The sequence below is a fragment of the Populus trichocarpa genome, chromosome 1 (assembly GCF_000002775.5).
Source record: "Populus trichocarpa isolate Nisqually-1 chromosome 1, P.trichocarpa_v4.1, whole genome shotgun sequence".
Taxonomy (NCBI): Eukaryota; Viridiplantae; Streptophyta; class Magnoliopsida; order Malpighiales; family Salicaceae; genus Populus; species Populus trichocarpa.
The window spans coordinates 40292567-40434578 of record NC_037285.2 but is presented as its reverse complement, the minus strand read 5'-3'; the positions used below and the strand labels follow the sequence as shown (position 1 = coordinate 40434578).

The 142012-nt window shown below is 33.9% G+C and overlaps 13 protein-coding genes across 28 annotated transcripts in view; 8 read left to right on the top strand and 5 right to left on the bottom strand.

Annotated features, from left to right (window-relative positions):
• The window catches only part of LOC127904301 (uncharacterized), a 6982-nt gene extending 2206 nt beyond the window's left edge, over positions 1 to 4776 (top strand). Inside the window, exons 1-2 of the mRNA XM_052447215.1 lie at positions 1 to 1102; positions 1341 to 4776. The exon at positions 1 to 1102 is cut by the window's left edge and continues 2206 nt beyond it. Coding sequence (XP_052303175.1) covers positions 1 to 1102; positions 1341 to 4776 — 4538 coding nt within the window. The remainder of the gene's footprint in view (positions 1103 to 1340) is intronic.
• A 6748-nt stretch (positions 4777 to 11524) lies between these two features.
• Positions 11525 to 13680, top strand: LOC18095431 (probable leucine-rich repeat receptor-like serine/threonine-protein kinase At3g14840). The gene is made up of 6 exons (XM_052455151.1): positions 11525 to 11785; positions 12087 to 12282; positions 12717 to 12869; positions 13105 to 13224; positions 13262 to 13471; positions 13614 to 13680. The coding sequence occupies exons 1-5, from the start codon at positions 11552 to 11554 to the stop codon at positions 13294 to 13296; spliced, it is 738 nt and encodes a 245-aa protein (XP_052311111.1). The 5' UTR covers positions 11525 to 11551; the 3' UTR covers positions 13297 to 13471; positions 13614 to 13680.
• Positions 13681 to 16589: 2909 nt separating this feature from the next.
• Positions 16590 to 25716, bottom strand: LOC18095430 (probable LRR receptor-like serine/threonine-protein kinase At1g53430). Of its 2 annotated transcripts, none has more exons than XM_024595555.2 (24): positions 24857 to 25716; positions 23376 to 23562; positions 23021 to 23092; positions 22449 to 22520; positions 22284 to 22355; positions 22132 to 22203; positions 21912 to 21983; positions 21754 to 21825; positions 21568 to 21639; positions 21378 to 21449; positions 21226 to 21297; positions 20449 to 20523; positions 20285 to 20350; positions 20118 to 20177; positions 19998 to 20036; positions 19869 to 19918; positions 19391 to 19758; positions 19009 to 19207; positions 18786 to 18926; positions 18563 to 18681; positions 18226 to 18436; positions 17888 to 18125; positions 17474 to 17624; positions 16590 to 17361 (listed from the first exon to the last, which is right to left on the bottom strand). In XM_024595555.2, the coding sequence occupies exons 1-24, from the start codon at positions 24987 to 24989 to the stop codon at positions 16936 to 16938; spliced, it is 3111 nt and encodes a 1036-aa protein (XP_024451323.2). In that variant the 5' UTR covers positions 24990 to 25716; the 3' UTR covers positions 16590 to 16935. The 2 variants fall into 2 exon arrangements, with proteins under 2 accessions (XP_024451323.2, XP_024451266.2); XM_024595498.2 differs by lacking the exon at positions 24857 to 25716 and adding an exon at positions 23637 to 24034.
• Positions 25717 to 29137: 3421 nt separating this feature from the next.
• Positions 29138 to 39356, bottom strand: LOC18095427 (probable LRR receptor-like serine/threonine-protein kinase At1g53440). The gene is made up of 24 exons (XM_006370019.3): positions 38935 to 39356; positions 35604 to 35775; positions 35135 to 35206; positions 34787 to 34858; positions 34611 to 34682; positions 34468 to 34539; positions 34242 to 34313; positions 34086 to 34157; positions 33926 to 33997; positions 33751 to 33822; positions 33569 to 33640; positions 33121 to 33186; positions 32956 to 33021; positions 32702 to 32782; positions 32587 to 32619; positions 32454 to 32506; positions 31986 to 32350; positions 31588 to 31786; positions 31377 to 31511; positions 31154 to 31272; positions 30601 to 30811; positions 30276 to 30513; positions 29922 to 30072; positions 29138 to 29730 (listed from the first exon to the last, which is right to left on the bottom strand). Exons 1-24 carry the CDS (start codon positions 39068 to 39070, stop codon positions 29338 to 29340), a joined length of 3066 nt encoding a protein of 1021 aa, XP_006370081.3. The 5' UTR covers positions 39071 to 39356; the 3' UTR covers positions 29138 to 29337.
• Positions 39357 to 42543: 3187 nt separating this feature from the next.
• On the top strand, positions 42544 to 52304 carry LOC18095426 (probable leucine-rich repeat receptor-like serine/threonine-protein kinase At3g14840). Of its 2 annotated transcripts, XM_024590094.2 has the most exons (24): positions 42544 to 42814; positions 42984 to 43158; positions 45877 to 45948; positions 46058 to 46126; positions 46228 to 46299; positions 46394 to 46465; positions 46585 to 46656; positions 46744 to 46815; positions 46909 to 46980; positions 47060 to 47137; positions 47238 to 47309; positions 47479 to 47550; positions 47727 to 47792; positions 48200 to 48253; positions 48365 to 48400; positions 48535 to 48578; positions 48899 to 49275; positions 49387 to 49582; positions 50031 to 50183; positions 50374 to 50492; positions 50611 to 50821; positions 50964 to 51201; positions 51439 to 51589; positions 51677 to 52304. In XM_024590094.2, exons 1-24 carry the CDS (start codon positions 42724 to 42726, stop codon positions 52064 to 52066), a joined length of 3024 nt encoding a protein of 1007 aa, XP_024445862.2. In that variant the 5' UTR covers positions 42544 to 42723; the 3' UTR covers positions 52067 to 52304. The 2 variants fall into 2 exon arrangements, with proteins under 2 accessions (XP_024445862.2, XP_024445867.2); XM_024590099.2 differs by lacking the exon at positions 46228 to 46299.
• Positions 52305 to 52913: 609 nt separating this feature from the next.
• LOC18095420 (50S ribosomal protein L13, chloroplastic) lies at positions 52914 to 57255 on the bottom strand. Its single transcript, XM_006370013.3, has 4 exons — positions 56899 to 57255; positions 56499 to 56684; positions 54908 to 55078; positions 52914 to 53345 (listed from the first exon to the last, which is right to left on the bottom strand). Exons 1-4 carry the CDS (start codon positions 57172 to 57174, stop codon positions 53229 to 53231), a joined length of 750 nt encoding a protein of 249 aa, XP_006370075.2. The 5' UTR covers positions 57175 to 57255; the 3' UTR covers positions 52914 to 53228.
• Positions 57256 to 63231: 5976 nt separating this feature from the next.
• Positions 63232 to 69283, top strand: LOC18095419 (protein VTE6, chloroplastic). Of its 5 annotated transcripts, none has more exons than XM_006370011.3 (5): positions 63232 to 63757; positions 64389 to 64642; positions 66403 to 66526; positions 67868 to 67972; positions 68765 to 69283. In XM_006370011.3, exons 1-5 carry the CDS (start codon positions 63374 to 63376, stop codon positions 68858 to 68860), a joined length of 963 nt encoding a protein of 320 aa, XP_006370073.1. In that variant the 5' UTR covers positions 63232 to 63373; the 3' UTR covers positions 68861 to 69283. The 5 variants fall into 5 exon arrangements, with proteins under 5 accessions (XP_006370073.1, XP_024456074.2, XP_024456082.1 ...); XM_024600306.2 differs by lacking the exon at positions 68765 to 69283 and adding an exon at positions 67558 to 67651 and having other exon boundaries at positions 63235 to 63757; XM_024600314.2 differs by lacking the exon at positions 68765 to 69283 and adding an exon at positions 67631 to 67651 and having other exon boundaries at positions 63237 to 63757.
• A 29-nt stretch (positions 69284 to 69312) lies between these two features.
• Positions 69313 to 70723, bottom strand: LOC18095418 (protein ROOT INITIATION DEFECTIVE 3). The gene has a single exon (XM_006370009.3). The coding sequence runs from the start codon at positions 70691 to 70693 to the stop codon at positions 69455 to 69457; it is 1239 nt and encodes a 412-aa protein (XP_006370071.1). The 5' UTR covers positions 70694 to 70723; the 3' UTR covers positions 69313 to 69454.
• Positions 70724 to 74733: 4010 nt separating this feature from the next.
• Positions 74734 to 80291, top strand: LOC18095417 (mechanosensitive ion channel protein 6). The gene is made up of 5 exons (XM_024600282.2): positions 74734 to 77352; positions 77847 to 77970; positions 78514 to 78807; positions 78915 to 79117; positions 79743 to 80291. The coding sequence occupies exons 1-5, from the start codon at positions 75527 to 75529 to the stop codon at positions 80020 to 80022; spliced, it is 2727 nt and encodes a 908-aa protein (XP_024456050.1). The 5' UTR covers positions 74734 to 75526; the 3' UTR covers positions 80023 to 80291.
• A 2859-nt stretch (positions 80292 to 83150) lies between these two features.
• LOC18095416 (B-box zinc finger protein 22) lies at positions 83151 to 87341 on the bottom strand. Its single transcript, XM_006370007.3, has 3 exons — positions 86765 to 87341; positions 85018 to 85449; positions 83151 to 83798 (listed from the first exon to the last, which is right to left on the bottom strand). Exons 1-3 carry the CDS (start codon positions 86945 to 86947, stop codon positions 83520 to 83522), a joined length of 894 nt encoding a protein of 297 aa, XP_006370069.2. The 5' UTR covers positions 86948 to 87341; the 3' UTR covers positions 83151 to 83519.
• Positions 87342 to 90743: 3402 nt separating this feature from the next.
• On the top strand, positions 90744 to 93355 carry LOC18095415 (E3 ubiquitin-protein ligase CCNB1IP1 homolog). 5 transcript variants are annotated; one of them, XM_024600266.2, is made up of 8 exons: positions 90744 to 90965; positions 91059 to 91131; positions 91498 to 91543; positions 91714 to 91744; positions 91966 to 92221; positions 92312 to 92478; positions 92712 to 92949; positions 93080 to 93355. In XM_024600266.2, exons 1-8 carry the CDS (start codon positions 90896 to 90898, stop codon positions 93084 to 93086), a joined length of 888 nt encoding a protein of 295 aa, XP_024456034.2. In that variant the 5' UTR covers positions 90744 to 90895; the 3' UTR covers positions 93087 to 93355. The 5 variants fall into 5 exon arrangements, with proteins under 5 accessions (XP_024456034.2, XP_024456032.2, XP_024456031.2 ...); XM_024600264.2 differs by having other exon boundaries at positions 92682 to 92949; XM_024600263.2 differs by having other exon boundaries at positions 92664 to 92949.
• An 8002-nt stretch (positions 93356 to 101357) lies between these two features.
• Positions 101358 to 106872, top strand: LOC18095414 (zinc finger BED domain-containing protein RICESLEEPER 1). 3 transcript variants are annotated; one of them, XM_052456236.1, is made up of 4 exons: positions 101358 to 101475; positions 104196 to 106195; positions 106284 to 106340; positions 106441 to 106872. In XM_052456236.1, exons 2-3 carry the CDS (start codon positions 104221 to 104223, stop codon positions 106328 to 106330), a joined length of 2022 nt encoding a protein of 673 aa, XP_052312196.1. In that variant the 5' UTR covers positions 101358 to 101475; positions 104196 to 104220; the 3' UTR covers positions 106331 to 106340; positions 106441 to 106872. The 3 variants fall into 3 exon arrangements, with proteins under 3 accessions (XP_052312196.1, XP_052312197.1, XP_006370067.2); XM_052456237.1 differs by lacking the exon at positions 101358 to 101475 and adding an exon at positions 102811 to 103070 and having other exon boundaries at positions 106446 to 106872; XM_006370005.3 differs by lacking the exon at positions 101358 to 101475 and adding an exon at positions 102813 to 103070.
• Positions 106873 to 117341: 10469 nt separating this feature from the next.
• LOC18095412 (alpha,alpha-trehalose-phosphate synthase [UDP-forming] 1) lies at positions 117342 to 138692 on the top strand. Of its 4 annotated transcripts, XM_024607447.2 has the most exons (19): positions 117342 to 117500; positions 122583 to 122623; positions 127154 to 127594; positions 127877 to 127974; positions 128083 to 128471; positions 129201 to 129315; positions 129482 to 129583; positions 130311 to 130461; positions 131038 to 131126; positions 132557 to 132605; positions 134455 to 134555; positions 134835 to 135022; positions 135699 to 135816; positions 136624 to 136800; positions 136879 to 137001; positions 137081 to 137168; positions 137267 to 137397; positions 137503 to 137601; positions 137888 to 138692. In XM_024607447.2, the coding sequence occupies exons 3-19, from the start codon at positions 127228 to 127230 to the stop codon at positions 138269 to 138271; spliced, it is 2769 nt and encodes a 922-aa protein (XP_024463215.1). In that variant the 5' UTR covers positions 117342 to 117500; positions 122583 to 122623; positions 127154 to 127227; the 3' UTR covers positions 138272 to 138692. The 4 variants fall into 4 exon arrangements, with proteins under 4 accessions (XP_024463215.1, XP_024463225.1, XP_052309860.1 ...); XM_024607457.2 differs by lacking the exon at positions 122583 to 122623 and having other exon boundaries at positions 117354 to 117500; XM_052453900.1 differs by lacking the exon at positions 117342 to 117500 and having other exon boundaries at positions 122238 to 122623.
• Positions 138693 to 142012: the final 3320 nt, after the last annotated feature.

Genomic DNA, 142012 nt, shown 5'->3' with positions numbered 1-142012 from the left:
TGGGTAGGATACAAGCCACCAACTACCTCTATTTTACCGATGATGAGCTGGATCATGAAGGGACCGGTCATAATAAACCATTGCATATCACGGTAAAATGCAAGGATTGTGTGATTGCTAAGGTGCTTATAGATAATGGTTCTGCTCTCAATGTATTGCCGAGATATGTACTTGATAAAATGCCAGTTGATGCCTCTCACATGAAGCCAAGTACCATGACTGCTAGGGCATATGATGGGTCACCTAGACCAATCATTGGGAGTATTGATGTTGAACTAATCATTGGCCCACAACCATTCCAAGTCACATTACAAGTAATGGACATTCATCCATCATATAGCATTTTACTGGGGAGACCTTGGATCCATGCAGCCCGAGCTGTCGCATCTTCTTTACATCAACGGGTCAAGTTTATCATCAATGGGAATTTGGTGACTGTGAGAGCTGAGGAAACTTTGTCAATGATAAAAAATATGTCGATCCCTTACATAGAAACTGAAGAAAGTAAGGATGGAAATCTGCATGCATTCGAAGTTGTAAATGCTGAATGGGTACCAGAAAATACGGTACGAAGAAAGCCAGAAATTTTCGAAGCAGCAAAAATGGCTGCTAAATACTTCTTAAAGCATGAACTGCCATTTCAATATGACCACACTACCGGAATGCCTGAGAGGGTTAATGTGATCAAAATGAAGTGTGCGGATCAAAGGTTTGGCTTAGGGTTTAAGCCTGGGAAAGCAGATTTCAAAAGAGCAGCTGAAATTAGAAGAGAAAAAAGAATAGCCCGGATTGAAAGGAGAGAACCAGATGAAGATCGAATAGAGATCCCACCAATCCATGAAACATTTCCAAGATCCGCATATGTGATAAAAACTGAGGATTATGAGGGGGGACTAAGAAAAGAATTCAATAGTGTTACTATTAATTATCTTGAAAAAGTCGGTGAACAAGATTTAAAGGAAGAGGATAGTACTCATGAACAATTGCCCCAGCTGACTATTGGCGTTTTGGAAGATGGCTCATCAGAATTCGTGAGGAAACTGGCCGAGGGAGAAGATTTAGCAAATTGGGAAATTCATGAAGTCCCAATTGTTTTCAAAAAGTAATGTTTGTTTGCCTGTTTGTTGTTTTCATTATTTGTATTGTTTGAATAATTGTGCCTTGCCAAATCATCATGCTTCAAGAGATTGGCAATAAGGTTTTGTGGTTGAGCCCTTCTATCCTTTAAATTTCAATGAGATCATGCAAATTTTCTTTCAATCGTGTTTTTCTTTTTCTCTGTTCATTTATTTACTTTCCCATAACCATACACTCACAATCGAAACACTTTCCGCTTTCAGGAAATCTGAAAGCGGATTGTCGTATACCTCACAAACTCATTGCACTGTGGATAATTGGCTTAACTTTGATGAAACTATAATTGCCATGGATGAAGAAGAGTTTGGTGAGGAAGATATCCATGAGTTCACAAGGTTAGGGGAACAATCTGATCGCATATGGAAGCCTGCAAAAGAAGAACTAGAACTGATAGATATGGGCACTGAACATAATAAAAGAGAGTTGAAAATAGGGAAGCTAATCTCTGCTGGCGTAAGAAGTGAATTGGTCGCTCTTTTACGAGAATATATTGATGTGTTTGCCTGGTCATACGCTGATATGCCTGGTCTGGATACTGATATTGTGGTACATAAACTACCTTTGATAGAAGGATGTAAGCCGATTAAGCAAAAGTTGAGGAGGACAAGGCCAGATATACTAATCAAAGTGAAGGAGGAGATAACAAAACAGTGGGATGCTGGATTCTTGGAAGTAGTCGATTATGCTCAATGGGTGTCCAATATTGTAGTAGTACCCAAGAAAGACAACAAAATCAGGGTATGTGTGGATTTTCGAGATTTGAATAGGGCAAGCCCGAAGGATAATTTTCCTTTACCCCACATAGATGTACTGGTGGATAATGCTGCTAAGAGTTCTACTTACTCTTTTATGGATGGTTTCTCTGGGTATAATCAGATTAAAATGGCCGAGCAAGACAAGAAGAAAACAACATTTGTTACCCCGTGGGGAACGTATTGCTATAGAGTTATGCCATTCGGACTCAAAAATGCTGGAGCAACTTATCAAAGAGCAATGGTGACACTATTTCATGATATGATGCATAAAGAAATTGAAGTCTATGTGGATGATATGATCGCTAAGTCTAAAGATGAGGGAAACCATATCCCAGCTCTAAAGAAATTATTTGAAAGGCTGAGAAAATATCAATTAAAGTTGAACCCTGCAAAATGCACATTTGGAGTGAAGTCTGGGAAGTTATTGGGATTCGTGGTAAGCAATAATGGTATAGAGGTAGACCCTGATAAAGTGAAGGCCATACAAGCTATGTCAGCTCCTAAGACTGAGAAAGAAGTTCGAAGCTTTTTGGGGCGTTTAAATTACATTGCTCGATTTATTTCACAACTTACAGTCACTTGTGAACCAATCTTTCGATTACTTCGAAAGAAAAACCCTGGAGTATGGGATGAAGACTGTCAAGAAGCCTTTGATAAGATCAAACAATATCTGCAGAACCCACCTCTATTGGTGCCACCTGTGCCTGGGAAGCCTCTCATTTTGTATTTAACAGTGACTGAATCAGCAATGGGCTGTGTGCTTGGCCAACATGATGAGTCTGGGAGAAAGGAGCAAGCCATCTACTACCTTAGTAAGAAATTCACTGAGTGTGAATCTCGTTACAGTATGATTGAGAAGCTGTGTTGTGGTTTGGTATGGAGTGCGAAAAGGCTCCGACAGTATATGTTATACTATACCACTTGGTTAATTTCAAAGATAGATCCTCTAAAATATATTTTTGAAAAACCATACATGTCAAATAGGCTGGCCAGATGGCAAGTGTTGTTGGCTGAATACGATATCATCTACAAAACAAGAAAATCTGTGAAAGGAAGTGCAATCGCAGATCATTTAGCTGATAACGCCATTGAAGACTATGAGCCGTTAAATTTTGACTTCCCTGATGAAGATGTGCTGGTAATAGAAAGTGATTGGTGGACCATGTACTTTGATGGTGCGGTGAATGTGTCTGGTAATGGAGCTGGTGCTGTAATAATTTCTCCAGAAGGAAAACAATATCCCATTTCCATTAAGCTACAGTTTAGTTGCACAAACAACACAGCTGAATATGAGGCTTGCATTCATGGATTGGAAGCTGCATTGGAACTGAAGATAAGGAAATTAGGGGTATATGGAGACTCTATGTTGATAATTTGCCAGACAAAGGGGGAATGGCAGACGAAAGATGAGAAATTGAAACCATATCAAGAATATCTCTCCAAATTGGCTGAAAACTTTGAAGAGATAGAGTTCAATCATTTAGGAAGGGATAAGAATCGGTTTGCGGATGCCTTAGCAACCTTGGCCTCCATGGCCACAATCGATTGTGGTATCAGAGTACATCCTATAGGCATTGATATCAGAAGCTCTCCTGCTCATTGTTGTTTAGTAGAAGAAGAAGTAGATGGCAGTCCTTGGTATACAGATATAAAAAGATTCATCCAATATCGAGAATATCCTTCTGAAGTTTCAAAAATAGATAAGAAGACTCTGAGAAGAATGGCAATGGAGTACTTTATAGATGGAGAAATCTTATACAAAAGGTCATTTGATGGGACTTTATTAAGATGTCTGGACAGATCAGAAGCCAATAAAGCCTTGTGTGAAGTGCATGGAGGAATTTGCACCACCCATGCAAATGGGCATATGATGGCAAGACAAATACAAAGAGCTGGGTATTTTTGGTTGACCATGGAAAAGGATTGTATAGAATTTGTCCGAAAATGTCATAAATGTCAGGTGTATAGTGACAAAATCAATGCACCCCCAGTGCCCTTATTCAATATGGTGTCACCTTGGCCATTCGCGATGTGGGGAATTGATGTGATTGGGCCTATTAATCCAAAAGCCAGCAATGGTCATCGGTTTATCTTGGTCGCAATTGATTATTTTACAAAGTGGGTAGAGGCCTGCTCATATGCTCATGTGACTCAGAAGGTGGTCAAGCGATTCATTGAGAGAGATCTAATTTGTAGGTATGGTTTGCCAGAAAGGATAGTAACCGATAACGCCAAGAACTTCAATGGGAAGATGATCGTGGAATTATGCACTAAATGGAAAATCAAGCATTCCAATTCATCCCCTTACAGACCAAAAATGAATGGTGTTGTTGAAGCTGCTAACAAGAACATAAAAAAGATTGTCCAGAAAATGGTGGTCACATATAAAGATTGGCAGGAATGGCTTCCTTATGCTCTACATGCCTATCGAACAGCAATAAGGACGTCAACGGGGGCTACACCTTATTCATTAGTTTACAGAATGGAGGCAGTGATGCCTTTGGAAGTAGAGATTCCTTCTCTAAGGGTCCTCATGGAATCTGAACTAGAAGAGGCTAAATGGGCTGAGATACGATACGAACAGCTAAATATGATCAGTGAGAAGAGATTAGCTGCAATTTGTCACCACCAACTGTATCAAAACAGGATAGCAAGAGCATATGACAGAAAAGTTCGACCAAGAGAGTTTAAAGAAGGAGATCTTGTATTGAGAAAAATCCTATTACTACCTAGTGAGAATCATAGCAAGTGGGCACCCAATTATGAAGGTCCCTATGTAGTAAAGAAGGCATTCTCTGGAGGAGCATTGATATTGACAGGAATGGATGGAGAAGATTTGAGTAGGCCAGTGAATTCCGATGCCGTGAAGAAATATTATCCATGATTGTATAAGTTCTCATCAAATCAATAAAAGTTTTGCCAAGAAATTCACTTTGCATATCTTTTCTCTCTCTCATAAATGTTTATTGATATCAAAGAATCAGTAAATACACTCTTGAAGCCTTGCATGATCTCATAGATTCAATTCATTACTTTTACCAAAATCAGTTTCCCTATTTGAGTTTTAAAAATTTTTTTGATCTGGCATTTTGATTTCAAAAATAATTTGATGTTTATTCAAAAATGATATTTTTGACATTCTACTTGTAGAATGACAAGTGAATCAAGCAACTCCTTCATAGAGGTGACCAAACTCTAAAAAGAAAAAGAAAAAAAGAAATGAATAAATACCCTTACCCCATGACTCTTGAATAATGTGTTTTTAAATGTATGAATAACGGTATGTAGTGAACTTGTTGCTCATAACTCATGAAATGCATCTTTGCAAAGACTAAACCATCATACTAGATGAGGTCAAAGTTTATTGATCATAGCTGCTTGCGCTTGAAATGAGGAAAGACCATCTTTGTTATTCCTTTCACGTTCTGAAATAAGTACATCCCTTGCGATCCCTTTTTGAGCCTGAGTAATTTTTCTTTCATAAAAACATCCCGACTAAGATCACACCCTACACTGGGGCAAGTGAAATTTCAATGATCAAGAAAGATAATAAAGCCGTGAGAAAGCCAAAAGGCAAAAGAGCCCAAGAAACTCAAATGCTAGGGGGCATGACCAAATCACAAGAAAAAGTGATAACCAAGATAAAGTGAGTATGCTCTAACGAAGCAATGAAAGAGAAAAACAGAAAAAAGGGCAAATAAAATAAGAGCGGCAAAAGAAAATATGAATGACATCAAGAGTCAAACTGTTGACTGTGATCTTCAGTCTTTGAAACCCTGAAACACTCTTTGAGCCTTATGAATCCTTTTCTTTCATAGCCAAAAACCACAGCCTATGTTACATGCCTGTAGAAGTCCTTTCTAATCAAGCAAGCAAGCAATCTAGAACAATAAACAATGCTCTCAAAATGCAAAGAATATTTTTTCATAAGATTCATGATATCAAGAATAAACTACTCATTATTATTCATGCTGATAAAAATAAATGTTCAAAAAAAAAAAAAAAAGACAAGTTGTTTCTCATACAAAACCTCGAGCTTTTTCTCGAGCCCTTCACTTCGAAACAAAAGGTCATCTCATGACATATTTTCACAGAAGACCTCATTGCCAAACACAAGAGCAAATAATCTCTTTTTCAAGAAAGAAAATAACCAAGGAGTTGCAAGATTTCAAAAGCAAATTGTTTTAGACTCGCATCGAAATAATTTTTGTTTTCAAAATGCAAGATCAAGATTTCAAGATTCATTCTAGACCCATACTTCTTCACCAAACTGAAAAGGAGAGAAATGAGAGAATGGTCTCTTAAAACCATTATTTGTCTAAGTCGCTGACAGGGCACACTTGGGGGCAATGACCAGTACAAGGGGGCAATATTGTGCTTAAGAAAAATCTATCTGTTCTAAAAAAAAAAAAGGAACATTTCCTACAACAAGACAAGGGGGCATTTTGGTTTACGAAAGACAGTTTGATCCTTTCAGCAAGTGACACCAAATATTTTTATCAGTGAGACGAGGAGTAATGAATGATCCCCTCAAACTATTTGACGAGACAGAAAATCTCTAGCAAGCAAGTGGGTCACGATGGGCACCACAAAGGCTGAGTTGTGCAAACAAATCTGGAAAAAGTCTTATATGGGCTAACTCGAGTGGGCTAGAAAGTCAAGCGACAAAGATGACTCAAATCAGATAGCAAGATCTCACCAACCAAGCAACGAGAAGACTAATAAGAAATTGGGGGCCTATATTTCAAATCAGTTTCCACTCCTGAGGTAGTGCATTTCCTATCCTACCTCATTTTGAGTTCTTTTCAAGCGCGCCTTCGAGCCCTCATCTTATCTCCATTCGAGCACGCCTTCGAGCCCTCGTCTTATTTCTTTTCGAGCGCGCCTTGGAGCCCTCGACCATCAAAGGTAGAGCATTTCCTATCTTACCTCAATTCAAGCGCGCCTTCGAGCCCTCGTCTTATTTCTTTTCGAGCGCGCCTTCGAGCCCTCGACCATCAAAGGTAGTACATTTCCTATCCTACCTCTATTCGAGCGCGCCTTCGAGCCCTCGACCATCAAAGGTAGTGCATTTCCTATCCTACCTTCTTTTGAGTGCGCCTTCAAGCCCTCATTTCCTTCGAGCTTCCATCTATTAAATAATGCGCCTTCGAGCCCTATCATGTCTTATTAAAAAAAAAAAAATTCCTCATATTTTTCCACTGGGCAGGTAACCCATTACAATGTGACCATCTGGGTAGGTAACCCATTACAATATACTATCTGGGCAGGTAACCCGTTACAATGTGACCATCTGGGTAGGTAACCCATTACAATATACCAACTGGGGAGGTAACCCATTACAATATACCAACTGGGCAGGTAACCCATTACAATGTGACCATCTGGGTAGGTAACCCATTACAATATACCAACTGGGCAGGTAACCCATTACAATGTGACCATCTGGGTAGGTAACCCATTACAATATACCAACTGGGCAGGTAACCCATTACAATGTGACCATCTGGGTAGGTAACCCATTACAATATACCAACTGGGCAGGTAACCCATTACAATGTGACCATCTGGGTAGGTAACCCATTACAATATACCAACTGGGCAGGTAACCCATTACAATGTGACCATCTGGGTAGGTAACCCATTACAATATACCATCTGGGCAGGTAACCCATTACAATGTGACCATCTGGGTAGGTAACCCATTACAATATACCAATTGGGCAGGTAACCCATTACAATGTGACCATTTGGGCCGGTAACCCATTACAATATACCATCCTATACTGGGCAGGTAACCCATTACAATATGACCATCTGGGTAGGTAACCCATTACAATATACCATCTGGGCAGGTAACCCATTACAATGTGACCATCTGGGTAGGTAACCCATTACAATATACCAACTGGGCAGGTAACCCATTACAATGTGACCATCTGGGTAGGTAACCCATTACAATGTGACCAATTGGATAGGTAACCCATTACAATATACCATCTGGGCAGGTACCCATTACAATGTGACCATCTGGGTAGGTAACCCATTACAATATACCAATTGGGCAGGTAACCCATTACAATGTGACCATCTGGGCCGGTAACCCATTACAATATACCATCCTATACTGGGCAGGTAACCCATTACAATGTGACCATCTGGGCAGGTAACCCATTACAATATACCATCACAAAAAAAAAATCCTCGCATTTTATTCTTTATCGGGCAGGTCGCCTGGAACAATTAGACCATTTAAAAAAAAAAAAAAAAAAAGGATGAAAAGAGGAAGGGTTTTCACAATTATTCTTCTTTACAAAACTTACTATACAAAGTCAAAAGAAAATAAATTTTCTAATGCATTTGCACCGTAAGCATTGTAAAGAGGGGGCAACTGTTGTAACCTAATTTTGACCCACTTATTTTTTAAATTAATTTTAAGGAGGGTAAATCTTGAAAATTAAAAGACCAGGGGTTTGAATGCAAGGATTTAGAAACTTCAAGGACCAGATTGGAAATAACCATTCTCAGCCCCAAAACAGCACCGTTTCAATCAGGTGCTGTCCGTCATCTTCATCTGCAAAGCACCAAACGCCCGCCTGCAAAGAAGGAAACGAAAGTGTGAAACACCAGCATCCTAGTCCTTTCAAAACATAGAAAAGCAGTATTTATCTTCATGATAATCACAACCCGGCGAGATAAGGATTACACTTCGCGTCCGAGTCCTAATAGAAACCGTCTCCTTCAGCCGTGCTTATCAGGAGGAGAGACGTGAGGCTGAGGGAGAGGAAGATTGGTCCCTATAAATACCCAACAATTGACAGAACCAAGGAGGGGAAAGACCCAGAAAAAAAACAGAGCAATCAACCCAGAAAAGCAGAGCACACAAAACACAACCCAAAAAAAAAATACAGAGTCAAGAACGGAAACATCAACCCAAAACAGAGTAAAAAACCAAAAAAAAACAGAGCATAAACCAAAAAATATATACATAGAAAAGGAGAGAAAGGCAGAGGGGAGTCACGGATCAGCCCTGTTTTCGTCCCTGCAAGAAAACAATTGATCACCGAACCATCAGTTATTGACAGAAAGCAGTGAACCCACACCGGCGTTGCAGCTCTCTTCACCATCGCCAGAAACGAAAAGCAGTCGAACCCCACCAGCGTTGCAGCCTTCTTCGCAATCTCCAGAAACAGGTGCGCCCGTTTCCCTTTGTTTTTGCTCTTCTGTGTTCAAATTGCATTTGAACAGTGCGAAGGTAATTTAATTACCTTCGCACTGTTGATGCACGCGTGAAAGTGCTTCACGCGTGCATCAGCTGTTTGCCCAGCCGGTCACTGGCTTGGGCCACTGACCGGACCGGGCTGGCTGGGCCTAGCCCAGCCCCTGTGGGGCTGAGCTCAGCCCAGCCACCAATATATATGTTGGGCTGGATTTAGCCCAGCCCAGCCCAAAAATAAAAAATAAAAAGATAAAAAAATAAAAAAAATATAATAAAAATTGTGTATGTAAATAAATTTTATTTTTTATTTATTCATTGACGCCAGAGTCAGAATAAAAATTTCATTGTATTTTATTATTTAGTTATATAAAAATAAAAAATGTGCATGCAAAAAAAATAACATAAGATAAAATAAAATAAATTTATTTGGTATATTCACTGACGCCAGAGTCAGGAATAAAAAATACTAATGCAAATTTATTTTATTTTATTTTGTTTTGTTTTTTTAGCTACATAATAAAAAGATGTGTGTATGTATAAATAAAAAAATAAATATGAATTTATTATTTTTATTCATTGACGCCAGAGTCAGAATAAAACTATTGATTCAAATTTATTTCCTTGTGTTTTCTTTAAAAAAAAAAATATGCATGCAAAAATAAAATAAAATAAAATAAATTTATTGGTTTATTCACTGACGCCAGAGTCAGGAATAAAGATACTAAGTAAATTTATTTTACTTTACTTTGTTTTGTTTTTTTTTAGCTGCATAAAAATAAAAATAATGTGTATGCATAAAAAATTTTGATTTTATTTGTTTATTCACTGACGCCAGAGTCAGGAATAAAAAAATAAAAATAAAATGATGATTTAAATTTGTTTATTTTCATATCTACGTAATATTTACCAACGCCAGAGTTGGAAATATCCGTAGTTGAATATTCACTGGCGCCAGAGTCAGGAATATTACACACAAACAATCATAGTATAAACCAACAAAAAATAAATGTTAGCAATTAATGACAAAGATCAGCAATGCAGCCTGCCTTAGGCAGGACGTTTAAGGGGTGATAATATCTTCCCTTTTACGTAACCAGTCTCGGACCATTGAATCTCTGTTGACCAGTTAGGGTTCCTAGTAACCGTAATACTAGGTGGCGACTCCTTAAACAAAGACCATTCACCATCAAAGAATAGGATGCCAGAAATCCATTCTTTTCCATGAAACATAAATTTTTAAGGCCGCCGCGATGTCGGGTGCGACAAAGTCTATGAATAATTTAGTGGATCCGCTCACAAAAGGACCATCTAGAGACATGGTACGAAAAACAACTAATGGAATGAGATTGAAACCCGTTATTAAAGATACCAGTAATAGGAACCCAACTTCGGATTAGCAAGAAGTTTATCTCTTAGTTTAATTGGTAATAACAAGTTACTGTTTTGTATCTGTTGGACACTGATAATTAATTTGAGTCCCTATTCTGATAGTATTCAGTGTGTTCTATTACAAAAAGTAGGATGAGCGTGGGCTCTTAATGGAATTTAAAGTTCGTGTCTAATGTAATAAAGACATGTATAATTTCACCTATATGAATATAAACGTGGTGCCGCTTTTGACAAGAGTTAGGTTTTTCTCTTGTAAATATTCATGAAAAAATAATTATGATTTTAGCACATGGCCATAATAGTGCTAAACAGTTGTAAACCTCTTTAAGAGTTTGGATAGTATTATGTGTGTAGTATCTTTTATTCTACAACAAAAGTTTTTGTTTAATTTGCAGACACCAATAACTTTAGTAGGATTCAAGTTCTAACATTAATTAAAGGTTTAAATTGCAAAATACCTTCTTGTAAGCATAATTCTATCAAGTGAAAAGACCTTCATTACAAACTAGTAGGGAATTGTTGGTGTAGTTTGTAAATGAATAAAGAAAAGATGTTTATTCCACATTGGAAAGAAACACTCCCTCCTAATGTTTCTAAGTGTGGGTTTCTATTGTGTAGTAAATTAAGACATGGTGGACAAACTCTCCTATTTGGCTTTCTAATGTTATTATATGGATATTTATAATATCAAAAGTTAGCATTTGGAACTTGGAACTTGGAACTTAATATGAACAGTCATATTGTTTCATCAATAGTCATATTGTTTGATGAACAGTCATATATTATTTCATCGTTATGTTTCAAGTCTATAAAAGCATATTACTATATAAAAAAGAAAAACAACAAAAAATACATATATTCTTTTCTTGGTCTTATCTTCTCATTCTTTTAGAGGTTTAGAGAGTTTAGTTGTATCCTGGAGGTGTTGTCTTTGTATGGGACAAATAAACACCTTAAAGATAGTGTTTTCACGCTTCTAAGCTAACTCGATATTTGTTTCATCCTAAATTTTCCTAACACAAACTGGGCAATTAGTACCACTGGTCACTTCATGGACGATGCCCGTTCTTCAGATTCCTACACATGGACGAATGCAACCAAACTCTCCGCAAATACTTCAGCACTTTACATGGATGCACGCCTTTCTCCAATCTCTCTGACTTATTATGGTTTCTGTATGGGAAATGGGAGCTACACAGTTACCCTTCACTTTGCAGAGATAACGTTTACTGATGACAAGACACACAGCAGTCTTGGCAGGCGATTTTTTGATATCTATATCCAGGTGACTGATCCAAGTTTTATTCTGTCATTCAGTATTAAGGGTTTGAATGAAAGTCTCCAGGGGCGTGGCGTGACGGCAAAGGGCTTGAGATCTGCATAGCAGGTCTCGAGTTCGAGTCAGGGCATGCACCTCTTGTAAAAGCCTGGGACAGCCGGGGTTTTACTCGCTCACCTGAACCCACAAAATGCACTTTCCGGAAGGTGAGGTTTCCTCGAATAAAAAAAAAACAGGTTTGAATGAAAATACAAAATTTCATTTTTCTTTCAGATTTATTAATAGCAATCTGACAACAAAAATGTAGGGAAAGCGTGTACAAAAGGATTTCAGTATCCAGGAAGAAGCAGGCGGTGTTGGTAAGGCAATTATAAAAAATTTTACTGCCATTGTAACTGGAAATGCATTGGAGATACGCTTTTATTGGGCTGGAAAAGGGACACCTGGGGTGCCTGTTAGAGGAGTTTATGGACCTCTCATATCGTCTATTTCTGTGACACCTGGTAAGTTGAGGAAATTTTATGAACTTAATCATCAGGATTCTGTTCGTACAGTACAAAACCATCAATGCAGCTTGGTCTTATCCAATTTGTGTACTCTCTCCATCCATATGACCAATAAATCTGGGGTCATCGTACAAATTTTCCGTTCTTATTATTATTGGAATTTGGGAGGTGCATTTAGCAATTCTCACGAGACCAAATGGAAAGCTTTCGTACTATACCTTTTCGTACTGATTTATTACAAGATTTAATACAAAAATAAATTGCTGTATCTCTGAAAAAGATGGAAGCAATAAAAACTGATTATGTTTCCTTTTACTGCTATTTGAAGTTAGTCTGAATGGTACAGTTTCTGCACTTACATACGAATAATGTATTTGACTTACTATGTGATGTTATTTGTCTTTCTGTTATAAATTCTTTGCTTCCTGCAGATTTTGTACCTCCTTCAGAAAATAGCAGAAGTAATGGTACATCTGTTGGCACTGTGGCTGGCATTGTGGCTGCAGTAGTGGTTGTCATCTTCCTGATTCTAGGAATTCTCTGGTGGAAAGGTTGTTTAGGACAGAAGATCAGTATGCGTCATGGTATTTTCTAAAGATTTATCTTTATTTTCCTATTTCTGCATACGATTTCTCCATATCAACTTTGTAGAACCATATATATATATATAATCAAACCTGTTAAGCTGAAACTGGAAAAAGAAGGCTGCTATGGCAAAACTGATTGACAATGAGAAGTCAAAAGAGAGAGAGAGAGAGAGAAGCGAGATTAATTCCAAGAAACGGATTCTTTTCTGAAACAAATTCGCTTCCCCAGCAGATTTGAAGGGCCTAGAATTAAAAACAGGTTCATTTACATTGAGGCAAATTAAAGCTGCTACAAACAACTTCGATCCTGCTAATAAAATTGGAGAAGGTGGTTTTGGTCCTGTTTACAAGGTATTCAACATGAACTTCACTTATTTTCTTAATGCATGGTCTTCTATCAGATGGAACCATAATTGCTGTATAGCAGCTTTCCTCGAAATCAAAACAAGGAAACCGTGAGTTTGTGAATGAGATTGGCATGATTTCTGCTCTGCAACACCCTCATCTTGTAAAGCTTCACGGATGCTGCATTGAAGGCAATCAATTATTGTTGGTGTATGAGTACATGGAAAAGAACAGCCTTGCTTGTGCTTTGTTTGGTAAATTCAAAGAACATAATTTAATTGATTTCAAGCTCTTGGCTCTTAGATGTTTCCATACATGTAAAGGTATGCATGCTTGTATGGGAAGAGAGAAAATACTCATCTTATACTTAGCATCACTGCTGATCTTGTCTCAAAGGTCCTGAAGAATACCAGCTGAATTTGGAGTGGGCAACAAGGCACACGATTTGTGTTGGTATAGCAAAAGGTTTAGCTTCTCTTCATGAAGAATCGTGCATAGAGACATCAAGGCCACCAATGTTTTGCTTGATAAGAATCCAAACCCGAAGATACCTGACTTTGGGCTAGCCAAACTTGATGAAGAGGAAAACACCCACATAAGCACCCGAGTTGCCGGAACCCTGTGAGCCTGCTCTCTACTGTTGTTGTATCTTGTTAGTACTTTTTAGTTCTTATATTTTAAGTTGATACAATGAAAGAAAAAAAGAGAGTCCATCCTACAGCTTCAAACAGATTTGGTCAGCAACCAAAACTTATCCCACGTCCAATAATATAAGAAAAAAAACTGAAAAACTCAAACTTACATCCAAACTTATTCTTCAAAACTCAATTAGAGTTCAACGCAGCACTAATAAAAAAATAAACTTCATAATATAATTTAATTGTTTTAATACAAGAGTTCATATAATTTCATAGTTTTGGAGCACTAACTAGACAAAAATAAAGGTACAAATTACAACAAAAAAGCAGGTTCGGAAGGTTCAACAAAAATGATCCGCTAACAAGCTATAAGCCTGAAAAGGTAAATAATGAGAGGGTGAGTTCAACAACTCAGTGAGTAGATAACGTTCAATACACACACACACGAGGTAATACAACAATGAGAAATATATATACAAGTATGGCTCTAGATTCTTATAGGAAGGTTTCTCAAATAGGTCATAACAAGAATATCATAAGGTAAAGCTCGTCAGAAAATCAAAATGCAATGAGCATGAGGCTCCGTACTGTGGTATGATCAGTACACACAGGTTGGTGACTCCCCCGACCAACTAGGGTTCAGATACGATGTGCACAAAGACTAACACTAACCTGTTAGCATTGGTATTCTGATTGGCATACCATAGGTTCATAATCATAATCAAACAGACATATTCATATCTCAAGGCTTAACTCATGACATCAATTAAATGAGGAGCTATCAATTCAAAAATCAATTCAAAAATATATACTGGTTCATATCAAGAATTTAGATTCAACAATTGATCATACTTTATCATAACAAGGATAATAATCAATATATATATTATCAAGAAGCATGATCCAATTCATTTTAACAAATCAAATATTTATAATATTTCTCATGCATATGAAAAATTATCCACTCACCTGACTCGAAAGTAAACAGCACTCAAAAGCAGATACCGAAGGAAATCCTACTGACGTCCCGCCGGTAGAATATCAGGATTATCTGAATACAAAGGAGACATATTCAAAAATGACTCAAAAGAACATGTAACCTATTTAATACACTTATCTAAGGGTATATTAAAAACCCAAAATTAAACGGTTTTCCCGAAATCTAATCCATAATAAAACAAATAATAAAATTGGTAATAATTCACTAAATAACCCTCAATTATTCATCAAACCAATCTGCAAAAGCTAATATTATAGCTAGGGACTAATCTGGAATTTATCATATTTTTAAGGGTCAAATTGTAACTTTTGTCAAATTAAAGGACCAAACTAAAAATATCATAAATCCATGACTATACAGAAATTCTGACCATAATTAATCCTAAATTCTGTCCAGAATATCTCATTATGCTCCAGGGACCATTCTGGAATTTTTCCAAAATTTTAGGGTCAAATTGTAATTTTTGTCAAATTGAAGGACCAAATTGAAAGTGTTAAAATTTCATAACTATGCAGGAATTCTGCCCATAATTCATCTTTTATTCTGTTCAGAATCTCGGAATATGTTCCAGGGACCAATCTGTAATTTTCCAAAGTTTGGGGACTAAACTGTAATTTTCATAAATTGAGGGACCAAACTGAAATTTTGTCGTCTTCAACCTCCAACCCAGAATTTCAACAGAAAACCTACTGTTCTATCCATATTTCTAACTCAAAATTCACCATTTACACAATTCATAACTCAAAATCATCACAATCTTCTATAATCAACTAAATAATCAATTCCCACAACAATCAACCCTATAACATTCAAATTAATTCATCAATTAAACCTAAAACACAATCTTCAAAACCCTAACATTCATCAAAACCAAAATTTAAAGTTCAAGAAAACATATTATTCGTAATCTTACCTTTAAACTTATTTTCTCCAACACCTTTCTATTTCCCTTCTAATTTCCCTCTTTTCTCTTCTTCTTCTTCCCCTTTTCTTCTCTTATCCCGTCAGTTTTTCACTCTTAATTTCAGATCTCTATCTTCTTTTTTTTCTTTTTTCTATTTATACTTATTATGTTTATTCAATTACCACAATACCCCTCATTTATTTATACTCACTCTTTAAGCCTCCAAGGGCTTTGTTGCCTTTTCCTATCTCTTTTAATTCAAAACATTACAGAAAGTATTTTTCTTTTATTTTGGATGGAAAACACTTTCCAGAAGTTATGAAAAATTTAGAAATGTCATATTATTTATTGATTATATCAAATTTGGTCCTCAAACTTTTGATTGCTATATATATATATATTATTTTGAATATTTATTTTTCAATTTTATCCCTTAGAATTTGATTTTTATATTAACCTTAATCGTCATTTTTATAATTGTTATTTGCTTTTTTCTTATTATTTTTTAATTGAAAATTTTTTTTATGTATCAAATTTGGTCCTCATTCTTTTAATTGTTACTTATTTTATTTGAAATAATTTATGAAATGGTAATTATTATTATTTTAATTTCTTCATCTTTCAATTTTTTTATTTGTTATATTTGATCTCTATTATTTTGATTATTATTTATTTTATTTGAGATAATTTATGAAATTATATTTTTTAACAATATCATTCTCATTCATCTTCTTAATTTATAAGATTTGTTCCTCATTATTTTAATAAACTTGAAAAAAATAAAACATTAATAAGTTATTTTCCAGCTTATTTTCCATAACATAACAAAATACTGGAAAGTGTTTTCCAACTTATTTTTTATTACACTACCAAATATCAAAAAATAATTTACTTTCCCGGAATTCACTTTCCTAAAATTCACTTTAAAATAAAAAACTATTTTCTAGCAAACAAACACGGCTTAAACCTGCCTTACCTTCTCCTAAGTTTTTTTTTTTCCCCCTTTATTTGCCTTTTCCTTTCCACCACCTCAACTAGTCCAAAAAAAAAAAAAAAATTTATACTAGAACAAATCATTTAAAATGTATTTCTTGATTACTCAGCAATCCTATTTGCAAACTCAGAATACTACCAGACCAAAAGAAAAGGAGGGACTATTTCATCAATTTCCGTTGATCAATCTAAGTTGACGTCATAAAGATCCTTAAGAAGCTTGGTCGATGAGGAATCTATGATCTCATCCTTACTTTCGATAGAAAATTCAGAATCGATCCACGGTCCATCCATTGATATGCTCTTCTGTATCTGACTGCTTTCAGATCCATTTGAGACGTGTGTTTGGCTATCATGTGAGAGAAGCTCAAAGGCTTTGAACCTTGCATCCGGGTTCATGGTACTGCGCTTGACTATCGGAGCTTGGACTGGAATTTGTCCCTCAAGCATCTTCACTGCAGAAGACATTGATGGCCTCAAAGTGGGAGATGGGTTGGTGCACAAGAGAGCCAAGTTAAGCATCCTCAATGCCTCTATTTTTGAGTAGTTTGAACCAAGGCTTGGATCCACAAGCTCTAGAAGGTTTCCTTGCTCTTGCAGGACATAGGCCTACAATTATCAGTAACATGCATTTTCCATCAGTCTACAATCATGCTCATTGGTGGTCAGTGTAAATGTAAAATGTGTAGACAGAATTCTGAAAGGAAATGATAAAAGTTACCCAATCAAGGAGATAAACAAACTCCTCCTTCGGCCTGTAATTCGTGTTGCTCTTCCCACTGACAATTTCTAAAACAACAACCCCAAAGCTGTAAACATCTGCTTTATCTGTCAAGTAACCCCTCATAGCATATTCTGGAGCCATATAACCTCTGAAGAGAAATTAGAAAGAACCAGAAGAGTAAGTAATGGCCATGAGCTTGTGGAATGAATGTATATGTTCTCATGTCCAAGGCGATAATCATTTGTGCTGCTGTTATTAGATGCCATCAAATAATATGTCTGCGTTTTACAATATTTCCATTTGATATCCATATTGTTCAAAGTATCATTACCAAAAAAAAAAAAATTTATTTATCCCTTTACCACAACCAAGGAAATTAAATTGAAAGAACAAGGTGGAGAAAGAACTCACATTGTCCCAGCAATCCGCGTGCTAATATGAGTGTTTTCTTCTTCGTCAAGCTTAGCTAAACCAAAGTCAGATATCTTGGCATTTAGATCCTTATCAAGCAGCACATTAGTTGCCTTTATGTCTCTGTGTACAATTTTCAGCCTTGACTCTTCATGAAGATAAGCTAATCCCTTTGCAATACCCAACAATATTTTCTTTCTTGTTTGCCAGTCCAGTTTAATCTGGTGTTCATCACGACCTGATAGAGATGAGACAGAGGAACAGGAAAGCAATTTAATCTCATTCTCATTCCATAGACTACATAAGCTGATACATTAAGGAGTTGGTCAAGCATTTACCAAAAAGCGCCCGAGCAAGGCTATTGTTTTCCAAGTATTCATATACTAACAACAACTGATTTCCTTCAATGCAACAACCATACAGCTTCACGAGATGGGGATGCTGCAAGGCAGATATCATGCCTATCTCATTCACAAATTCACGATTTCCTTGTTTGGATTTGGCCGATAACTGCTTAACAGCAATTACAGAACCATCTGACAACACACCCTGAAATAAAATAGACTGAGATTTCAGAATGTTTAAGAAGATATTGCTTCCCTTTTATCACAAGCTTTTGCATGTGTGATAGATTTTATACAAGAAGGCGCCATACAGTAGAACATTCATAAATACCTTGTAAACTGGACCAAATCCTCCTTCTCCTATCTTATTTGCAGGGTCAAAATTATTGGTCGCATGTTTAATTTGCCTTAGGCTGAAATAACCAGTTTGGAGATCTAGAGCACGGAGTTCTGTGATGAGCAGAATCTCAAAATCAGCATGACAAGGATAATCAAAAGTTTACAGCATGCACACATTCAAATAAGACACATGCTTCCTGTGCCATTAATCTTACCTTTATCTTCAAGGTCCTTCCCTCCCAAGTAACCTTTCTTCCAGAGGACCAGCAAAACCAATGCCACAAGCGCACATGGAGCAGCTACAATGCCAATAATAGCTCCAACTGATAATCCGCCACCATTATCCACCTTAAAGTCTACAAGGAGAGAAATAAATTAAATAAAATAAAAAGACCGTTGATGGAAACAAAAAATCCTCTTGATTTCGTCAAGACTTACTAGGAGTCACTGTAATGGCAGATATGAGAGGTCCATAGACACCCCTGTCAGGAACAGCAGTAGTACCTTTGCCTGACCAGTATAAGTGTATCTCCAGTGTGCTACCATTAACAATTATACCATCAAATACCTTAGTGATGCCAATACCAACACCTCCAGCTTCCTCCATAATATTGAAATTTGCCTCAACTACCTTCCCCTGCAGGAAGAAGTTCCGAGCATGACTTTTGCAGGTTTTAAAGAGTGTTACCACCCTGTTCTATGGAAACTTGAAAAGGATCCATAACACATGGTAGGTCTCATGAGGTTATTTAGAAATACAATCATAGATAAAAAGAAAAATCCTAAATAAATGCTCTCATTTGAAAATCATTTTACTCACTTGAATTGATATATCAAATATCCGCCTCCCAAGGCTGCTAAAAGTCTGATTATTAGAATACATAATTTCAGCAAAGTGGAGCTGCACTTTGTAACTGCCCGCCAGCATGCACAGGCCATAGTACTTGAGTGATTGAGGGGCAAGGCGAGCAGTTTGGTAAAAACCTTCACCGGTCACATTCAGACCATAAGAATTTGTTGCTTTGTAAGCGCCGTCATCAGTGCCAATATAAGTCCCTGTACTGCTATAACCCCATCTTTCTGATATAGATGCAAAATCAGCTGCCCCCCCTGGAGTTGTGTCGTCTTCATATACATTATCACCAACAGTCTCACTGCTCCCTCCACAGTTTATGAACAAGGAATGGTCTGTACAACGAAGGATCAATATCATAAGCTGCCTTCCCTAGGACAACAAGCACTGTATTTATGTAATTACACCTTCATCAAACACCAGAGTACTGTTTTTACACACTTACATTGAGGTTTTCTTGTGCAAACAAGGTCCTTGTTCAAGCACCAAGAAATCCTGTAGAGAAGAATGAGGGTTGTCGATAAGTCAAATTTCTAGATTTCTTAAAAGGCATCTTAGTGAAGGAGGAACTTACTTGTTGCTCCCAGTTGACACATGACTAGCAACTAAGTTCCTATATAATTTCAAAATAGAAGTTAGCAATCAACTTGAGACAAAGGAGAAGAAACAAGTAACGGGAAAAAATAATGCCTACACTGGTAGCTGTTGACAACTTTGATCAGCTGATCCAGTAAAATTGTTGTAAGATAAATCCCTGAAATAAAATTTCATGGCAGGGGTAATATAGTTGTTGATTGAGGAGAACAAAGATTGGTGTATTTCATGTATAAAGAATTATGTATAGCTTCACAATAGACTCACAAGTCTTTCCTGCTTCCCAGTATCCAAGCAGGCACTTCTCCAGTTAGTAAGTTGTTATTCAGAAACCTACACATTAATAAACAGGTAATGAACAGGTAATATATGAGACATATATTAGAAACGATGATCCTGTGCTTTCAGAAAGCATGCGTTTATTGACTTACATGAACTTTATATTTTTTGTCAAACTCTCTAATGGGCCAGGAATCGGGCCTGTCAACTTGTTAAAGCTCAGATCTCTGCAATGAAATATATACAAATTAATGAAAGCACGTGAAAAAAGCACTAGATAAAATTAGCTCTGGGCAATATAAACACACTGCAATCTAATTCACGGAATGTCGGGCCAGTCCGTGTTGTCAGACTAATAATATTCAAGGTCCTATTACATCCTCTGCAGCATGGCTTTTATGAAAAACATGAGCCCCCACCATCATGATTTTGAATCATGCAGACTATATGCAGGTCTAGCTCTTGCTCACAGAGAACATATGAACCTCACACATACATATACAGCAGAATTTCCACTCCTTCCAAATGTTAAGATGTCTTCCACATATCTTATTACATTGTTATAATGTAGAACATCACCAACAGCATCTCATATGACAAATCAAGATTGGTTTGAAAACATCCCGACCTCACTCAATGAGAATCTAAAATAAGGAAAAATGAAATGCAAAACTGTCGGTTTTAAAAGAGGAAAAGGCTGGAGCTTCATGGTTAGGAAAGATCCTTGTTCAACCAGGATAAATAAGGAATCAACTTATTGCTATACCTTTACTGATTCACTTTGCTTTATCTTACTTTAAATGAAACCAAACGATAGAGTAAAGTGATGTCAATCACTTTACACATCTTGTCATTTTGAATCAGAGTAACATAATATGACGCCCATGAAATTAAGCGTTGCCATGAAGGTAGCAGTTAGAGAAACTTACAGAGTATCTAGGTCTGCCATATTTCCAAGGTATTCTTGGATTGAACCAGTCAATGAGCAATTTCTCAGAATCCTGAGTAAAAAATAATATGTAATCAATTAATGATGTAATATTGCTGTAACAATATATTTGATCAGTCTCATTCAACTCACAGTTTTTCCATTTTTGTCATATCTTTCAGATCAGGGAAAGTTGAATTGGATCCTTTCAAATCCGATATTCTCCTGAAAAATCAAGACAACAGAAAAAATCAGTTTTCTCAAATATAGACTTACCGAAAAGCAACGAGGCAAAATTCTTTGTACTGAATGTGAATCTACAAGATAGGGAACTTAAGCTCACAAAGTTGTCAGTTTTTTTAACAGTGAAATGGTAGAGGGAATAGGACCCTCCATGGATGTTCCTTGCAAATCCCTGCAAGAGAAATATACCATTGTTAGGAATGCAAGAGGGAAAGGAAAATGGAATTCCATTCAGCTTGTGCTCGAGGACACGTTAGCAGATAAATGGAACAAAGTAAATACTCACAATGTCGTAATGTTGGTCCAGTTCCCAATAAAGTCAGGTATCTTCCCTGACAGTTCACTTCCATCTATCCTACTGCAGGAGCATATGAAAAAGATGAATATTTAAGCTCACCATAGTGATTACTATAAAAAAAAATTGTGACCCGCATCATCACTTACAAATCATTTAAATTCTTTAAATTGCCAAATGTGTCTGGTATTGTTCCTGAAAAATTGTTTGCGGAAAGAAGACTGCAGGGGTAAATAATACAAAGTTAACAAATAATTTTTTTCTGAGTGAGCATCAAATACTGGTACCATACATAAAAAGACTTAGATTGAATATCATGAAGTAGATACATAAATAAACTCAGATAGAAGATGAAGGCATCTGTCTTACAGTCTCTCCAAGCTTTTCAAATTTCCAAGGTCTGGATGAAGAGACCCTCCTAGTAGATTATCTTCCAGGACCCTGCAAGACGCAATACCTATTTTATTGCAACTCAGAATTTCATTTACTGGACAAGTTGAGAACTTTGTTTCGAGACTTACAGGGACTTCAGAGTCGCAAAGCTGCCAATTTCCCTAGGAATTGAACCGGAGAGACGGTTTGCCAGAAGAGACCTCAGGTATAGAAGAAAAAATAGTGAACAGGTTAGAATGGCCATGTCACAATTGAAAACTCCATAAGAAATACAAGTGAACAAACAAACTTACAAACTCTGAAGGTTTGGGAGCTCAGCTAGACTTCCTGGGATTGATCCATTTAAGTAGTTGCGAGAGAGATCACTGTACAATGCAGGATGCTTCATTTCAGTCATTCTAAAATTCGAATTCTCACAGAGTAAAAAGAATGGTAATATTCTACATTGCACATTGCAGCTGTAACAAAATCTTGCTAAGACGATAACAATAAAGGGGAAAAAAAACTTCAAAAATGCGAGTGAACAGAGCTGTCTGTGTTTGAGAAAAGAGGCATTGAAACTTGGAAATTATTTCACACGTAAATGTATATCAAACTGAGTGAATGTGGATGGGCTATTTGGCAACTAAACCATTCTAGAGAACCAGAAAGAACAAGAAAAAACAGGACAGGAGTCTATCAACTAAGACACTGTAACCCTGGAGAATTTGAAACTTGCACATTGATAGCCCATTGAAGAAGAGAGAAAATCACTGAGATCATAAGCAATCTAATTAAAATCATCCATATATCCAGATAGAAACTAATCTCCGCTGTCCAACAAAAAACTTGACTAACAAGAAATATATACGCAAATGCCACTCACATTTCGCGCAGTTGGGTAAGATTTCGAAATTCCACTGGTAGAACTCCAGTCAGATTAAAACCCTTCAGCTTGCTGTCAGAAGAAGAGAAAAAAAAAGATGATTATAAAGAGAAAGCGGTAAGAGGTGATAAGTCTTCGTACAACACCAAGACTCTGCGGTCGTTACCATAAGCTGAGGTTGAGGAATTGATACAGTGTTCATATAAAATTGGACCAGTACCAAATCCAAGAGAGAGTGTTTGCTACAAATATATTCTTCTAATTATCAAAGCATTGCTTGAGACGAGTCTAATCTCTATCTGAGTGGTTATTATGTCTGAAGAAAAAGGAGGGATATAAGGAAACAAGTGCATACAAGCTGATGACATGACAGACGGTGTTGTTTTCAAATGTACAGTCACATGTAACATTGCTTTGAATTCTGTCATTTTTGGGGGGGTCGCTGATGTACAGCTTCCACTGTGCGCTACTGCAGGAAGTTCGATCGATTGTCGTCCAATTGTTGTTTTTCAGTTTGTCGGATATTGTTTGAAGGATTTGCACTGTTGCATCAGATAGTAACAATACATGTTAAGCAACACCAAGAAAAAAGGCTTACAATAATGTGAGAATTTACTAGTAAAACAAATCATAATTTCACGTCGATCAGCATAACTGTTCATGGGTGAGATAGACCTGCACAGATTTACTTTACTAGACCTTTCCTTTTTGGGATATATCACATGTACATGGTCGAAACTCTCGATTTTCACCCAATATTTCGCACATATTTTAGAAGCCATTTTTTTTTCATGTGCCTCCCAGAGCTTTCCTCTGCAAATCTTGCTCAAGAATAGTGATAGGTAACTCCTTGAACACATTACACAAGAGAAAATAGTACCACCCAGTTGTTATAGTAAAAATACTTTGCACATTTGGAAAACCTAGCATAAATAAATTGAGCTAACAATACAAATATGCCAGGGAGGCAGGAACCTTCCACCATAAATGAAAGCCGTGTTGAACAGATACAACTTTCAAGCAACAGTTGCTCCTTGAAACGATGAGCATACCAAAAATATGTCACATTGAAGAAACGAAAAATATATATATTTTTTAATAATATCACCTTTCAATAATTTCTTGTACTTTATTTTAACAAATATATCAGGGAGGCAAGAACCTTTCTACCATAAATGAATGCCGTGTTGAACAGATGCAACTTTCAAGCAACAGTTGCTACTTGAAACGATGAACATACCAAAAATATGTCACATCGAAGAAACGAAAAATATATTTTTTAATAATATCACCTTCTCACTTCTTCAATTGTTTAATATTTTATCAAATTTCTTGTACTTTATTTCTTTTGTTTAATATTCTTCATTTCTTTTGTTTGATTGCAACAAGAAATTGAACAGTTTTTTTCTTTTTCTTTTTTAAGAAAACTATACAGATCATGCATTTAAGTAACATTTTCAAAAATACTTTTTATTTAGAAATAAATCAAAATAATTTTTTATGACCAGAAACTGAATTCCTCTTCTTTTCCTATTATTGCCCAATTCATGCAATATATTTCCCCGATTAATCTTAAAAAATAAATAAAACACAATTTTTTTATGACAAGAAGAGATAAAAAAAAAAAGTTTTTAAAGAGAAATGAAAAATCTGAAAGTCAAAACAACAGTTTCCTCCAACGAACAAGACAAGAGCATGTCTGTCAACTAATGTTAAGAACAAGAACACTTGGCCATTACACGAAGAAAACCCAGAAAGAAAAAACCATTTATTCTGCTAAATATTTTGAGTTGCTGACAAAAAAAAAATGGAGATTGTTGAATTATGACCATTTACCTTCATCTTGTGGCAAGAGCGGAGTCACTTCTTGGGCATGAGATCTAAATTTGTCCACAACAAAGCAATTCAATACCACAAAACAGAAAACAAAAACAGAGGCAGTCTTTGACAGTGATTGAACAAACGCCATGTTTTAAGCATGCAGAACACAGATACTCTTTCTGTAATTGTGGGGTAATTAATATCTCCAAAAAAAAAATTCAAAGAACACGAAAAAGAGCAGTAGTTCAGGGACAGAAACAATGTTTTTCGTTTGTTTTTTTAGAGAAGGAAGAAAGAGAGTAAGGTGGTTGGAGGGAAAGATAATGTAGGAGGGGTTTTAAAGATGACGAGTTACTCGGGTTTTTATTTTTCATTTTTCATTTTGCATTGCGTCCTTTTCTTGAAAAAATGCTGTCGTCGTAATAAAATATTGAGAAAGGGTCAACAAAGCTCTAAAAGCAAAACCCTGAGAAAAAAAAAATATACAAAGAAAAGGAAAACACTGCTTGTAAGAGCAGAACACAAGAACACCCCAAGAGGGTCGTCGCAGAAAGGGAGGATGGCAGGGATGGTGAAAGATAGGAGGGGAAGTTGTGAGTGCCACTAGGAAAAATCAAAGAGAGTGAATTGATCAAGAGAAAGTGAGTGTATTCCGAATAAAAAAAGGTGAGAGCTGAAAAAGCACGAAAAGGCTGGCATGATTTCGTGTTCTTTGTATCATTGATCTAGAATCAGCTAAGCCGCCTGCCAAGGATGATTTGTCCTGGCAGAGAGGTTGTTGGTTTTCTTTCAAACAGGGAAGCAGCTGGGACACACGGTGTGGTCTTTACCGTAATGTCGCTGTGGAGACAAACTGTGGGTGTCCCAGAAATCAACATTTGCGGGTTGTTCTTAATAAAAAGTCAACTTTCGCGTATCCAAATAGTGATAAACTCGGCCTGAGGACACCCTGAACATGTACGAACGCGTAATTAACGCCAGTCAGCCGTGCTCCTAAACATGCAGTACGAATAATTAAAAACTTAATGATCTCGTCATTTAATCAGTCGTGATTGATGTAAAATATTATATATTGAACAGATTTGATCAAACCCGTCTGGTTAGACTAGTGAGTTTAACATTGACTTGGTTTTTTAAAAAATAAAAATTTGCAGCTTTAGCAACTTACCGCCGCTTTATCATTTCTTGGTTATGGCAGTTTGACCAATAACTCATTAGTTGAATAATACGTTTGCAACCAAAGTTTCGTATAATAAGATGATGTTTTTGGATTGTTTTAATATGTTAAATTTAAAAATAAAATTTAAAAAATAAAAAAATATTATTTTAATATATTTATAATAAAAAAAAAAAAACATTTTAGAAAGGTACTGCATTATTATTGTTGCAAACACCCTTTAATAAATTCCCAAGTTTCTCATTTTATTTATCACTTCCATCGAACATCATCATTCCTAAGAAGATCTAATAGAAGTTTACTTTCAATTATTGTGCGGCAATTTCTACATGGAAAGGGAGAGAGGAAGACGAAGATCACAAGTATAAAAGGACAAACAGGAAAAATATAAAATTTCCTCTTCATCATCAATTAATAACCACTTTGGTATTATCAATCTCAAAACATTCAAGATAAAATTGGTGCCATTGATATTAATGACACTCTACTTAATTAATAGTGCCATTAATTACATGCTTAAATACATTATTATTAAGTGTTCTAATAATGTGCAATGGCATTCTCATCCCCCAATCTCACCTTTCGAAGATTTTCATGTTAATTTAAATCCTTAATAAAACAGTTGAATCCAATTAATCAAGTGTCCATTGAAATAGTAATCTTTTTATTTATTTTAAAAATAAATTCTCAAAATATTTTATATAATTTTTAGAAAGTCTTTTTCGGCCTAAGGATAGGAAAACTATCCATAACCTTTTTACTCATTGGTCGAAGGGTAAATTTCATTTTAACCCTTAAAATATATGAATTCTATCCAATTTTTCTCAAAAAATTATTGATAGATGGATAAATGTTGGGGGTAATTGATAAAAAAAAAACAAGTTTTGAAGTAAAAATTGATAGTTATTATATGCTTCAAGGAGATAAAATACAATTAACCTAAAATATAACCGTCGATGAGTGATGCTTTAATGGTTGTCATTGTTCACGTTGAATTTCTTTCCTTATCAACTTATGATAATAAAACCAATCATTGATTTTTATAATTAATAATGTAAAAGCAGGTGTATTTGTTTATTTTTATTTATATATTTCATGGAAATAAAATAACCATTGTACTTTACAACATCCTCGTGCGTGCGCGCGTGTATATATAATTAATTATATTTCACATAAAAATTAGTCAATCAATTACGTGGCTGGTAATTATTTTTAAATAAAAAAATATGGTGTTCAGATAGTATGATGACAAATAAGTAGAAAATATTGAATCTTTAATAGTCGTGTGGATCGGAAGGGATCCCATCATATTTATATTCGAACTACTGAAGTTTAGAATAATATTTGAAGCAAATGAATACACGTCAGCGTTTCACAATTCCAAGAACCTAAGAACACAGACTAATTAATGAATCTACTAGCTCGTTATCACTTGGATCAATAATCTAGGTGTAGTACAATGCAATAGCTTTTGCTTTGAAAAGTAATTTTTTAAATTGTTAAAAAGTCTTAAATTAATATATTTTTTTTGATATTTTTCAATGATTTTAATACAATGACATCAAGATAAAATAAAATAAATATTATTTTAATAAATTTTCAATTTAAAAATCCATCTTTTTATAGCACTTTGTTTTATTTTCATCTCGATTTTTTTTATTTCCTGATTATTTTTTTTTGTTACAAAAGGGTAACAGTGAAAGAAAAAGGCTTAGAAAATGAATGGCATTTGATCCTTCTACTTTCATCAACACAAATACCAAAATGAAAACTAATAAAGGAACAAAATGCATTTAAGCAAATAAACGTTGGCCAAGGCTTCTCAAGCTTTCCCTTCCTATTGGCTCCTCGTATGAACCATCCTCCCTTTCAAACACAGCTTTCTCATTATTGACAGGAAGAAGTCAACAATCCTGTGGTAGTCTTTGATGAAACGAGCCTGCATCTGTGGTTGTCTCGAGTCGAAAAAGATGTCAATCATAAATGTATTCAAAACCCACTCTCTGACTATTTCCACAAGTTCCCTTAGTTTCAAATGTCAACATACTACAAGACATTTCCATGAAGACAGCCAGCACTGAACAGAGTAGCATAACCCCTCGAAAGCTTTCCTGTACCTTTGTCGTCGAATATTACAACGGAAGCAGAACATGGTTTCAAGGGCTCGTAAGCACTGCTACCCATCAATCTAAACACACTGTTGGATGGAATGGAACCAGAGATATCATTAAAAGACATGTTTGGAAGCACTAAGCTTGAACTAAACTTTGCTGGTATCGAACCACTAAAGTTACTAGGTGACAAGTCTTGGACATTTAAACGTGGAAGGCTTGAGATATCATTCGATTGGTTCATTGCAACATCAATCTTCACCAGATTCAACGTTTCAACTCTTTGAGGTATCACGCCAGACAATTTATTATCCAAGAGATACAAAACAGTTAAATTCTTCAACAAAAACAATCCATCAGGAATTTTACTTTCCAAATCGTTTCCAGCTAAATCCAAGTGCTCAAGGCTCGAAAGATTTCTCAAACTCTTTGGGATTTCACCAATCAGATTCACGAGTTTCATCCACAAAAGCCTCAACTTCTTCAAATGACCAGACTCCACAGGAATTGAAGAAATAATTGAACAAATATTAAAAAAAATTAAGGTTCTCCGTAAGAATCACTATGAGGTTTTTTTAGTGCTTTCTGAAAAAAAAAAAAAAACTAATTGCTTTTAAAGAGAAGGTAGAGATTTAAGAGAAGCTAAAAATTTGAGAATGAAATTAAATGAAAAAAAAGAGAGAGAAAAGGAAGGGTTAAATTTAAAAAAAAAAAAAAAAAAAAACTTTGCTTTTGATATAAATAGTTAAGCTCCATAAGGTTTCCCAAGTTATTGAGTATAGCAGGTAATTATGGGAATTTCTTATGCAAGGTCAATTCTGGCTTGCTGGCGTGCTGCAATAAAACAATATTTTTTTTAGGTCTTTTTTCCAATACTAATCGAAGTTAATTACTGTCTAGAGCAGTCTAATCCAGCAAAGAAAAGAAAAAAAACCTATATAGAGAAAATTAAATAGACAAAGATTAATTTATCGCATAAGATGTTGAATAACATTTGCACTTCAAGGATTTATTTTCAATCATATAATGAAATATTTATTAATTTGGTTTTGATAAACGTAACTAAATTATTAGATTGGTTTTTGTATTTAAATTAAGTATGTTTTTTTTTTATACAACATGAAAGGTATACTTAGTCCCAATCGCTTATTCTAGCCAAGAGATGTGTACAGAAGACTAATAGGGGTTTTTCATCTGATTTCCATCGGTCAATCTGCGTTGATGGGATAAAGATCCTTAGTCTCATCATTACTTTGGAGGGAATATGAGGAATCTACCCATGGTCCATCCCTTGATATGCTTCTGCTCTGCACCTGACTGCTCTGAGAGAGAGTGGAGACACTATCCTGTGATAAAAGCTCGAAGGCTTTGAACCTTGCTTCCTGGTCCATGCTACCACGGTTGATTATTGGAGCTTGAACTGGAATCTTGCCCTCAAGCATTCTCACCACGGAGGACATTGCTGGCCTCAGAGAGGGAGATAGGTTGGTGCACAGGAGAGCCAAGTTCAGCATCTTCATTGCCTCTTCTTTTGAGTAGCTTGAACCAAGCCTTGGATCCACAAGCTCAAGAAGGTTGTTTCTCTCGTGCAGGACATAAGCCTTTCATGAAATGTCATGGGGGAAAATTAAGCAGCTAGAATTCATGCAAAAGACAGATAGCGAAAAAGGAGATAAACAACAACAAAATCAAGGCCATGCATCTTCCAATCAGTTATGCTCATTGCTGGTCAGAGAAAATGTAAGATATGTAGGACGACGTTCTGAGAGTAAAAGATATATATATGTATTACCCAATCAAGAAGATAAACAAACTCCTCTTTCGGCCTGTAATTCGTGTTGCTCTTCCCACTGACAATTTCTAAGGCAACAACTCCGAAGCTGTAAACATCTGCTTTATCTGTCAAGTAACCCCTCATTGCATATTCTGGAGCCATATAACCTCTGAAAGAGAAATTAGATAAGCATTGAATGGTGAGCATTTGGTCATAAGATAGCAGAATAAATCTGTAGGTAGTTTTTCCCTGTAAAATCATACACTATTATACCTTCAACACACTGCATTGATTACAAGCAGATTTTACTAACCCCTTTATTTACAGGTCCGAAACTAAATTGAGAGATCAAAGTGGGGAGAGAGAACTCACATTGTTCCAGCTATTCGCGTGCTTATATGAGTGTTTTCTTCTTCATCAAGCTTGGCCAAACCAAAGTCAGATATCTTGGCATTTAGATCCTTATCAAGCAGCACATTGGTTGCCTTTATGTCTCTGTGCACAATCTTCAGCCTTGATTCTTCATGAAGATATGATAACCCCTTCGCAATACCCAACAATATCTTCCTTCTTGTTTGCCAGTCCAGTTGAAGCTGGTGTTCCTCGCGACCTGGAAAACAAGGATACATTGGAATAGGGCAAACAGCTCAATCATATTCTCACTGTATATAAAGTAGATGGTCAACTAAGCAAGTACCAAAGAGTGCGCGCGCAAGACTATTGTTTTCCAAGTATTCATATACTAACAACAACTGGTTTCCCTCAATACAACAGCCGTAAAGCTTCACGAGATGGGGATGTTGCAAGGCAGATATCATGCCTATCTCATTCACAAATTCACGGTTTCCTTGTCTCGATTTGGATGATAGCTGCTTAACAGCAATTACAGCACCATCTGACAATACACCCTGAAATCAAAGGCGCATACTGAAATTTCAGAATATTTGAAGATGATAATATCCTTTCCCCTTGTATAAAATTATTTTGCAAGCATGGTAGATTTTATTCATGGCCCAAGACAACCAAGTGCACAGCCTGAGCGATGCAGTCGGGTTTGTGGAGAGTAAAGGTTCTGAGCATTCGGATGATTATCTATAATTAGATGAGGATATATCTTGAACAAATTATATGGATAACCTAACAACAAATATTTTTATGGATCAATGTAATAAGTCTAGGTCCAAAAGTATAGGTCTTGTCACGTAAGATCAGAGTAGTGCATGCCTATCTTATTGAAAATGCATGAATACCTTGTAAACTGGCCCAAATCCTCCCTCTCCTATCTTATTCGCAGTGTCGAAATTATTGGTAGCATGTTTGATTTGTCTTAACGTGAAATAACCAGTTTGGAGATCCAGACCGCGAAGTTCTGTTACAAAAAGAGAATCTCAAAATCAGCAAGACAAGACGAATCGAAAGCACCATGACACACGCACAATCAAACAAGTGAGATACTTATGCCTTCAGTCCCACCTTTGTCTACGAGTTCCTTTCCTCCCAGGTAACCTTTCGATCGGAGTAGCAGCAAAAACAGCGCAGCAAGTACACATGAAGCAGCTACAATGCCGATTACAGCTCCAACTGATAATCCTGATCCGTTCTTGAACTCTACAAGTAGAGAAAGAATTAGATGAGAAGTTCGTGGATGGAAATCAATCAAAACTCTGAATATGCCATGACTTACTTGGTGTCACTGTGATGGCAGATATGAGTGGTCCATGGACACCTCTGTTAGGAACGAAAGTAGTGCCTTTGCCTGCCCAGTACAAGTGTATCTCTAGTGTGCCACCGTTAACAATTATATTATCAAATACCTCAATGATGCCGATGCCAACTCCTCCAGCTTTCTCCATGATATTGAAATTCTTCCGAAGTGTGATCCCCTGTGGCAAAATGTTCAAATTATAACCCTAAAAAGTTTAAAACAGTAGTAAAAAATCTTTTCATTGGCATAATAAAAACTTATCAAGGAGCAAACAAAACACATGGTAGGCCTCAAGAGGAAATCTGGACATTAAAATCACACGAAATAAACAAAATCTTAGACGAGCATGCATGCTTTTTGAAAATCATTTTGCTTACTTGAATCGATATATCAAATATGCGCCTCCCAAGGCTTCTGTATGTCTGATCATTAGAATACATAATTTCCGCAAAGTGGAGCTGCACTTTATACTTTCCCTTTGGCAAACACAGGGCATAGTATTTCAGTGACTGCGGAGCAAGGCGAGCAGTTTCATAAACTCCTGTCACACCCAGATTAAAATCATTTTTTGCTATGGAAGTTTGAACTGAATTGTTCTCCATATAAGTCCCAGTACTGCTATAACCCCATTTTCCTGGTAGAAAGGAAAATGCAACTGGCCCACCATCAGTTAAGTCTCCTTCATAAGTATCATCGTTAAAAGGCCCACTGCCCCCTCCACAGTTTATGAACAAGGAACGATCTGCAGAACAATCAATATCCTTCAACAGGGCAGTAAACATGGTGATTTTATGTAATGACTTTTTCATAGAACATCAGTACTGTCTGGTTTCTTTCATACTTACATTCAGGATTTTGTGTGCAAGGAAGGCCTTTTGTGAAGCACCACTCATCAGTGCTAAAAGACAAGAATTCAAGCTGTCAGCAATTCATAGTTCCAGAGTTTTCACAAAGCATCTCAGTAAAAGAGGAACTTACTTGTTATTTGATAAATGACTAGAAACTAAGTTCCTGTTGAATTTTGAAGTAGAACAATGAGCAACACGAGACAAATCGGGAAGAGAAAACAAATAATGAGTAAAATAATGCTTACAGGTTTTGCTTCAGTTGTTGGCAACCACCTAAAGCTGACCCTTCTAAAGCTGACCACGTAAAATTGTTGTAGGACAAATCCCTGAAATAGATTTTCCATGGTATGGGTAATACAGTTCCTGATTGCTGAAAAATGAAGATTGACATTTTTCTTGTATGACGGGAGACAAGAAATTTCTGAAAAATCTATCAGAGGATGAATAACATGGTAACCAAACAGGAATACAAGGATTGATAGCATCATTATCGACTCACAATTGCTTCCTGTTGTTCAATGCCCAATTAGGCACTTCTCCAGTTAGTAAGTTGTTGTTCAAAAACCTACACATATGTTAAACAAGAATTCAATAAACAAGCTGCCAATACGAGAAAAAAAAATTAAGGACCTGTGTGTTTCAGCATGTGCACGTATTGACTTACACCGTTCGGCTTTCCAAATTCGTGAAGTTAGAGATTCGGCCTGTCAACTTGTTGAAGCTCAAATCTCTGTAACGAAATACATACAAATTAATGAAATCTCAACATTGCTAGATTCTGGCTCAGGTTTCAAGGAAATGGAGAGAGAGAGCCCCAAGTCCTAACTGTGCGATCATATGCAAAAGTAGTTCAAATTAGCCAACCCTGTTTCATAAATATGAACCAACTATGGCAACTCTCTCTTATTTCTACAAAAATAAATAAAGGGATCAACTCATCGCTAGACCTTTCTGATTCACCTTACTTTATCTATCTTCAATGAAAAGCCAAATGATGGAATAAGCTTGTGTCAATCATTTGCCTCTTTTGAATTCAAAATAACATCTATAGGGAAGAAATAAGATCCTTGAAATCAAGCATTTCCATAAGGATAACTGTTAGAAAAACTTACAAAATATTCAAAGACGACATATTTACAATGTAGTCTGGGATTGAATCAGTAATTAAACAATTTCTCAGAATGCTGTTGCAAGAATGTAAACAATGATCAGTTTATTATAGTTAAGGCAATCCAAAAGTAATTAGAAAGGCTTTTCAATACATAGGAATCGTGATCAGGGTTATTCAACTCACAGATTTTCCAAGTTTTTCATGGCCTGTAGATTAGGGAAAGTTGAACTTGATCCATTCAAATCGGATATTCTCCTGGAAGAGAAAAATCAGTTGCTCATGCGTATGAACTTTCTTAACAGCAAAATCGCAAGATGATTGAAAAACTACAGGAATAAATGAACTTGTTTGTGCTCACAGAGATTTTAAACTTGTTAACAATGAAATGCTAGATGGAATAGGACCCTCCATGGATGTTCCTTGCAAATCCCTGAGAAACGGAAACGAAAGTGAGATTTGAATTAGCTTGTCCTAGAGGATAGCATGAGCAGATAAATGGACAAAAACTAATTACTCACAATTTTTCAATATTGATCCAGTTCCCGATAAATTCAGGTATCTTCCCTGACAGTTCGCTCCCATCTATCATACTGCAGCAACATATATATAAATCATGAATATTGTAGCTGAAAATATTGAATGTGAAAATGATTGCAGGCGACTTCATCACTTACAATTCGGTTAAATTCTTTAAATTGCCAAGTGTCTCTGGTATACTTCCTGTAAAATTGTTTGAGGAAAGGACACTGCAGGAATAAGAAAAACCAAGTTACAACTTCCTCCAAAATCAGTAAAAAGTATCAGTACCATAGATAACAAAACTGAGATTGAATATTACGTGACAGACAGACACATCTACAAGACATGGTATAAACTATAACTATGAAGGCACTTTCTTACAGTCTTTTTAAGCTTGTCAAATTTCCAAGTTCTGGAGGAAGAGACCCTCCTAGCAGATTATCATCCAGGACCCTGAAAGATCCAATTCAAGATTTAACGTTCTAGCTTAGCGTTTCATTTAAGAAGTTCGCTTTGTGACTTACAGCTCCTCCATTGTGGTAATGTTGCCTATTTCCAGGGGAATTGGGCCGGTGAGACGGTTAACGATGAGAGACCTAAGACATGGAAGAGAATTGGGAAATAGGTTAACATGTTCATGAATTTCCATATCGGGATATGAAAACCCCTTCACATATACAGAATGCACAAAAAGACTTACAAAATCTTAAGGTTGGGGAGCTGAGCAAGTCTTGGAGGGATTGTTCCACTAATGTAGTTGCGAGCCAGATCACTGTCCAACGAAAAATGCTTCATCTTAGTCTTTCCATAATTCCTTTTGTTTACAAGTCACTGTTGCTCTTAGCCACTCAGACAAAGACCTTTTCCCATTTGAATCATCATAAAAACTTTCATTTGTTCTGATAAATAAATTAAAATCCTCTGTGAAGCACATGGTGTGCCAGGAAATGTGAAGAAAAGAAACCCAAATATATTGCAATTGATCTCTGTTCAATAATGATATTAATAAACTTGATTAAGAATCGTAGAAAATGCACTCATCACTTACATTTCAAGCAGATGAGGAAGGTCTCCTAGTTCCTCTGGGAGAACTCCATTCAAATTAAAACCTTTCACGCTTCTGTCAAAAACAAAATATAAGAATTAGTTAGTAAATAAAACGAAAAGAAAATGAAACCATACAAGACTCTGCTCTCCATTAAAATTTTTTTTTTTTTTTTTACGAACATCAATATATCAATTGTTTCCTTGGAAACATGCTACCATGAACACATTTGTGCTTGTGTTTTTATTATTAAAAGAGTAGCATAAATTGATATTTAAAATAGGACACCTTATCGCCATCACTATGACCTCATTAAAAAAAAATAGAAAAAGTTATCGGAAATTCTAAGAGCGGTATTCTACTCTTTCACAAAACATAAAATTTATTATGAAAATAATATATAAATATCATGGCTTTTGCAAGGGGAAGAATTACGATTCTTGAATATTTCCTATACAGAAAACATACATACATGCTAGTGACATGACAGACGGAGCCATTCTCAAATGTACAGTTGCATGTAACAATGCTTTCAGTTTTGCTGTCGATGGTCTGGTTCCACTGTGCACTACCGCAAGAAGTTCGATTGATGGTGGCCCAGTTGCTGATGTTCAACTTGTTGGATATGTTTTGAAGAGTTTGCACTGTTACATACAATTCAGGAACTTCAATCATCCATAAAAGCAATAATAATATTAATATTATTTATCCATAAAATAATGTATGTATGAAGGCCTTGCTAAAACACAGTTAGAAAAATAATATATGATGATGATGATCAAAGATTTGATTTTGGGAGATTCAGCATTTGATAATGATCAATGTCTACAAAAGATAAAAAGCTAAAATTTATCATGAAATAAATTTAAAAAAAAGAAGAAAATTTACTTTTTGGCAACAAAGGGTGAAAGACATTATTCTTATTCAATAAGTCCTGGCTAAAGCGTTGCAAGAGAAGGATGTGAAGCTAGAGGATATGGAGGAGGATCGATTTTGTATTGCTGATAACATTATCAATAATGATATATATGAAGATTTGGTAGCTATAATGTGGGAAAAGTTAGAAAATGTTTATTGTAATGGATCAGAGGGAGAGGGATCAAGAAAGAGTGGAGTCGCTTCCAAGGATGAGAGGAATAACCTCAAAGCTTTGTAAGCTTGGTTACTAAGTTTATTTCTTCATTGTTCATCAACGTTTTGACCATTATAAATAGGTGAAAAGGTGAGTCATTTTAGGGTGAGAGAAACACAAGGAATGAGAAGGGTTTTTTTTAAAAAAAATGCATGAGAGAAGGTGTTGATTTGATTTTTTTTAAGACAATAGAAATGAAATCTTAAGTACAACAAATTTTAAAGGTTGATTTGATTTTTTTTAAGGCTAGAATAAAAATCAAATAGGAAAAAGAAAAAAAAAGATCACTTTTGCCACCCCGACCATCATTGGGATACACGCGCCACTTATTCGTATAGCTAAAAACGAGACACTTCAATCACCGCTCTAGAATCACGATTTTGGCCGCCGAATGGTATCACACACGCCGTCCAAAAGCAGCGAACACTTTTCACACATTTCTGATTTTAAAAAAAAAAATCATTTATCAAATTACCCTACTATCCCCAATAACATTCAATAATTATCAAATCACCACATCTAAATAACAAAAGAATTCCTATGTCAAAGACAATTATTTTTAATTTTCAAAGGCAATGAAGTAACTTACTTGTTTAAAAATTAAATCAAAGATTAAAAAGCCCATTGATCCAAGTTATTAATTTTTTTTTGTCTTTCATGGGCAATTAAGTAAAAATATAAAAATACAATTTAACCCCTTCTTTTCTAGTAATGACTAATATGCCCGTGAAAAAACCTCTCCTATCTCTAAATTCAAGCCAAGTTAGTTTGCCCATCAAAAGGTAAAATCAATATTTCATTATGCAAATCCATAGTGAAATATTAATCTATAATAACTCACTTAAAATTAGTCTCAACAAGGTATAAATTTCTAAAATTAAGCGAATAACGTTTTCTTTAATAATTATTGAGTTTAATACTTATTAATTTATCAATAAAATATGTAATTCCAATATTATTTTAAAGACTTAAAATACATACAAGAAAATTTTGATTAGAGAAAATATATACTTTTTGCATTTCAAAAGCATGGTGAAAAGACCAAAATTTCAATAATGATGTCAAGAGGTAATTTGGTAATTTTAAAATGGTTTTTTCATTATTATCATATAAGATGATGGATAATATATATATATATATATATATATATATATATACACACACACACATACACACAACCAAAATGTCATTAAAAGTCAAAAAATTAAAACTTGTCTGAAAGGGTTTTTTTGTCTTTTTACAAAGGTTTTTTTTGTTATTATCAAGTCAGCTTAGATTCAATTTAGTCTTTTTATACATAAAGAAAATAATAAGAAAAAAAGGTTACGACGCGTGCAACACACTCGAAGGTGCGTGGGTGGCACCAACATACTTTAGACAATGTGCGTGAACCCTCACAATGTCCAAAAATACTCTTTCAGATAAGGTGCTTTGAGTCTAATTATCCAGGTCATGAATTTGAAAAGTTAACGTAAGTTTTTTTTTTTAAATAGGCCTTTTATTTTTTTTCTATCAGGATCTAAGTTGTGAGTTCGACATGATTTTCCAGGTTGACTCAGCCCTGAGTACCAGGGCTATAAGTTTATTGTGCTAACCCGGGTTGACTATGACTTATTTGTTTAGGTTTTTTATACCATTTTATTCTGCAATGTTTAATTAGCTTTGAATTGAAATATATTATTTGTGTCATTTTTAAAAAAAATTTCTAGAATATCATTATGATTTTTTAAATTTTAATATTATGTTCATCTATTATAATTAATTATTTTGTTTTTTCTAATTAAAATAAAACCAATTTATTTTTTCCAGTTGAGTATATAATCCAAGTAGCAAAATTTTCTTTCTATTTTACGAGTACAATTAATATACCAGAAAGGTAGGGACCTTCCACCAAAATTATCTGTCACTTGGCATTATTGTAAAGATGCAATATCAAGCAATAATTAATTGCTTTGATGACATCAACATACCAATTATTATTATTATCTCTCCTCAAAGAAAACATTTTGAAATAAAGCATCATCAACTTTACACTATGGATATTTTAGTCATTTTCAACCTTCAAATGATGTATAGTTTCAAGCCAACTACTCTTCATTCTCTCTCTTCGATGAACGCTATTCTTAATTTTGATTTGTTTAACTGTAATTGGGAATCGTTAATTACGCTAAGCTTACTTAATCTTTGATTTTATAGTAATAGACAGAAACTGATAGAGGACTACAAGAAGTTAGAAGGTCCTGATAAAATAAAGCCTTTTAAAATATTTAAAAAATATTTTATCAAGGCTTGCCGGCAAGAGAATATTGTTTATTATTTTAAAATATTATAAAAGAAGCTCCATGATTCGAATGGAAAGGTAGTCAACAACATCATAGAACAAGTTTTCTTAATTACGAAAGAGAGAGGATAATCCAAAATAAAAAATATAATTCACAATTTAATGAAGTGCATCACAAATTGAAATGATTCTGATTTTATTTCTCAGTAGATATACTAATTTCTCTCACTAATCATCATAAATTGAAATGATTCTGATTTTATTTAAGAATAGTAAATAAAAATAAGAAGCGCTAATCTCTGCAAATAAATTATTTTCGAGGAAAAAGGGAACCTTCAATCATGGTAAAGAGAGAGTGAGATTATTGAATTGTCAGGAGGACGTACGTACCTTCATCTTGTGGCAAGAGTGGAGCGACTACTTGAGCATGGGATCCAAACTTGTCCACAGCAAAGCAATTCAACACCACAAATCCAGAAACCAAAACAGAGAGAGTCTTCGACAGTAATGATGGCCACAACGCCATGCGCAGATCACAACTCGTTCTCTTGGTAATTGCTATATTATCTGGGAGGAACTAATTAGAACGATGATCAAAGAACAAAAAACCACAAGCAGAAACGGCGTGTTTTTCTCAGTAATGAGAGGTGGGTTGCTGGAGGGAAAGAAAAAGACCAGGAAGGAGATTTTAAAGATGATCAGCAGCAACTCAGCAGCAACTTGGTTTTATAGAGCGAGAGAGAGAGAGAGAGAGGGCTGCACGAGGAAAATGACTTGGGAAAGTCCATTGTTGCCGCTGGAGAAAAATCAAAGATGACTCAAAAGCGGAAATTAAAGAGATTAGTTTCTTAGGTAAACATTATTTTAACTTCAACGGGTAGGATCGATCAGCAGTGATGTTTATTGATCAGTACTAGTTTAATAATGGATTAGAAAACATGATCATATACACTGGAATACAACTTCATAAGTGAATTATTTTCAATGCCTAATATTTTTTTATTCATTTTCATATAATAGATTCATGCTAATGTTAATTCATAGATGTATAAAATAAAGTGTATCCCTATAAAAAACATTTTATCAACAATGTTGAAAGAATGGATATTGAACTTAAGCTACTCTTTTGCTAAAATAATTTTATAAATTGAGGATTTTTATTATTTTTTATTTATTTTTATTTCATTTAAAAAAAAAGACATGATTTTGTTTTATGCAGCCCAATGAGCCATTTGATTTTAGCCAAGTTTTAATTGGCATAATAAACTTGGCCATGAATGTTTTTATCATTTTTATAATAATGTTAAATAAATAATTTTTTCAATGTGATTTTTTAATCTTTTTTAATTATAAGAATAAAAAAAAACAAACAAACTAAGAATACAAATGATTTAAAAAAAAAAAAACTTGGCGTGCACAATATAAACTCAAAATAATTCTTTTTATTTTTATTTTTAAAGAACAAATTCATTCCAATTCAAAATAAAGATGTTACGGTTCGGATTTGCAATTCCTATAAATTTCTGTTGCTATATTTTTCATGAAATCCCCAAAGCTAGAACTAACATCCTCAGTATTGTTAACTGCTCCACCTCCATCACTACAAAAAAAAAAAAAAATTAAAAAAAAAAAAACCTTGATTTGAAACTTTGCAATTCCATAAAACCATATAGCCACCACTCTGTCATCTCTTGGCTTCAGAATTAACCATAATCAACGTCAATATTTCATCCATGATCCAGGAACATAAACACACTGAACTACAGAACCACCCACGATGTAAGAAAAGGACAAATGTCTATTCCAATCTCCGAAATATAGAGAGATTTTACTTCCTCAATCTACGCCCTTTGATGAACCAGAGAGAGAGAGAGAAGAGAGAGAACTTCGCCTGGGGAAGGAAGGAGAAACGAAGGGAGCTGATTTTTTGTTAAATTTGAACCCAATTTTCTCTGTTCTTACACCATCAACTCCATCCCTATTTATAGAGGTAGAAAAGGGGTCATATTGTCTTTTACGGTATCAAATATTTGCACTTAATTCGACTATGAATGATCTCAACTATTAATTCAAATCAGTCATCATAAATTATTAAATTTGCTAATTGAAAGTTGCCTAAGTTGTTTTCTTTGAGCTGTCACTATGGTCTCTATGATGTTTATCGGCTAAAAAAGACCATACCAGAATATAGAGAAATATTAGGTGATTATTTTCATATAAATTTTGTCAAATCTAATAAAAACTAGAGACATTAAATGCATCTATAAAGTAACTCTTTGTTAAGGTTAATTTTAGTTCTTTGTTTTGTAATTACTCTTAATTACATCTCTAATTGGCATTAAACATTTAATTTTATGCAATTTCATCCTTAAAAAAATTCAATATAAACCCTAGATTTACGCGTTATTTTCATTATAGTTTTTGGTGTCAAATATACATAATTTAACTCTCAATTAACCATTAAATTTTTAATTTTTTTTTAATATTATTTCTGATTTCAATCCATTAGATCCTGATCTCACTGGGCGTTAAATTTTATTACTACACTACTGTTTTTTTGTAATCTTGGTTCTTTATTTTCATCTCATCCGTGAAAGTTGATCCAGCTATTGAAATACAAATACTACATTTTCAGTTTCTCTTTGACACAATCAAAAGCAAAGTAGGAGACAAATTACGGTGAATCCTAAATTAGTTTAATTTTCAGTTTGGATCGATCATGAGTCAAAGCAACATGATCCTTATACCAATAGTAAAAATAACATGCCTTGTATTTTACACTGCCTTTGAAGTTTCGGTAGCTAATTTGTTTGATGGTATAAAGACGAGAATTATTTGTTAATTTCAGTGTAATTGTCTAGAAAGTAGACCAGGAAATCTTTTGTTTCACTTCTTTTTTCTTTTCTTTTTTTTTTGTCTCACACGCCACCACCTGACTTGGTGCTGAGCCTGCTTTGTTGTGTTTTTCATCCTTTGAATTTTTCTATCTCTAGCTGGATATATATGTTTAATGAATTTGTATGGCTTTTGAAAGGGAATTAATGGCTTATTCAACCTAAACTCTTTGAAAAGCTTTTCAATTGCAGAGGGGGTTGAATTTATCCCTTTTTATTTTTTCTAAGATTAACTTTTTAGTTCTATGGTTAATTTGTTTAGATTTTCCTTGGTATGCCATTTTTTTCTTTTTGAACACTTTAACTCTTGCCCTTTACCTTGACAGTTGCTTGTGCATTTTTATGGCATCTACATATGATTTTTCATGCACTTCATGTGATTTGGATTGCATTATCACACTTATTAATGCACTATTGTTTGATTTTGTAAATTATGTAATTGACTAGTTTTCATAACCACGGTAATTTGTTGGAAAGTTGTATTTTTTTTAAAGTATTTTTCGATTGAAAATACATTAAAATAATAATTTTTTATAAAAATTTTAAAAAACAAAAAACTAATAAACAAATACTTGGGCCCACCAACAAAAGCTTTGAAGGATCATATTGCAAACACTAGCCCAAATAAAAAAAAATGAAAAAAAAAGGAATAATGTTCACACACAAAGTCAAATTAAAGGTATTGTCTTTAATGAAATTCCATTAAACATATTCAAAACATTCAATTCAATGGGCTGAATCATAGTAGATTACATGTTAATTACTAAACCGCCAATTCAATCCAAAGTTTTAGATGATAGTAGTGAAGTATACACCGGTCATTATCCAGAAATTTAATACTTTAATTATGTAATTAAAGTCGTTAATATATAATATATTCATAATTCAATTATTTTGTGCATATTTTTTTCTTTTTAACTTATATGGCAACTCGTCGAGTTTGGGTTACACAATGAAAGTAATTCTCCTATTATATATAATAATGATATAAATTTTAATTATTAGAACTCAAATTTACTTTATAAAATAAAAAAATAAATAGCATGAACCATGGATAGTTGACTTGGTTTCTGTCACTTCTCGCTTAAAGCAAGCCTCTCTCTTTCTTTGTTTCCGTACTCCTTCCTTTCTTTCTTTCACACAAGATTCCAACTCCCAATATCATTTCCTACTGCAAATTATACCCATATCTGTATCAAAATCAGTCATATCTGACAATTCTGTCCACTGTATATTCTCTCTCGAATGTGAAGACGTTAATACGTCCAGCTGCTTAACAATTATCATGTCCTTCTCGAGGCTTCTTTTTGCTTCACTCGTTGCCTTTTGTCTCGCAACATTTGCTTCTGGGGCTACTCGTTTACCCGACGATGAAGGTATGTTCAAGGCAAGATTGGATCAGTGATTTTGGAGTGTTCTTGTTTTATATTATCTCGGTTGTTTCCCAACAATCATAGCTATGGAGATGAAGCTCTTCAATTTAATTATATATCATTATTCTGGAAAATAATAAACCTTGTAACATATATATTTAAATTCTTGCAGTTGAAGCTCTGCGTGACATGGCAAAGACAATAGGCAAGACAAATTGGAATTTCAGTGCTGATCCTTGTGGTGGTCAATGGGGTTGGGTTGATCCAAATCCGGTGAAAGGGAATGAAAACGCCGTATCCTGCGACTGCACCTTCTCAAATGGCACCATCTGCCATGTCATTAGCATGTAAGAAATCTCTCTCTCTCTCTCTCTCTCTCTCTCTCTCTCTCAAAGTCTTTTGTTAGAAGCTGCGGATGGCCCTTGATTAATTATCCCAAGCCAAACTCTACCTCTGTAGATTATCTTCATCCTCTTAACTACATGGTAATACTGCATCACTACGATATGCCAATAATTTTATATTCACTATATATTGATAGAAACTTTAGAGAATTCTTTGAGACTGTGCATATTTGATTCCAAAATCTGCCTTAAAAAGATAAATTACTCACGAAAATTGTGAATCTGCAAGTTATGTGGGAGGTAACTTGAAAATATTGAACTTGTTACGAACCTCGATATATATATATATATATATATATATATATGAGCTCCATTATAGTTCAGATAATAATGGAAAAACATTGAAAAATTAATTTTTTTTAACATTATTGTTTTTAAGATAGAGATAAGGAAAAAGAGAGGGTATTTTTAATATTCAATATATATGAGCTTGCTCAACTATTTAATTATATTCTAGCCATTAAAAGCTGCTCTTCTGCATTTCCTGGAACAAGACTAACCAGAATAAGATATTAAGATCCCAAGAATCAAGATGATAAATGTCAAGATTGAATATTGGTTATGACACAAAAATTCCTTCCAATAACGACAAAACTTAAATTTCTTTTTAGAATAAGAAAACTAAATGCTAATTAAATCAACTTTACAAATCAAACATCGTGGACAAGTGTACTTAGTAGCCGTTTGTTTAGTGGCCTTCTTCTTCTTCATTCATACTTCTTTTTTTCTTTCTTTTTTATGCTGTTGAAACTATGTGATTTTATAATTTTTTATATTTTTAAATTGTTTTAATATATTGATGTTAAAAATCATTTTTAAAAATAAAAAAAATACATTATTTTTATATATTTTTAATTAAAAAATATTTTAAAAAATAACAAGTAACATGCTGCTATGCTACCTCGCAAGTCAAACATGCTGCTATACGTAGGATCTCCCTTGACAAGACAACGTGGGCATGTGAAACGAAGGCCTTATATTCACCTAAATCAGATTGTTAATTAAGAAAATTGAGACACAAGACAAGGAAGACGGCTGTATATGTCGGCCCAGTGGCCAAGTTGTGTAGTAATTAATTTTAGTTTCCTTGTCTTTATTTTCTGTCACAATTATAGAAACGGATTGGATTGCAGTCGTACGGTACATATGTGCTGGTGTTGACTTTGACTTTTAAATGACAACCAATATTGATGGCAATATTATATGTTATAACCATAGAATTTAAGTTTAAAAGGTTTACTCTTCTCCGTCTAAGCTATATAATTATTAATATTAATAATTACTGGATATTTTATTTGATTATTAACTTTAAGATTCATGCAAATTAGTCGATATATATACAAGTTGGTCAGAAACCCTACATAAATAAATAAATAAATATATATATATATATATATATATATATATATATAATCTCAAAGTTTAAAGGAATTTGAAGCTAAATAATTGGGTTAATTTTTTCTTCAGTAGATAGAAATTATTGTCATTAAAACTTGGGTTTTTTTCCTTGAATAGTAAATAATTATCAGACTAAGTTTGTTTGTTTGTGTTTATTTCATGTTATACGCAAATCTAAACCTTAACTTGGAGGATCACTACAATTTAGATGTGAAGAACAGTAACTTTGTGGACCGCTGGTCATTTGATGGGGCTATGAAAATTTATCAGTCAACTCATGATCAAGTGACGGATAGTAAGGACTAAGGAGATAAGGATTGTTTTTTAATGGAGTTTTTTTTTAGAAATAGATTAAAATAATTTTTTTATTTTAAAAATTTATTTTTAATATAAATATATCAAAATAATTTAAAAATAAAAAAATATTTTTTGCTACATCTTCCTTACAATATATGGTATTAACGTTCCAGCTTCTTTAAACTTATAGTCTTTTTTGTATATATAAATACTTCACTCTCTTTTGGGTCCGTATAAAATATTTTATAAAAACAAATTAAATTTTTTTTATATTTATATTTATTTCTAGAGAATAGTTTTCTGTGTTAATATCTCATAAATTATTTTACATAAAAAAATCATCAATAAAAACATTTTACAATTAATTTCTAAACTTGATTTATTTACTTAAAAATATTTTCAACTCATAAAATTTCATATAATATTTTATAAATAATAATAATTCATTTATAATATAATCTAATTATTTCAATCATCACCACTATTTAATTTTTTCTCTACTATCATTTTTTTTTTCACCATCAAAACCACCTCATCTCCATGCATGTTCTCCATCATTTCGGGACATCACCCTCACAGTTGATTATTTCATTTTTTAATTTTTTTATTGTTTTATCATCAATGTATTTTAATTATTTTAGATTGATTTCTCGATACAGTTTCATAAGTGATTCAGTACATACAATCAAACAATTAATAATAAATAACTACTGGCTTAGTTGAGTCATTTAGGCCATGAATTAATGACAAGAAAAAAACCAAATTTGATAATGGATATAACACCAATCATCATGCATGTGTTTGTGTGTGTAAAAATGTATATAAATTATTGTGAAATTATATGTACGTGCTAATAAATTATTAAGAAATTATAAACCAATCATTGTTGCAGTTTCAATTCTCAAATAAAATAATATATTTTTAAATAAAGGTTAAGATCTTTAAATTAATATTGTTGAAGCACAGAGTTCTGAAGACCCAGAATCTTGAAGGCAGTCTTCCACGGGATTTGGGCAGGTTCCCTTACCTCCAAGAAATGTAAGCATTGCCTCTTAATTAGTTCTTTACCAAATTTAGCCCAAAATCATTGTTAAACATATGATATGGAATATTAATATCAGTAAACTCATGGCTGTAACCTTTACAGTGACTTGTCACGTAACTACCTCAACGGTACCATCCCTGCAGAATGGGGAGCCACGCCACTAGCTACCATGTACGATACTTTTTCTCTCATATACATGCATGAGTTCTTGAATAATGTTTAGTTGTACAGGAAATTAACTGAAAAAATGAGTTTATACATATTATATGCAGTTCTATTATAGGAAATCGATTAACCGGCCCAATCCCAAAAGAAATTGGAAACATCAGCACTCTTGCAAACTTGTAAGATAAACAAGATCGATCATTTCCTCCTTCAATCTATTTACTAAATAATGGTTTTTGTGGATGTGATGTTTTGAGTGAAACAATCATGCAGCACTGTCGAGTTTAATCAGCTTTCAGGAGTTCTGCCACCAGAGCTTGGAAATTTGACTCGCTTAGAAAAAATGTAACACCTTTCGCTACAAGTTTGTGTGCTATGCAATTTTTAAGTTACTTCTTAGAGCTTTGCTTGAAAAACCTATGGAACTTTATTTAGTTATAATTGTTTTTGCTTTGATGTTATAGGCATCTATCCTCTAACAACTTTACTGGGCAGCTGCCAACAACATTTGAAAATCTTACCACAATGAAGGATTTGTAAGTTTTTGAAGTATTATTATAATTACGACACAAATTAAATGTTCAGTTTTGAATCAAACGGCATGATTTTATTGTTTTTTGTAGCCGAATTGGTGATAACAGCTTCACAGGTCAGATACCGAATCTTATTCAGAAATGGACAAACCTGGAGAAACTGTAAGATTTTCTGTGGTTCGTAATTGTTTGAATTATTTTACAGTTGTGGCCTATCAGATTATTTATTTGAACCAATATTTAACTGCATGATAGAGTGATACAAGGTAGTGGTCTAAGCGGGCCGATTCCATCAGGCATTGCTCTTCTGGAAAAGATGGTTGATCTGTGAGTAAAGCTATGTTGTTTGATAACTTTCATAAGAACAATAATAAAAGCTCTTATCCTTAACTATGCATATATGCAGGAGAATCAGTGATCTGCAGGGAAATGGAACTGAAGCCCCATTTCCACCATTAACTAATATGAAAAAACTAAAGACACTGTGAGCTAGATGCTTTCTTATCAATCATCAAGTGATTATTTTTTTGCGTTGTTGTTGGTTCTTCTTTATGTGATTCTGAAAATTAATGTTTACGCTGCAGGATACTGAGGAGTTGCAATATTATTGGACCACTACCTGACTTTGTTGGAGAATTGCTCAAATTGACAACCTTGTCAGTTCCTTCTATCAGCTTCTTTATATACCGTTTTGGACTTTGTTAGCATTTACCCTGTCTTGTATTTGCGTACTTGGCAGTGATACACTGATGTTCTCTTAGTTATTTGACCATTTTTCTTCATTTTCTAGTAATATGCTGAGCTCTCCTTATGGTTTCTTTGCAGAGACCTCAGCTTTAACAAACTTATTGGAGAAATTCCAAGCAACTTTAGTGGTCTAAGAAAAGTTGATTACATGTAAGCAAATGGCTTTATATTTATTCCTTCTTACATTCAGCTTGAAGATCCTGAGCAGTTCTCATATTTCAAACCAAGTCTTGCAACTGTTTTATAAGCTACAAGAACAATTGTTCTATACGGTTTTGTTACCTTTGCTTGAAATCCACTTTCATTGATTCACTACTTCTTTCTAGATATTTAACGGGGAATCAGCTAAATGGAACCGTACCGGACTGGATAATTAAGGATGGAGAATCTGTGTAAGGTTTCTTTTCCTGTCTAGATTTATTTCTGATACGTCTAGAAGTTATTTATTTAGTTTTACAAATATGCCACAGAATTTACCTATTGTTCTCTTGATACAGCAGTCATTTGAGGAACACAATTCCATACCATCCCTAGATTGTGTTCAAAAGATAATAAACTTGGTTTGGGGTTTCGATTGCAGCTCACTGATGAATTATTGCATTTGGAAAACCAAGTCATCTAGCGACTTTTTCTAGATTTGATGCCTAAAACTAAAATTTCCATGCATTAAGGGATATTGAGAACAACATAAGGGTTCATAGCCACTAAGACTAATTAGGCACACTAAACCAAATATGCGATCAACAAATTGTTTAATTGATTTACATTTTGAACTGAACATCTACCTTTCTTCTGGCAGTGATCTTTCCTACAACAATTTCAGAAATGAAAGCTCATGTCTACAGCGCACAGTGTAAGAAAGTGAAGTTTTATGCTCTTCATTTCTTTTCTATCCCTCATTCCCCTGCATTCACTTGCAATTTGCGTAAGAGCTAATTTTTTTCACTTCTCTGATTTCCTACAGAAACTTATTTGGCAGCGCTTCAATGGGCAACGTCTCGTAAGTGTTTAGACTCCTGAAAACTCAATCTTATCTATTTCTAGAGAGATTTTTGATAATTTGGTCTAGGCCTTTCCTATTCTAAATTTTAATCAGATATATTGCTGTTTTTTTTTTTTGTTTTTGTATCGCAGCGGAAGTACTGTTCCATGCTTAAGAAGCTTTCATTGTCCAAAACGTAAGTCAAGCTTATGATTGTGTTATAAAAAATTATTTGCTCCTTTTGCGTACCAAATATCTATAAATCAGCAGTCTTGTTCTGGAAGTTAAAGATCATGTGTACCATGATGTCATGGTTCTTGTCATTATGAAGGAATAGAATTGCATAAGAATACGATCGATTGTAAAAGAAGCATTCACATAGTAGCTTAACAAAATTAAGCTTCTACAAGGTAACAAGAATATTTTCAACATACATAAGTTGTTCTTTGCCATGGTAGTTTGATTTGTGCATGTTCCTATTCCATGGTGATTGATATGTTGTTGCTTTGGCAACAGAATTCTATTCCCTCCACATAAATTGTGGAGGAAAAGAAGCAAATATTGAAGGGAACATATATGAAGATGATACAGATCCAGCCGGATCATCAAGATTCTACCAGAGTAGAACTAACTGGGGAGTTAGTACCACTGGTCACTTCATGGACGATGCCCGTTCCTCAGATTCCTACACATGGACGAATGCAACCAAACTCTCCGCAAATACATCATCACTTTACATGGATGCACGCCTTTCTCCAATCTCTCTGACTTATTATGGTTTCTGTATGGGAAGTGGGAGCTACACAGTTACCCTTCACTTCGCAGAGATAATGTTTACTGATGACAAGACACACAGCAGCCTTGGCAGGCGATTTTTTGATATCTATATCCAGGTGACTGATCAAAGTTTTATTGTGTCATTCAGTATTAAGGGTTTGAATGAAAATACAAAATTTCATTTTTCTTTCAGTTTTATTAATAGCAATCTGACAACAAAAATGTAGGGAAAGCTTGTACAAAAGGATTTCAGTATCCAGGAAGAAGCAGGCGGTGTTGGTAAGGCAATTATAAAAAATTTTACTGCCATTGTAACTGGAAATGCATTGGAGATACGCTTTTATTGGGCTGGAAAAGGGACAACTGCGGTGCCTGTTAGAGGAGTTTATGGACCTCTCATATCGGCTATTTCTGTGACACCTGGTAAGTTGAGGAAATTTTATGAACTTAATCATCAGGATTCTGTTCGCACAGTACAAAACCATCAATGCAGCTTGGTCTTGTCCAATTTGTGTACCCTCTCCATCCAAATGACCAATAAATCTGGGGGTCATCGTACGAATTTGCCATTCTTATTTATTATTGGAATTTGGGAGGTGCATTTAGCAATTTTCACGAGACCAAATGGAAAGCTTTCGTACTATTCCTTTTCGTACTGATTTATTACAAGATTTAATACAAAAATAAATTGCTTTATCTCTGAAAGAGATGGAAGCAATAAAAACTGATAATGTTTCCTTTTACTGCTATTTGAAGTTAGTCTGAATGGTACAGTTTCTACACTTACATACGAATAATGTATTGTCCAGCCAATTTGACTTACAATGTGATGTTATTTGTCTTTCTGTTATAAATTCTTTGCTTCCTGCAGATTTTGTACCTCCTTCAGAAAATAGCAGTAGTAATGGTACATCTGCTGGCACTGTGGCTGGCATTGTGGCTGCAGTAGTGGTTGTCATCTTCCTGATTCTAGGAATTCTCTGGTGGAAAGGTTGTTTAGGACAGAAGATCAGTATGCGTCATGGTAATTTCTAAAGATTTATCTTTATTTTCCTATTTCTGCATACGATTTCTCCATATCAACTTTGTAGAACCATATATATATATATATATATATATATATAATCAATGAGAAGTCAACAGAGAGAGAGAGAGAAGTGAGATTAATTCCAAGAAACGGATTCTTTTCTGAAACAAATTCGCTTCTCCAACAGATTTGAAGGGCCTAGAATTAAAAACAGGTTCATTTACATTGAGGCAAATTAAAGCTGCTACAAACAACTTCGATCCTGCTAATAAAATTGGAGAAGGTGGTTTTGGTCCTGTTTACAAGGTATTCAACATGAACTTTACTTGGTTTCTTAATGCATGGCCTTTGTAACATTTTTAAGATTCTTAGCTTGATGCAATACTCGTCTTGCGAAAGTTTTTACATTATTTCCTTGATGCAGGGTGTTCTATCAGATGGAACCGTAATTGCTGTAAAGCAGCTTTCCTCCAAATCAAAACAAGGAAACCGTGAGTTTGTGAATGAGATTGGCATGATTTCTGCTCTGCAACACCCTCATCTTGTAAAGCTTCACGGATGCTGCATTGAAGGCAATCAATTATTGTTGGTGTATGAGTACATGGAAAATAACAGCCTTGCTCGTGCTTTGTTTGGTAAATTCAAAGAACATAATTTAATTGATTTCAAGCTCTTGGCTCTTAGATGTTTCCATACATGTAAAGGTATGCATGCGTGTATGGGAAGAGACAAAATACTCACCTTATACTTGGCATCACTGTTGATCTTGCCTCAAAGGTCGTGAAGAATACCAGCTGAATTTGGATTGGGCAACAAGGCACAAGATTTGTGTTGGTATAGCAAAAGGTTTAGCTTATCTTCATGAAGAATCAAGATTGAAGATCGTGCATAGAGACATCAAGGCCACCAATGTGTTGCTTGATAAGAATCTAGACCCAAAGATATCTGACTTTGGGCTAGCCAAACTTGATGAAGAGGAAAACACCCACATAAGCACCCGAGTTGCCGGAACCCTGTGAGCCTGCTCTCTACTGTTGTATCTTGTTAATACTTTTTAGTTCTTATATTTTAAGTTGATACAATGAAAGAAAAAAAAAAAGTCCATCCTACAGCTTCAAACAGATTTGGTCTGCAACCAAAACTTATCCCACGTCCAATAATATAAAAAAAACTGAAAATGAGCCATCCACCTTAAGTTAACTCTTTTGAATAGAACTCAGTCTAAGCTGTTTGATATTGGTTGTTTTTGCAGCGGGTATATGGCTCCTGAATATGCAATGCGGGGTTATTTGACTGACAAAGCAGATGTCTACAGTTTCGGAATCGTTGCCTTGGAAATTGTCAGTGGGAAGAGCAATACTAGTCATCGAACAAAGGAGGACACTGTTTATCTTCTTGATTGGGTAGAAAGAGTTTCTCGCCGTCTTGATTTATTTATTTTTATTATTATCATTGTACTTAATTATATATATATCTATCTTGTTTTCTAGGCATTGGTTTTGAAGGAGAAAGGGACTTTGCTGGAGCTTGTTGATCCAAAACTAGGCCAAGACTACAACAAAGAAGAGGCGATAACAATGATTAATGTGGCTCTCCTCTGCAGTAATGTCTCTGCAGCAGTTAGGCCGGCGATGTCTTCAGTAGTAAGCATGCTCGAAGGAAAGGCTGTTGTTCAAGATATTGACATTCCAGATGAAAGCATGTCAACGGATGAGAAGAAGATTGAACAAATGAGGAGGCATTTTCAAGATATCAACGAACAGGAAATAAGTGAGACTCGTACTCTGTCAATGGATGGACCGTGGACTGCTGCTTCTACATCTGCTGGCGATCTTTATCCAGTCTCTTTGGATTCTGACTATTTGAAGGGTAGAGAGTAGAGAAGTTTGCTCCAATGTGCTTCATCAACTGTCCATCCATCATCATCTTATTACTTTTGTTTTTAAGCATATTTCTTTGCCTTGTTATCATCATTTCTGTTCATACTTAAACTTATTTGAGGGCTAATTACGTACGTTAGTAGCATGTTATAACTTTTTCAAAACTTCCAATCAAAATTTTCCTTCCACTTTCTGTAAGTTACACAATAATTTGATTACATGTCCTTCAACCTTAATCTATTTTTGGTACACCAACTTAGGTTTTGTATGTTCTAACTTTTTTTATTTATGTTATTTTTCAGCATTAAATTAATTGAGAATTGAACTTCTTAATAGAGCTTAAATTTAAAATTTCATGGATTCCAGTTTTAAAAAATTAACATGAATTTATAAGATTTTTTCAAGTTTGCTTTGTTTTTAATATTATTAAATTAAAATTGTCTTGTTTTATGTTAATTCTTGTTTTATGTTATTAAATTAACTGAACTTATTAAACTTAATCGACACAATAACTCAAGTATCAAATTTCTTTGTTTTTTTTTAATTTAATTTTTTTTCTACTTTCAACCTTTGATATTTGGTTAATTATAATTAAATTTTTTAATTTTTTTTGATATAAATTTCATGGTTTTATCAGGATTTCACACCATGTCACAAATTTCATAAATTTCAATATTTAAAAAAAAAATATCATCAAATATATTATTATATATTATTATTTAAATATTTTAAAAGTGTTTCAGCCATTATTTTCAGTTTTTACTTCCTAACATTTTAATATTTTTTTAGGTTGAAAAAAAAACACCAACTTGTCAAGCAGCACGGCCAAAAAGCTAGTCTCCAGCTATAATAAGAAGCAGTCTACTCCTTTCATTTAAGCAAATAATAAATCGTGACACAAAATACATTGTAGATTTAGGTAAAGTACATTTGAAACAACAGAAACCTGCAAAATGAACTTCCTTGATTCCCCGATGAACCTTGGCAAAAGACAGGCAAGACCAATTCCAATTACCTCTATTGTCCAAGAGAAACGTGAACAAAAAGCTTTTCTTCATAGGAAGGCCATGCACGAAGCTAAAATCTGATGCCACAAACATGGGAAACATTGTGGCAAAGATAGATTGATAGCCATATCTAAAGCCAGGGTTATGAAGCATATCTATCTCTCCATTTGTATTCTCTTGTCCCTTATCGGCAAGTCAATCGGCTTCTGAGCCTCGTGTGGATGAGTTGGGCCCGTGTAAACCTTAAGGTGGTTGAATAATGCTCTGCCAAGCTGCAGGAAACAGACGTTGAAACCACATAATTGGGAAACAAGCAGATACCCAATAATGCAGTCAGCATGAAGTAGAAGCATTTTAGACAAGACATCAAATAGATGTTAAAGGGGAAAATCATTCAGAAAACAAATGAAATAGATCTATTTAACTAAAAATCATAAAGTTAACACAGTGTATGACAAGCATACCAGTACATGTAAATTTCACATGCATTTAATTGTTTATGAGAAAAAAATATTTGTCAGAGTTTCTCTTTTGATTTCTAATTGGACTCTGTAATTATCCTCTCATATTTTACAGAGACTAATGCCAAATCAACTGTCCTGCAATCCATCAGGCCATCACTCACAGAACTACTTGATGCCAGACTCCCCTATCCTACTAACTACCCAAACATATAAAAGCTCTCATCTGACTTAAGTATCATCTAGTGGCATATAAACTTACATCAGTTACGAACAAAACAAAAGTAAACAAACAATGGCAGCATAGGCAAAAAGGCTAGCCAGGGGCGAAGCAAGAGCTTTTTCAGGTATAACACTGGCCTGCCAATGAACTCGGGAAAAGCCAGATTGTTTTAGGAAGCGTAACAAATTGATTCATCCAAAATCTGTTCTATAGTGACATGAGAAATTTAACCTTTTCATCCAAGTCAACAATGAGCATACAGTAAGCACTCTTCAATTCTCACTAAGCCATCCTTATTACTTTTTCTTCTCAGCTGCATACATTTTCTAAAAGCTCAAAATCACTTATGCTTGACAATCCAAAATCATTAAGAGGGCATCGCCAACTTATGCTCAACCTCTATGGCTACTCACTATCCTTTCAGCATTTTCACATTTTAGGCATATCCCCAAAGATCTTTCTGATCATGTGCATGCACATGCATTCACATGTTAGGTTATGCAGCCCATCAAAAAGGCAACGTGTCAGAGCATGCCAGCCCTGGCATCACGAGGACTGCATCCCCTCAATCTTTTAGCGTGAGCTAGTTTAGCATGCTGATCTTAGCAGCCCAATTACATGCAGCACTATTCCCTAACAGTGCTATCTAAGCAGCCCAATTACATGCAAAACCATAATTGAATAGGATATCAATAATGAGTTAGGCTTCTATCATTCCAACTTGTCCAATGACAGGCCAATGATTTAAATTCAAAGCATTTCAAATAAACTTGTTGCAAACCTATGTACACAAGATGCTTTAGAGTAAGACTGAGCAAAAAAGGCAATACAACTGAAGAGTGAAGATCAAAGCACCTGAGAAGAAAAAACTACAGCTCCTATGTTAAAATATGAATATTTAATACTGCAGAGCAAAGCACCAAGGAAAACCAAGAATTTTTAAATAAAGTAACAAAAATAAAAAATATAGTCAGACTTCATGGAAAAACTTTGTTGTAAAAATACAGGCAAAACAGAAATCCTAAAATATATAAAGGTCCAATATGTGTACTTCAATGTATAAGCAATTTTATTGAGAATGGGAAAAGAATTCGGTACAGCTAAGAGGATAGCTGGATAAGACATCCTGAGTCGGAACATAAGCACTCACCCTTCCTTTAGGAAGCATACCACGAACAGCATGTTCAATAATTCTTTCTGGAATCCTCTGTTGTAGCTGATCAAATGTCTCCACTGTCATACCACCTGGTCTTCCTGAATGCCTTCTGTATAACTTTTGGGTCCTCTTCTTACCAGATACAGCAACTTTCTCAGCATTTACCTTTTGAGATCAGATAAAGCATTAACTTTCAGAACTTTAGCACTAAAGTTAAATGCAATTGATACTATAAGAAGCACTGTACAGCAATTGACATTCAGGGATGAAGTAGAAATGTCCCACTAATCCCTGCATCAGAACCTCAACAAGCAGGTATAATTGCAAGGAAACAATTACAATACCAATTATCCATTAAAGCTGAGTGGAGTTGTGAGCAAATTATATCAGGTGAATCTCTAGATGACAATATTTTGAGAAAAAATGTTTGGTACACAAACTAAGGAAAAGATATAGAGATTAATGTTTTGGAAATCAAAACAGATATCATTCAGAGAAATCCTGCAATGAGACATTATGAAGTCTAATTCTTCATCATACTTTTTCTAGATCAAATCAACAAACATGTGGATAAACTGTTGGCGGAATTTCAATTTCAAATTTTCAAGAAGTTCTCTCATGTCTGAAAATACCTGATGAAGTGAGACAAACCTCTATATGTATTAAGATTCTGGTACAAAACATGGTCATAGAACAACTAACACCTACTCTCTTCCTCATCCAAACCACATCAGTAATTCGTACTAAGCACTCTGAGTGATCGATGATCTTATCAATAGGAGTGTTAAAAGATACATTATATTATGCCACCATAATGATAAAATTAGTAAATAATCCATAATGTAACAAGATTTTTCTTAAGGAGGATAAACACTCAGCAACCTAAGTGCGCTGCATGAAGCCTTCAGTATCAACCCACTTCCACCAATTGATGCTTATGGTACTAAATTGACTGGAAGATAATTGGTTTCCTAGAGGAAAACAACCTCAAAACCTATACATAAAGAGCAGTACACTTGCTAATTGCTTTTGTTAATTGGGAATGCTAATTCTTTAAACAATTTTATAACTATCTATCTATGTTCATCAGAACATTCTTCTAATGCATTTGATAAGATTTTAGGAACCATCCAACTCCAAATACACTGTAATCAAGCCTTAATGCATTTGATAAGATTTGATGAGCCATTCAACTCCAAGTATGCGGCAATGAGCTTGCAAGTTACACAATTAAGATAGAAACAAGTAAAAGCAGGTGAAACAAATAATATATCATGATCCATATTTGTCAGATTCACTTTGACTGATGCAAAAGGTGCATTAGACACAAAGCTATTTGAGGTTTGAAACCATACCAGGAGCATTAAGGATAACATCTAGTAGAAACTAATCAAATGCAATGTAATGTGACACAATAAGAAATATATAACAGTTCTATCTACTTGAAAACAACAAAAGCTCCCAATTTCAGAAATATTTAGCAGATGAAAATAAAATGAAATAAAGTGAAACGTTACGCATTCAACATTCATTGCAAATGGTTAAAGAAAGGCATGGAACAGGCGTCCTTATTCTATCCACATACCACGATCACAAAAGCCCCCATGTCCACACTAGGAGTGTAAGTCGCCAAATTCTTTCCACGAATGTAAATGGCAATTGTAGATGCCAGTCTTCCAAGAATCTTGTCAGTTGCATCAACAATATACCAAGTTTTCTCCGTGTTAATATGATCTGCAGCTTTAGGATACCATGTCGTATTCCAAATATCCTATTCAAAATAAAACCACAACAAAACAAAAAATTGAAATAAAGCAAAAGTGAACATCACGCACCGCCATAAGAATCTTACAAAGGGACTCAAAGCCTGGCAAATATCAGAAAGGAAAAAAAAACCCAGATAACCAAAAGAAATAAGATAATTATGCATCAGGAGTTGGAACAATTAAATTAAAGAAACTTGAGAAAGAAAGAGCGGAAATTACAGGGCCATTAAGTTCAGATTCTTCAAACAACCAGCGTTGGTCAAGAGGAACGCGAGTGACTACGTTTTTCTCTTTCTTCTCGCACCGAACCTCAACACTACGACTGCCATTATTCAAAGGAAATAAAGATGTTTTGACACATGGTTTTAATTTTGATTGTGAAAATGAGAACCCAGCAACAAAAGGGGTAGTACAAATACTAGTGCCGTTCCTTGCTGAGTAAGAACAAGAGGGTTTTGTTGAAGTAAAAGAAGATGAGGCACAAAGCATTGCCATTCTCGTATCTCTCTCTCACTCACTCCCTCTCCCTGCCAAGTCCTTGCTGCTGTCCTCTGGTCACGCGACTGGATAAGATGGGGTTCGTTTTTTCATTTGAGTTGTGTGGTTTGGGCTTGGATGAGCCCATGGAAGACGGATTTGAGTTTCGAGAGAGAGATTATCCAACCCCGCATTTTACTGAGCCCGGTATAAATTACATGATGATTATAAATTATAAATTACAAAAATAAACTAAATCACTATTTTCTATACACATACTCTACTCTCTTAATTGTCTTTGTTTGGTGCCCCTCTTAATTCTTCCACGTGTCTCATTGTTGTCTATATTTTCTTGGTGTATATTTGCTTTGCTTTTCTATTAGCTTTCTTGTGTTTGGAAACACAGTTTCAATTACAAAAAACATTTTAAATCACAACTACTACTATATTCTCAAATACACTCTTCATCTGACCGAAACAGGTTTTTTCCTTGCCTTGTGCTTAGCTCATATATTGCTGGTATAGGTCTCGGTTTTTGTTCAGGTGTCGAATTATTCTCAACTTTAATTCATCAATGACAAGCTCATGTATGTTATGTTTTCTTGTAAAAAATTGGTGCACAAAACTTACGCAAACTTACCTATCTTTTTTTTCATGATAAGTGATCAGCTCTTATTAGTTTTGATTATAACTAACGTTATCTAAATCTTTCCTTTAATGTATCAGTTCTACTTGTTGGGATTCTTGTTTTTCTTGGTTCCTTTCTAATTGATGTATATTGCTATTATAGATGTTGATTTTCTTCATATTTATTTGCTTTTCTTTTTCCTTGCCTTGCTAGCTTGTAGCAATTTGTTCTTGCCATGCCTTATGCTTGGTCCTTGTTTTTCTTGTGTAGATCTTTATCCTTTCATTGTTGACCAAATTGATCTAAACTTTATTTCACCAATGACAAAGCTCAAGCAAGTTATTTTTCCTATTACTTCTTCTATGGTCGATTCATTTAGTTGTCTTTAAGTCACTCTTTTAGTTTTTTATTTATTTGGGGTTTTGAGTTTGCATTCCAATATGATTGATGCTTAATATGATGATGATCATTGTTTCATGATTTCCCTTTTTTTCCCCTTCCGTTAACCTATAACATCTTTATTTTAATTGATGTTAACTCGAGTTTATTGATTTTTTTCTTCTTTTGTTTTGCTTACTTCTTCTCTGGCTTCTCCTTTTTCACACTCTTTTTTCTATAGAATTTGTATCCTCTCTTATATATGCATTTCTTTTTTCTTTTATTTACAATGAAGGGCATTATCTTACTTTTAACTCGACTTTATTGCTTAAGTATTTATTTTTTCTTAATGTTTTTTTTAGTATTTATTTTTTCTTAAATTTGATAGCAAATTAGGGACTTAATTGAAAAAATTCAAAATCAAAGACCAAACTAAAAAAAGGCGTGTGATTGTAGAGGCTGAAATTGACCAAATCAAGAGTTAAATTGAAGAAAATTAAAAGTTTGATGGTCATAAAGGGTCTAAGTGCACAAATCAAAAATCAATAACCAAGATGAAAATGACACTAAACTTTGAGGCTGATGATTAAGTTTGGTAGGGGTGAAGTTGTATGAAATTAACAGTTTGAAAGGCAATTACGGTTGCAATTAAAAGCAATTAGAAAAACATGGACTAAAGTAAAATTTATCAAATCCCTAATTAAAAATTCTGATTTCTAGGGTTTAACCTAGACAACGTGTTGTTCGGCCACTATTTAGTTTCTTCTTGACAATTTTGGCTTATCAAGTAAGCACCTTCGGGTGAATAAATGAGGTGTTTCTGACCACTTCTGGGGTTGTAACCACTACCATTCAACTGAGAAACACCCTCTCTACAAAGATCAGTTACTCTTATCAAATGATTACATCCCATTTTCTTCAATGAACTCAATAACATCATGTCCCTGATCATTATTCAAGGACATGGTTCTGTCAGTTTTCAATGCACAATGAACATATTGGAGAGAATAACAAACTTAAATCTAAGAACCCTTAAGACTCCTAAAAGTCTTATCTAGTCTTAGTGTCTTGTTTACATCATTCCCTCGCATTCATATGTTTGTCATTCTTGAACTTTTTTCAAGATTGAACTTAGTTTTTCAACTTTAGATCGCTAAGATTTATATGGATTTGCTTGCATATAATGATTGGATGATTGGAAAGAGAAACAAACGGAAGTATGAAAGATCCTTGACTTTGAAAAGTTGTAATTTTTGGCTGAAGAAGCAAGCTAAAACGAAGGTTATTGCTGATAAAGGTAAATCAGAGAGAGACAATCCCTTGAACATAAAAAAAAAAAAAAAGCTTCAAAGGTTCATATACATCAAATAACATAATGCTCTTAAACAAATATGATTTTCAAGTTGTGTTTGGTTAGTGTTGTGAAAAGATAAAAATATATATTTGATTCTAGAGATAAGGCATGTAAGATAAATCATTTAAAACAGTGATGAATTTATATCTTTTCAAAACATCAATGTATTTTTTATCTTTAGATAGTAACTAATAATTATCTCAAACATCAATAGTCGAGTCATAAAAAAGTATCCGCCAGGATATAAAGAGCTCATTTGGTATTATGCAATGAATTTGTAAAATTGGATGTTTGTTGCTGAAGAAGAAGAAGCCAAGGAGTATTCCTTGCTTAAATCTTTGTCATGATCATGGTAGGATGTTTTTTTGTCTTTTCATCTATGAGTACCAAGTACTCAATTTTTAATGGTTGATTCAGAAAAGAGTGTTTTGAGGATCATGTGACTTATTCGTGCCAATTAACAAATTTGTTGGACTTTGATATGTTATGTGCAAAACTTGAAGCTGTGTTACTTTATCAAGAAGTTGTCATGTTTACTTCTTTAACGAAAAAGAAAGTATTTTCATCATAATGCTCTTCTTTGCACTATACTAAATGTTTTTCTTACCCTGCTTTGTATAAATCATGTTGTTGAAATAAAAAATTTATGCTTGTCAAAATTTAGCATTGTCATTTCTATTTTATTTTTACATAAAAAAATTAAAATGAAATTAAAATAAATAACATGCAAAATAAAATGGGTTTTTATATATTTCTTGGTTAATGGAAGGTTGACACATGGATAATATATTTAAGATATTTTGTTATAAATAAAATTCAACCAACAAAGTAATATCATGTGTCATTAGAAAAAAGACCTGAGTACCCTTACAAATCTCTATAAATAAAGGGTCTCATCTTAAAAAAAAAAAAAAGAACTCTAGGAGATACAAAATTCTCTTCAAAATAAGTTCTTCAAGCAAGGAAGGTCTCTCAAGCTTCCTTTAGTTTACGCTTGAAGTCTACAAGAAACAAAATTTTGTTTAAATATTAATAAGAGTTCTTCAACAATAATTTAAAGACAAATCAAATGTACTCTTCAAAGCATCAAATCACCAAGTATCACGTCTAAATTCATGTTTTTGCAAAGCACAAGTCTTTGCTTGATTTCACAAATCAATCATGTCACCATAAATCAATTTTAAGGAAAGAATTAGATGATTGCTTTATTTTTTATAAGAATATTTTAAATAGAGATTATACCTAGTCATATATTTTAATAAAATCAAACATTTTATACATATGTGTTTATTTAATTTCCAAGTACTTAAATTTGTGTTCATAAATTCCTGGCAACTCCACCAAGAAGATCTTTATCTCTCACCTCTTTCCTTCAAGAAAAAATTTTCAACAACCTCTCAACGAAAATAGGAAGATCATGATCACTGTTGTTGTTTTCAAAGGCAATAAGATTGTTGAGTCAAGTCATCAATGCTCCGTTGAAGATTCTTCAACCCTGTCATTGAAAATAAAATTCATCATCGAGTTGTATATGCAAACTCAATCAATTCTTGAGCTAATGGCAAAGCCAAATACATAAGGGGCAAGATGACTCACTACTCTGAGGCTGAAACTACAAGTAACTCCATCATAAAAGTAAAGTAGGGGTGTGGACTTTTTATTAACATTCAAGGTGACTACATCAGTAATTCATATGTGGAGACTTCTCTATATCAACTAATATCACCAAGCAATGGTTTTGGCACCATGATAGTGATGATGGTTTAGACTACATCTTTAGAGGATTAAGTGGTTAATTTGACACCATTTGTTGAGGGGCTTTCAACTTCACTCAAGAAAAAGGACCATAAGATAACAAAGTTGATAAATAAACTCGAGGGTTTGAATAAGAGAGGATAAACTTCGAATACCATGGCTTTATAAAAATATCACTAAGGTGTTGTCGAGGATTTCATAATCAGAGCTACAAGGAATAAACAGTGTATTACTGATGACACCTTCACTATGAGTCAACTGAAAGATCTCATCAAGAAGGCCATCATGGACCAAGTAAAGAGTTCAATTCAACCTTTGTATTCTCATATGAAGTTGTACACCTAGAAGATCAACCTATTAAGGATGGCTTTGAATTATCAACCACTAAAGTTTCAACAATGCGATAAGGGAATTCAAGGAAACATATGGCTTACTTTGTGGAGACTTATAACAATGTCAAAATTAATGATGACCTCATTGTAAAATAATTTGTTTGTTCCTTAAAGGGCAATGTTTTCCACTAGTATATTGATTTCGAGTCTGGCTCAATTGATAGTTAGGAGTAATTAGAATGTAAGTTTCTTAACTACTTCTACAACACTCATTGTATGGTCAGTATGATTGAACTCACTAATACATATCAATAGACAAAGAAGCCTTTCATCAACTACATTCATCAATGGAGAAACCTTAGTCTCAACTGTATGGATCGACTCACTGAAACTTCTACTTTAGACATGTGTATTAAGGAATGTATTGGAGACCATGTTATATTTTATAAGGTATCAAACTAAAATCTTTTGAAGAATTGGCTATTCGAGTATATGACATGAAACTCATCATTGTCATATCCAAAAACTCAACATTACCCATGCAAATGCCTTAAGAAAAAGCCTGTGGGTTGTAAATTTGAAAAGAAAAAAAACACTTTAAAAGTAAAGGGAAAATAGTCTTTAGTAATTAACTAAATTCTTGTAAATTTACCAATTGATCTTAAAAGTAATAATCATGCAACACTGATTGCTTTTCAGAGGAGTAAAAAGAAAAAGTCATCCTTAAAAGAGCAATAAGAAAAAAAAAATATCAATTCCTCAACTCAAACATATCTAGGATGCTTAATGATTTCCTTAAAGCAAATCCCATAAGCTACTAGAGATGAAACATCCCAAATAAACAAATCAAAGGGACAACTCAAATTACTACAAATATCATCGTCTAATCAACCATTTCATAAATAAGTGTTTTGTGTTAAAAAAAATATAAAACTATATAATAATGAGGACATCATTTTCAATAATGAAATAACAACTCTCAATATCACAACTATGGTTAGTTTGGTCTCACATCAATCACTCCCTTAATCCTATAAAACTTAGAGTTTGTTTGGCAGTGTGGTTGTGATTGCTTTTCAAATAGTTTTTCGTGCCAAAATGCATGCCAATGATGTTTTTTTATTTTTTAAAAATTATTTTTGACATCAGCACATCAAAATGATTTGAAAACACTAAAAACATATTAATTTCAAGTTAATAAAAAAATAAAAAATTTTCAAATTTTGTCAAAAGCGCTTTTAAAACACAGAAACAAACAGGCCCTTAGTGTTTTTTTAAATATGATATTTTTAGAGCCTAACTTATACGAGGAACATTATTATGAAGATTGAAATTTAGTCACTCATAAAAAGAGGAAGAAAAAAATAAGCACATATAATAAAGCCAATTATTATTTGACTCTTGATTGTAAAGTAAAAAATAATAATTTTTTTTAAAAAAAAAACAGTGTGACTACAGAGATAAACGAGACATAATAATAATTATATAAAAAAAAAAACTCGGAGGATCCACCTCCCAAAACTCAAGAGATTAGGACAGGCCTTAGATTGAGCCTTAACTGTCGGTAGAAATAATTTTCAGATAAAAGGAAGGTGTTACTTACTTATCAGTTATTACCAGGACTCGAACCTTAACCCCTAACCGAGAAATGGAATATTGGGTGAACCTGACTTTGATCGAAGCTCTAACCCAGTTTTGTTTGGATAGTCAAATGCTCATGCTTCTCACTTCGCATTCACTTTCAACTAAAGTCAAACAGAACACTCAAAAATGGCACTTTCGACACTCCTCCACATCAAACACCCAATTCTCTTCGCTCCTCTCCACTTCTCCAAATCTCAAATCCACCCCAGAAAACCATTAATCCCCACTTCCATCCCAACACTTAAATCCCACAACAAAATGCTCCCTCACAGACCAAATGCAATCTCGACGCAAGGAGTTCTATCGGAGGCTATGAGATTGATCCAATCAGCACCACCCACTTGGCAATCAGCGCTTTTCAGTAATCTCTCTATTTTTCTTGTTGGGTCTCCAATTTTGGTATCTGGGCTCTCTCTTTCTGGGATTTTTGCTGCTTTTTTGTTGGGTACTCTCACTTGGCGCGCTTTTGGTCCTTCTGGGTTCCTCCTTGTTGCCTCTTACTTTATTATTGTGAGTTGGAAAAGAAAAGGACTGAATCTTTACTTGCATTTAAATTGATTTATGTTTTGGGTTGTTTTTGTTGGGTTTTGGTGATTCGTTTTATTGGGTTTTTTTTATGGCTTATGTAATTGAATTCCTTTTGTTTTAGTGATTCAGGCGTTACATTTTATGCCCTTTTTGTCTTTTCTAGTTATTTGTATAATATTTATGCATGTTTATGTTGCTTGAGCTTTTTTTCTGATTCTATTCAATTTAGATTTTGTCCATTTAATTTTGGTTCATTTTTTGTGTAAGAATTAATTTTCCAGTCTGCCATTGTGTTGGATTTTTTTAGTTATTTTGTTCTAAATTTCGGTCCTTTCTGGGTTTAATTTGTAATTCCTTTCATTTCTTTTAAATGGTTAAAAATATTATGTGGGATTTTGATTTCTCTTTTCTCTTTCTCCAATCTTATATATTATTTTGTATTTCTAATGTGCAAGATCTGAATAGTAAAAGTTAGAGATTACTTTTAGCAACCGATTGTTTACAAAACAAAATGCCTGATTTAGAGGGTGGTTTATCAGTAATTGCAATTTTTTTTTTTTTTTGTTATTTAAGACCTTGTTCTTAATAGGATTCAGTTAATTTATGCTGTTAGGGAACTGCAGCTACAAAAGTGAAAATGGCACAGAAGGAAGCTCAAGGAGTGGCTGAGAAGAGGAAGGGAAGAAGAGGACCAGGCAGTGTGATTGGTTCAAGTGCTGCCGGTTGTGTGTGCGCTTTTCTGTCAATATTTCAAGTAGGGGATGAGGCATTTCTTGCACTTTGGCGACTTGGGTTTATTGCCAGTTTCTGTACCAAGCTGAGTGATACAGTCTCAAGTGAGATAGGGAAGGCATATGGAAAAACTACGTAAGTATTGCTTTTATTTTTGGTGAGGATGTGGCAGTTCATTCTGAATTTTTAGACTTTAATTCGGTCATTCATGATTAAGAAGGATTTTGAATTCAGTGGCTTTAAATGGCATTAACCTATTGCTACTTATAGCATCAGTCATCAGCCAGTTTTATTTAGTTTTTCTTTATTTTATAGGTGATAGCTTCTCCAGAAATAACTTAGAAGCAGTACTTGTAGATGATTTAGAAGTTTGATCATGTAGTCAGATCTGAATTTGGAACATTGGTAGCAGTTGCACTAATGGTAGTCTTGTAAGCCTTGAGACAAGGACTATCTTGCTTAAGAAGGTAGCTGGGATTGACAAGATAATACAAGAGAAATTCTAAAATGTTTTCTATATCTTTCACTAAGAGAGTTACAATATATATATACATCAAGAAGGATCAAATCCCTTAATTCTAGGATCTAATAAATATAATCAGATCCCTTAATCTTAGGCCTAGACAATAATGAAAATCTTAAAGATATAATCAAGGGATAAACAGCTATGAAAGAAACTAAATAAGGAAAGAAGAATATAATATACAGCTATGAAAGAAACTATATAATGAAAGAAGAAAATATATAAGGAAAGAAGAATATATTGACAGGGATAAGAAAACTAGGACTGATTTAAGAAACTAAGGTTTGACTTAGAAGTAAAAGATGGAATAGAAGATTTGTGTATGCAGTCTGCATTGTTTGGGTACACTTTAGATTGATGTACTAACCTTTTCAAGGAGGGCTGTTTATGTGAGGAAACTATGTAAGAAATAGACTGGTTATTTTGGAGATATGTTTGATTGACTAACTTTCCAATGATTAACTACCTTATTTTGATAATAATTTTCTGTTTGAGGTTTGCATTTCTTATTTTCAGATGGTTTTCAAAAGAATGAGTGTGATATGTTCCCATTATGATTTACATTTTTTAACAGCAGGAATTTTGAAAAGAAAATGTATAAAATTTAGATAACAAAGCATGAACGATAGAGGAAGCGTAAATAAAGATATTATGAAGTTGGCTTTCTCAAAGCTTATGTAAGCTTAATTCTTATCTCATCCAATGGTCAAAGCAAGCTTTCAAATGGGCAGGTTTTCTATATGGTATCTAGGTAATTATGATGTCAAGCCTGTGCACTTTGCACATGTACCTAATTCTAAATTTTTTTATGGAATGTCAGAGACATGTACAATAAGCATAATCAGATCATATGTTTATGTTTCTTCTCATTCACTTGAAAAGAAAGCATGTAGTATTATGCCATCCCAATGACAATCAGCAGTATTGCATCATTTACCTGTAAAATGTGTTAGTGCTTTTGTTATATATGACTCATATCCAATGTATTTCATTTTTTATTATCCAATTTATAACTGATGAAAAAAAAAAGGAAAAAAATAAATAGAAACCTTCCTATGAGGCAACGTGTTCTTGCACACTCCCAGACACAAGTGCACACACAAGTTGAGTAATTCCTTACATGCTGTAGTTACACTAGTATATGAGGGTTAGCATTTTTATGAGAGCTTAACTTGATAGTCTGGAAATGCTGGTTGGAATTATTTCTTGTTATTTGATCATTGCACTTTCAAGGGTTTCAGTGTTTAGTGAAGCTTGTATTTTATAGGAAAAAAATTGATTTTAATGAAATTCTTTGATGCCTTTCTCAATCTTTTGTTTTGTCTATTGACTGTAAGAAGTCTATAATTTCACTTTTATGTGGCTTGAGTAGGTACCTTGTTACAACATTTAAGGTAGTTCCAAGGGGAACAGAAGGGGCTGTCAGTGCTGAGGGAACACTAGCTGGATTGTTGGCCTCTATACTTCTTGCCTCCGTTGGTTGTCTCATGGGTGAGGTATTGTTTATCATCTTGTCTTTAATTATGCACAACCAATTTTATTGTTTAAATGACTCTTTATATGTATAATTTATTCTTCTTTAGGTTGACTTGTATTCTTTATAAGCATAAGAAAATAATTGTTGCATGTACAACCAAATGGCTGTTAGCACTATGAGCTTTTCTTTCCTGCCTCTTTCTTTTTCTTTCTCACATTGCTTTGGGGATCGTCACAGTGTTTCGTGTCCTTATGCTAGTAGCGTTATCATAGTTTCATATTCGCAGATTATGTTGTTATAGCAAGGTTAGTGCTGATAGTTACTGTCAAATGTAAAATCTAAAAACATGGTTTAGCTTGATCCATAGATCTTTATATTCTCCATTTAATTTCTGCCACCAATCCCACAGAATGCTATGAGAAAGTTAGCTCTTTGTTGTGATCACCATTTTATTTCTGAAGCCTTGCCAAAAAAGATTAACTTGGTGGAAACCTTTCCAAAAATGATTTGGAAGAAACCTTGCCAAAAGAGATTTTGAAGGAACCTAGTATTATGGAGTCACTCCTGTTATCTGCGGAGGACTATTACCCCCTTTTTTTGCAGTTGTTTTAGATATATTTCTTCACTGTCCATTATGGAAGCTTTGAATTGAGCTTTTATGATGCTCATGGTCCAACTTATCCCTCAGTTGAACCTTCCTTCTCCCTATATTCGACATAAACAATTAAAATTTAAAGAATGAACAAGGTATATTTTAGTGAAAAACTTCCCTGTAAGAATTAGGAAGTTACTTGTTTTTGGAGGAAGCATTGTGCATTTATCAACATGAAAAGATGTTTTTGGTGCGTCAGCAGAGAACCCTTGGTCTAATGATGGGCTGCCAAATAGGGGTGCCGCCTGTTTGTTTTTGCGTTTCAAAAGCGTTTTTGAAAAAAATTGAAATTTTTTTATTTGCTTCAAATTAATATTTTTTTGGTGTTTTCATATTTTTCTGCTGATGTCAAAAATGATGTTTAAAAAATAAAAAAAATGATTTTGATGTATTTCCAGGCGAAAAGCACTTTGAAAAGCAATCGCTACCACACTCCCAAACACCTTAACCGAGCATCCTCTGTCTGAACAGGATTCAAGGAGACTTTAACAGGTAGGTGCAACCATTTTGACAACATTTGCATGCTGTTTCTTCAGATTATGAATTGATCTGAATTGTATGCTGTTTCTTCAGATTATTTATTGATCTGAATCAAATGCTGTTTCTTCAGATTATTTATTAATCTCGTTCAGATCATGCCACACTATTTTATTGTGTAACTGCTTTGACATATTCCTGATCTTTCTCCTTTTCCTTTTTATGGATCAGATAAATGTACCTGAAGTAGTTATATGTGTGATAGCTTCCCAAATTGCTAATGTTGGTGAGAGCATAATAGGTGCTGCCTTCCAGGATAAAGAAGGGTTTCAATGGGTAAGCAAGCAAAAAACAGATAACTTAATTTCTCATATTGCACTCACAATCTTTCCTTTTTTTTTCTCCTATGAGGGGGACTGGGGAGTTTAAAGGACTACTTACCCATAACTCACCCCCTTTTCCCTGTTCCAGGAGCCATAGAAGGCTCAAACTCAGCATTCACTGGTGTGCCAACCTATGGAATACAGCCAGCAGTTGTACTTGTTATGTTTCTCTGCTATTGTCAATATATGTTCTGAATTCTGATCAGTTGTGTGGAAGAGTGGGTTGCACTTGATTGTCAATGACTGTTTGGAGACCATTAACCAGCTTGAACCTTAAATTTTAATTATTTTTGTTAGATTGTGGTTAGCTTTGAATTCAAATTTGGATTCATGTAGCTTACCTGACTAGTTTGGGATTGAGGATTATCACCTGAGTTGAGATGAAGCATCTGGTTGGTTTTGGATTTACCTAATGGATATACATGCTGTATGTGTGGAACCTCTTTTAACCAGAGAGTAATAAAAAATTGAGGCCATTGTATGGCTCCTAGCTTGTCCGGACCCTCCACTATGAAATGGGCATGTTAAGAAAGAATATTCCACTTCTCAGTTTCTGCAGATTATTGGAATAATTCATCACCCTGTAGAGTATTGAAAACTCTATTGTAGCCAGTGTGTACCTGGTTTGATGTTGCTTAGGTTCAGGATTTCATCAATCATATGATAGGGTGTTTGAGTCTGTGTTCACCAATAAACTTCTGCATAGTACATTATATAGTTTGATGCTTCTGCTCCTTTTCCGCAGCTCAACAATGATGCTGTCAACGTCATCAACATATCCATGGGCAGCATTTTAGCAGTACTGATGCAGCTAGTCATTCTCCAAAAATGGGGTGCTTAAATCTATGAATCACCGGAATACAAATGCCTGAGCATTTTGGATATTAGCATCAACATCATTCCAGCCACCCGCAAGTTCTATTGATAAACAAAGCATGATCAGGCGCTGATAAAGTTTAATGCCCTGTTTCACTTCGAGCTGTGAGATTGACTGTTTGGTGATCTGCATACAAAGCTCTCTGCTACTTCGCATCAGAGTGCCAAACAAGGAGGTATTTATAAGCACTTCTGGATCTGTTTGGGATAATATTCGTTGTATATTTGTTAGATACAAAATGTTACCATTTTTATTTGTATATTTATTCTTATTAGCTGATGCATTAGTCCTTTGTTAAGAGATCAGACTGACAACTGAACAATGTGATTTTTTAATCTTCTTTATAGGCAATTTTCTGATGGAAACGATGTAATTTTGAATTCACAACCTCTAAAAGTATGAATAGCTGAAACAGTGACAAATAATTTAGGGGAACGTTTTACACACTAAGCTTTTATTAAGCAGCTAATATACCTAATGTAGCGCTGCTCACACATGACAAGAGCTATGGCCTATGGATTTCCTTACTCCATTTAGGTTTTGTAATTTCTAATCTGTTTACATGTCACCGTTGTCCTCATGGCTATTCCTGCTAGTGCCTCCCTTGGCTTCCTTAAGAATGAGTTCCAATAGTCTCTCGTACACTCCAATCGCAGACTCCAGCATATCAATGGTTTTGCTCCTATCTTTTGCTGCCACAGATAAGACATCCTCTATCTCTACTGTATCCTTTACTGATCTGGTAAACTCTTTTCCAGATAGCACAATACCTCCACCAACAGATTTATTCATGTTTTCACCAACTCTAACACCTTGTCTTCTAGCATCACAAATCCCACTGGCGACAACTAGATCGCTTATGCTTTCCATGTTATTGCCAAGAACCATAATCACCTGCCCTCTTTCAACTTCCCACAAATACACCCTCCCATCTTCTGCAGCAGATACCAGATTCTTCCCCGCATTCATCATCACCACAGATATGATTGCTCCACCATGTTTGTCAGCCAAGATCGCCAATTCAAGCATGGGGCTCACTTGTTTTCTGCTTCCGACTTTCAAAAATCCCTTATAAATCAAACCATCTGCCCCTGCAGCATAGAATTCTGTCCCTGTTGGATCCAAAGCAATCCTTGAAATTGCACATGGAAATGTAATTCTGCGCAGGTTTGTTCCATCCAAAAGGCTCCACAACTTGCATGTGCAATCTGTTGAGCATGAAATTACAGTATAGTGGCAGAACCCAATACAAGTAATAGCCGTAACTGGACCATCATGTGCAACAAAGCTATGCAACATCAAGTCTTTACAATTCCCATCCGTTGTTTGCTCAACAAGTTGAAAGATTGGAACAACAAGTATGGTACCATCATCACCACCAGAAATTAGGAGTGACCCGTCATTGCTGATTGTGAGGCAGGATACAGGTTTAGTGTGGGCAGGAAATGATTTCAGAATGTTACCTGAAGGGATGGAAAGAGCATAGATATTCCCAGAAACGCCACCAGCAAATAAAAATGACCCATCAGGAGTGGCAGCGAGTGGAGCCACAGGTTCAGGGACAGGCAGATGGTGAAAAGCTGTCGAGGACCACCAATTGTACAGGTGAATTGAGCCTGAGGCAGTGGCTGAGGAGATATGAGAGGCGGCAATATAAGCCTTCCCTGCAAGGACAAGGCCATGGCGTGGTGACCTGCTGCCAGAGAAGCGAGCTAGGGTGGTGCCTGAGAAGATGTCATAAGCAGTAATGGGGCCATCAGGAGAGCTAGTGAGGACAATCTCACGAGAAGAAGACATTTTCTTCAGGAGGGACTACTGGCTGCTGGGCATGCAATAAATAATATAAAGGATGTCTTGTGATTTTACTTGGGGTAAACGTGGATTCCATGTTAAGGTTGGATTTTTGGTCTTGGGCGTTGAAAACGAGGTTACTAATATCATCAGCAATTCGCTTTCCTTATACACCTGTTAAACTAGGAAGGTGGGTTGGTTCACGTGGCAAGAACAAGAACAAGAACACGACCATTTTCGCGTTAGGTTTCAAGTTTCACAGACTAATCCTGTTCATCATCAAAGGAGAACCTTAAGCTTTATTCCTACTAAGAAAATCACAATAATTTTTACCAAATCTGCGGTATACACCCCATTCTGTATCCAAAAACGACTTTGAGGAGTATCATCGAGTGGTAACTAGTATTTCCACCTACTGGAGTTATATTATGATCATATAGGCAAAAGGTTATGATAGAGAGAATAATCTTAAGGCTGCATCATTGTTTACTGTTCGTGTGTTTCATAGGAAATCTCCCTTCTGGGTTTCTTACAGGCTGCAAGAGAGGAGCTAGCTTGAGATTTTTGTTTCTCAAGGTGATCTTTTTATATATGCTGCATTCCATAACCCGTCAAGATTGGAGGAATTATTCACCGACCAGTAATACAATCTCACCATGTTGATTACCTTCCTTGTCTACAAATTAATTGCCTAATTAACTGGGGAGGGTCACAGCATTGCAAGAGGAGGGCTGGGCATCTGAATGTTTTATGGGTGGGCTACTTTAGTAATGGGTTAAAACTCTAAATGGACTTCTCTTTAATTACACGTTTTTCTGGATTTGATGCCCTGCTAACTGAAATTGAGCTTGGATTTGATTATCTCTGCTTGAAAATAAAAATTTTCATCTTCACTTGATTTTTTTTTTTTTTTTGATTTACATGGGGTGTCCGGGCCAGCTTACGCGCACCACGACTATTCCCCACGGCCCACTGGACATCCTGCAAGCCCAGGAGCAGGTAAGGCACCGCGGGGGTGACAGGCGTGCACATAGAGGGTCGAACCCGGGACGAGGGCGGAACAAGTCACACGGTTGACCACAGCAGCTAGACCCTCAAGTGCTCTTCACTTGATTTTGATTATGTAGCTTGTGTGAAAAATAGAACTCTCATGTATTCGCTAGGAGTGAATAGTGACGCGGGATGCTAATTTTATGGTATAGTTATTTTTATTGAGTTAAGATTTATAAGGATTTGTTTAGTTTAAGAATCTTAATTCTAGTTAGATTTTATTATCTAACCATGAAATTTTCAATAAAAATACTTTTCTTATAATGATTTTAGGTATAGACTAATATAAATATAGATGTATAACTTTTTTTCTCATTGAATATTATTGAATTAAAGTTTTTATGAATATATCATAGTTTTCTTTACAATTACGGGTTGTAACTTTAGGGTTTGAGAATTCTAGTTTCTTTTCTCTTATCGAATTGATGAATTTTAGTTTCTATCCACACTATAAGTTGAGTTAATTGATATCAAAATAGATTGTTTTATTTGATGGACGTAGACGATAGCAACTCATTCTACAATGCAAAAGTGAAGCCTATCTGGGATGCTATGAGACCTTGAAAGGTAAAACAAATAGCTCAACGCAAAAGTTAAATTGTTTTATGTCAAATAACTTGGAACATCTAGTTTTATTGAGAGGTGTAAAGAAGGATAATGAAGAGGAGAGGAAAATGCAAGAAAACTTACCTCGAGGCATGCCTAACCCTATACCTATTCTTGAAGTCCCACCTCGACAACCACTTATTCACGTGGAGGATCTTGGTGAAAACAAAATCAGAGTTAGTTGATTGTGTTCAAGATAATATTGGTCGAGGAGGGAGTTGAAAAATAGTTTCAATCTTTCGACATTAAGTTGGAGAATATGATAGCAAACTGTGACCTTTCTGTTAAGGATGAAGATCTTGCAAACAAGAACATGGAAGACATGTTAATTTCAGACAAGTTTTTTGAAGGTATTATGGAAAATTATCTTGGAGTTCTTTGACATACAAAGGTTGAATTACTAGGAGTTGCAAATGATAAAGAGGTCAAGTTTAAAGTAGAAGAATCGTGTGAAAGAATTATAAGTAGACTTCATAGGAATAAAAAAAGTATAATATTAAATATGATTTTTTTTAACATGCACACACCATAAATTAAATTTTAAAATTCATGGGTCAAAGATATAATACTTCATGATTAAGCTAGCTACAATATTATATTTAAAGTATGTATTTCTTCGTTACGGTCAAGTTTAATTTTTGACAATTTAATGGAGGGAGAATTTTTCCCAATTACAGGGGACTAACGAGGGATGCAACTTTTTTTATTTTATGGCATAATTATATTTATAATAATATTTAATTAATTATTAAGATTTACAAGGATATGTCTAGTTTAGGAACCCTAATTCTAATCGGATCCTATTAGTATTAGCTATGTAACTTTTAATAAAAATCATTTTTTTATAAAGATTTTTGGTCTAGATTGATATAAAGAAAGATGCCTAGCTATCTTTTTTCCCCTTAAAGATTATAGAGTTAATTTTAATATATATATATATATATATATATATATATATATAACAGGGTTTTCTTTATAGTTTTTTTCTGTAGTGCTTAGGATCCTAAAACTTTAGGGATTAAGAAACTCTAGTTGCTATCCACATTAAGGTACCGTTTGGGAACGCGGCTGCGGCTGCGTTCCCAAAAAATTTGAAATTTTTTTTTTTTGCTAAAATTTAATATGGTTTATACGTTTTGGATCGTTTTGATGTGCTGATGTCAAAAATGATTTTTAAAAAATGAAAAAACATCATTGACATGCATTTTGGCACGAAAAGTTATTTGAAAAGCACCCACAACCACACTGCCAAACACGCTCAAAAAAACATATTAGGAATCAAAATCATCATTGATAGCTAAAACGACCAATAATATTTTTTATAGAATTATTTTTTTTAATTCAACAATAAAAGTATTCTTGGAACAACTTACATATTATCAGAGCTAAATCTCTTCTCTACTAAACGGACGAATTTAATATTTATCATTCAAAAAATTAAATAATAGAATAAATCTCTTTAACCATTATATGAATTACTTAAAATTATAATCACTAGCATTTGGCATATCCTACTTTCCACACCATGCCTTTGAAAAAGAAAAAGAAAAAAAACAAGAAGAGAGCGAAAAGACCATTATCCCACTTCAATTTCAAAATTCTTGGTTAGGTTTTCTAACATGGTGGAGAAAAGAATAGGAGGAAGAAGATATTGATATTCCATCCCTTTCTAGTGTCTTCTCTTTTCAACATCACGAATATTGCTCTCTTATAGCCGCTAACAAATAGAAGTGGAAGGTATTGTTTGAGAACATGGTTTGTAAGAAATTGTTTGAAACATGATTTCTGGTTAAAATTATGTTTTTTTTTTAAATTAAAATGTTTTTTTTAATTATTTTTTTTTATTTTCAGATTATTTTGATATGCGGATGTTAAAAATATTTTTTATAAAATAAAAAAATTATATTGATGTATTTTCAAATAAAAATACTTTAAATTATAACCGCTACTATATTTGAAGTATTTGAAAGTGTCAAAACGATTATTTTTTAAAGTGTTTTTTATTTAAAAATATATTAAAATAATTTTTTTATTTTTAAAAAATTATTTTTGATATAAGATATGATTTGAAAATATTAAAAACATTAATTTTTTTTAAATATAATTTTATTTTAAAAAATTAAAACTTTTAAAATAACAATGGGTCCGTAAACACCCCGGAAGCGCCACGGTTTCACACCAAGAAAAACAGTAACCATTGCCAACTCGACACCAAGTCAAGAAATTCCCAAATCCCAATCATTTGTTCTTTTGTTTTGTCCTCTTATTACCGTCGCCGAGATTGCGAATTGTGTTAGGCGACATTAAATTATTAAAAGCATATCATAACTGCCCATCTGCATGGATTGTGTCCCCATTTGACCATCTCTTGCCCGAGACAAAATGCGTTTCTAGTGATCTTAAAGACATTGAATACGTTTCTGTAGATAATAATGAGTGTCACCATGTTGCATGCGGTTTGATGAACTTCCAATAACTCCCTTGTAATTTGCTTTCTCTTCCCGTGCAAGCTAATAAACATGGCTGCAGGTTGGTTTGGGATTGCTGCAGTTTCTTCTTCTTCTTCTTCTTCTTCTTTGTTTCTACGGAGAAAAAATTGTTTGGTTTTTCGAATAATTTCTAGGATTTCACGTGTAATTGCATTTTGAATTTCAGGAGAATATATACTTTTATATACAAATTTAATGCGTTCTTCATCAAATATAAACTAAAGATTCACAGCTCTAGTTTAGGCATAAATTATAGAGTTAATTCTCCCAAAACCGAAAGAGAAGAGAAAACTTTCATAATTTCCTTTTTTAAAACCTAATGGCAACCTCATAATTTAGGAGGAAACTAGGGTTTTTGTTTAAGAACCCCAAGACACAAAATCAATTCCCCCCCACATACAATCGCTTTCGGTCTTTGAAAGCTCAAAACCCAAGGGGCCACCTGTTACACTTCCTCCTTCCTCCCTCTGCTTCTCTCTGTCTTTTATTATTTCTCTTTGCAGAATTCAACTGCAGTAGTTAACTTCAATGCTTTCTTTATTCACCCTATGAATACACGCGTCCTCACTGCTAAGAATCCTATAAAACAAAATTCCTTTCTCACAATTTCTCACGTTCCAAACACCACCTCCATAGCTCCACATTATCACAGTATATTATTTATATTCTCACTGTTGAGTAATAGTAACCCATCATGGCCCTCAATTCAACTGACCGGAAAGATGTGATTTTGAGTATGGACGAGTTCTGTGATGAAGGTGTTAACGTGGGATCAAATAACAACAACACTGGAGGAGGAGGAGGAGGGAGAATTTGGAGGGAGTCAAGCTGTGATTTCTTGAACAATGCAAATAACAAGGACAAGCGACCTCTCATGAATGGCGACAACAACAGTACCAATACTAATGGAAGTAGATGCTATAAACTTGATTTTAATGGTCATCAGAACAGTAACAGTGGTGTTACTGCTAGTGCTAGTGATAGCGGTTCAGTAATGGAGGAGGAAGATCCACCCTCGAAGCTGATTGGTCATTTCTTGCACAGACAGAAAGCATCAGGTGAGTTTTGTTTAGATATGGACTTAGAGATGATGACTCATCTTCAAAACGATACTGTTGTTCCTCATAAGAATTTACCTCCTGTTTCTGAGTCTCCTACCACTAATACGAATCGGGTTTCTTTTGACCCAAACCCACCCGGCTCAAGTGAGTCATTGAGGAGGAGAAGGGACTTCAAGAATTCTTCTCCACGTAATCAAAATAATGGTGATGGTGAGATTTTGAAGTGTAGCTCTAGCAACGACGGATCGTTTTGTAGCAATTCCTCGTTTAAGAGGAAGTCTAGTTTGTTGAAGGAGCGGACAAAGTCTAGATTGATGGACCCACCGCCGCATCCACCGGAGAAGTCAGGGAGAGTGGTTGTTGGGAGGTCAGGGCAGTTGAAGTCTGGATTTTTAGGGAAAGGGAGTGTTGTTGATGAAGAGGAAGATGACCCTTTATTGGAAGAGGATTTGCCTGATGAGTATAAAAAAGATAAGCTTGATATTTGGATTTTACTTGAATGGTTGAGTTTGATTGTTATTATTGCTGCTTTAGTTTGTAGTCTTGCAATTCCATATTTGAGAACTAAGAATTTGTGGAGACTTCGGTTGTGGAAATGGGAGGTTTTGGTTCTGGTTTTGATTTGTGGGAGACTGGTTTCTGGTTGGGTTATTAAGGTTATTGTTTTTTTCATCGAGAGAAATTTTCTTTTGCGAAAAAGGGTTTTATATTTTGTTTATGGAATTAGGAATGCTGTGCAGAATTGTTTGTGGTTAGGGCTTGTTTTGATTGCTTGGCACTACTTATTTGACAAAAGAGTTGAGAGGGAAACTAGGAGTACGACACTTGGGTTTGTGACTAAGGTTTTGGTGTGTCTAGTGGTGGGTACCTTGCTGTGGTTGGTGAAGACCTTAGTGGTTAAAGTACTTGCATCTTCATTTCATGTGAGCACTTACTTTGATCGGATTCAGGAATCGCTGTTTAATCAGTATGTAATCGAAACCTTATCTGGCCCCCCATTGGTTGAAATGAAAAGAAATGAAGAGGAGGAAGAGAGACTTCTTGCAGAGGTAAAAAAGTTGCAGAATGCAGGTGCCACCGTGCCCCCTGGCCTTAAGGCAACAGCGAGCCCGTCACCATCACAGAGTGCAAAGGTGATAGGAAGTGGTAGTTTCCAGAAAAGCGCTCGAATTGGTACCCCCATCCCCAAGCTTTCTCGTGCACTTTCCAACAAAGTTGATGAGGGAGATGAGGGGATAACAATCAACCACTTGCACAAATTGAATCCTAAGAATGTTTCTGCTTGGAATATGAAGAGGCTAGTGAATATAATTCGACATGGTGCTCTGTCCACACTGGATGAGCAGATACAAAATTCTAATCACGGTGATGAAGAGTCAGCTACAAAGATTAGAAGCGAATTTGAGGCAAAAGCTGCAGCAAGGAACATATTCACAAATGTTGCTAGGCAAGGGTCTCGGTAAGTCATTAATTCCACCCAAATTTTCATATTCTGAGTCCTTTGTTAAATGCTGTCTAGTCAGGTCATGCTTTTCTCTACATTTACAATCTAGTTAGCGTGTTTGATTTAATCTACTTTCACTCTATTCTAGTATCTGACTTGCTCCACGAGTCTCAGCTTCTTGTTGGATAATTTGGGCATTGCTATATGAAATTTAACTGATTTCCAAGTTTCGTTAGGATTTATCTTTGATATGAAAGTAGTCATTTTGATGTGAACGATGCAATATGTATTGTTCTGTACAGTTTTGCTTGAAAAAATCTATGTAAATTTTTTTTATCTACGGATCATAGAATGTCTTCTAGGACAAGGAACACTAGAGATACTTGATATGTGTTTATGATGACAGGTGCTTGATAATTATGAAGGAACTGTTTGTTTCTATGATGGTGTTCTTCTCTGTGGTACCATTGTCGTCCTGTATTGATCCTCTGTCATACTTTACCATGCAGGTATATCTACCTGGATGACATCATGCGTTTCATGCAAGAAGATGAGGCTTCAAAAGCCATGAGCCTCTTTGAGGGAGCATCTGAAAGCAACAAAATCAGCAAAAAATGTTTGAAAAATTGGGTGGTAAGAACAAAGTAATAATATTTTTTCTTTTTTCTCCTTTTAATTTGTATTCCTTATTAGGTTCTAGAATCTTCTTTTGCTTGTAGAGTTTACAAATATCTCAAGGTATCTAATTGTGTAGTAAGTGCCCCTGAACTCGTAAATTTATGGGATTGGACTGGGAACCTTTTAACAATCCATAGGTCTATAAGAACGTCAAAGTGTGGACATGATTTTTCTAGATGTTTGTCTTTGAAATAATGTAAAATTTTAATGGTTCTATGCACTTTTCACATTAAACTAAGATTGTGATTTCCTAGAAGCATAACTTTCTTTTCAGTTGGATGATCTCCTCTCTTAAATGAGGATTTTCTTGTCATGGATTATGCAAAAAGGAAGCCTGCTTTGCAGACTCATATTTGATTGGATAATTGTGAAGTTCGTCTGCTTCCATATTTTCTTGACATGGGATTGTAATTGTTCAAACTACTGTCATGTGTAGGCATATTCTTGCATGATTTTTATTTTATGGTCATATGACAAGGCGCTGTATGATTCTGTCAGGTCAATGCTTTCAGAGAACGGAGAGCACTTGCTTTGACACTCAATGACACAAAAACAGCTGTGAACAAACTGCATCGTATGGTGAACTTTCTGGTTGGGATTGTAATAGCAATTATTTGGCTTCTTATACTAGGAATTGCTACAAGCAAGTTTCTCCTCTTTCTAAGTTCACAACTTCTTCTCGTGGCTTTCATATTTGGAAACACCTGCAAAACCGTGTTTGAATCTATTATTTTCTTATTTGTGATCCATCCATTTGATGTGGGCGATCGCTGTGAAATAGATGGAGTTCAGGTATGTAAGCTAACATATGAACTGAATCCCAATTTCATGGATTTACCATGACAGAAATTTTGACTTCTATATATTATGGGCCTAATTTGTTTTTCAACAAATTTCAGATGGTGGTAGAAGAGATGAACATTTTAACTACTGTCTTTTTAAGATTTGACAACCAGAAGATAATAATCACAAACAGTGTTCTCGCTACCAAAGCCATTGGCAACTACTACCGTAGCCCTGATATGGGGGATGCAGTTGAGTTCCTCATCCACCTAGTTACTCCAGCTGAAAAGATCGCCATTGTGAAACAAAGAATAAGCAGGTAAGCACATAAATGGGAGGCCTTTTTTTGCCTTGTCAAGTTTTCTTTACTGAAGTGATAATGGTATTTTAACATTTGATTGGACAACAGTTTGTTCTCTTAAATCCAAACACATTAATAAAGTTACATTAAAAAATAAATCATGCTATGCAACATGAAAACCTTGGCAAAAAATAATCACAGCCCTTGCTTTCTGGGATCCACATGTGGAGCCCACAAATTCAATGGCTGCGATTCTTTCAGGTTGTGGTTTTGTTCCGAAAGCACTTTTCCCTCGTAAATTTATGCCTTCTGGAAGATTAAATCCAATATAATTGTCTTTTGAATGAGTTGGAGATTATTGTACAGCTGGATACTATCTATGAAAAATTAGTTATTGTTGATTGACTGACTGGAACCTAGAAACTTGGTAAACAGCAGATACACACAAGTACTGTTACATATATGCATGATTGCGTGTTCATATAAAGAGAATCTTTGTTTTTAATTTTCTTTTCTGTTAAGATTCTTGGTTCAATTATCTATTGTTCTTTCCTTAGTTTATACTGGCACGCATTTAGTTCAATAGATATTTTCTTTTAATTGATTATCTATGCTAAGAATAACCTTGCATCTGTCACTGCAGTTATATTGAAAGCAAAAAGGACCACTGGTATCCTTCCCCCTTGATTATATTCAAGGATGCAGAAGACTTGACCAGGGTGCGGATAGCAGTTTGGTTGACACATAGGATGAACCACCAAGACATGGGAGAGAGGTTTATAAGAAGATCTCTCTTGCTGGATGAGATGATGAAGATTTTCAGGGAGCTTGACATTCAATATCGCTTGCTTCCTCTTGACATCAATGTTCGTGCCTTGCCTCCTGTTATGTCTGACCGCCTTCCTGCCAATTGGACCAACTGACAGATGAAACAAAAATATTAGATATCATGCAATCACTCTGACACTGAAGCTCTGTTTTGGGGACAAACTAGCATCTGGGAGACAAGGAAGTTACAATGAGATTTTCCAATGTATTATTTATCTTATCCGACAAGAAGCTCTTATTAGTACACAGTGACATTTCCAAACAAGATGCTATTATAGAACCACATTCCAATTCATATTGTTATATAATTAGCTACTGTAGAGTTGGTGAATCCTTGTAGAGTTATATTATGATTCTCATGGCAGCTGCCCTCGCTAATAATCTGATAATTGACCTACCTTCTGGCTAGCAAATTCTGTAACTTCTAGTTAAAGAGATTATGCCAGTATGGTGATTTAAGTTGATTGGTTATCTGTAGCCACTTAGCATGTGATACCACTGCTTTGTTTGAGGCATCACTGCCGTTTTACATCCCAAGCCTGTCTGGGAATTCTTAGGTTCTCAAGCCTGCATGAGAATTCTTTGGTGAATAGATAGTAAGCAAATTTATATCACTTGCTGGTCTATCACGAGGTTTTATACTGGGGTGCGAAAAGATGGCCGGATTGATTTGATCTCATTTTGTGTGGTTGTAGTTAGTGAAGAATTGTGTGAAAAGATGGCCTAATTTTTGTTAAGACTAGTAATTGAACACCTGTATTGCTTTTACGACATAACCTAGTTTCTGCAAGTGGAGATAGGTTCATTGATGTTGTTATGTAGCAAAAGAAACGAAAATAACAAGAGTGTCTGGTCATGAGGAGTTGGCATTCCTGTTTTTTTAACGCATTCCATGCGACTCATGATGCATTTTCAAGGGTGGGGACTGGGGAACCTATCATCATGAATAGAAACATCCCAGACAATATTGACTGTCATGAAAAGTTGGAGCAAGCTGGAGAATGCCCCATGAAGAAGCATCTGGAGCATTCTTCCCTGTCTGTCCATAGATGTGGTCTCCATTAGGTAGAGTTTGGAAACAGCTCGAGTCATCTGGGCCATTCCCAAGCCGAACGAACACAAGGACAGTTTTAGATATCCGCGATGGGCTTAAAGATTTTCATGGAAGAATTGCTGGTTCAATGAACTTGGGACCATTTTATTATTTAATGGAAAAGGTAAACTGATTTACATGGGACTGGTTAAAATCTTGAAAACAATAGTTTCATGAAAGTAACTAAAGTAAAAAAATCAAAAATCAAAATTTTCCTCATGAATTTCATTTTAAGCTTCATGGGACAGGCCAGTTCTAGTCGTAGCAATATTGTCGTTATCATTGATAGGTTAGAAACAGCTGTGCTGCAGTATTTCGGAACACTTCATGCTTGTTGTCATCCATGAATGCTAGCAGACAATGAATGTTTGGACTTTTGGCCTCCAATCTTTCAACTCTCGTGGATCACGAGAACTTGGAGTTGCAGGCTAAATTGTCACACACTAATAGGCTAAAGAAGGTTAAATAAGCTTCTCTGAGAAATCAGATTAAGAAGCTGATATGCACCTGAGCCTGCATGCTGCAACACAAAGGACACCATTTGCCTTCTCCTGGAGATTAAGAATATTAATTATTAACATTAACATTAACCTCACTGTGCGTCTCCTCTTCATTCTCTCATTCATAGCACTGTTTATTGGATTAATTTTCCTTCTAGATCCCTCAAATTGTTAATCTTTTTTGTTTTGATAATTGACTTTATTTTTTTTTAATTTAGTCCTAGTGGTGTCATGGTTTTATATTTTTTTTTTTCATTTGTTTTAGATTTCATACCATCACCGAGATGTCAAAAAAACATTCTAACATTAAATAAGAGGTCAATTTTACATAATAGAATTTTTAGCTGTTGTGAGAAAATTAAAAGAACAAGGACATAAATTAATAAGAACAAAAAAAACCCAACCTTTTCCTCATCCATCTGTAATATTGTTCAAAAGGCATGTAAAACTACACTTTGATTCTTTAATTTTTAATTTTTTTATATTTGGTCCCTGGTATTTCAGTATATCATGTTTCATTCCTAAGCTTCATTCTTTTACATTCAACCAATTTTCATGCTATGGATTTGTCTTTGAAAAGAGTTTAATAAATTTGTTGTTTCTCGTGAATATGCTGAAAAAAGTTGAAAACTCGTAAAATAGTTTTAATTTCAATTTGATTTTTTTTTATTTTTAGAGTAATTATAAAAAGTTTTGATGGTTAAAAAATGATTTATTGAAGTTCTCAAAGTGTGTGTATTTATATATTATATTTTTAGATATAAATTAAGTCTAATCAAATAAAAAAAGTAATTGGATGGAGGAAATATCATCCACTCATTTAAAATAATAAAAAAGCTAGGCAAGCAAGCATTTCTTTTTAGATCTTGGTGCATTTAAGGTCTATCATGCCCAATAGCTCCTAACCTTTTTAAAATTTGTTTTTTTGTTTGATTTTTTTCAATTAATATCCTCTTTTATTTTTAAAATTTTTAGTTTAACTCTTTTTTTAAATCTCAATTAATCAAATATTAAAAAATAAAATTAAAATTAAAATTTCAATTATATAAAAGGATTTAAAACAAAAAAAAATAGCAATTAAAAAAATAAGAATCAAAATTGAAATACAAAATAAAGTTTATATTTGATTGAATGATAAAATTGAAAAGAAAAATCAATTTAGTAAAAGAATAAAAAAAATCAAAAGAATAAAGATTAAAATTAACATAAAAATAAAAACAATTTCTTGATCAAAAAATGAAATTAAAAAAAAATAACTTTAACAAAAAATAAATAAATAGAATGAGAATTGATAAAAATAATGTATCATAAATTTAAATTGAATGATAAAATTAAAAACAAATAAAACTTTTATAAAATACCCAAAAAAATTAGAAATTAAAACAATAAAAACCATATTGAAAAAAATATATATAATAAATTTGAATTGAATAATAAAATTAATAATAATAAAAAAATTAAAATAACCAAGAAAAAAAAATCAATATTTAAAATTTAAATACCAACAATAAAAAGAATCAAATAGTAATTTTTAATAAATAAGAGGAAAAAAAAATCATCTTAATAAATCAACTCTCTACGCGCTGCACTGACAGGGTAAAAAAAAAACCTTTCAACAACACAGGTCAAATAACCTTCACAACTCTTACAGAAGATTTAATAAAAAAAAACACTCAGCGTGCTCCCATCTTTGGATTCACAGTTTTGTGAAACATAGATTTTCATCACGTTATTGAATTATTTCTTGAACAAACTTTCTAACTCGTACAGATATCAAATGTCTTAGGTGAATAAATTATAGATTCTAAGTACAAATGCCTTTTATCTTACAAGCTCCCAAGCGGCCGCGGTGGAGTGGAGTAGCTCTAATGTCAGGAGAAAGCTACACGAATCAAACCAGTAAATCCTCTAAACCAACTTCTAGAATAGCAGGAAGATTTCATTGAAAACATGCCATCAAACTCCTGGACATCCCACTTGATGAAGTTGACAGACAATTCTAGAGTTGCTGCCGCCATTTGGAAACAGTGCCACGCTGCAGACAGTGACGATGGTTTTGCACAGCTGAGCCACATATATCAGGCACAAAAATTGCTGTATCAGAATGATGAATACTTTTTGGCCAGTAGAGCCCTGAGGCCGTAGGTGGGGAAGGGATTTGGGGCACTGCCCAGGAGCTATCTGGCACCTGACCCAAGCATTCTTCATCGTCTACCTCTTCTTCGGCAGATCTTAAAATTGCAGAGCAGTCAGAATCCCCGTGTTTGCCACTATCAGCCTAACTAGCAAGAAAGAAGCCAAAATTACAAACAGTATAGGACACCAAGTAGGGAAAAGTCAAAAAAGGTTGCTAACAACAAAATCATTAGGAAGTAATTCTGAAAAACGAGTAAACAACACCAGCTCAATATGTACAGAACAACCTTGTGTGTGCCCACTCTTTTGTGACAAATGCAACGAATCCAAAGTTTTGAAAATACACAACAGACACCAAGGAATATGGAATCCAATTTTAACATTGGATGCAAGCGTCTGTGGATGACAGGGAGGAAGGAGGGGGTTCAAGGACTTAGTTATCTGACTCAGTCTTTCCATCACATCAGTTCCTTTTTCTCAATCATAATTCTATAATCTCCATGAACCAGTGGATAAGAACTTGGCACGCAATAAAAAAGAACAGAGAATTTGAAAGATGGACAAGAGAGGTAGATGAAAGAAAAAGGAGAGACATTGATCCGACACACTGAATTTTATTTCTCTACAACTCAATTACCAAACTTGAAAACAGTCCCTGCCTTGTTTTTTGGAAAGTTCTTGAGCTAACATTCTGATAATTTTAAAAGTGCATATGAGGATAAAAAATGATAAAAGAAAAAAAGCTCAGAGCCTCGAAGAAATCAACTTCTTGACAAATGGCCTTACTTCTAACAGCAACAATACATCGAAAATCAATAGTATTACAAGGGCTGGCAATGTTTGGTACAAGGCAAGCATAAGATCCCTGGTTCTTGGTAAACCAACTTTTGTGAGAACCTTGGGAAGAAGGGCCCATGATGTTACAATTGTACTAAAACAAGTTACAATTATTAATTACTGTACAATTATTCATGTGAAAATATGTAGTCATATTTTCCTTTAATGATTTTTGGATAGGAAGAACCTTTAGAAGCATGTAAATCCCAACCACCTAAACAAGAATTAGATTAAACTTCATTGTACTATCAATGGATCCAGTATGGTTTAAGATCTTTACTCTCGAGCAGTGCATCTGTGTTTGATTAAACTACAATCGTACCTTAGATGATCCATTATGCAGCATATAACCATAATTCTCATTAACCCAGCCAGTTCAAGAAATTCATCTAACAATAATATGTATACTGTAGGTATGACTTAATTCATGTTCTGCTAGCTGCGATGTAACGTAAATCTCAACCGGCTGAACATGAATTAGATCACAATCAACCTGTGTTTGCCTCGTGAATCTGCATGCGTACCTTAGATGATCCATTATCCATATAGCCATAATGTTGATTAAACTCAGCCAGTTCGAGAAATTCATCTATTTGCCACTGTGAAATGCTGGAAGCTGCTGAACCTCCAGAATAGGGCAGTTTTGCTGGCACAAATTCTCCAACTCCACAAACATTTGCAGGAAAAACTTGATTGCATGGACTAGCCAAGGGCATTGACGTGCCTCTTCTAGAAACAGGACAAGATTTTGTTTTCAAGGTTGTTATTTCCCCTGAAGGCGACTTCCCTGGGGAAGAGGATGCACCGGGATCAGTAGATTCTAGACCTACCTTTACTCCAGTAAGCAGAAACCTCTGATGAGCAGACACATGGGTATTTGCTGTGTGTATGGCAACATCACATTTCCTGCAGAGCAATGCTCGATCTTCTAGACAAAAGAAAAAACCAGCAGCCTCCTGTAATAAGCGACAGGTTCACTAGTTAATAAACAAGAAAAAAAAATTCATAATTCATACTTTTCTAAACCCATTGAAAAGAAAATCCAGCTATAGGAAACTGAAAAGCTAGAAGCTACAAAGCATGGATTCTGACTAAGATGAGCATATGTCAGTATGGAGAATCAGAAAAGCTGGTTATGAAAATGACAAAGAAATTTAGAATTGTGCATATAGTATTTTGTTAGTTGCTAACCCTTTTCCTGTTCAAGAATAGATGAACGAACAATTGGACAACTACCCCCAAAAAGCAAATGTAGATTTCAAAACGGAACTTGAAAGTTCTAAAGAATTAGATTTTCTGAAAGGAAATCATATGTTTAGAACAACCTAAGCCATGAAAAAGAATAAAGTTGCTCTTTGATGGTAAGTAAACCAGACAAGCAAATCAATGGGTCATCTTCAGGCTCTTAAGTAATGAAACATACTGGTAGCTAGCTACTTAGCTCTGAACCTTATAGACTCTTTCATGTGGGAAAATGCTAAGCAGGCTGCCTGCATGAAGCATAACTAGCTGATATGTAAAAGTTTGTTGCCAAACCCAGAGAATGATTCTTCTTCTCCTTTCTTTCCAATTGTTTTGCTTCATCTTTTCCCTCAGAATATGTGTTAGATCTAGTCTTCCATAACATTAATTTACTTCAGAAAGTGGCCTTGAAAAGCCAGCAGTTATCACACTTGTTCACATCTAAGTATCGTAGTCTGCCTATTTGAGATTGAGACTTTATTAAATTCCACCGGGCGTAGAAGAAACTGAGAATGTTTAGACATAAACTTGTATAAGAAATCGAAAAACAAGTTAGTTCAATATATTAGCAGAGGGAGTTGTTTATTTATTAACTTGTTTGGGAGGGGAGTGTTCGCAGAATTCGAAGGAAAAAGAAACTAAAATTGCCCTTATTTTGGAGTATTAAGCAAAAACTCCAATACCCTCAACTCTTAGGTTGGATATTAGGCAATAACCTTATGAACTTGGTCTTAAGAAGTCGTCAGAGACCATTCCACTAAAACCCTAAACACAGAATCATATTGGGTTTGCAATTAATTAAAAATATAAAAGGGAAATCTAGGCATACATTTCTGATGAAGTAAGCACACATTACAATTTTTTTTCCCCTCCTATTACTTTCACAAACTCAAAATCAAAATTCTAAACCCTTCCACTCCAAGTATGCTTAAAACACCTCCCAGAAGTCCATAACCACAAGCAACACTAGAGACGTCAAAACCAAAATCTTAAATAAAACCATCAAATTTAAAAATAAAAAATAATTACCTGACAAATATCACATTTAGGTATCTGAGGGGAAGAAGTAGAAAGAGGAACCCTCTGATGTTTACTAGCAAGCTTGTTAGCTGCATGAACCGTCTCGTCACATGCCCGGCACAACGCCGCCTCGTCCGCACAACACAGCACGTTCGCCTCCGCTGCCTCACAAACGTTGCACTGTATCTTCATCTCCCCTCTCTTTCTCTCTAAGGACTCCCAGTATTCTTTTTTGTTTCTCACTCAAATCCTCTGTTTCACTATCTCCACATAAAAAGAAAACACAGTAGTTTCTATTGTTCTACAACCTTAAACTCCTCTCCCTCTTTTTTCTTTTTTTTTCCTTCCACTCCTTGAATCTGGCTTTCTCCTCCCTTGTAACGAAAACCCAGTTCGTGTTCCCTAATCACTCTTCCTACAAGGATAAAAAAAATCCGAAAGAAGAAGGAAGAATAGTTTCTTAGTGTAGGGAGAGAGAGCAATAAAGAAAGAGGGGAAGAGATCTTTTTAGGGAAAAAAGAAGAGGATGAAATGGAGCCACAAGAGCTGATTTGATTTATAGTAACAGTTTGGACTTCAAGAAAAGAAAAGAAAAAAAAAAAAAGAGGGATCCATCATCCATTCATTCATTCCTTTCCGAAGTTTGAATCTTTCTTCGTGTTGGGCGATATTTTTTAGCGGCGCCCGTCGTTTTTGTTTTTTTGTTGTACACGTGGCAGGTTTCGATTGTGTCTTGATTTAAGGAGACCTTGCTTCGGGGAGAATTTTTATATATAAGATGGAACTAGAATGCCATGTCATCGTCCATGTCCGTGTTTCCAAAGACAAATTTATTTCTCTCTTTTCTTCCCTCGGACTTTCCAATTCTCTCTTTCCTTTGCTTGATGATGACATAATGTATTATTTAAAAGGAGTAATAAGATATTTAAAAAAAATACGTTAATGTTATAGATTTATTTTCAAGTATAATGATTTTTTTAAATTGAAAAATACAAAGTTGTTTGAACTTAATAAAATAAATTAAAAAATATATAAATTTATAAACTAATAAAGAAATATTAGTGGTGATTAAACACTAAAATAAAAAGGTAATTCCTCTTAAAAGTGATAGATGATTATGCAAATATTTAATCTTGATTTTTTTTTAATTTAAATATTTTTATTTATTTTATCTCAAAGGCTTTTTTTCTTACCAAGAGTAAATTATTTTAATTTTTAAAACACATCATGCAAATATAGTTTATTTATATAAAAAAAATAAAAAAATTTAAACATAAATCACAATAATCTCTTTGAAATGTTATAAAATTATTAAAAAAATATATTATTTTAAAAAATGAACTAAACAATTTAAAATATAAGAGAAGGTGTATTAACTAAGATATAAATATAAAAAAAATTAATGCAACGTAAACAATACATAAAAAGAGAGAATTATTTAAAAAATTAATGAAATGTTTTTCAAAAAATAAATTAATGCAACGCAAACAATACATACAAATTTATTCACGATAATATCACAATCTTAATGGCTTGAATGTCAACATCGGATTGTTTTTTCTCTCTTCAATATTTTTCAATAACTTTCATTCTTCTCTCTCAATTTCTACGGATTGAGATAGAAAACGAGTGATGTTTTGGACCGAAATGTGAAATTCTAAAATAATAAGGACTACACAACAAATAAATTAAGAATTATAGGGAGCAAATTAAAGTTTTCCATGCCAAATTCAAAATGGGGTTTGTCTGATTTTTTGTTAAGTTTGGTCTTTCTATTAATTTTTATGTGTAATTACAAATAAATCCTTGTTAAGTTTGCTTTTCAGCTAATCACCAAAATACCATCAACACTTTATATCTATGAAAAAATACAAATTAAAAGGCATCTTAGCATGTAAAACTATGTTAATGTAACTTGAAAGGATAAAATTATAATTAAAAAGTTAGAGGACTAAAATGTAAAAAAGAAATGGTTACAATTCGTATAAACAGTAACCCTACCCCAAATATTTTAGTTTTTTTTATATAATAATAGCAATTCTTCTAAATATAAATCTAAATTTTCTAATATACTTTTAAATTCCACATGGCAGATCCTAGAGTATATGTCCCAAGCAAAACTCCCAAAACGTCTGATTTTTTATTTTTTTTCTTCTTAAAACTAGTTATCTAAATACCCTTTCTTTTTTGTCCCCAAAAGATTCTAGTAACCTTAAAATATATTTCTTATTTTTTATTTAAAACCAAACTTTCTACATAAAAAATTAATATTATGACATTTAAATTTTATTTTTAAAATTTAAAATTAATTGCATATAAGAAATGTAAAATAGATTGGTTAGGTTAAAGGTTATTGAAGTTGAGGATATTTAAATTATTTTTTTAGTTTTATATATAAAATATGGAAGGTATCTTGAAAAAATAATTGAGGGATTTGGATAGTGTTTGAGAATGTGATAATAGTTGTTTTTTCACTCATAATGCATCAAAATAATATATTTTTTAAATTTATTTTTAATATTAACACATCGAAACGATCTGAAAATATAAAAAAATAATTTTTTAAAAAGAAAATTTTGAATTTGGGTTAACTTTTGTTTGGACTACACTCCCAAATGAGGAGGCTTAAAATTTTTTATTTTTATTAATATAAGAATTTAAATAAAGTTTTTTAAAATTTAGTAGTTGTATTTTTTTTTTACTTCACAAGGTTAAAAGGCAATCAGGTTATTTCACGCTCTTTAATAAAAAATATTGTTTCAACATTCATCATCATAATATCATTATTATTTTTTGATTATCATCGTTATATTATTATCATCATTCATCACAACCATTTCATTATTATTTTTTTCTGTAATCATAATCATTTTTTTATCATTATTATCATTTCATCATCATCATCTCATCACCGCTATAATCACTTTATTATTATTTTTTCTATCCACATCATCATTACCACTATCATAATTAAATTTGTTATATATAAAATGTTTTCCGTAAAATATTTTAATGTTTGCTTTAAAAAGTATTTTTTCATAAAATATTTTATATTTAAATATATATCCAACCTATTTGGAAAAATAAATTATTTATAATTTATAAAATATCAAAAATCAGTTTGTTATAATTATGACCAAAACCGACCATACTATATCGATCTTCTAAAACTATATTACTTGAAAAAAATCAAGTTGCCGCCATTTCTCTCCTTCAAATCTTTCACACACAACCAAGAAGAGAAAAAAAACATTTGAAGCCACAACTCTTTCAGGTTATGGATTCACATTTCTCTCTCTTTCAATTCAAGTTTCACTGTTACGAATTTTCTTTCCAAAGTAATATATAAATTTGATTTCACAATAGAAATTGCTTCTCTTTTTTTGTTAGTTGCTTTATTCGTCCAAGTGAGCGAAGATTGAGCATATTACGGTTCTAGGGATTGATTTGTGATTCTGATTAAGGAGAACGCGAAGGCGAGTAATTCTAAGCTTTTTGCTCGGATTTTTATCAGTTCGCAGATAAACCCTAATTTTACAAGATTTTGTTTATGCGTTTTCTGTTCTGTTGATGAGAAAAAATTGAGAAATGGAAAGGAGTTTCATAAATTTGAATAATAAGACTTCACTGTTTGGAACGCCAGAAAAATTGGTGATTTTGATGGACATTTGAGGGCTGTGCGGACTCTTTTGCTCAGTACCAAACTGAGGGTGTCTATGGACATTTTGGAAATCTTGACTGATTTTTTCTTGATTATTGGGTAACCACTACCTTAATCAATATTTTTACACTTGAAAATCTGATAAGTAACTATGGGAATTTGACACTTTGTATCTTTTAATGATGTGATGGAAAAGTGTTATGTGGTTCATAAGATGCTTCTTTATTTCACAAATTATGCATCTCAATCAATTTGAAGAATTTACTGGAAATCGGAAATTCTATATATTTACAGCTGATGATTTTCTGCCAATATTGTCTTTCAGAAACATGTGGCTGCTTGCTACAGTGATGCAGATCGGTCTGAATCTATGCGTCTGCATGTGTTATTGCAGTTGATGCTAACGCTATGAACCTCCTTTTAATAGGTTCAGATTATGCATATTATATTTGGATAGAAGTCTCATATTGAAGGTCAAAATGAGATGCAATGCGTGCTGGCGAGAATTGGAAGGGCGAGCTGTTTCTACTACTTGTGGTCACCTCTTATGTATCCTAGTGCAGATTATAATTATGCCTTTTCAGTTCTATGCTTTCTGGATTATTATTGCATTAGCATAGAGTCCCTTAACGGAGTAAACAGGTACTGAAGATGCAAGCAAGATCCTTAATAGTGATGCAGCATGTCCAATCTGTGATCAAGTGCTTTCTGAGAGGTCAGTACTTTATGATAATGCTCAGTCTTTGAAATGCTTGTGGCTGTGTTCTGTAAAAAATGGTTGCTAAATCACATGGAAGTTCTAGGAATCATGATTAGTGAATAAAGATAATGTATTCTAAATTGGCATAGTAAGGAATTGTTTCTTAACAAAAAGAATTTATTTGAAGTTATTGACTGATCTTCGATTTCATCCTTGATTGTATATTTTGTTGAATGCCCACAAGATCATGCAGCAATTTGAATATATCAGCCAATTTTATTGAACTCCTTTAATACGAACTAATGATTAGGGTAATCTTTACTAATGTTTCTTGCTCATGATATTCTGATTTTAGTTTTAACTTTGGTTTCCGCTTGACAGCCTTATGAAACCTGTGGAGATCAATCCAAATGACGAATGGATAAATGTAAGTAAGGACTTAGCTTGGAATATTATGAATAGCTTGCTTCTTCTTTTACACCTTATCATGGTTAAATCCGACAATGCTTTCATTATTTGGTCAAACATTGCTAATTTCTTGTTTTTCTGGTTGCTTTTTTCCTTTTATTTGCAATGCATTTTTTTTTTTTTTGGCAGATGGCAATGGCTGGAATATCTCCACAGATATGTATCCTCTATAAATTAATACCATTTTTTCCTTAAATCCATCCACTAGTTTGAATAGAACTAGAAAATTTGAAACGATAAGATAATTTGGTGGTACACAATACTTCTTCTAGTTCATTTGAGAGAGATACCAGACTGAATAAACAGAATGGTTCTTAGCATTCCCTGGGAAACATGCAAAAACAGTATTTTAATCCATGCATCTTCCTCAAATCAATTCAGTGATGATAAGTGCATACAGAAGCGTGATGTTTTATATTGGGCAAAGGGAACTTGAGATGCAATACAAGATGAATAGAGTTGTAGCTCAGTGCCGGCAGAAATGTGAATCCATGCAAGAAAAGTTTACAGAAAAACTGGAGCAGCTGCATACTGCATATCAGAAAATAGCCAAAAGGTGTCAGATGATGGAACAAGAGATTGATAGTTTGTCAAAGGATAAGCAAGAGCTCGAGGAAAAATTTTCAGAGAAATCCAGGTCAGTGAATATATTGTTCAAAGCCTTTATTCGCTTTATCAGGTTATGTTGTGAGTCTGGATCCTCTAATAAACACCAGTAATTTCCCAGGCAGAAGAGGAAACTTGATGAAATGTACGATCAGTTGAGGAATGAGTACGATTCAATGAAAAGATCAGCCATCCAACCGGCAAACAATTTCTTTTCAAGAAATGAGCCTGATTTGTTCTCAAACCATGCTGCTACCATGATGGATAACAGAAACCCTATCTGGAAAGGTAAAGATTTCCATTTTAAAATGACAATAGGACAGCATAGGCTCTGGTTGGTGCCATAGAAAGTTATTGTTTCTTCAGCATTAGAGTCCTTGTTAAGCTTGCAGCAGCGGAAAATGTGTGCTTTGCAATGATATTGTCACACTATTGCATAATAATGCTTTTTGCTTAAATATCTCCAAATGCAGTTGACCTAATTCCTGCAGATTGGACGGTTTCCACTCCTCCAACTCCAGGGCCTCGGGAGGATATATGGCCAGCAAGACAGAACAGCCCTAATTCTAGTCCTTTTGACATCTCTGATGGCTCACCAGCAAAACAAGCAGCCATGCGAGTTGATTTTGGAAATAGAAGACCTGGTGCTGTCCATGCCTTTGGAGCTGGATCTGGCAACCCCTCAATGACGTTAAGGAACTTGATTCTATCCCCGATAAAGCGCCCTCAGCTTTCTCGTAGCCGCCCTCAAATGTTCACGTAAGTGCTGGACTTAGGTTGCACTAACCAGTCTTAATAGTAGCCTAGCTCAATATTGGTATTCTGATTCAATTTGCTAGATTTTTTTTTATAGTTCTGAGTATTCAACCTTTGATATTTGCTTTTCCAGTTTGTAGCCTACAAGGCAAGGCGTGCAGTTTACCCGGACTAGTCTGGTATAGTTGGTTCTGGTATAGCTGTGAGATTCCTATGCCTTTTCTTGTTTTTCTTTCATGTTTTTCAGTTAAAAAAGAACAAAAAAAAAAAAGGATAGGAGAAACGGGATGATGCAACACAAACAAGAAAGCGTAATCCTGATATCATGAAAGTGTAGATTTTAGGTTCCTTTGCTTACTTGTGATCTACCTCAGGTTTAGTGACTAGCAACAGACATCGTGCAAGTGTAGATGTTGGATATTGCGGTGATATATAATTAAAGAGGGTACATAGAAGTTGTCAAAGTGTGATGCACAACTATAAAGAGGCACGTGTTTCAATACTAGAACCTCAGCTACTCTTGGTTCTTAAAACCCTTGGGAATACTCTCTTGTTTTTCCTTGCACTTGTAAGAGTAGCATCCTCTGCAGTATCTAAGTTTGTAAACATAAATTAGAATATTAGACTAGTGAGCAAGGATGTTTAGTTTACCATAATAAAGATAAATGATAGTGAATGACCAGAAAAACATGCATAAACCAGCAAAAGACTAGAGCTCGCAATAGACACATGCGCAAGCAGAGATCAAAAGGAAGAGAAAGGATAGTCAGAATTATTAGAGAAAGGGAAACAAACTGGGACCAAAAGAAAAAAACAATATAGCAAAATCAACGAAAGCAAAAAACAACGCAACACTGCTATAAAAGCGCAAGAAACAAAAATAAAAGGAAACAAGAAAGAACAAACAACAGAAGGGAAAGTCGCAGCAAAGACATCAATAATTATAGTAGCAGAGAGATTTGAAAGGAGCACATAAATCGAATCCCTAAGTCCTCAAAGACCTGTAGAACAAAAGTTGATCCAAACGAAAGGGAAACAACAACTCCAAAAAAGGAGGCCAACCCCCACACCTGCCAATAAACATGATCAAAACACCTGAAAAAGAGCAGGAAAGGCATCATCACCAAACAATAAAGAATCTATTGATTGAGAATGACAAACCAAGAAGCTATGACAAAGAACAAACAGAGTAGCTAACAAATAAATAAATAAAACCTACACATAGCTCAAACTAATTTAACAAAGAAGAAAAAAAAACAAAACTCTCTCCAAAGCAGACTTTATATTGGCTGTTGTGAGAGAGACTAGAATGAAAGGAGGTGCACCAACCCGAGAACCCAAACATGGCAGGGTTAGAGGCAACAAGTAGACATAAGATATGAAAACAACCATTTAGAAGAAAAAAAAAAACAAAGCAGGTAACAAAAAAGGGCAAGGGTGAAGCTTATCTAGTTTTAAATATTGGGTTCTTGAATATTATAGATATAACGAAAACAATAAAATAAAATTATTCAGGAGTTAGACATATCTAGAGTTGTTTAGAGATTTATTACCTAAAGATCTGATCTTCTCTAGCTTTGAATAATTCTTTAAAGGTTGGGTTGTGTTAGAGAATAATATAAATCATATCCTGGAACCTCACCTAACAGCTTAAGCTATTGGGTTGAGATGGTTCTTTAACATGGTATCAGAGCCTTGATGACCAAGTGGTCTCGAGTTCGAATCTCACCATCCCTATTTATTTGATAAAAAATTAAGCACAAGGTAATGTGGGCCTGTGCAAGTTTCAAGCCCAAAGGGCTTTCACTTGAGGGGGTGTGTTAGAGAATAATATAAATCATATCCTGGAACCTCACCTAACAGCTTAAGCTATTGGGTTGAGATGGTTCTTTAACAGGTTGTCACAAACCACAAGTTATCCAATTATCTAGCCTCCAACGGTAATCCACACGAATCTCTATTTAGAAGATAGTGATTGTTATACCTAGAGTGCTACCTCTCTATTTATTCTGTGACTTATATATTTTTTTTATGTCTAACAGACAACCTCATTAAAAATAAGAGGCATAGTTTTATATTTATAGGGAATCCTAAAAATAGTAAAATAATTCTTTCTTAGTTTGTTTTTTTTTTTGTAATCGCACTTATACAATATAAAAAATATGTCACTTGAAAAAAAAATTAATTGAAATTGAATTACAAAATCTATGACACGCCAATTGTGCAAAACACAAATTTAATGAATGCATTTGCTAATTTAATAAGATCTATTCCTCTTACCTTTATATATAAGAAAATATGTCAAAACAATTTGTCTATTATATAAATAGAAAATGAAATTATTATAAAAAAAGATTGTCTATTAAATATATAACTAAATCATACACATATAAAACCGGAAGAATAATTAAATCATTTTAAGATTCTAATTCCTCCATAATATATATATATATATATATATATATATATATATATATATATATATATATATATATATATTGTGTGTGTGTGTGTGTGAATCAACATATAAAAAAAATTCAACTTACAATTTTATTGATAAAGTAAGAAATTGAAGATCTAGATTATATGTTGTCCTATGATGTTTGTAGGGTGATTATAATATTATTTTTCAGGTTTATTCGATTTTGAAATTTCAATAAAATTTCCCCTTATACAGGCTCTACCAAAAATAAAATCAAGTACTTATTCATCATCACAAAGGTGGCCCGAGGCTCACCATTCATCACATATCCATACACAATGTTTAGACACATCACATATATTAATTACAAATATTACCAAAAAGTATTCCCCTTCTTCATTCTTATAATCCATATCATTTTTTTTACTTCGATACAATATTAACTTTGTTTACATAACATGCATTACTCTTTTCAAAAGTCTACCTAGTGAAAAACTAGGAGAAATGGAAATGTAGTATGAAGATATCGAAGATGGACATGAGGTACCTGCAAAAACACTTGGAATTTTAATGTTTATAATTATCTATTACTGTAAATATTTCCTCTAATGAATTTAAAAGCAGACATCATATTTATGATTCATTTTGAACTATAGGTAAAACTATAGATGTCATATAATATTTCAATACCTTTCGTTTTCCATAATGAAAATTTATTATCCCTTTAATTTAATCACATGAATTGTATCATTCTCTTGATATATAAATTCCAACTTATTGCTTGCGTAACCATTTACCCCATTTAATCACTTAACTTGTCTTTCTCAAAACATTTCTGAATTTATATCAATTCGATCATTGCATCTTTACAACTTGATCTTTGTCGTTGTGATTGACATGTTTTTCACTTATTAATCTTCACCACTGCAGGAAACTTTTTAATGTAATAGTCATCGCTATTATGACCAACTTATTATCACATTATAGTCCTCGTTATTGAAGCTGACTTATTACCATATTATAGTCCCTACCATTGTAGCCGACTTATTACCACGTTATAGTCTCTGTCATTGCAGCCAACTTATTTAATGTAATAGTTCCACCATTGCAACTGACTTATTTATACATTATAGTCTTTGTTATTGTAACCGACTTATTTAATGAAATAGTCATCGTCATTGCAGCCGACTTCTTTAATGCATTAGTCTCCATCATTACAACCAACTTATTACCACAATATGTATACTTGCATTTTTGCTCATTGATGTACAAAATAGTTATGTAAATTCTCTTCCATCCAATAACAAGTATAAGATTAAGAGCACACATCTTGCGCTCTTTCCATATGTGCTCCTCCAGCAACGGATCCCACATTAGATGTCCCTTTTAATATTCAAAAAGGCATCCAAATTAGTATCTCATTCATTTTTTATCCACTATCATAACTATTTATTCACATTAACATCCTTTTTTTTTTGTAATAATTCATGGATATGCCACTTTCGTTCACCAATTCTATTCATTTATTTAAACATCTGTTTTTAACTTATCAACTCCATTCATTTACTTAAACATCCTATTAGGTCATTTTATCTTAACAATGTATTTTTTTTTCAAGCATTATTTATATCATATTTTGGCTACAAGTCTATTTATTTAATCATTCATTTACTCATTAATAATGCCATTTTTGGCTACTAACTCAATCATCTCAATCAATATTTATTTTTCCATTTAAGGTACTCATTCATTCATTTTATTTTAAGCTTCATATGTCATATTTGGCTTCTAATTTATCCATTTTGTCATAACCTAGTTTTAAGTTTCCCCCAAAATCATCTTTTTCCTTTTGAGTAAAAAAATAAAATGAAAGCAAAAAAAAAAAGACTGACAACTTGACAAGAACAGGTTGAGAAGGGTTTTAAATGCATAGAGAAACCAAACTTAGATTTTGAACGAAATTGAAAACCCAATTGTACCCAATATTGAGAGATAATGCAAATTAAAGGTTATATTAAATGATTATTAAATAAATTTGTATAAAAAATAAGTATGAGGATTTAATTAGACTTTAATAGGCCAATTTGAATTAATCATAGTCTCAATTAAAGATCTAATTAAGTTTAAGAATTAATATAGGTCAAATTAAAAGAATTAATTAAGTGTGAGGACTTAATTAGACTTTTAATGAGCCAAATTAAGTTTGAAAGCCTAATTCAGGGTTAATTGAGAAGATTGGAATTTTGAAGGACCAAATTTAATTTTTACAAGCTTAATCGAATGAAATCAAGGGTAAACTTTAAGAAATTCAAGACCAAAGACCTTTATGCAAAAGGAGCGTGAATTCAGGGACCAAATTCAATTCAAAATAGTAGTGAAATCGAAGAAATTAGAAGTTTGAAAGTCAATTGATGACTCAATTGAAAAGTCTCAAGAGTGTAGGGACCAAATTGAAAATAGACAAGTTAGGCAAAAAACGTAATCTCCCCCCCTCCCCCCAATGGATAACAAGTTGTTTAATTTCTAAGCCTAGACTCTGAATGACATGTCATTCAGGTACTATTTATTGTCTTCTTTCAAAAGTAAAGGATGTTTAAGTACCTATTTTTTAGCTTTATTTTCTCCTTCATCTCTGCACCACACAACACAAATGTTATGCCAATTTATACCCTAGCACTTGTACTTCACTTTAAGCCAGAATTCTGGCTCTGATTGCACCAAAAACACATGCAGATTCTTTCCCAAAAACACTACCTCGCATTGCTCTGCATGTAAAAACAACCTTGTGTCCTCTTTTTGCTAGTTGTAAAGCAGGACAAACGTTTATCCTTAGCTTCAATGAATGACTGAGATTTATTCTTCAATATTAAAAGTTGAGATTCCATCAACCCATAAGCCCTAGAACCTTCTCATTTCTCATATAAAAACCCCATTAAACCCTAACCCAAGCAACCTAGAGAGAGAGAAACACTGCCATGAATATTGCCTCCTAGCCAAGACTGCAACATCCATAAAAAGTCCAACCAAAACACCATAAAGTGTACCCCAAACCATACGAAGCTTCAACTACTAAAATACCATCCAAACAACCATTTTCCATTCCAGAAAAGTCCATTTCCAAGTCACCCCAAAACAACCCTCAAATCATCACAAAACAATCCTTACAAGCAATGACAGAAGCAACCAACTGTAAAGGAAAAAAAAGGAGCAGACATCGAACTTCAATGTAGCAGAGCTCCCTCTACAGAAATCTATTTGTGTCATTGTCAGTGGAGAATCCAAGAGAGGATGTAATATTTTCAAACCTTGTAAAATTCTCTCATACTAGTAGCAACATTAAAACGTAACAGTAAAGAGAAAAGACAAATATGGGTTGAAAATAAGAGTAGACATTGAACTTCAAATGTAGCAAATCCTCCTCTAAATAAGAGTAGACACCATTAAAGATACAAAATAAAAATAAATACACCATTAAAATTTGAACTTTAGAATGGTTAGGTTTTAGCCTAATAAGATAGAGATCTCCTTACCAATGAGAAACTTTCTTGAACCTTAGATGGACCAATGAATAGAAACAGAACTTAGAAAAAAAAACAATCAATAATGCAACTTACCATTTGTATGGTACATTATAGGTGATGTGTCTTCTCTATGCACAACTAGTCCCCTTACCCAAACTTTCACATACTATTAGGTTTTCTAGTGACCATAATACTAGATGACGACTTCTGAACCTTTCAAATTATAATTTTATGATTTATCTCATCACATCCAAAACCCCCTCAATCCAGGAGGAAAACTCTTCATTCGATGCCTTTCACGCCACAACACATCTCATTCAAGCATTCATCGTGTCATTTAGTTACTATTTTATTTTTAAAAAAACATTTAATTCAAATACTTATCTTTTAACTTACCCATCTCAATCAACCTTTCTTGCCTTTTCTAGCATCCTATTCATTCATTTTATTGTAAAACCTAATATGCTATTTTTAGCTTATAATTTTTTCATTTCATTCAAACATTCATCATGTCATTTAATTACTAATTCATTCATTCATTTAAGTATTTAATCAAACACTTTATATGTATTTTAATCCACTTTTTTTTCTCATAAGAATCCCACATTCCCAACCTCCTTAAACTCATCAACAATGAGTTACACTTCATAAATAAATTTAAAAACAATATATTTAAATCTAAAATATATAAATCATCATCATGACATACAATACTAACTCAAACACATCATTAACACCATTTATGTTCAAAGTTTAAAACAATCTATGGTTAGCCTCAAATTCATCCTTTTGTTTATTAATAACACCATTTCAAAACACAAATCTATAGAATTTCATCAAAACTAATAATTTCATAATCCACCAATAACCTAACGCACAATCCACTTTACCATTTCAATTTTTTTCACCTAGTTAATTCTATTTCTAACATAAAATCCATAAGAATACAATCAATTTACATTTCCATAATCAAAACTCAACTAACCCCAAAAAATCTAAAGTAGGAATTTTCTTTCTATCTTTAATTACAAAGAATAAAATCAATTAAAATTACACCTTTTACCACTTGTAATCAACTAAAACAAATGTGTTTTGAATGATGAACTTTACCTTTCTTCCTTCAATGCTACTACTTTTTTATTAACAACCCTAATTTTTTTTCCCTCTCTAACTACTTACATTCTCTTACTTCTCACTAATTTAGAAGCTTTTTTTATTTAATTTTTTGTCCATAATGACCCCTTAACTCTCCCCTTGCAATTCCTCTTTGCAAAAACATGTAACAAGAAAAAAAATGCTAACTTCCTCTCTTCCTTCTCTCTCTAGCTGATGGTTTTAAAAAGTGTAATTTTTTGTTAAATTACCATTTTACCCTTGTTATCAAGTTGCTACAATTGTTATTTTTTGTTAGACCCTCGACCATAGTTATTTTCTTCATGTTTTCTGCTATTTTTTGTCAAAATTTACACTACTAATCTTGAGATTTACATACTAAACTTGTTATTTTATGTTAAGCCATCAATATTAGATATTTTATTATGTTTACTTGGTATTTCTTGTGAAAATTTACACTATTAAACATGGAGTTTACATTTATTCTTGATAGCACTAACAAGAATATAGTTGGTAAAATCATAAGTTGACTCGTAAAATCATATAATTTTACAAGTTAAAAATATACTTAGCTTACAAAAACACTTTAAAAACTTAAAATCCGATAAAATCATACTAAAAACATAAACTTGGTACTAAAATGGGTAAAATCATGATTTTAGTATGAAGTTTATGTTTTCATTTGAAATATAAATATTGTAGCAGACTGGTAGCCTTTTTTTCTCTTCATTGTTCCGCAACAAACCATAACCCATCTCTTCACCAAAACCCAGAGATGATCTCCTTCTAGACCACTAAACATAGCAGTTTGAAACACTCCCATAAACAACCATAAACTCATAGCCTTCTTTTCACCGAGATAAATCTATAAACAGCCCAAAATCATGGTAGCGGTCGCCCCTTATTTTTCACTGACTGTTATTTAAATAACTCATCAGCGCTGACCTTCTAGCAGCCCATATATCTCTTCCTCACCTTTCATACCTACCACGCCGAACTACCAGCCCCTTCATCCCTTCTCCTCATCTCTGCCGTACTTTTCCAGCCTCAAACAAAATCAAAACAATAACCTCTCTATTTTTTCAGCCGTTGTCGATAACCTTTATCACTGACCGACACCACCAAACTCAACCTCCATATCAGCAGTAGTAACCACTATCATGTAGCCTCTCTTTTCCTCCACCATTGATTGAGAAAAAAAATCCAAAATCACTCTTTTTTCCATGTGCTACCTTCAAACCCGTTTCTCAAATTTCACATATCTATAATCTCGTTTTTACATTTGCCTTTCATGACATCATTTGTTCATTATAGCAAGACTTATGCATTAATGTTTAAAATAAACTAATATGGGGCTAAGAAGATTTTTTTCAAAAGTGGCTTGGAGGATGGGATTTTGGTCACTTGGAGATGAATCAATGTCAAATAATGTGGGAAAAGAGAGAGAACCGAGTGGATAGCTCTATTGCAGAGGTATTTTATTGAATTCTATATACTTTGTTTTTTTTTTTTGTAATTGACAATCCTTTTCATGGTGGCTATGGTCTAAATTGTGTTTTTTTATGAAATCAACTGGGTGGGTTTATCTTTCCTTATCTAGAAATGATCCCTAGTAATTATTGTTATTATGTTTATGTCTGATTGTGCTCATTCTCTTTGCTTAATTATGTATAATAAGCATTATTTGAATCCGTCATCATTTCATTGTGTTCTTGTCCAAATCTAATACTTGTGAAGATGATAAACTTAGATTGTTACTACACAATTGAGGTACTATCATCGTGAAATTCAAAGCTAATACCATGTTGTACCTTATGTGTTGACCATGATCATTGATATATGTTAGTAATTATTAGCACTAGAAATCAATAATCAAATATGGAGTTTCTTCTTTTCCTTGTAGGAGATGAAAGGCAAAAGATAAAATATTTATTTTATTGTTATTTTCTTTCAGTTTTTATTTATTGGTTTATTGTCTTAATGTCAAGGCATCGAATGTTTTAAGGAATGTTGAAGTGCAACTAAGTTCTATATTCTTTTCTGAACTTGGGGCTTGATACAAGAGTGTTGGGAAAAAGAGAATCATGAAAATGTTTGGTATTTTGATTCTTTGTATACTTTTGTTGAAATTTGTTGATATCAAGTTGTTAGAGATATTTTTTTCATGTAATTGAGCCATGAAATTTGTTAAAACAAAAATTACTAATGATTTTATAATCTATTTTTCCATTATATTTTTCAATTCAAGTTAAAAATGTGTTTTTAACACCATTTAATAATATTAAAACATACTGATTTTTTAACAAGATTAAGAGGGTGTATGAGAATATGATAATAATTGATTTTTAAAATGTTTTTTGCTCGAAAATATATTAAAATAATTTTTTTTATTTTTTTAAAATTATTTTTGACATCAACACATCAAAATGATCTGAAAACACCAAAAAATATGAATTTGAAACAAAGAAAAAAATTAAAAAAAATTATTTTTTTAAAAACACTTTTAAAATGAAAAAATAAATATGATTTAACAAACAAAATATAATGTTTTTTGGAATTGTTTTATATATATATAACATCATCGGAAATCTTGAAAAGGAAAAAAAAAACATGGAAAAAGAAATGAAGACCCTTAGACTTGAGAACTTTAACCAAATAGAAACTTGATTAGATCCAAGCGCAAAACCCACACACACCGCAAAATCCAAAACCTAGCCCCCGCCCCCAAGTAAACGGGACCCAAGCATTAGAATGGGTTTAGCTCCAAATTCAATTTCAATATGGTCCGAACTATCATTTTCAGTTTGGTCCAAACATACTTTACACAACCACCATCTTCACCAGCTCCGTTTTTTTTTCTAAAAATAAATAAATTATAATCTTGGTATTAACCCATACCCATCTTGACCCTATATCTCATCGGATCCTTACCCGTTTTCTCTCAAATTTCAACAACCCCGCGTCGGATCTTCTCGTTTCTCTCTATCTTTTCCAAACTTTAAACCTTCCCGGATCCTCTGTTCGGGCTCTGTGGGTTTCAAAAAGGCAAAGCTTATCCAAGAATCCATGTAAGACCCTCTTTCGCTCATCCATTTTCACCTTTTTTTAATGCTCTTATCCTCTCTGTTTTTGGGTTCGTTCTTGTATATGCAAGCCTTTCACTTTCTTTTTGTAATGCGATTTTGTATTTATTTTCTGTATTTTGAGATGGCCCATTCTCTGTTACTGTTTAGTTGATGGTTATAATGGCTGAAAGATTAGATTTTGCATTGATGTTAAAGAGGAAACTGAATTAAAAAGTTTGTTTTTTCTGTTTTTTGTTGATGGGAAACATGGATTTTGAGGTTGGCCCATCTGTGTTTTATAGTGTTTGTTGATGTGTGTGCTCTTGATAGTTATAGAGCTGATTGAAGCGCTGGAATTATTGGTACTTTTGTTTAATTTGTGCGAGAATTATGGATTTTGAGATGATGGATTGGTTTGTATTTTGTGTATCTGTTGAGTTATGGTCTATGAGGAAGGTTGAAGCTTAAATGGCGGACTTTGGTTTTTCGAGAATTGTGGATTTTAAGATGATTGGTTCATTTGTAAATGCACGGATATGGTGCGATCTTACTGGATAGTAAGATGTACGGGGTTGTATCTTGTTAGCTATTTCTGGGTATTCTGCAGGGAACATTAAAAGTGCGTTTGAGGGAGAATAATCATCTCAGATTTTTGTTTTATGACCTTACATTTTGTATATAACAGCCTTTTGTCAATGAGGATGGTTGCTTGTGTTATGTGAGTAGTATAATTGAAATTTGGTGGATCTAGATTAATCTATACTGGTGTCTGTTTTTGCTGATTAGGTAGATTCACATTTGTAATACGCCATCTTCTTCATTGGCCCTGTATATTTTGGTTTTGCATGCCTCAACTTAGATTGTTTGACCACAATTAATTAGCAGTTCTTTGCCCTTTTCACCATTTGATATTTTCTTTGGCTATTTTGATCGAGTTCCTTGAATTTTTGCAACTGCATTTTGTCCGCCTTTGGATGTTCAGGGGTTTATAAATTATGCTATATCGGTTGTAAAATATGTTTTTGATGTGTACACTTGATGACCTGAACATTATTTCTACATCTGGTTGTCGCATATAAGATGGTGGTAATATGAGTCACAATTTCTGTTGATTCTTGTGAAATGCAGACTTTGGCTAGTTTAAACCTATTCAATGGAGGTATCAAATGAGTTAGCGATTAAGAAACCAAAGAGGTTGACATCTGTGGTATGGAATCACTTTCAAAGGATTAGGAAGGCTGATGTATGTTATGCAGTTTGTGTGCATTGTGACAAGAAACTCAGTGGGTCAAGTAATAGTGGGACTACGCATCTAAGGAATCACTTATTGCGATGTCTTAAAAGATCTAATTATGATGTGTCACAACTGCTTGTGGCAAAGAAAAAGAAAAAGGACACTTCCCTTAGCCTTGCAAATGTCAATGTCAGTTATGATGAAGCACAAAGAAAAGATGAATATATTAAGCCCACGGTTATGAAGTCTGATCTTGAGCAGAGAAAAGATGAAGTTATTAGCCTTGGAAGTTGTAGGTTTGATCAAGAACGGAGTCAGCTAGACCTTGCCCGTATGATTATATTGCATGGTTATCCATTGACCATGGTTGAGCATGTTGGATTCAAAAGATTTGTGAAGAATCTCCAGCCTTTGTTTGAGTTTGTACCAAATAGCTCCATTGAAGTCTCTTGTATGGAGTTTTATTTGAAAGAGAAGCAGAAAGTGTATGAGTTGATAAATAGATTGCATGGAAGAATTAACCTTGCTATTGAAATGTGGTCTTCTCCAGAAAATGCTGAATACATGTGTTTGATAGCACACTATATCGATGAGGATTGGAAATTACAACAGAAAATTCTAAATTTTGTGACACTGGATTCTTCTCATACTGAAGATGTGCTTTCAGAAGTGATTATAAATTGTCTCATGGAATGGGATGTTGAATACAAGTTATTTGCCATGACCTTTGATGATTGTTCTGCTGATGATGATATTGTGCTCCGAATTAAGGATCGGATCTCTCAAAACAGGCCTCTACTGAGTAATGGTCAATTGTTTGATGTTCGCTCTGCTGTGCATGTTCTGAATTTGATTGTTAAAGATGCCATGGAAACACTTCAAGAGGTGACTGAAAAGGTTCGAGGAAGTGTTAGCTATGTTAAAAGTTCACAGGTAATACAAGGGAAGTTCAATGACATTGCCCAGCAAATTGGAATCAGCAGTCAGAGGAATTTGGTTCTTGATTCGTCAACTCGGTGGAACTCAACATACTCCATGCTCGAAACAGTCATAGGATACAAGAGTGCATTTTGTTTTTTGCAAGAGCACGATCCAGCCTACACATCAGCTTTAAGTGATATAGAGTGGGAATGGGCCAAGTCCATCACTGGTTATTTGAAACTTTTTGTTGAAATCACCAATATCTTTTCTGGGGATAAATGTCCAACAGCAAACAGATATTTTCCTGAAATTTGTGATGTTCACATCCAGTTAATTGAATGGTGTAAGAACCCAGATGATTTTCTTAGTTCCATCGCATCAAAGATGAAAGCCAAGTTTGATAAATATTGGAGCAAGTGCAGTTTGGCTTTGGCAGTAGCAGCCATCTTAGATCCTCGATTCAAGATGAAATTGGTGGAGTATTACTACTCCCAGATTTATGGTAGTACTGCCCTGGATCGGATCAAGGAAGTTTCTGATGGCATCAAGGAGCTTTTCAATGCATACTCTATTTGCTCAACTTTGGTTGATCAAGGGTCAGCTTTACCTGGCAGCAGTTTACCTAGTACCAGTACTGACAGTAGGGACAGGTTAAAGGGCTTTGACAAGTTCCTCCATGAATCTTCTCAAGGTCAGAGTTCAATATCTGATTTGGACAAATACTTGGAAGAACCCGTCTTTCCTCGCAATTGTGATTTCAACATATTAAACTGGTGGAAAGTCCACACACCAAGGTACCCTATCTTGTCTATGATGGCACGAGATATTCTGGGGACTCCCATGTCAACTGTTTCACCAGAGTTGGCTTTTGGTGTTGGGGGCAGGGTTCTTGATAGTTATCGCAGTTCCCTTAATCCAGACACTCGACAAGCTCTAATATGCACACGGGATTGGTTGCGAGTGGAATCAGAAGGTGTGAGCATAATCTTTGAATTTTACTTTGATATATCTAATTGAACCATAATTTCTCCACTGCTAATTTTATGTTGTAATTGTACCAGATCACAATCCATCTTCTGCTTTAGCGCTTTATGTTGAAGCGAATTAGTCTGTCCATGGTATGCTATCAAGTTACTTAAGTTGCAATTAATTTTATACATGCTTCTACTTATAATTATTTATTATCTATTTATTTATTATGTGGTCTTGCCATGTAAGGTTAGTGGAGGGCTATCTTGAACTCAAGTGCCATATGATGGTACCTGATTGTTTTGCTACGCCTACGCCTCCAGAGTTTGGTGTAGCATGGTTAAAAGTTTCTCCTCAATGTTCATATTGCAGTGACTAGATTGCTTCTTGGGTACAATCGCTTCATCAAGAAAGCTTAAATGTACATTTTGAGGACAGTGACTAAAATGTTTAAAGGGCATGTTGAAGGTATCCTCTGCTTGAATTTTAAGAATTTAAGCCTCTGTTGTGCAGATCTCTGATTCTTGGAAATTTACATTTAGTGGATGATCTTGGTACAGTACTTTCCAACTTTTCATCTTCACAGATTATGTTCTCTTGTATGAATTCAGTGATTTTGAGTTTCGACAGATTTTGTTACCTAATGGATGGCGTGGTGAAAACCCTTGTTTTCACAATGTATATTCCGTTGCTGCATTATTGCCAAATGTTAATTTTTAAGGGTTTCAAGTATTAAGGTACAAGATATATTGAAGAGGATGAATGCATAACAGTGGTAGATTCAAGGTAAATTTGAAAAGGGTAATTTGGTTTTCTGCTAAAAATAGAATTAACAAGTGATATTTCTTCCAGAATTCTGGTGTATATATTATAACGAATGTTGATGTTCCAAACGAAACAAGCATTGATCCACCCCAAGATATAAAATACAAGCTAGTCAAGTTTATGCCATGGCCATATATTGTAGCAGTGTTTTAATCGTAATTGTTACTGTATTTCCAAACACTCTCATATCGGTATTATTATTATTTCCACTGTATATTGGGAGTTGCCGTCCTTCAGCTGCAGTACACAGTGCTGGGACATTATTATTATTATTTCCACTGTATATTGGGAGCTGCCGTCCTTCAGCTGCAGTACACAGTGCCGGGACAGCTTAATCTGTGGTCACATGATGCATAGATTCCATCAGACATGGCAATCACTATATCTTCCCCACCCTGCTTTGCAATATTCGTTTGTGAACATTTTTGGACAAAACTTTATAAGAAAGAACAAAGCAAGATATCATCACCATGTTCAAAGGACCCATATGTTTTGGAGATTCCTGACCAGGTGAATCATATTCCTAGACCTACTTTGCCCCTTCATAGCCACGAGTGAGGATGGAACAAGGGAACCTAATTATTGCCCTCCCACCATCGCCTGATGCTCTGTCCAAACTTTAATCCATGTATACACACACCTGGACACTTTTTTAATGTTTTTTTATACGTTTTTATGACGATTAAAATAAATATTCCTAGAAAAAGTAATGATTTAAGATCCGGAGAAAAAAAAAACATTATTTAGTAAAAAAATCCCTTTTTTATTCTTTTTTTTTTGTGTGTTTTAACAAAGCATATCTTTTCTATTAGCAATATGATTTTTCTAATAAAAACTAAAAGTAATTAAAATAAATATTCATGAGAATTATGGTAATATAAACTAAGGAAAAAAAATGCATCTCTTTATAATTTTCAAGGTTGTGAATGAAAAAATAATAATTTGATAAAATTATATATAAAAAATTAACAATGAAAAATATCATAATAAATATTGTGTTCTTATCTAATATTCATGAGCAAATTTATAAAAACAATTCTATATATTAGATTGACGTATAATCATTCATAAAGTAATTGATAATATCACATCCAATGGTGGCATGATTGAATAATATTTTAAATATCATTTTAATAATTTTATTTTAAAAGATTTATTCTAAATAAAAAATTTTAAAAAAATAAAGGGTCATTTAAAAAAAACTTAGGCCCGGAAGGACTTGCCCGAGCGTATAACTTCAAAGAAAAAAACCAAGTGTTTTTTTTTTAAATGAGTGTACTACATGTCATTTGTTCAAGTTTTTTTTTTTTAATGAAATAGATAATGCATTATCCACTGCATTAAATTCTGGTTCTTAAAAATTAAAATTCATCAATATAAACAACCAAAATCAAATTGATCAAAAAAATATTTTCCAGATTACAATCTACTTTTTTCAGCAATGTCAAACGTCCAGACCACTTACATCAAACTCTCCTCTCCATTACAAACCCATTTACGTTAAAATCTTTTCTTTCATTATTTTTGCCAGAATGCGACCAATCCAAAGCTTTATCTCTTCTTTTTTTTCCAACAATTTTCTCACTCCTCTCTTAACTCACAAGAACTGAGGCTTGAGAAAAATAAAGTTAATGATTGAAATGCAAATATCCAATAAAGTTAATTTTTCTCTTTCTATATATTATTATATCATTTACATTTACTTATTTAAGTATTAAAGAGTCTATCATCCTTCAAAGAACTTGCTTTTCCCAGCAAATGTCCAGTCCCCCAATCAATTCTATCAACCAGAGGTCAACCCATCACTTCATTAACCGATAACACAAACATAAAAAAATCAATTTATATCTGAAATTTTTTCACGAATTCATCATTTTTCTTCCCAGTATTTTATATATTTATCAACGTCTGTTTAGGATTACTGTGGACTAGCGAGGCCAGCCCATCACTTCATCAGCCGTCCAGCTTTGTTGTGCGTGACTCACCTGATGAACTACCCTTCACTGTGCCATTTCTTATCCTTTCTGCTCCTAACTAGTCAAGCAGGCATGAAATTTTTGCATGCTCGTGCTTACCTTTTGAATTGGTGTGCCAGCATTAGCGTGTTATAATCACTTTAATGCTGAATAAAGCAATGAAAACGTGTGCGGAGACAAGGATCCTCTCTAGAATATACCGTAGAAGAAATCTCTCTGTAGATGATCATACGTGAGAACTGAAAATAGACACGATCAATTAAGGTCATCATTGAATATATATTTCCCCTCTTTACTGAACAAGATTCGTCTAATTAAAGGATCAATGACCCTGAAGGTTATGTCCAAGATCGACATATCATGTCTGAAAAAGTCTTGGAGCACTGATTATTACCATGTTGCTTGTTTGGAAATAGGCAGGTGAATTTGGTATTGTTTGGAGTATTTTTTGATGTTATTTTTTACAATAATTTTTGTTTTGAAATGTATTAAAATAATATTTTTATTTTTAATATCAGCATATTAAAATAAATTAGAAATTAAAAAAATATAATTTAAAATAAAATAAAATCAAGATTTTATAAAACGATAATTACACCACTGTCCCGAACACACACTTCCATTAAATCTACCATGATGACTACTAACATTAACTCTCTAACTATTTAAACAAACACTGATTGAAAAAAATATATCGAAATTATTTAAAATAGTATTTCAGTGCATAACCTATGTATAATATGGGGCTATATTTCACTTTAACTTTTTTTTTTTAATATGAAAAGTGAAGGAGATTTTTTTTTTAATTTTACCTTTCAACATTTTGTTTGTAGTTAATTTTTTTTAAAAAAATTATTATTCAATATTTAGTTGTTTTTTGAATTGATGTTCATAATTTATTTTAATTTATTTTCTTTAAGGTTATTGTAATCGGGTTTGATGGGTTAACCTATAAAGCTGATTCGATCCAATAAAAAAAAGTTATCGTATTAAATATTTTTTTTAAGTCAACCCATGTTTTTTTACTAGTAATTCAGGTTATCTTTATACTTATCAAGTCGACTAGATCACGTCGAGACAACTCCTACACAATTTATTTTACACTCAAACAAGACAAGAAGATGGGTTGGTAAGTTTCAAGATTGATTCGCTATATTAAATTTAATAACAATACTAAATAATTGTCTATTATCTAAATATTTTTTTATATTCAAGTTTTTTAAATTTAATTTACAGCATAGTGCAACCCAAACTAGTAATGAAAGCAGCCCCAATAAACTAGTAATGAAATAAAAGAAAACTCTCTTTTACTGTTTACTGTAACCATACACTCATCTAAATTCTAAACTGTGGACATGAACAATGCAGATGAGTGGTCCCTTCTTTTCTTTTCTTTTTTTGCCCTTGGCTAGTTATTTGTTTCAGTCCCTAAAACTTTTTTAAAACTTTTTAATATTTGGCCCCTTATTTTAGGGTTTTAATCCTAAAATTTATTTATTTTTATGATTCATTTCGTTAAATTTAAGAGGTGGGAAAAAGATAGCAAAAAATGAGAGACAAGGAAGAAATTTATTAATTGACCACATTCAAGTTACTAGGTGTCAATGGGTTCCTTTTGGCAAAAGATATGCTATTAAAGTGTTTTTGAGTTTTTATGTGGTAAAAAAAAAATATTAGAATTGAGAGAGGTATTTTTATTTGATTTTGTATTTTTAAAATGATTTAGAGGTGTTTTAGAATTAGAAATTGGTTTATTCAACTTCTTATGAAGTTAGGTTTTTTTAAGTGAAAATAAGTTGAGAAATGAGTTTTAGAATCTAAAAAACCTCAGCCTGACTTTTCAACCACCTCTCTGGTAACCAGAAATTAAAATCACAGATAACAAATTATTTATCACTTCAGGTAACACATTATTTATTTTATATTTGTGAAAAAGGGTTGTTCACCCTTAAATATATATAAAAAAAAAAGTTGAAGAAGGCTAGGTACGCGAACCTGGCTTTACAAGCCCACGAGGGTCGGGCTTTACTCTCTTGAGCTAGGAGCTTAGCCCATGTGCTTGGCATTTTCTATGATTTGTTTTTGCTGAAACATATCATAAACAAAATACCTAGCATGATATTTAAATTATTGTTAAATCCTAACACAATTCTTAAATAATGTTATGTTTTTTTAAAATGTTATTTTTTCTTAGTTATTATATGCCCAATACAAAAAAAAAAAAATCATTTTCATGAATATTCACCAAGATAAAATTTATGTTTTTTTTTAATGTTTAGATATATTTTTGACATGGTTTTATCATATTAATTTTTTTTTTATCTTTAATAGTATGCAGGATATGAAGGCATTATTTTAATATTTTTATTAACACTTGTTTCTGAGATCATGACGATGAGTTTTTATTTAAAAATAATGCTTTTAATTAAAAAAATGTATTTTCATTAAAACAATAAATAGGTGCATCAATAAAAAAAAAATGAAGTTTAGATAAGAGATATACATTTTTTCTCATTTCAAAATGACCTTTATTTTAATTATCATGACCTTTCATTCAAAAAGTATACTGCTAATAAAATATTGTATTTTTTTTTTAAAGAAGATCATGGTTTTTTATGATTGTATTATCGATTTCATTATGAATAATTATTTATTAGCCTTACATACAACATTTTTAAAATAATATTCTATTAATTAGAAAAGAATATGTTTTATGAAAAAAAACAGTTTTCTCTTTCATATTTATTTTCGTCATCTCTCATGCAAATATCTACTTTTATAATTATATTATAATATAAAAAAATAAATTTTAAAAAATAAAATTATTCACCCCGGTCAAACCCATAATTTAAAAACCAACACAAAATAGAGTGCAGGTCAGCCTGACCACCATATTGATTCGCCAGGACGGATTGAGTTGAATAATATTACCATATTACCAGCACGAAGGAGTGTGCGGCGCAACTAAGCGGTAACTTTTTTAAAAAAGGAGATAATACTCATCCACTTGCCAACTTGACCCGTCCTCGTATCGGTAAAAGAATAGATACTCCGGTACTGTGCAGTAGATTCTTTGTCGGACAACGAAGGACTGAAAGATCCATCTATGGTTGCATCTGCGTCTATGTTAATAATTCCCCTACTCAATTATGTGCCTGTCTGTACACGGAGCTAGCTGCTCTTTCGGCTAACAGCAAGAGCACAACGGTGCCATTTAACAACCTGGTATGGCTACAAGAAGCGACGGAGTCGCTGATTCATCTGCCTTCTTTTGCCAAGTTCTTGCCCTAGTTAGCTAGGTTTGATGGAGGACGCTAGAGTGCTAAGCCTAAATCTCTGAGTGATAATCCACTCAGCCTAATGCAAGCTACAAATAAAGAGCGACAAGGAAGCTTACTTCAAGGGATGTGGAGGATGATGTACTTTGAATGTTGGAAACTTGCTTGAAATTAGCTTGTTCATGGCAATAATCGTCGTAGGTGCTCTTAATTATTTGGATTTGGCTCGCCTCTCAAAATTGCTCTTTTTAAAAAAAAAAAAGATATGCATTTATTATCAAATATTGATTTCATTGTTAAACAATACTTTTTCATTATTATTTGGATTCGAACAATTCTCATTTCAAGAACAATTCTCATTTCAAGAAAATATATTTTGTGGGTTCAAGTGAACGAATAAAACCTCGGTTGTTCTAGACTCTTATAAGATATGCACGCCCTGACTCGAACTCGAGACCTGCTGTGCAGATCTCAAGCCCTTCGTCATCACGCCATGCCCCTTGAAGACTTGTTAAACGACACGATATGTCTTAACCAATAGATTTCAAATATCGAGCCAGATTGTGAAAAAAAATCATTTTTTTTTTTATAAAATTGGTTAGGAAAAAAAAACACTGACCCCAAGATGGTACTGGATAAGAAATTAAATAAATAAATAAACAAATAAAAATGTATGTATACTGATATTTTTTAAATGTGGACAATTGAGTTCAAAATAATCTATTTGCTACAGTATCATAGTTTTTTTAGGGGCATCAGAATATATATGAATTTGCTGTTCTAGGCTCTTACAAGAGGTGCACGCCTTGACTCGAACTCGAGACCTGCTGTGCAGATCTCAAGCCCTTTGTCATCACGCCATGCCCCTTGAAGACTTGTTAAACGACAAGATATGTCTTAACCAATAGATTTCAAATATCGAGCCAGATTGTGAAAAAAAATCATTATTTTTTTTTATAAAATTAGTTAGAAAAAAAAAACACTGACCCCAAGATGGTACTAGATGAGAAAATAAATAAATAAATAAAAATATATGTATACTGATATTTTTTAAATGTGGACAATTGAGTTCAAAATAATCTATTTGCTACAATATCATAGTTTTTTTAGGGGCATCAGAATATATATGAATTTGCTGTTTCAGGCTCTTACAAGAGGTGCACGCCTTGACTCGAACTCGAGACCTGTTGTGCAGATCTCAAGCCCTTTGTCATCACGTCATGCCCCTTGAAGACTTGTTAAACGACAAGATATGTCTTAACCAATAGATTTCAAATATCGAGCCAGATTGTGAAAAAAAATCATTATTTTTTTTTATAAAATTAGTTAGAAAAAAAAAACACTGACCCCAAGATGGTACTAGATGAGAAAAATAAATAAATAAAAATATATGTATACTGATATTTTTTAAATGTGGACAATTGAGTTCAAAATAATCTATTTGCTACAATATCATAGTTTTTTTAGGGGCATCAGAATATATATGGATTTCATTATCTGCTGGAAACCCAAATGCAATTTATTGTTCAGAAAACTTAAAGAGACTAAAAACAAAAGAACACGTCATAAAAAGAAAAAATAAATTATTTTCATTCCTTGTTATGGATATCGTTATGATAAATTAAGTTAGGGATAAATAAATCGATGTATGAACTTTTCTTAATTTCTGATTTAATGACTGAGTTGGGTTTAATTATTCTCCTTTCATTTTCTTTTACTTACTTTGAGGAGCGATTTATCAAACTCGGCACCACCAATAATTCAAGCGATGGATTTGATGGATTGATTGTCATGATATCGTCTTGATACTTTGAAATTAAATTGATATTTTTTTTAAAAAAAAAACTCTTATTAATTTGAAATGCAATATACTCATCAAATCAATCAAATTTAATTAAATTTAACTATTATTTAATTTAATTTAAAAACTAGTTTACATCGTGCAAGTAAATATGCTAAATAACATTAGAGCATGTTTATTTTTGTATTTTAATTTTTTTTTATAGTTTTAAATTAATATTTTTTTAATATATTCAGATGATTTTGATGTACTGATATCAAAAATAATTTTTAAAAAATAAAATATATTTAAAAAACAATCATTATTATACTTCCGAATACCATCACATAACAATGCTATCTACTATTCGAACTAATCAATTGCTGCGCACACATTTATCAGGAATCATCAAGACCTAGAAAAGGGTCGAGGAACCACAATTACTAGGTTCACATGGTGTTTCTGTTTTCCCAATTTATAAAAAAAAAAAAGAAGAAAAGAGAGAAGGAATGGGCTTAAATGTAAGAATCTAGCATCGATCGCTCGATGGGACACGACACCTTTTGTGCGTTTTGTGGGTTTTTTAAAACGACACATTAATTAAGATGCTAAGAAAAAAAAAGACAATAAAAATCACAATGATGATATATTGATATTGGAGAGATATGGGATAGATTGTCTTCTTCATTTGCATGCATTGTTTTTTGTACTATAAATGAATAAAAAGGAGAAAAAACCAGGAGGAGGACTATTATAGTATTATTACGTGCATGCAAATTGCAAATATTATCTCTTCAAATCAAGAGCTTCTCATCATGTCCCTCGTTAGGACCCCCGTTTAGCTAGGTTCATAGCCTTTCACATACCATGCATCTGTCGACTCCTTTCCCCCCACTCAAACTCAAAACAAATAATTGTGTCTTTTTTTTTTATGCTTTAGTTATCGAATGGCAAACTCGTTTCCCTTTATTTTTCATATTTAAACTTCAGGTCTCTCTCATACTTCTTTTAATAATATTCCCAATTTTGAACGTGGAAGTTTGAATAGATCACTCACACTCTATAGTGCTCACAGTCTACAGTGCTTCGGCTATTAGAGATGAATAATTTTATGATTTTCAGGAAATAATTAGTAATATTTTATTGGTTATTTATTAGAGTAATTTTATTATTTTTAGTGGGTAATGAATTTTATATTTTTCTCTCTTCTTTGTGTTTTTTTAAGCTTGATAAAAAAAACTAATAAAATATCACTCACTACTCTACAAACACCATAGAAATTCTAAAAAAAAACACTATTTCGATGGAGTATATATATAACATGGAACTATTCCTAAATTAATGTTTTCATGAAATAATTAGTAATATTTTATTGGTTATTTATTAGAGTAATTTTATTATTTTTAGTGGGTAATGAATTTTATATTTTTCTTTCTTCTTTGTGTTTTTTTAAGATTAATAATAAAAAAAACTAATAAAATATCACTCACTGCTCTACAAACACCATAGAAATTCTAAAAAAAAAACACTATTTTCGATGGAGTATATATATAACATGGAACTATTCCTAAATTATTGTTTTCAATTTATTTTTCTTTCTTTTTTGTCCACCTTTCTGAATTATTGTCCTGTTCATTTTCTAAAGGATCGTCAGTGAAGAGAAAAAGAAGGTAATAAATGTGTTGTCACAATTCCAAAATGGACCCCCAGCTTCATTTCCCTTTATCTTGAAAGAAGTTTGATGACCTCGAAGCAGTTTTGTAAAGATCAGAAAGGACTCTCTTTCTCAAGATTGTATGAAGATTACTGAATCAAAGGCAACCTTTACAGGAAGCTTACTCCTTTTTCTTTTTTTTTTATCTTAAATATAAAGATATTGCAGTGTCAACAGTAGTGAATCAACTTGCTTCCTGCAAAAGGCATGTTATTAAATATTCAAATAATTAAAAAGAAGAAAAAAAAAAAAAAGGGGGAGGGGGGGGCTCAAAGAAAAGTAGATGCATTCGACTGAGTACTGACAGGCAAACAAAGGATGAGATACGAAGGCATAAAGTTGAGATCATGCTGGCCTGACGATCACCATGCATGATGTTAAAGAAATCTGAAGGAGATCTCACTAGACAGTTGAACAGAATATATATATTGTAGTTTTCTTTTTCTTCGCACTGCAAAAATGATCAGAGCCGCTGCTTTCACTAAAATCTTTCTTTGATTTATTATATTGTAGTTTTTCGTGGGAGTCCAAAAAGTAGTGGTGGCGGAGAAAAAGGTTACATTTACAGAAAGGAGGTAGGTGGGTAGCTAGGCTTGCCGATGCCCCCTGTTGAATGAAGTCATGAACTAATACTGCGAGTCAAATTAAATTGAACTCGAAGAAATTAATCTTCCATGCATTTGATTAATTAATCGAGGGCCGAATAGCTTGATTGATATTTAAATCCAATTGTCAGTGTGACGGAAGGAAATTATTCATCAAGTTATGACCAAATTCAAACGATTTAGACCTAATTAAATCTTCTTTTATTCCTATGCCCAATTTATCGCCTAAACTCAAACTAGTTCTACGTACCTGGCCTGTTATATATATATATATATATATAAATCATATATGTTACAATTATAATTAAATCTGTAATGTAGCTTCTGTTAATTATATTATATTATGACTCTTAATTCGTACAATATTCTACTAAACATATATAGATGTGTTTAATTTTCTTGCAGAACAAAATTAATTTTGCAATTTTTCCCATCAACTAGAAACTTCACAATGGAGTATTAGATTTTTTAAACCCCAAAGGATAACGTAAAAGAAACAAAAAGTTGAGAAAAGTAAATGGTTTAATAGTGATTTTTTTTAAGTGTTTTTTTATTAGAAAATATATTAAAATAATATATTTTTTTATTTTTTAAAATTTAATTTTTATATTATTACATCAAAACTAATTTAATTAAAAAGATAAACTTTTTAAAATAAAAGTTTAAAAGATGGAGGCACAAATTCCTCGAGACACAATGGATGAAAAGAAAAGTGGGGGACGGCGGGGAAGAATGGCTTTTGGTTTCGTAGAAGAGCAGGAATGAAAAAACAGCAGTAGTCTACTCTACGCAAGATGTGCGAATCGTAAATTCAAAACATATGAAAGAAGAACATCTTCCCTCCAAACGATTGGGCAAAGGCGACAGCCTCTCTCTCTCTCTCTCTCTCTCTCTCTCTCTCTGTCGCCCGCCAAAAAAAAAAAAAGGCGACTGGCGGAAAGATGTCTCCCATATATAAATCATTTTTCACCATTTGGCCTTCAGTATCCATCTCTCTCCCTCTTTTCTCATTCTTCTCTCTCTCTCTCTCTCTCTCTCTCTCTGCAAGGTGCAAGCACACATTATATCTCCAAAAAGATCTTTGATCAACTCAGAGCCACTCCATCCAAACAGCTTATCGTATATCCCCAGGTTCGTCGTCGTCGTCTTCTTCTTCTTCCATTCGTTTCAGTATTGAATTAAACATTTTTATTTGGATTCTCGAAACTTAATTAGCTTTTACTTAATTAGATGTTTGGCTTTTTTATTTTGCTCGAAAAATTCTCAATGTTAATTAGACAACAGATTTGAATCCGAGTTTAGTTTAGCATCGACGTGTGCCTTGTAGTTTCTCTGCTTACTACTGTCTGCGTATATGCACAGCATACGTACATATATACATTTTCAGCTCATGCTGATTCCTTTGAGACGTAATTAATCAGTACTGATTGCTTCTTTGACTGGTTGATTGCTTCGTTACTGTTAAAACTCATGACTACTAAAAACGCGGAGAGTGAAGCTTGAAAGTATGAATGATATATAAATCCAAACTGGATAGATACAATTTGAACAAGTAGATTCTTTTTTTTATGGTTATATGAAAATAATGAACAGGCTGTTAATATTATCAAATCTCATTGGAAACCTAATTTAAACTCAATTCAATATATATAAAATGAATACTTAAAATTCTCAAATAAATAAATAAATAAATGATGTATGAATATTTAAAATTTTATTTAATAAATAATAAATAAGATACACATATTTTGAAAATCATTCCCTGTTATCAAACCTCCTTGAAAGTCACGTTTGTTGGGCTGTATTTAGTACATATGCAGTCTGCAAAATTGACGAACACTAATTTTATCCTGTTCTTGCGCGGCGTAACCGGGGAGTTATACACTATAATCGCGCTCCCTTTAAGACCTTAAGTTTCTACTATAACTTTGGATTTTAGTTGTTTGTAACCGGAAAGATAACTTAAATAACAGTTAAAAATATAGTTTAATTTAAAAAAATTTAAAATAATATTTTTTTTAAAAAATATTGAGATGAAAAAATATTGGATTAATCCAAGTTAATTTGGATAACCTGCTAAAAATATATTTTTGAAACGTTTTACAAATGTTTTTGAAAAAAAATTGATTTTTTTATTTTTTTATTTATTTTAAATTATTATTTTTTGTTATTTTCAGATTGTTTTAATATGTTGATGTTTAAAATAATTTTTTTAAAAAAGTAAAAAACACTATTATGATGTATTTCTAAACTAAAAACATTTTGAAAAGCTATTATTACCATAATACTAAATGAGTTCTAAATATGTGACCTAAATCATGAGAATGCGATAACTCTGTAGAAAACAAATCAAAATTAAATATGAGACTCAATTGCCGATCAAACTAATGTTGAAGAGTGAAAATAAAAGAAATTAAAAAAAAACAACTCGAGTCAACTGAGTTAACTTGTCAAAGCTGTAACCTGGGTTGTGTAACTATGGTAACTTCATAGAAAGTAAATCAAAATAAATTATAAAAATTAATTTTCAGTTAATCTAATGTTAAAAGATGAAATTGAAAAAAAAATATCATTTAAAAAAACAAAAAAAAACTCATGTCAATCCGGATTAACCTACTAAATTTATAACTTAAAAATAAAATTATGATAATTTTATAAAAAATAAAAAAAATATAAAATTTAATTTTAAATTAATCAAACATTAAAGCTTCTTCGAAAGCCGACGGCTCATTGAAGACTCCGACTCCTAACCACTTCACAACCTCCATCATAATGTTTGGAAATTAAGGGAGGATTTCGGGAGGAAAGAATGTGGGTGCGTGGAAAGAATTCTCGAAGGGATGGGCAGATTCCCATGTTTGGGAACAGAGAGTATATAATTTTCTACCTTTACCCACTATAACCAATCCCTTCGAAAGTTAGCAAACGAATCATTTTCAAACAAAATCTGGGAGAAATACCCACCATAAGATGAATCCCATTATCAAAGAAGATATCATTTTCGATTTAAGAAAGCTTCTTTTTCTGATTTGAAAGTCCGGCATCAAAAAACGCTTCATCTTGTGTTCTTTGTTCCTTTTTATGTATTCTTATAGCATCGAGCAACCCTGGTCTTATTTCGTGTAATTGTTCTTCGCTCTTTATTTTATTATTATCCTTCGTAATAATATTCTCGTTTAATTTGTGTTCCATTTTACCTTCACTTGGATGGGCTTGTAATCCAACAACAATCATGATGGTATAAACGTAATTCTACCTAGAACAACTTCCTCCCTGTTTTCATTCCTTTCTATTTTACCTTATTCAAACATATAATAGAGGGAAAATAAATTCTCTTCTTCTACTATCATCCCTTCCACTTTCAATCCTCTCTTATTTTTGTACTCAATTAAAAAACTCAACATGTGGTATCAAAGTTGTATTAATTATGTGGTTAGAAGTTAAATTATTTTAACTCCATTCTCTCGTTAAATCAACGTATGAGTTTATGGAAAATTCAAAGAGTTTATATATATGTATATATGTATGTATATATGTATGTATGTATGTATGTATATGTGTGTGTGTGTGTGTATGTATGTATATGTGTGTGTGTGTGTGTATTCATGAGTCGTCACTTAACATGTTAATATTTTGATTTGATCTAACGAAGATAAAGTTTTTATGGATATGTTAAGTTTTGGTTAGATAAATTTCTTAGATTTTGGTATGAATATTTCATAGATTCTTTAAAATGGCCTAGTGAAAGTAAAGAAAGGGTTATCATGCCTTCAATTTTAATGGTATGAACGAAACGTAAAAATCAACAATTTAAATAAATCCATAACCTTCAAAGAGAAATAAAACTAGCCCTTGATAATTAATGTTTCACGCGAAGATACTAAATTACTTCAGTAATGATTGCGGATTCGGGATGTTTGAATTTATATTAATTTCCAAGACAATTTCATCTTCTTCCTCCTTGTCCTCCTCCATTTCCCTTTGATCATAAAAATCTCGTACAATTATTGAACGTTACCTCAGTTAGTTTTATTGTAGAATTTTCTTCAATAAAACGAAATTCAAGTCTCACAAGGATAATTATCGTGGAGAAGGACTATCCCACTGTCCTCATATTCTATTTGGAAATGTCAAATATCTCCTAATAATGCACCTAATATTGGAAAATGACATTTATTATCATGGGTGTCACGTATCTTAGAAAGTTAAAACTGTCTTATTAGGAGATATGTCATGTAAAACGTGTAGCTACTATTTGTTACCTCCGAAGTCTGCAACCTAGAAGCTTGGGGAAGCCAATAATGGAGTTCAGGATGGGCGGTCCTCATCTATTCTTTAGACATTTGAAAGAATATTAATTGTACCATTAACATTTCGCACTTCGTCTATTTTCTAATGTCTAAACTCTGAAATCCCGTTCCTCGTAATTCATCCCATTCCAGTCCTTTTTTTCTTTTTAGCCAGCCCTCTAGACTGTTTATGTAATGATGCCCTTCGGGTTTTGAACAAAGAACACGAATTTTCTCTGTCCCTTCTACTCTTAAATCCTGCTTGTTAGTCTCCTGCTTTGAAGATCAACTCTTTATAGTTTTACCATGTGCCTACGAAGCTATGCAAGACATGTCCAATCTTGAGGGTTGGGATGTTAAAGTGAGTAGTCATGATTCCGGATATTAGGCAGAGGGTTGGTGTAACATGGCACAGTGAGTCCCAATCACTGGAGGACAAGGTGCGCCTGCAGATATCAAAAGGAAGGGGGGAAAAAAGCAGTCATGGCTAAACAGAATATGAAGAGAAAAGAGTGTCATATTAGTGCTATCAGGTCAGCCAGGAGTCCATTTCTGATTTTGGCTCTCTGTCATTCTTGGTTACACCAAAGATTTCCCTGCGATCCATCCGAGTCCAATAGGTATTTATTGACCATGAAGTTTCCTCACAAGTTGCTCAGTGGATGCTCCGCCTTGCATGTTTTCCAACTTGACTGTTAAAGTGATTTGCTGCAGCTTTCCAGGTCATATAACGGTCCTGAAAGATTTAACTGGCAGCTAGTAGCACAACTCATTTCTGAGATTTTTTTTTTAAAAAAAAATAGCAAAGTGGCCAAAAATATCTGGCAAAATAGCATAGCCCCAAATTTAATTGTAAAACTAGCCCAATTTGAGGCGAGATGCAGGTCGAACTCGCCCCACTTTTAAGAGACTCAAGTTGAATATATCTCCTTAACATGAGTAGGTTTAAAGGTTTAACTTTCGTGCCGTGATATTTTACTAAATATATTTTTTTATATTTATGCGATTAAAAAATATCCATTTATGATGTGATTCAAATATATATATATATATATATATATATATATATATATATATATATATATATAATGCATCAAAGTCTGCAATAATTGAGCCAAGGGATTGTGCTAAAATGACTAAAACAAATTATTGGTGTAAGTAGAAAATTTTCCTTCTTTTGCAAACTTGATTATCACGCTGCTGTGTGGTTGTTCTGTACCATGGATAAGATAACGAGTGTTCTGCACCATGGATAAGATAACGAGTCTTCTTAAATTGATAGTCTTCCCAACAGCTCAAGGGAAATAAATGTTAGGCCATGTACTGTCGCCTGTTCATGAGCTCACCAGTGACATTTGTTTTAAAGAAGTTTTGGCTAATACACGTCACCCACTCGCTGTTTAGCAAGACTTTTATGGCCTTGAGCAATTTTTCTTTTTCCCCGTCTGGTTAATTATGCAGCTGAGACCTAGGATTTTACGGAGAAATTTAAAAATCTGACTCTTGAAAAGGGCAACTTAAGAATGAATGGCTGAGATCATCTCATCAGATGTTCAAAAGCCTTGGTTTAAGATATCTTCTTAGTGGGATCCACAAGAAATTTGAGCACCAAACCTTCTTGCATGCGTGACAAATTTATGGTTTTGCTGCAAATTCGTGGGTGTTTGTTGGTCTTCACGGGCTCTCCTACTCTAGAATCCCAAGTGACTGACAGCAGCAATGATACTCAAGTCCACTTGCCTTCGTTTAGCAGAGAAAAAACCAAGCTGCATGCCAGTCTTTTTCTGTCAATATCTGATTTTGTTTGCACTTCCTTTGGCCTATTCATTCATTTAGTCACATGTGTTATGGTACTTGTCTTCTAAGTACAAGCGGTGGAGAAGAGTGTTACTTGTATTCAGAGATGTTTCTGTTCACTTCTCAGGACTGAAAGAGTTTTTCCCCTGCATCAACATGTCAATGAAGGTACGTGCTTCTTCAACAGGTTATATGGTATTTTCTGTTAACATTTTGGGATCTAAGCTTCTTTGCTTATGCGTTGCTTGCTGGATTGTTGATATCATCTTGATTGCGTCCTGTTCTTTACATTCTCATGAACAATTCTTTTAGGCCAAGGCATTTGTCTTCCCTGAGCATGCGCATGCACCCCAGCCTAATTTTCAAATGTTATATTCTAAGACTGGAATCCAGAGTAGGGAAAATTAAAGCCTGCCTTTGTGTATGGGCAACATGCACTATGCTTTAAACAAATCAAACAAATGATGCCAATTAGTGATGGAACAGACAAAAAGCTCACTGAGATCATCTGATTGGCAATTATAACAACAATAGCCTCATAGCTTAGGGTGGTCCACTTAGCTTTCAGGTGATCAATCTATGCTGCTATGCGAGTTTTTTTTTCCTCTCCAACGCTTCAGCAGCCAAAGGGCCATACCATTTGGCGTCCAGTAGTGCTGCTGCCATAAAAAATAGGTAAATAAAAAGGAGTAGCATGATAGTTCAATCTTGATAAACTGATAAAGTGGAATATAAAATAGGTAAGAAATTATGAGGTAGTTTTGGTCTTCATGACTTCAATAGAGGAGGTGGTAGGGCTCAGGTCAGTTTCTATTTGTCAGATAAGCTGGCTGCTAATGATTTTTTTTTAAAAAAATTAGCAACAATGTCGTCGTGAACCTTCTCTCTGTAGGGATTGGATGAGAAATAAATTCCAACCAAGCATTTCGTCTCCTTATTAGTTCTTTCTCAGAAATGGCCAATGAGAGATATTTTTCCTGGTCTCCTTCAGAAATGTTTCTTCCCCAAAATGCTTCCTCACTGAAGGGCCATGTCTTTTCTGGTAACTGTAATTGGTGGTGGGACAGTTGGATACCACTCACTTAGTGTATTTAGCCTGTTGCTGGCCAGGAAAGTGCATTGTGTTCTTCTTGGGTCCATTTTATGTTCATGATTGAAGCAAGGCCCTAGTGGATAGCGATATTCCTAGCCATTAATTGGTCGCTTACATTGCATGTGCTCCAAGCTATTGGCTATAGTATGATTCCTCCCCCTTTTAATCCCCAGCTTTGGCATGTGGGTCTGGTTGGTTGAACATGACATCATTTTGATTAGAGAATCTTTATTGCGAAGTGAAATCACAGTTGGGAAACTGTGGGAAGGTTTAGGGTTTTATTATCATAGAATCAAATCCGAATAGTGGATAGGCACAACATCATGCCAAGCATCTGTTTGGTAGTGGTGGTGTCAAAAAAGCTCAAATAGTGTAACGGTACGAACTTTATTTGAAAATTAGGTCCTCTGTAGAAAAAGCTTGTACAACCCCTCTATAGCTGTGACGACTAAGATCTCCATTCTTTATCATCACAAATGTAAATCGATCTCATGTTCAATAAGCAAGATTTTAGGAAGAAAACTAAACTTAAAGTTGTTCCAAATTGTTATTTAGTAATGGTAGAATTTATACTACCGCGCGCCACTACCACCCCACCGCACCCCCATCATTATCACTGATGGCAACTCCTTCACCGTTATTGCTCTCCCACCACCTTCATTATGGCCATTACTCTATCACCACCCCTCTCTTTTTTCCCTTGCCGCCAGCACCATTACCTTCACCACTATTATAACCATCATAACAACACATCATCAACATCTTAGTATCATCATCTTTTTCATACCGTTATTGCAAGAACTTGTTCTTTGAAAAAACATTTTACTTGCAATTTCTTTTTATTTGTAAAATACTTTACCCAAAACAAACGCTCTTTAACATGAAGTGACAGGCCACCATGAGAAATTAAAGGATGAGTTTTTGAAAACAAAACATGATCCAATCTAGAATGTCAAGTGCTGGAATTGAATGAGGAAACACAAGACACCAAACAACGAAAAAGAAGTGGAGAGATGAAAAGAAATTAACAAACTCAAATAAGCAACCAATTCATGGTTGATATAAGATTTAGAGTCAGTTTTGGAACTAAAAATGAAATATGAAGTGAAAGATTCGACAAAAGAAAATAAAAATAGTTCTTTCATGATTGACATGCAATGGAGAATATTTATCAGAGTGAGAATAATAGGAGCGTGAGATGTAATGGTCTTACTACTAAAGAAAACAGAATTAGAGGTCATATTATTGTAGCATGCAAGATCAAACTAGGAGTTAAAACTATTCTGGATAACAGAAAGGGTAGAATAAGAGGACATAATATCTTCTTCAAGGCGTCGATGATGAAGTAGCAAGAACAACTTTCTATGTATAGATGGTACAAACAAGACGACCTCAAGTCTGAGAAGTTGTTCCTGATGAAGAAGAGTAGCTAGCATGAACAGGCTTAAAATCATCACGAAGACCTATTAAAGATTGTTTGGCTAGGCTATTTTTTCAAATCATCATGACGGTAGAGATGGATTCTACCAAGAAAAAACCAAGACGAAAACAAAAACATAGAATGAAAATTATCTAACTACATCTATTATGATGCATTTATTATTATTGGATTGTTATATATATATATATATATATATATATATATAAAAGGAATAACAATCAATATTTGAATGAAAATGAATGATATTATTAAAGCAATGCTAGGATACTTAAATATTTTACAAAAGCTTTTTTAACGAAGTAATTATTTGTCAAATGAAAAGATTCTTAAAATATAGAATGTTAATTTATCGTATCTAGTAATGCACTGATAATTATACTACGTATTAACTAAGGAATCATCAATTATTTATTAGCACAACATTTATGAAAAAAATCTTAGTTAATCATTATCTTTATCATTAGATATCAAGCTGTAAGTGTTATTTTTTTGGTTTTAAATTATTTTAATATGCTAATATAAATATACATTTAAAAAATAAAAAAATATATTTTTTACAAAACATTTTAAAAATTAAATGTTACCAAAATATCAAACATTACTTAAAATAGTAGACATGATACGTGGCAAGTTTTCCATACTTGTGGGGAGAAAAAACTAATTCGAAAATCATTACATTACCTTGCAAGTGAAAGGTCACCAAGAAAGATGTTACGTGTCAAAATCATGCGTCCTTCCATGCATAAAATTTGTCATGTGTACTTGTGCTAGTATTTCTATTTCTTTATAGTATATTTTTTTTTCTCAATAAACAAGAGATTATAGAGTGGTAAGTGATTAAAGAGGTATTTAGTAACATGGCTAAAATATTTTTGTTTAAATTAAATATTTTTTTATTTTTTTAGATTATTTTAATGTGTTATTATTTAAAATAAATTTTAAAAATAAAAATATTATTTTAATATATTTTCAAATAATAAACATCTTAAAATATAATTTTTATCACATTTCTAAATAAAATTAAATATTCTAACAAAAAATTATTAATGGATTATGGAGCCACTTGCTTAATTGCTTTAAAAGAAGTTTTGGAGTGTTTTTTTTTTTAAGTATTTTTTTAAAAAATATATTAAAAAATTAATTATAATTTTTTAAAATAAAAAATAAATATATTTTAAAAAAAAACATTTTTTTAAAGTAACCGCTGACACAGTTATAAACGGGCCCAGGAGTAAAAAGATCCACTGTCTTTTTGAAAACAAAATCTTTGCATGGCTAAGCTTTTGTGCATCTTATAAAGCAAGCTTACACAGGGATATTGTGCTCCCTCTCCTTTTTCTTTATTCCCCCCTCTCTCTCTTACAAATTCAATTATAGCTTCAAAATTGAGTGAAAAAATCAGGCTTTTGGACAGAATACTGTTTTTTTTTCCCTTTCCCCTTTAGAGTCTTTTGCTCAAAATCAGTTCTTTTATTGCCTGCTGCCTAGGTGGGTTCTTGATGTGTTTCTTGTGTGAGTTATAATTCATTTTGTGTGTTTGGTTACAAGGGAATTCTTTTACTAGTGTCAGTGTTTTTGAGCTCAACTTGATATTCAAGTTGGAAGTGTTTTGTGTTCTTTTCATGCAATGTGTTCGCTTTTTCATCTGTGTGAAAATAAACGAAGAGAAAGCTCCGTTTTTGTGTGTTGGATTAAATTGCTTCTGTGGATCTTATGTTTCTTCTTGTCTGCCCTCTGCCAATCTGCCAATCTTGTTTTCATGAACTTGAAAAAAGGGTGGTGATGCTTTTTTGGATATTTGAGGTTTATTTTTCAAATGAGAAAGTTCAAATATTTGGGCTTAAATAGCCAGGATTTTTTGTAGACCCCATTTTTGTTGCTTGAATGCAATTCTGTGGATCCCATTCTCTGTGTTATCTCTCTCGTTGCCCTTCTGTCATCTTGTGTTTGTCTTGTTTTGATGAATATGCTTAAGATGCTCATGCTAATTAAATTCACTCCGAGAATTGAATTTTATACAGCAGTAGAAAAGTGTTTCACTGTTTTAAGATGTGACAATGATGTGATGTTGTATTCTTAATGTCCAACTTAGTAGGGTTTAAGTTTTTTGTGTGGCTTATAGTGATTATTGAACACTCAATTTACTTTTCAAACAAAAATGTAGGAGGCTCAATTGCTCTAGAAACACCAGGAGCCCATAAAATTGGTGATTGGAGTTTGGGCTGCTAAAGTGAGCGTATGCCTGGAAACCAGGACAACGGTAATTCCATCCATAACTCAGGTCGTGTCGGACGGCTCTTAAAACTAAGAGAGCTAAGGCGAAACATCAGGTCTGCCTATTCAAATGAGTTAACTGATAATCATAGAGGAACTGAACCATGTGAATATGATCTACGAGCGCGGGAAGGTGACAGCTTGAACAATTCCTTTATCGAACAATTCTTGGAAGGGGCTATTGCGCAGGGATGTGAAAAGCCAGATGCCAGGCCTTTAAGGCAACGCCTATTGGTGGTAGCTAACAGACTGCCTGTATCTGCTGTTAGAAGAGGTGAAGACTCATGGTCTTTGGAGATGAGTGCTGGGGGCCTAGTCAGTGCTCTTCTAGGTAAGCAAGTAAAATATTTGATGCATTGATTGTTGTTCTAAACTTTTTATGGAATGGAGAATAAAAATTCATGTCATGGACCCTAAAGTAGTTGAGACTAAGAGTTGGTTGAGTTGGGTTTGTTATTTAAATTATTCATTCTTACTGTTCAGGCTTCTGTATCCTCTCTGATTTGTCCTCCATTTCATTAAACTTCATCATTTTTGAAGTTTTATCCTTATTGCATTTGCTCGTTCCTCCTGTGATCATGTACCTAATGCGTTTTGGACAATGTTAAACAAGGTGTGAAGGAGTTTGAGGCGAGATGGATTGGCTGGGCTGGGGTTAACGTGCCAGATGAAGTTGGCCAGAAGTCGCTTACTAAAGCTTTGGCTGAAAAGGTTGTCTCCAGAAACCTTTCGAACTTGAATTCTTCCTTGCGCATTCTCGCACATTATACCTAAAAACTCGAAAGTTGCTGATTCTCTCCTCTTCTTCAATTATTGCAGAGGTGCATTCCGGTATTCCTTGATGAAGAGATTGTTCATCAATATTATAATGGCTACTGCAACAATATACTGTGGCCTCTCTTTCATTATCTTGGGCTTCCACAAGAAGATCGACTCGCCACAACCAGAAGTTTCCAGTCTCAGTTTGCTGCATATAAGAAGGCAAATCAAATGTTTGCTGATGTGGTTCACCAGCATTATGAGGAGGGTGATGTTGTCTGGTGCCATGATTACCATTTGATGTTTCTCCCAAAATGCCTGAAGGAATACAACAATAATATGAAAGTTGGTTGGTTTCTCCATACACCCTTTCCTTCTTCTGAAATCCACAGGACACTGCCATCTCGATCAGACCTATTACGTTCTGTTCTTGCTGCCGATTTAGTTGGGTAAGTTCACTTATATAATGCAAGTGTCTTAAATCATTTATAGCATACCATTTTAGCTTTGCAAGTATGGTTGGTACGGTTAAAACATTGGCAAGGGAAAATGGCTGGATTTGTAAATTGTTTGGACTTCACTTTAAATTAGAATGGTCCATTTATTTTCATATATTGCATCCTTCACCTGAGTGAGTATCTCATGTTCACTGTACATGTGGTTGATGTAAGGGACTTTATTTCTGTCTCTTTGCTGAACTCCCTTGTCTGTTTAGAGTCAAGTGCGACGAATGATCCCATGAACTTCATCTCACTTGTTTGTCTGTTATGGCAAACAAACAAAAAGCTGATGTGTATATACGACTGCATTTACGCTTGAAATCGTTAGATTGAACTTCATCTGATTTTTGGTAGTTACAGTTAATGGGGAAAGCTAGAGAAAATCAGTGATTCAGAAATAGGTTCCATACATAACTGAGACATGGAATTCATTGCTCTGAACAATTTTGATGTAGGATCTTTAAATCTATCATTATTGATCGAAATACAGAAGGAATGTCGCTTTCAAACTCAGAAATAAACTTTTGTTGCTGCAAATTAATCTTGTTGTAACATGAATAGGACCCCCTTTTCTTTTGTGCTTTTTGCTTCAGATGTAAGAGCATTCTTTCAGTATCTGCTAAGACTCGTGTCACTACTCCCAACACTATAACTTAACATATTAATTTTGTCCTCTAGATTTCACACCTATGACTATGCAAGACATTTTGTTAGTGCTTGTACTCGCATTCTTGGGCTAGAGGGCACACCTGAAGGCGTTGAGGATCAAGGGAGGCTGACACGAGTTGCTGCGGTATGTTTGAGTAGAACTATTCATTTGAATTCCCCTTGTGTTGTTTCGCTAAGCCACTCCATTCTTTTTGTTGTAGCAGCACAGCATGTCAAAGTTTTAACATGTTCATGAGCAAACAAAATTCTACTCTTGTTATACTAATTATGCTCTATCTTCTTGTGATCAGTTTCCAATCGGGATAGACTCAGATCGGTTCATAAGAGCTCTTGAACTCCCTCAAGTCCAGGATCACATTAAAGAACTGAAGGAAAGATTTGCTGGCCGAAAGGTAGATGCGATCTATACTTGATTAAGTTATCTATTTTCTGCAATATGGTGGTTGAAACTTCAAGTTTTTTCAAGTATCACTAGTTTGACATTGAATGCACTTGCAGTGAATATGGTTTGAAGTACTTGCAACATATGTAATTGGCATGACATTGGAACTCTGATTTTTGTTGGTCATGGAAACTGGGAGCACCTCCAGCTCCAGCTGCCAAGTCATGCTATTTGAGTTTCTGTATTGTTTCATGTCAATTGAATTTTGTTTCTCATGAACAGTTCTAGCAGTCAGACCTTGAATATTGTTTCATGTTTCCTTATTTAAGTATTTAAGGAAAGAAAAAAGAAGAAGAAGAAGAATGGTCAGTTGTTTTGACCCATGTTGTTTTCTAAAATGATCAACTACGTCCAGGATCCAGCACCAAGACTTGCATAATCTGAAAATGAACGCTTCTCCATAAGAACCTTCATTGTCCTTGAAGGTTGGGTTGTTATTCAAGGTTATTTGTTCTGATCTTTACAGCATTAAAATTGAACAACACCAAATCCAATGCCAAGACACCCATTTTGAATCTTTCAATTTCCGTTTTAATGTAATTACCTTATGTAATTTAACTTTTAAGGTTTAGGTTCTCTCACACTGTCGCTTTTACTGTCATCCATTTGTTGCACAAACCATGTCTTTAAATTATTTTTTCCTATCTGATTACTGCTGAAATTCTCATAATTAACAGGTGATGCTAGGTGTTGACCGCCTTGATATGATTAAAGGAATTCCACAGAAGATTCTTGCTTTTGAAAAATTTCTCGAGGAGAATTCTCACTGGCGTGATAAAGTTGTTCTACTGCAAATTGCTGTGCCAACAAGAACAGATGTTCCTGAGTGTATGATTTCTGACACCCTTGATACAGTTCCTTTTACAGTGTTGCTCATCATGTTGTTGGCATTTTAAACTGACTGTTCTCTGAAATTTATTTATGTCTGAAAGAGTTATATGGTCCCATATGCCTAAACAATATAAACTACGAAAGAAAAGGTCTGGGGATGAAAGTTAGATCTTAGCTCTTAAGCACTGATGATGCCCTGTATGTACAAAAATGTTCCAAATTGCATAGCGTATGCTACTATTTTTCCTAAATGGTAGAAGCTACACTAGGTTCTTTTTTCTTTTTTCAATTTCTTTAGCTATAGTGGAGATCACTCTAAATTGAACCTAATGTCTCTGTGGAACCCTGACCTCGGGCCTTAAAAGTAGAACTTCGCTTGAGCCTTGAGCTGGTGCTCAAAAAGCAAATGAGGATGTGAGCATGAAAGCTGGATCTCAACTTTGATGTCATTGTATCTTGTCGCTTCCATGCTAAATAGATTATTGATTCTTAGCCTTGTGTTGCATACCAAACTGTGGGTTTTGTATCTTAACAAAAAGGATAATTCAGTAAGTTTTGCTTGTATATTCACAGATCAAAAGTTGACGAGCCAGGTTCATGAAATTGTTGGACGCATTAATGGCAGATTTGGAACATTAACTGCTGTTCCAATACATCACCTGGTATGTTTTTAATTTGAGAACTCAATGTTGGATTATGAGATGCTTGTTATACATGGCTTGTTGGCTTGACAAATTAAATACTATTCAAAGGGTGTAAAATTTATCTTTGGCTTTATGTAAATCTTGTTTCTAGCTTCTTGTGATACTTTCAGATGTGTATATCTGCTGGAAATTTTAAGAGAATGGCAGGATTACTGTTTCTATAGCTGAGAAGGAAGTGTGTGGACCAAGTAAAGCTTAGGACAGTCCATATTGTTAAAACTTGACTTAATTGCTTAACATCACAGACTTTGGTGCCATGATATTATCCAGAAATTAATGACACATTTCAAGAATTCAAATGATGTGCAGTTAGTACCTTAATAGTTCACTATATCCGTAGTTATATTAGTAATTAGCTTTAGTGTAACATTTTATACTAGTATGTGAAACAAGCTTGATATTTTTCCTTAAAGATTATTTTAATGTAACGTTCTATCCATAAGAATAGGATCTATGAAACCAAACTTGTTGGGATGTGTTAGGGCTGCAAATCTGTTCTTGTTGGTTCAAGTAGAGTGCCAACCAGAACGTTTTTACATGCCTATGTATCTTCTTGTGACTTGTCAGTTGATCAATATTAGCTGTATTTGTTAATTAACATGATGATATCAACGCACAGCTCAGGAATAATGACCAGTTCCATCTATCTAGATTTCAGAAAATCTACTTGTTTCTGTCTAATCCAAACATTTGAATGTAAAGGTAAGAACTCTCATGCAGATCTCTGTTTCAAAAGAAAAGGAAGAGCCAAAGGACCTACCTCCATGAAATATAGTTCGTAGCCAGACTTGCTATCTTAGGCCTCACACCTAATTTCCCTTTCTTAGGTCTGACCTTCGTGGCATAGCCCTTGATCCTGGGCATGCGATCAAATGTTGTAAGGCTGAGTGCTCCATTCTCTTCTCCTTTCCTTATAGCTCACAGTCAGACTAGTATGTATTCAGGGAAGGAACTCCAATTTGGCCTTCATATTGAAAAGCAAACCCTGGCATACAAAGCTGTAGCCAAACATAATTGGATGTTTTAACATTCTAGGTCCAAGTAAAGTGGAAGCCATTGAGAAAACTTTTGGGAGACAACAGTTTTTGTGCACTTAGTTTTGTTCAGGCCTCAACAAAACATAACAGCATGGGAAAAAAATGGATAACGATATGCCAGTTTTTGAGCTGGGTGGTTTATAACTAAGAGAACTGAAGACCTTGGCTAGGTTTCTGCTTTGCTTTTGGGATATTTTATTTGAGCAAGCATAGTATTAGAACTTCTTTAAAGATTTTCGATCTAATCCCGGAAAAATGCCTAGTTTTTCCGAGTCATCTTCTAATGATTTAATCTTGCATCTGAGTATCTTCAATGTGGAATTTCTGAAGCAGTTTCTTTTGTGCTTACAGGATCGATCTCTCGACTTCCACGCCTTGTGTGCATTATATGCAGTTACTGGTAATGTTTTCTGTCATTTAGTGCTTGGGTTCGCAAGCTCTTTTTTTTGGAATCCTTTTATGCTTTTTTTCTTTTTCTGGATAAGGTTTACCTTCTTTTTCCTGCAACTGAAAACAATGGACAAGCCAATAGTAGTAGCTCTTATTACCAATTGTCAAAGATGGGTCACTTAAGACTCTTAGTCACGATGTCCTTAGTTTAACCTACCTAGACCTATTTTACAGAAAATCCAATCTTCAAAATAAGCTCTTACCAACAATTGACAAGTATCTTCTTAAATATAGCTTCCAAGAGATAAACGTTGCTATTTTGGCAGCTACTATGTTCTTGTATAGATGGGCAGCACACAAATGTGTTGGATGTTTATAGATTGATCAAGTGCTATAATCTTCAGAACTGGATGTTTATTTCCCTTAATTTGCTTTAAGTTTCTCTTACGAATTTATTTCATTTTCCTTTTTCCTTCACCAGCTATTTGTAAACTTTTTAATCCTTCTTAACACATTGCCACTGTAAAATTTGCTGTGTGGCCATAAAGTTATCAAACAGAAGAAATTCACCATCATTCAGAAGCACTGCAGTATAAATTATCAATAATGAATATAATAATGAGAACAACAATAATAATGACAAGGTAGAGATGGAAATGACAGCCCATAAAGTTCACATCCTTGCCGGTTATTCAGACTACAGCCTTAAACTGTTTCAAACTCTTGCATCAGTTACATGTTAGCTTATTTGTTGGACATAATCCTTGTTTGAATCTGTACTTATCTGAAAAGCTACATAGCACACGTTTGTATGTAATGGAGCGGATATGCAAGTGGAAGCGCAAAAATCTCCTAGATAGTTGCATGTATATAAGCAGAGGTTGGGAATGTGTTCATAAGCCAAATCATCAGAATAGCTAAATCATGAGTTGAAACTTATGAAGTGGAATGTAACTAGAAAATTATCAGTTTGGGACATCAACTTGCGTGTGTGCACCCTGTGTATGCATGTGTTTGTTTAGTAGTATATCCATTGTGTTGAGAATTGTTACATAAACAGTATCAAAACCCAAGACAATGGCTATGACACGATGATAATAAAATCAACATCACTTAGGTGTTAGTTCCTATAAACTGTTCCAAACACATTTGTATCACTTAGATGTTAACTCATTATTAGGACAGATATGGTGTTTGTTCAAGACAATGCTTATTTGAACAGCCATGTTGCACATATTCTTCTAAATGGAGTGGACATAAACATTTATGCACGTGCACAAACAAATATGTATGTATATATTTTTATGAGTGAATCCTTTTTGTATGAAATCCTATTTGTTCAGAAATAAATTCACATGTCCATAATGTACTCTTCTCATCTTCACTATTTGAATATGTGCCTTTCCTTGTGTATTATTTGTTCAACTATAAATGATATACTTTCAAGTAGGGTTTTATGCTATTGTTTAACTCTTGTTACTCGTGAAATGGCATTTTTCCGAGAAGTGAATATGAAAGTATGCCAGCTGTTCTAGGGTACCAGATGGTGTCAGAATTACTGCAGTAACTAGTCAATTAACGTTGTTAGAAAATTTGAAATCAGTAAATGTATTAATGTCAATCTGTCAGTAGAGGTCTGAAAATGCTTTCATTTTAGACTTTGGACAAACTTCAAGAACTAGAATTTTGTCTCAGAATGTTGGCAGTATTAATGACAGTGAAAATTCACAATGTTTTCTCCTAAAAGTGACTCTCACTGATTTAATTGTATTGTTATTGGAAACGGAATGAATGTGCAAGAAACCTGGTCTGTTTTTCAGCTGATGTCATTCGCCGTGATGTTCTTTCTTTCTTTCCAGATGTTGCTCTTGTTACTTCTTTGAGGGATGGAATGAATCTTGTCAGTTATGAGTTTGTAGCATGCCAAGATTCAAAGAAGGGTGTGCTCATTCTTAGTGAGGTAATTAAACATTAGTTAAAATGTGTGATGTTTGAACTTTCTCTAATATTTGTGATGTTGTTTATCTCTTTGCAATTGTGAAAATGACCAAATAAAGCTCCACACAGAGCATCAACACCAACCCTTTGATGCTGTGTTTTTCTGCATTGATATGGAATGAAAATCAATTATATTTACTATAAATTGTTAATAGCTATATATTTGAATAATTACTATTTTCTGTATGTTATGCATTATATGTCTCCCAGTCTTAAAAAATAGGCTTTTTGTATTTTGTAGTTTGCAGGTGCAGCCCAATCCTTGGGTGCTGGAGCAATCCTTGTGAACCCTTGGAACATCACTGAAGTTGCTGATTCAATACGCCAAGCTCTAACTATGTTACCTGAAGAAAGAGAGAAGCGACACCGGCACAACTTTGTCCATGTGACAACCCACACTGCTCAAGAATGGGCTGAAACTTTTGTGAGGTACACTTATAACAGTGTTTTAAGCATAGATTATCTTTGAGAAATGGATCAAAAGTACTTTAGGTCTTAAAACCTTTTTAAACACAAGTTGGTGATATTATTTGTCTATTGTGATTACTGGGGTTATGAGTTTGAAGCACTGTGGAAACCTTTTAAATACACTCCCCTTGTGCAATCATAACCTTTCCCCTGTACATAAGGTTGTTCCAGAGACCTTGCTGAGTTATTCTGTGGAACCTTTGAAGTAGGATAAATTAAGTCTGGATGAGAAACATTGATTTCAATATTATGGTCTCTTATCATTTTGTTTTTTGAATGCTGTTGGTGCATGTTAATAAATGACTGCATCTGGCATACCACGTGTGTGTAGAATGAAGTATAATTGGCAATAATTGGTCATTACCAATAACATTTAAATAGTTATGAATAGACTAGTTAATTATGTTAAAATGATTATCTTCTGGTGTTTTTGCTCAGCAAAGATGGTCAAGCTCTTATATTGCTAGTAGTCATAATTCAACTTCGAAATGTGTAGTACTGTTGTATGAAAACTTCAATACTAAATGTGGCTCTTTTGATATTTTGCATTTTGTAAGACAACAAGAATAGAAAATTATAGCTTTTCAACTATCCTTTTGTGGTACTAAACTTTGATTTTTGAATCATTTCTTCCCAGCGAACTAAATGATACAGTTATCGAGGCACAGCTAAGGACCCGGCAAGTGCCACCTTCACTTCCAGAAGATAATGCAATTAGATGTTATTTGCAGTCTACTAACCGGTTGCTCATACTGGTATGCTCCTGTTTCATATATTTATGTACACTGGTTTGCTCTTCTTAATTTGAACAAGTCATTATGTCTCTCAGCTCAGAATGAGAAATCCTATTACAAGTATATTTTATATACAAACCAAAAGTTGTGCAACGTTCTTCTGATGAAGCTAGTCAATCTGTTTCTAATGAAGGAATTTTTTTTCTTTCACTTGAGTATTTTTTTTCAGCTAGTTTATGGTAGTCTGTGTCCCATTTTATCAATGAGTACCCTGAGAGCCAACACGCCCACACACACACCAAATGCTAACTGCAATTAAATAAACATTAAATCACTCTAGGTTGAGCTGAAACTGAAATATTTTGTATCCTGGAGAAGCACCAATTTCTACCTCTATTCCATGCTTTGAAGTCTACTAGCACCGAATTAAAAACTGCATCTGAATGCCGTGAGTAAAGCAGGCTGGCAGTGATGAATAAGGTCAACTTTCTCATCTGTTTTACATGGTGATCATCTTGGCATCACCCATTCCCTCACATAAATTTGTAAGAAAATGAAACCATAAAATCAATAATCTGCTATTTTTCTGAATCAAAGCTTAACCTTGGAAAATATTAAATGGGAGTTACCTGTCATTCTAAACACGTGCTTTTCTTCTTTCAACCATGCTATGGAAATCCTAATGACCATTTTGGACAATTTTCGTCATCAGAATTTAAAGTTGAATGGGATTAGAAACATATAGTATCTCGTAATAGATGCTTTAAGTACCTGATTTCTAATGGTCTTAAAATTGTTTCGGTGCTTGCTTTCTTCCCTCATGTACAGGGATTCAATGCAACATTGACTGAGCCAGTGGACACTCCTGGGAGAAGAGCTGATCAAATTAAGGAAATGGAACTTAAATTGCACCCAGAGTTAAAAGAAGCACTGACAGCACTTTGCAGTGATCGAAATAACACCGTTGTTGTTCTCAGTGGGAGTGACAGAAAAGCATTAGACAAAGTACTTTCTCTATTTCACATTCATTTTCTGTTTACCCTGTTGTGAAAATGTTTTAACCAAATGTTTTCTCTTATTCAGAACTTTGGAGAGTATGACATGTGGTTGGCAGCAGAACATGGAATGTTTTTGCGACTTACAAAGGGAGATTGGATGACAGCAATGCCTGAACACTTAAATATGGAATGGGTTGACAGTGTGAAGGTACTTCTGTTATAATAGCATTCATTTTTACTTATTCATTCATGCCTATAGCTATATGACACTTTTCACTTCTTTTCAGCATGTTTTTGAGTACTTCACAGAACGTACACCCCGGTCACATTTTGAACTCCGTGAAACATTACTTGTATGGAATTACAAGTATGCAGGTACATGTCATTTTGGAGTTTGGACCAGCTAATCTTACGAAGTTATGCATCTCTGCTTGCTTCCTTGATGTTTTGTGCTGATATTATTATGCTTGCAGATGTTGAATTTGGAAGGCTTCAAGCAAGGGATATGTTGCAACACCTCTGGACAGGCCCAATTTCAAATGCCTCTGTTGATGTGGTCCAAGGGAGTCGATCAGTTGAGGTTCGATCGGTTGGTGTTACAAAGGTAACTACATGATTAATAAAGTTAAAATTACTGACATTACCGAATTCTCAATGCACTAGTACTAGAGCTGGTTGTTCTTTATATGACAGCTTCATGTTTATTCAGGGTGCTGCTATTGATCGTATACTGGGAGAGATTGTCCACAGTAAATCCATGACAACACCAATTGATTATGTCCTATGCATTGGCCATTTTCTGGGAAAGGTAATTTCAGCTACTTTAATATCACTTGCAATACTAAGCAGAATCCTTGTGAGACCAAAATCTTACATGTGATGTTGGTTTTCAAGACGTGGTTCTTGTACTTGGATAAATCTTGATCATGCTGGATTTGTTGTTGCACAATGATTTAGCTTTAATGGGCTTCTATTGTGCAGTAAATGGAAATTATTGTGCAGTTGATTAGGTTGGAAAACTGAAATGATTAAATAGCTAATGGTGTGCTTGTACTTCAATGATGGAATCTCATTGTCATGCACTTGATCACCAGGATGAAGATGTGTACACCTTCTTTGAGCCAGAGCTCCCTTCTGATGGCCTAGTTGCTGCAAGAACAAAGCAAAATGATGGACCAAAATTACCCAATGAAAGACGACCTCCTATGAAGCTTCCAGCCAGTAGAAGCGGGCCAAAATCATCTCAAGGTAAGGCACAACGTGCTTTAATAAATCCCGAGAAGGGAACTCCTAACCACAGCTGTGGGAATTCGCGACGGTCATCAGCAGAAAAGACTTCATGGAACGTGCTTGATCTCAAGGGAGATAACTACTTCTCCTGTGCTGTTGGTCGAACTCGTACCAATGCTCGCTATCTACTGGGATCATCAGATGATGTCGTGTCCTTCCTAAGGAGACTAGCCAATGCATCCACGTGAGACACATAGTGTTGAAGTCGATAAAATGTCTCGCTCCTGCCAATTGCAGTGCATATATGCAAAGTTCAAGAACCAGGTCTGGTTTTTGAAGGCAAGCATGGTGAGGCAACTTTAAAGGTCTGAATGTTGTTGTAACATCACTAGTTAGCCTAGAATACTTGAGGAAGTGAATTCAGTGATGGAATCAAACCTGAGCCTAACATTACCAGAGGCATCAAACCAATAACCAAAAGAGAGAGAGAGACGAGAAGAGAGAGCAGCAAACCATTGCACTGACCTTTGTTGAAAGATTGAGGAAGTGAATTCTTGAAGCCTTGATTTCTTCATTTCCGTTCTTTTGCATGTATCGTTGCTGATGTTTATTTTTGGTGTAAAATGTGAAGAACTAATGGTAAAAAAACAAAACGGAGTTTTTCTGTTAGGTTAGGTTTTCGTCTAAATTGAAGTTAGTATTTATTACACTAAAAATGGCCCTTAACATGTGTGATTCACATGTGTATTTTTGGGTCGCGTGCTAGTAAGGCTACAAAACTAGCTCCGATTTGAATGAAAACCTAATCTAATGCAACAAAAAGACTAGTTATTATCTGCTTTGAATAAATCAGATAGAGATTATTTGCGTTTTTATAAATAGTTCAAGACCAAGACACATTTTACCCTTTTGGAATGAGTAATCGCACATAGTGATGGTAAGGTAGGAAATGAAGCTTGCTTGCTTCTCCTGGTGTATATATGTAGCGTGTACAAGAGCTTGCACACCATCAGTTTATCCATTAAAGAAAACACTATTCTACCGTGCATGTGTAAAGACATGTGCAAGTATGCTTTCAACTTTCGTTGATATCAACCTTTAGCGAGAGAGTTCTATCGGAAATTATTTTATTAGTTATTTTTTAAATAAATATAAAAAATAAATAAATTTATAACTCACAAAAAAATTATAAGAATATTTTCATAAAAAATTAATAAAATATTACTTAATACCATAGTTTTGAAACCCGACTCGGTCATCGACCCGGTCAAGTGATCGGGTCACGAATCAGATAAGTTGACCCGGGTCAACCCAAAAAAAAAAGAATCAACAGATTCAACACAATACAGTATGCACAGTTACCATGCTTGAAACCGCCGAATGCAATTGACATCAACAAATTCAACACAATACACTATGCACAGTTATTTGAAGAATAACTGCCGAATGCACTTGATAATGGAATTGGCAAAAGAATCATGGTAATTAGCATCAAATCATACACAAACAGAATCATGGTAACAACATGCTAGAGTTCATCATGGTAATAAACAATGACAGCCCCATCATCGATTAACATTTAAAACTCAAACAACATAGTTTTTTTTTTCGTAGAAATTAAAATCGGGCTGTAGAAAAGAAAAGACAGAGAAACATACCTGAGGTGATTAAGCTGCGAATGAATCAAAGAACAACGAATCAATGCCAGCAATTGAAATTGATGTCAGCGATTGGGCTGCGAAGGAATCGGTGCCAATAATTCAAAAAACGGCCAAGAATAAAGAAAACAGAGAGTGAAAGAAGGAGATTCAAACCTTTTTCGCAGAGAAACAACAGCGATCAAGAGTCAAGACGTCTTCTGCTCCTCTGCTCCTCAGCTGGGTTTCAAAAAGCTGATTTCCTCTTTCGTTAATTAGGTTTGCAATTGTCCCCAATTTTGCTTCGTTCTTCTTCGGCGTTTTGGCCTTTTAAATGGCCAAAACGACGCCGTTTAATGGCTGCTAATATTAAAAAAAATAGACCGGGTCTCACCCGGGTTTGACCGGGTGGACCGGGTCCCCGGTCGAACCACGGGGTCGACTGGGTTTCACCGGGCCAACTCCCAAGCAGGTTTTTACCTCCATCCGGACCGGTCCCATGCCCGGGTTGGCCGGGTCCCGGGTCGACCCACCGGGCCAGTCCGGGTTTTAAAACTATGCTAAATACTACTATAAAATTTCTAGATGAAGCATGTTTTATGCGTGAATACGAGATAAACCAAGATTGTCATTTCTCAGGCTTTTAAATTGTTTCTGCCTCGTCCCCAAAGTTGCACATAGTGGTCTAAAACTTGTTTTTTTGTCAAAAATATTTTTTAAAAAAATTAAAAATTATTGCAGTTTTAAAAGCAAGTTTCAATTAAAAAACAATTATAAATCGATAATTTTTATAAGAATATATCAAAAAAATATAAGAACAGTAAATCTAAGAAAAACAATATAAAAATATTTAAAATAAAAAATTTAATATTTTATTCACATTGAAATTGAATGTTAACAAGAAAATATTTAAAAAAACCAAATATATTAAGTTCATATATAATTATTAAAAAAATAATTGTTAATATTACCATAAAAACTCAAATATTATTTGAAAACTATAACATAATTAGATAATTATTTAAATATCATTCTAACAAATTTAATTAAAATGAGTCTAATTATAAAATGTAAAAAAAAAATTAGAGCAATTAAAATTTTAAAAAAAAAAACTAGGTGTATTTAAGCCGGAGAGTTTGGCCCCCACTTGCCCAAAATTAAGCCTAAACATGGGGCTAGTGGTAGGTGTTTATTTTATTTTTCAAAAATAGCCATCCACCTTTATATATATATATATATATATTACATAAAAACGAGTTGTCTACTTAGGCAGACGCCACGTTTTTCTATTATTAGAGGTGGCTCTTACAATCAAAAAATCAAGGTTCAATTTTTTAACTCTAAAAACCTCAATTTAAACCCTTTTAATAAAAAAAAACAAGAAAAAAAATCATATGGACATCTAAAAACACATTCCTAATCACAAAACATTTTACTTGAACAAATAAACTTAAAATCAAACTAAAATTTAAAAAACAAATGAGTCATGATCTACCTTGAACATAATTCAAGGTAGATACTATATTCATTGAGTTTTCATCTTAAAAACGAATCCAAAGACGTCAAAATTATAGTTATTGGTGACCGGAATTTGTCTATCCAAGAGCTTACTTTTATTTTTTATAAATGATTTTCTCTTTCATCTATAGACATCCGGGGATTGAAACGCAAAAAAATAAACTTAAAGACCAAATCTTAAAAATCCTAAAAACAAGGATATGTATGAAAAAACTGAAACCTAAAGGATCAAACTTAAAGAACAAATTTCAAGTCCTGTTTGATGGGATTTCCTTGATTTTTTTTTTTAAAAAAACTGGTCGGTTCAGTGATTAAACCTTTTTATATTATTTCTTTAATGAAGCCATTGATAGAAAAAATAACTTTCCACGGTACATCAAAAATTCTAGCAAGGGATCCAAATAAATAAAAATAAATTTAAAACCATTTTAAAGCCTTGTTTGTTTCCAGAAAAACCCCTTTCTAGAAACTATTTTTCTCACTTTTCTATGTTTGGTAAACTTATAGAAAGTTAGTCAAAGAAAAATGAATTCTAGTCAAAGAAAAAGTTAAACCTTTATTCTAGGAAAGTGTTTTCCTTTTCTTATCATTGGAAAACACTTTCCTTTTTTTAAAAAAAAAACATCTCATACGAGTACAATGTGGTTGTTGCAAATCTCTCTCTCTCTCTCTCTCCTCTCTCAAATCTCTTTACTAGAACAAAATCATCATAATTTCCTCTCTTTTTTTCTCTGTTATCTGCAACAATCTTCATTGAAACTCATTGAATCCTCTCATTTCAGATAACTATTTTCCTCAAATGTCTCTCTATTATCTACTTTATGTTTTCTCTTC

Bases quoted from the DNA above. Each gene is read 5' to 3' on its own strand.
- LOC18095431 (XM_052455151.1), top strand. From the start codon at position 11,552: ATGGACGATGCCCGTTCTTCAGATTCCTACACATGGACGAATGCAACC. The intron at 12,283-12,716 runs GTAAGTTGAGGA...TGCTTCCTGCAG, and splicing joins GTCTATTTCTGTGACACCTG to ATTTTGTACCTCCTTCAGAA. The intron at 13,225-13,261 runs TATTCAACATGA...TCTTAATGCATG, and splicing joins TTTTGGTCCTGTTTACAAGG to GTCTTCTATCAGATGGAACC.
- LOC18095430 (XM_024595498.2), bottom strand. From the start codon at position 23,880: ATGTGTTCAAGGAGTTACCTATCACTATTCTTGAGCAAGATTTGCAGA. The intron at 21,640-21,753 runs GTGAGTATTTAC...TTTCTCTTGCAG, and splicing joins TGGACCAACATTACGACATT to GGATTTGCAAGGAACATCCA. The intron at 20,037-20,117 runs GTAGGCATTATT...GAAATTATATAG, and splicing joins AGTTGTCAACAGCTACCAGT to GAACTTAGTTGCTAGTCATG.
- LOC18095427 (XM_006370019.3), bottom strand. From the start codon at position 39,070: ATGGCGTTGTGGCCATCATTACTGTCGAAGACTCTCTCTGTTTTGGTT. The intron at 34,314-34,467 runs GTAAGAAAGTGC...TTATTCCTGCAG, and splicing joins TTGACAAGCTTAAAAAGACT to TGTCCTTTCCTCAAACAATT. The intron at 33,187-33,568 runs GTAAGTTTTTCT...ATTTCGTTACAG, and splicing joins ATGTCGTCTTTGAATATTTT to AGATTTGAGCTTCAACAAGT.
- LOC18095426 (XM_024590094.2), top strand. From the start codon at position 42,724: ATGTCCTTCTCGAGGCTTCTTTTTGCTTCACTCGTTGCCTTTTGTCTC. The intron at 48,579-48,898 runs GTAAGTCAAGCT...CTTTGGCAACAG, and splicing joins AAGCTTTCATTGTCCAAAAC to AATTCTATTCCCTCCACATA. The intron at 50,822-50,963 runs GTAAATTCAAAG...CTTGCCTCAAAG, and splicing joins CCTTGCTCGTGCTTTGTTTG to GTCGTGAAGAATACCAGCTG.
- LOC18095420 (XM_006370013.3), bottom strand. From the start codon at position 57,174: ATGGCAATGCTTTGTGCCTCATCTTCTTTTACTTCAACAAAACCCTCT. The intron at 56,685-56,898 runs GTAATTTCCGCT...TATTTTGAATAG, and splicing joins AATCTGAACTTAATGGCCCT to GATATTTGGAATACGACATG. The intron at 53,346-54,907 runs GTGAGTGCTTAT...TGTTTCCTGCAG, and splicing joins GTATGCTTCCTAAAGGAAGG to CTTGGCAGAGCATTATTCAA.
- LOC18095419 (XM_006370011.3), top strand. From the start codon at position 63,374: ATGGCACTTTCGACACTCCTCCACATCAAACACCCAATTCTCTTCGCT. The intron at 66,527-67,867 runs GTATTGTTTATC...TTTATGGATCAG, and splicing joins TTGGTTGTCTCATGGGTGAG to ATAAATGTACCTGAAGTAGT. The intron at 67,973-68,764 runs GTAAGCAAGCAA...CCTTTTCCGCAG, and splicing joins ATAAAGAAGGGTTTCAATGG to CTCAACAATGATGCTGTCAA.
- LOC18095418 (XM_006370009.3), bottom strand. From the start codon at position 70,693: ATGTCTTCTTCTCGTGAGATTGTCCTCACTAGCTCTCCTGATGGCCCC.
- LOC18095417 (XM_024600282.2), top strand. From the start codon at position 75,527: ATGGCCCTCAATTCAACTGACCGGAAAGATGTGATTTTGAGTATGGAC. The intron at 77,353-77,846 runs GTAAGTCATTAA...TTTACCATGCAG, and splicing joins GTTGCTAGGCAAGGGTCTCG to GTATATCTACCTGGATGACA. The intron at 78,808-78,914 runs GTATGTAAGCTA...AACAAATTTCAG, and splicing joins GTGAAATAGATGGAGTTCAG to ATGGTGGTAGAAGAGATGAA.
- LOC18095416 (XM_006370007.3), bottom strand. From the start codon at position 86,947: ATGAAGATACAGTGCAACGTTTGTGAGGCAGCGGAGGCGAACGTGCTG. The intron at 85,450-86,764 runs GTAATTATTTTT...CGCTTATTACAG, and splicing joins CTAAATGTGATATTTGTCAG to GAGGCTGCTGGTTTTTTCTT. The intron at 83,799-85,017 runs GTACGCATGCAG...CTTGCTAGTTAG, and splicing joins TGGATAATGGATCATCTAAG to GCTGATAGTGGCAAACACGG.
- LOC18095415 (XM_024600263.2), top strand. From the start codon at position 90,896: ATGAGATGCAATGCGTGCTGGCGAGAATTGGAAGGGCGAGCTGTTTCT. The intron at 90,966-91,058 runs GTATCCTAGTGC...CGGAGTAAACAG, and splicing joins TACTTGTGGTCACCTCTTAT to GTACTGAAGATGCAAGCAAG. The intron at 91,544-91,713 runs GTAAGTAAGGAC...TTTTTTTGGCAG, and splicing joins CAAATGACGAATGGATAAAT to ATGGCAATGGCTGGAATATC.
- LOC18095414 (XM_052456236.1), top strand. From the start codon at position 104,221: ATGGAGGTATCAAATGAGTTAGCGATTAAGAAACCAAAGAGGTTGACA. The intron at 106,196-106,283 runs GTGTGAGCATAA...TAATTGTACCAG, and splicing joins GTTGCGAGTGGAATCAGAAG to ATCACAATCCATCTTCTGCT.
- LOC18095412 (XM_024607447.2), top strand. From the start codon at position 127,228: ATGCCTGGAAACCAGGACAACGGTAATTCCATCCATAACTCAGGTCGT. The intron at 128,472-129,200 runs GTAAGTTCACTT...TTTGTCCTCTAG, and splicing joins CTTGCTGCCGATTTAGTTGG to ATTTCACACCTATGACTATG. The intron at 135,817-136,623 runs GTATGCTCCTGT...CCTCATGTACAG, and splicing joins CTAACCGGTTGCTCATACTG to GGATTCAATGCAACATTGAC.